We start from the raw sequence: 140,152 nt of genomic DNA, 5'->3' as shown, positions 1-140,152 counted from the left end.
AACGCCTCGTGCCAGGAGGGACCTCGGGGACAGAGGCCTGCGTTGACTTCCTCGCCCTCCACCTGCTGAGCGAGCATGGGCAGTTTCCTTCTTGCGCGTGTTCTGGCTTCGCATCTGGAAGACTGGTGAATGCTGGCACCTGCCTCCTAGGGCTGTTGTGAACACATGTTCAGAGCCCAGAACAGTGTCTGGCACAGAGCGACGCTCAGGAAATGACCCGTCTCCTTGTCATCATCATTTTTAGAAAGGCACACCCTGAGACCTTAACAGCACACCAGTGAGAACAAGAGCAAACCCGCTAGGGTGCTCCCCATGCCAGGCCTGCCCTGAATGCCTTAGGTGTGTAATTCATTTAATCTTCATACTAGCCTTGGGCTTCCCTGGAGATGCAGATGGTAGAGAATCTGCCTGCAACGCAAGAGACCCAGGTTCGATCCCTGGGTAGGGAAGATCCTGTAGAAAAGGGCATGGCAACCCACTACAGTACTCTTACTTGGAGAAGTCCATGGACAGAGGAGCCTGGTGGGCTACAGACCATGAGGTTGTAAAGAGTTGGACAGCTGAGTGGCTAACACATTCACACTTTCACACTAGCCTTAGGAAGTAGAGCTGTCATCACCTCCTTCTTCAGAGGAGAAACTGAGGCACTGAGAAGTTAGGGAGCTTGTCAGCAGGTCAAACAGCCAGCGAGCAGCAGGCCCACGACTAAGCCGTGACAGTCTCAGCTGTGTGTTTGAGGCAGCACCGGGGCTGCTCTCCCCACGTGCTCTCACCCGTGACTTTGGACAGGATGTGACTCTGGGCAGCTCTGACCTCTGCTTTCCAGGTTCCTCTCCTGTGTTCTGAATCCGGGTGTGACCTGGGCTCAAACTGAGTGCTGGTGGTACCCAAGGTAGGGTCACTGCTCAGAGGTCTCCCCAGAACCATGCTGTGCTTGCAGAGACGCTTGGAGAAATTGCTTCTCTTGGAACCAGCAGAGCTGAGCTGCCAGCTGTCCTGTCCTCATGGCGTCTAGCTTCCTTCTGCCACGGGGGAGGACAGAGTCCCCTGAGGGAAAGGACTCTTTCCCTCAGAAAAGGAAATGTGGAAAGGAGCGGGAGGGGGCTCGCAAGCACTGAAGAACGGAGGACGGTGACTCAAGGGGCTTCTGTGAAAGTGCCTTGAACGGGGCCTGGCGTAGAAGAGGCAGGAATGCAGAACACGCCCTCCTTCCTTCTGGTCAGTGAGCAAACCTAGACCCAGACTGGCCTTCAGGAACGAGGTTTAAATAGCTGGCTGATGGGACACTCATTGTCACACAGTAGGCTCACTTTTTCATTGACTAGGGACTAGGTTAGGATCAGGGAAATTCAACAGGCACTAAAATTCTTATTGAGCTGCCAGAGAGCAGCGGTCAGAGGCCCCAGGGCTGTGTGGCATCCAGACAGTCCTTTGCCCTTCTAGACAGCCCCCTCCTCGGGCTCAGGGACCTGTCTGGATGCTGAGCTCCCAGGAGGTCTGAGGGGTGTGACCTCCCTTCCTCCGGGCCTCTCCTCCCTCCCACCACCCTGGCCCAGCCCAGGGCTGCTATAAAGCTGACCCAGCCTGGCTCTCAGCACACCCCGCTGCTGGGACCCTCCTGGAGCCTCCTCCGGGGACACGTCCACTCTGCCCCTCCTTCTCCCTAGCAGTGCCATGCGGCCCCTGTGGCTCTGCTGGGCCCTCTGGGCGCTGCTCCTGGCTGGCCCCGGGGCGGCCCTGACCGAGGAGCAGATCCTGGACAGCCTGCTGCAGCAGCTGCACCTCAGCGAGGTTCCCATCGTGGACAAGGCCGCCGTGGAGGGGCTGGTCATCCCGGCCCACGTGAGGGCCCAGTACGTGGCCCTGTTGCAGCGCGGCCACGGGGCGCGCTCCCGGGGGAAGAGGTTCAGCCAGAACTTCCGAGGTGAGGCCCGCCCTCCTGCCGCAGCCTGGTCCTCGTGGTGGTGGGGGTTGGGGGGGGGGAGTTGGGGGGCTGTCTGGGGTGCAGGGTCCACGAGGCGGTGAGGGGGGACAATGGCCTGTGAGGATGGCAGGCCTGGGCCCCTGGTCTCTGTCTGCACTGAGGACCCCGCCTCTCAGGGCCAGGAGGAGCTGGGCTGGGCTGGACCGGCTGCCAAAGACAAGGTATCAGAGAAGATGAGGATGGAGAAGAGAAAACAGAGCCAATGGGAGAGGGTGGGTGGGGCAAGAACCCTGACCCGGAAGCCTCAGAGAGCTGCGGTAGAGTCAGGGCTTCTTAGGTTCCCTTTTCACCCTGATACTAGTAGCCCGACACAATCACAGTTTTCTTTTCTGTTTGCTCCTCTGGAACACTGGTGTGACTATCTGCCCCATGTCGCAGCAATGTGAATATTAAAGTGGAGGGAAATATTATTGTGGAGGGAAAGGTGTAGGAACAACACTAAAATGCGACTGGGAGCTACTCAGCTGTCAGGGATGCTGGCATCCTCGGTCCTACTCAGCCTCTTACCTCCCTGGGCCCGGACTCACTTCTTCAGTGCCCAGAGCTACACCCAAGGCCAGGTGTCCCCAGGGGAGGAGTCTGGTGTTCAGCATCTCAGCTGAAGCAGCCGGGTCAGCCCCGCCAGCCTTCCCGCTGGGCCGAGGTTGTTAAAAACATGATGGATTTTCAGGTAACTGGGCTTGGCCCAGGGGGACAGAACAGGGGCTGGTCTCTCCCAGCCTGGCCACCACCTCAGTGGCCCCTCACCCTCAGAGCTCGCCTGGTGCCCCGAGGGGCCCCGCTGACCCCGCTCCTGTCCCCAGAGGTGGTCGGCAGGTTCCTGGCGTCCGAGGCGTCCTCGCATTTGCTGGTGTTCGACATGGAGCAGCGGCTGCCGCCCCACAGCGAGCTGGTGCAGGCCGTGCTGCGCCTCTTCCAGGAGCCGGTGCCCAGGGCCGCGCTCCGCAGACACGAGCGCCTCTTCCCGCGCAGCGACCGCGCCCGGGTCACCGTCCAGTGGCTGCACGTCCGCGACGACGGCTCCAACCGCACCGCCCTCATCGACTCCAGGTGCGAGGTCGCGGCTGCGGCGGCGTGGGGCTCGGGGGAGGGAAGAGGGGCTGGGCCCGGGGCGGGAGGAGGGGCGGCTCGGTCCCGGCGGGGACACCCGGGAGCGGGAGGGAGAGCTGGCCCCCGGGGCCACCCCGGGCAGTCCCAGTCCCCACCCCTGAGCGCGGGCCTGTGCCTCCCTCCGTGCGGTGTCGCAGGCTGGTGTCCATCCACGAGAGCGGCTGGAAGGCCCTGGACGTGACCGAGGCGGTGAACTTCTGGCAGCAGCTGCGCAGCCCCCGGCCGCCGCTGCTCCTGCAGGTGTCGGTGCAGCGGGAGCACCTGGGCCCGCTGGCCTCCAGCGCCCACAGGCTGGTCCGCTTCGCCCCCCAGGGGCCGTCGGGCGGCCAGCAGGGGGAGCCCCAGCTGGAGCTGCAGACCCTGGACCTCAGGGATTACGGGTAGGCCCGGCGGCAAGCTGCCGGTAGACTGGGTGGTCCAGGCCCCCCGGTGGGCGGGGCCAGCTGGGGAGCAGAGGCAGACAGCCCCAGGGCGCAACTGATTCCTTATCCTAAGCTAGAGTTTCTAATGACAGACACTTTGATTATCTAAACATTTTGTTGAAAATATCTTTAGATATTTTCAATGGGTTTTATGTTGTCATTGATACATATGTTATTGTAACCATCTATTTTCGCTCTGCCCTTTTCTCTGATTAATTCTTTGAAAGATTATTTCTTTGAAAACACCATTAGTGGTTGCTAAGGGCTTCCCTGGTGGCTCAGACGGTAAAGAATCTGCCTGCAATGCAGGAGACCTGGGTTCGATCCCTGGGTTGGGAGAATCCTCTGGAGGAGGGCATGGCAACCCACTCTGGTATTCTTGCCTGGAGAATCCCCATGGACAGAGGAGCCTGGCAGGCTACAGTCTGTGGAGTCGCAAAGAGTCAGACACGACTGAGTGACTAAGCACAGCATGAGGTTGAACAGCTTTCCTCTGGCTTTCCTAACTCTTTCCTCATGGGACAAATTAACTATTTGGAGTAGATGAGGCTTTGGAGTGGACGGTGCTGGACAGTAGACTGGTTAATAACTGGCCTTTGCAATCACACAGCCTAGGTTCATTTAACTCTGCTTTCTACTGGCTGCAGAACCTCTGGAGTGTCAGTTAACATCTTTGGTCTTTGTGTCCTCAGGTGTAATAGGGATGATGCTGAAAGTACCTAGTTTGGTGTCTGGCATAATAGGAGACCATTAAAAAACAGTAAGCGATTTATGACTTCAGATATGTTTATTCATTCACCACTTATCACAAATATTGTTTTTAAAATTTAATTAATTTGTGGCTGCGCTGGGTCTTCATTGCTGTGTGGGCTTTCTCTAGTTGAAGTGAGTGGTGGCTACTCTCTAGTTGTAGTGTGCAGGCTTCTTGTTGTGGTGGCTTCTCTCGTTACAGAGCATAGGCTCTAGGCACACAGCATTCTGTAATTGTGGCACATGGGTTTAGCTGCTCCCAGGCATGTGATATCTTCCCAGACCAGGGATCAAACCCATGTCCCCTGCATTGGCAGGGGGATTCTTAACCACTGAACCACCAGGGAAGTCCTCCAGTTCTTTTGTAGTGAGAGATGGATCATAATTCTCCCTCCAGATGCCCCACTAAGCCCTGCCCCGGGCCCCCTGACCCCTGCCCTCCCAGCTGACCTCTGACTCTGCCTTTCTTTGCCCCCCGCAGAGCTCAGGGAAACTGTGATCCTAAGGCACCGGTGACCAAGGGTGCCCGCTGCTGCCGCCAGGAGATGTACATTGACCTGCAGGGGATGAAGTGGGCTGAGAACTGGGTCCTGGAGCCCCCAGGCTTCCTGGCCTATGAGTGTGTGGGCACCTGCCAGCAGCCCCCAGAGTCCCTGATCTTCAAGTGGCCGTTTCTGGGGCCTCGACAGTGCATCGCCTCGGAGACGACCTCGCTGCCCGTGATTGTCAGCATCCAGGAGGGAGGCCAACTCCAGCCCCAGGTGGTCAGCCTGCCCAACATGAGGGTGCAGACGTGCAGCTGTGCTTCAGATGGTGCACTTGTGCCAAGGAAGCTGGAGCCGTAGGTGTGGAGTGTAGCATGAAGGCCTCTGACTAGGCATATGCACAAAGCAGGTCTTAACATAGGTCTTAATTTTCTACTTAGCAAGTTAGCCCTGCCTCAGCTGAGTGCACCTCTTGTAACCTTCTTGTGTGTTCTTCTGTTTCTTGCCCTCCTGTGCATCACCAGCCCTGAGCACTTACATGAGTAAGTAATGCAACCCGGATGGCAGAGCTGTAGCAGGAAATTTCAGCCAACTTGTTAAAGGATATAGCTGAGCATGAACAGACTGTCAGCTCCGAGTTTCTGTTCTCTAGCGAATTCTCAACTGAGTATGGGACAACACACCCTATAATGAGAACTGGGAAAATCAACTGACTTACTCTATCACATGATGAATTAAAACAAAACAAAACAAAAAATCCCTCTGTTTCCCCTAGGCAGGGAGAAAATCTAAAAAGAATCCCCATTCACCAAAATGTTGACCTATTCTGGGCTTTTGTAAATATACTTGGGTCCCCAATCCCCTGAGAAAGTGCTAGAACGGAGGATGAAGGGCTTTAGCCTAGGGGCAGTGGACACGGAATTAGACACCTGATTTCTGGATCTAATAGGGCCATAAACTGTGAACTTTGGGCCACCATTTCCTTTTAAAAAGGAGGATTTGGGATTCGGCTCTAGGACTTCATTGCCCTGGGGATCAGACAACCCTACCCTCACCTACTCCTCTGCTCCTCTGGAGATGGAGCATTGCCTGTGCTAAAATATTTAGGTTATTTCCTCCACTGTTGTAGAGAACTTATCACCAGAACTCACATGTATTTACATTGTTTTCTAAAACTTAGCAAAAAGAAAACAATTGCATGTAGATAATCTGCTGAAATAAAATAGAAGTGATGTTTCACTTTGTGTCTGTGTATTTTAATTCCTTTTAAAAAATTTTTATTTATTTGGCTGCATCAGGTCTTAGTTGCAGCATGCAGGATCTTTCATTGTGGCCTGTGGGCTCCAGAGCGCACAGCTCAGTAGTTGCCAGGCAAGGGCCTAGTTGCCCCAAGGCATATGGTATCTTAGTTCCCCAACCAGGGATCAAACCTGCATCCCCTGCATTGAAAGGCAGCTTCTTAACCACTGGACCACCAGGGAAGTTCCTGTATTTATTTTCTAGTGTTCTTTACATAGGAGAGAGGGAGCAATAATGGGGAATGACAGCAACATAATGATCTGAAGAAAGTGGGTGACCAAGGATCCCCAAATCCTAGGGGATATGGAAAACTGGAATAACAGTTTAGATTCTGCTTTCATCCTGTAATATTTATATCCTCCAACTCTTATTCCAAAAACAGTATTGTAAACAATCACTCACACAGGCCACCTCCTTAAAAAGCACTTTAACATTTCCATAGTGGTTCTGGGGACAGGGCAGGCAAGTGAACGTTTACTGAGCATTCACTCTGAACCTGGCAGCCATGCTAGGCAACATCCTATATTTTATGTCACTTAATTCTTGCAACTATTTCTTGAGGTAGGTATTATTATTCCCACTTTTCGGATGAAGAAATCAAGGCTGAGGCAATGCAAATCTATGGAGTAGAGATTCAACATGCCCCAGTAAGCATGCTCTGCTGGTGACACAGGGATTAGTTAACATGCCACATCTGGCAGTTCTACTACATTTACCTTTTCTGTTCAGTGGGGTTTCCTTATGCCTGACTTACTGAAGTTCATGGCTTTTCTATGTTGATATACAAAGCTAATTAATAGAAACTGAAAAGCAGAGGGAAAAAACAGCCATGATTTGAGGACATGGCAAGCTTATTGTTGGAGGTAGGGAGAGAAGGTTTGTCTCTGACTTGTAAATGGCTATATTACCTTTGTAAGACAACAAAATGAAGAACTGCCACTTGGTCTGTTGTGAGTGCCAGGTCATACAGTCACTGTCTCTACAAGAAGCATATCAAAACCACCCAAAGAATTCTCCCAGCTACTCAGTGATGTATCTGCGACTCTAAAAGGACTGTGGACTCTCAGTCACATGCAATCAGAGGCAAGAATGGGCCTGCTCACATCCTCCCACATGAGCTAAATATAATCGAGGAGATTGGTTCCATATCAACATGTTAGGATGTGCTCATCAGCACAGGGAGACAGTGTGGCAGACAGAATATTCTCTCCAAATGTGTCCATGCCTCCCAATCCTTAGAACCTGTGACTATGTCCTGTTACACGGCACAGGGACATGGCAAATGGAATTAAGGCTACAGATCTTAAAATAGGGAGATTATTTTGGATTATTCAGGTATACCCCATCTAATCACATGAAAGCAGAGAACTCTCCAGCTGGAGGCAGGAAGGGAGGTAAAGAGATTCAAAGCTTCAGAAGGACTCGATCTTCCAGTGTGGGTTTGAAGATGAAAAGGACCATGAGCCAGTGAGTGAAAGTAACTTTTAGAAGGTGAAAATGACTCCCAGATGACAGTCAGCAAGGAAAAGGGACCTTAGTCCTACAGCTACATGGAACCAAATTCTTCCAACAACCTGAACGAGACTCAATGCAGATTCTCCCCCGAGAGCCTCCAGATAGGAACCCAGATCAGTTGACATCTTGATTTGGCCTGTGGGACCTGGAGCAACCAGCTTGGTCCATTCAGATGTCTGACTCACAGGATGTGAGATAACAAATTTGTTTTGCTTTAGGCCACTAAATTTGTGATAAATTGTTATGGCAGCAATAAAAAAACTAATACAGACATTAAGCCAAATCCCATTAGAAGTGACCTGTAATTACAACTTTTTTCCCACTGAAAAGATGAAGTAACAACATTAAAAGATAATTTTGAATGGATTGAAAACCATATATAATCCCACAATCCTAAAACAGAATTATTTTGATTTTTGCATCTCCTGTTCATACACAACCTGACCGGTTTACATACAGCATGGGTTCATACCTGTTTTAAAAATTAAGTTTAAGATGTGCCTTAATGCAAAGGGGGAAAAAGGTGTAGAGTCACATTTCAAAAGAGCCACACTGGTTCTCCTTAGGTGATGGGATTAAAGGGATTCACTTTTCCATTTAATCTAATTTCTAATTTTTCTACAATGACCATGGATTATTGGTATAAGAAGAAGCAAAAATGTATGCAAAAGGTGCCTCCCTGGAAGTTCCTAAATCAGGGAGGATTAAGGATTAAGAGCACCTGCCATTTGACTTGCTGGGAGCAATTCAAGGATTCATTCTCTGGATCACCTCCATTCTTAGTGTCTCAGGAAGGGGGACCCGTTCCAGAGCCCGAAACTGGGCTCTTGTCTAACACTTGGAAATGAATTGTCTGAGGAGACACATATGCTGACAAAGCAAAAGATTTTATTGGGAAAGGGCACCCGGTGGAGAGCAGGAGGGTGAGGGAACCCAGGAGAACAGCTCTGCCATGTCGCTCAGTCTCATGGTGATGGGATTAGTTTCTTTATCTTTAGCCAATCATTCTGACTCAGAGTCCTTCCTGGTGGTGCACACCTTGTTCAGCCAAGATGAACGCCAGAGAGAAGGATTCTGGGAGATGGTCGGACAGGTGTTGTCTCCTTTTGACCTTTTCTGAACTCTTCATATTGGTGGTGATATGTTAGTTCTGTGTTCCTTACCAGGACCTCCTGTCGTAAAACAATTCATGCAAATGGTTACTATGGTGTCTGGCCAGGGTGGGCAGTTTCAATCAGCGTGCTTCCCCTAACAACTCCCCCCTGAGAGACTTCATACTCAAGATACTTGTTGGGAATTGGGGTGGAAGTCTCTTTCTTCTGTAACTTCTTCCTTCTGTGCATGGGTGTAGGCCTACCTAGCAGAGCAGAAGTCTCTCTCTACCTGATCTAAGTCAAGGTATTTTTTTTGTCTTGACTGAAACCAGCATTCACCCTTGTAGTAACAGCACTTTAGTTTGAAACTGTTGGCTCCTCGCAGAGATGAAATAGACAGGGGCCAAACAGGAGACCTAACAGGATGGTCATCACTGGTCCCCAGAAACAGGATGCAACGTTTGGGGTGAGGGCTACAGGGTTTGTGACTTTTTTTTTTGTTTTTGTTTTTTTGATTGGCTGGTGGTGAAGCAACAGAGCTGTGCTCCAGGAATGTTGTGTTTAGTCTGAAGTTACCATCCTCCACCTGGGTGGGGGCTCCAGTTCTGTAGAACTCAAAGACATTGTTATGCATACTTCTTTGAGTAGGAACCAGGACCCTGTCTCAAGGCTGTACAACTGTTTGATTGTTTCTCCTCTGTTTCTGCACCGTCTCCCTTTCCTGATTAGCAATTGTTTGAATCCACCCTTTGGAACTCAGGGAAGGTCAAGAATGCTGAATGAAGCCTATATTCTACAGATAAGAAATGGAGAACACAGAACACATCTGTACTCCAGAGCCCCACAGAGTCCTGCTCAGTTTTAATTTAAAGGAACTGGGCAACTATGACTGTGATAACTTCCTGTCAAAATGGGGCATAGGACTGCCTCAGCTTGGAGAATAGACACTGAATTGGAAGTATTCCTGAGTGCCAAGTCCTAGATCTGAGCCTTGTATGATTAAAATCTAAATTCCCTTGGTCTGCCATTTTGTTGTAACATACCCAATTAGAAGTAGCTGGAGGAGGGATAACTGCAATGTTAATAGGCAAAATAAATCTCATTTCTTTTAAGAAGAATAGGCCTGAAACCCAGCCTGGACCTGGCACTTCGGGGAGACTTGTAGCCAGTTGCCTAGTTTTATAAAAAGTAAGGTTGCAGTTACTAGCTTCCAGCAGACATTGTTTTGAGAATGGTGGCATCTAAGCCTGACACAACTCAGAAAACTCAAGTGTTTAACAATACAACGTCTAATCTGAAATTACACCCATAGTAACACCTGGTTATTTCCCAGGATGTCTGAACCATAGCTACTCTATTTTCACTTTTAATTGTAAAAATTTCCTTAATAGCCAAAGCAGATGCCACCATTAATGACATCAGTGTTTCTCTAGGTATGAGAAGATGCAAGAATTGGAACTCATAAAATCTTCTCCTGAAAAGATCTAACTACCTGAAGGCCTGTTCTGCCAGTTTTTCCCAGAGCACAGAGTGCTTCATTCCTGATTTTCACCCTGAACTCCTTTCAGGGGCATTGAAACTCAGCAGTTGCAGTGGCTATGATTTAATCTTTGTAGACGGAGATGGCAAGTGTCAGTTTTCAGTTGGCAGAGCCCCTTTTTACTCATAAACTTGACCATGATTTTGAGGGGGGCATTTCATGACCATTTTATCCCATGGTGCTGAGAATGTCTATTCTCAGGTTTGGCAGATTTTGTTGATAGGCCACTCAATGTGCTGTTACTGGACTAGGCCATAAAACAGTATCCAAAATTCTCTGGACCACCTGTCTTACTAGCCTCTTGGTCCAGGAAAATATTCCCTCTTGTTGCTTCTTCCCATATCTAGAGTTACACTGTTACCATCATCGATCTCATATAGAACTATATATTATTCTATCAGAGACCTCAGTCACACATTTGGCAGTGTAAGAAACAGCAATTTTGTAAAACAGGTGAAATACAAATAACATAGCCAGCAGTATTAGTAAAGTCACAAGTAAGACTTAAGTTAAGAGCTTCCATTAGATGTAGCCCAGTATATCTCAGGTCATCTGACTTAGTCTACTCTGTAGAATCTTTATCTTCCAGGGAAATTATATTGGAACTGTCTATAAGGCACATAGCCCAATTTTCTAGTGTTACTAAACTTAGTAGATTAAACTTAGATTATCCTTAGTATGATTTAACTGTTTCCAACACAGAGGAGACTTTAAACCTAAATTACCATAGCCTGGTGTTATTTATATAAATCCATCCCATAATTGTGGGAGATTTTTTCCTCCTTTGCTGAAACTTTGCTTGTTGCTCTGATTGAGCTTGAGTAATAGAAGAAAGCTCAAATTTATGGTCAGAGTCAGAGCAGGCATTATTAATTGGCCCGGTGAGGGAATCCCATCTAGTAATGTCACAGTGACCTGAATATGACTATAATTTTTTTTTAAGTAAATTTTCTCAGGGCCAACCAGTTAGAGTTTTGTAGTAGAGAAATTTACTAAAGTAACCCAGAACTAGACACAGGTAATTGGCCACAAACCCAACAATTGGATTGATTTCTAAAACTAGCATAGGATCAGGTCTATGATAGAAAAGCATTTGATTTATATGCAAAGGTCTAAGAAGTAAAAAAAAAAACATTATAAATGATCATATGAATCAGGTACAGCATCTTGGGCAAGCTGTCTACCTCTGATGTCGTCATCTTTTCATCCTGGTGTAGTGTAGTTTCTCCTCTGTTTGAGCATCATTTTAAGGTGAGATCAGGTCAGCTATCTTCTCTATAGACCAATCCAGTGCAGGGGCCTTTGGAAGTAGGAATTAATCTAAGAGTTAATTTCCCTTCAGTTTCATTGTGCATGAGCTAGTTAAGAGTACCTGATTAAAAAAAATCCTTCCATCCAGGTTGGAGACAGTCCCTTAAATTATGTCTTTTTCCAGTCCTGGTTTGCAGGTCATGAGGCATCTGATCTTCATCCAAAGACAGATTACTGAGATAAGCTTCAGAAACAAACTTAGGGTGTTCTTTAAGAATTCAATTAAATTTTACACTAATATCACATAACAGCAAAGATCTATCCAAGAAATGAGTCTTACTACATGCAGACCTCCATTAACAAACTGGGATTTAACATTTATTGAAACATCTTTTTCTCCCTAAAATTACCCTCATTTTTATCAAATATAACCAAATTAAGGCTAGCTTGTTTGCAAAATAGGTCTGTTCTCACTAAGTTTGGTCTGATGATTTATATAACCATAATTGATAATAGACTTTTAATTTTGCTGAAACATTTTTAGAGTCTCTGACTGAACTTTTAAACTAAAACAGAGCTGGGAAACTCAAACCAAAGGCTTATCACAGATTTTGCCTAACAAATGTAGGTGAATTCTTCCCTTTTTAAGGTCTCAAAAATTCCTTGAGATTTTTGTACCTGTTAGTGAGATAACCTTCCTATCTCATTTGATACATTTACTGGAAACCTAAGAGTTTCAAATCTTTGGAGGAGTCAGATAGAAAACATAATTGTTTTGTTTATAATGTGTAATTTTACAAAATTATTGTCATAATTAGTTTGAGAGGAAGGTTTTCCCTACTCCTGGAAAACACAAGATTCAAACCTGTAATTTTTCAGATAGAAACCATAAAAGTTATAAACATATTCGCTGGTTCATTCAGTTCTTTGTTAACTTTTGTGACATCATCAGGTTTTCCATTACAATACCAGGACATATCAGAATGTTAAGAACTCCATATAATTTCTAGGATATCTGTATTAGTAATTTTACCATACATTATAACATGAGCGGATTTATTACTCATTTGATAATCTTTTTCATGTAATTTAACCAACCAAATAAACACAGTTTAATATCTATCTTTGGGATGTTTCAGGGGCCCTCTGAAGCACCCAAAGTTAGCTAGAGGTCAAAAGAACTTCAAAAGAATTCGATTTAGGAAGTTTTATTGAAAAGATCAATTAAAAGGGTTTAGAACATTTGGTCAGATTTAGTTAATGTTGATGGGTGTATCATTTAGCTTGTTGATACCTCACAATGGGCATAAATACCAAGGCTCAAGGTCTAGTGAAAGTCAGTTCCGCCATCTTGGACCTAGTTGGCTCTAACCAGTTTTCTTATGGCTGTGTCATTTCTAACAAAATCCATTTATCTAACTAATTGTAATCCAATTCTAGAAAATACTGATCATGCATTGTGAAATGTGAAACCCAAACGAATCCATTCTAGGATAGCACCGCCATTTTGAGTAAAACCCCCTCCAGAAGGAGAGAAAATGAAATTTAAAGAGAAAGAAACTGAACGAGCCAATCAGGGGAGGACAGGAAAGTCCCTCACCCCCCTTACTCTAACCCACCAATCAGTAGTTAACAAGACATCCTTAGTTGAAGAATTAACCAATCCCCTTAAGCTTCCCTTCCCGCTTCCCCTGCTGTACAGTATAAAAAGGATTCGCCGCTTTCATGGGGGCTCCTTCGCCATTGTGTGAAGAGAGTCCCTGCTCGAGCTTGTAATAAAGTTCCTCACTGTTTTTGCATCGATCCGCGGCTCCTGTGGTGTTTGGTGGGATTCCGCGATCCGGGTACAATATTTTGGGGGCTCGTCCGGGATCCCCCGGACCCTCCAGGACCCGCGCTTCGGAGGACGAACAGCTGGTAAGCAGGAGCAGCAGCTGCATCTGTATCTGTAAGGGGGCCCCGCTCTGTAGCTGGACTTAAACCTAGGCGGACACGCCGATACGGTCTCCAGCAGGGAGCAGAAAGAGACATCTTCCAGCTCCCACTCAGTAGTCCCATATATATATATATATATATATATATATACACATCCCACTCAGTAGTCCCATATATATATATATATATATATATATATATATATATATATATATATACACATCTGATATACTCTGTACCTTTTGTTCTCGGAATTGCGCACTCTGTTATTTGTCTGGTGTGTCGTCTTGTTTGTTCATTGTATGACTGACCGACGATGGGACAGACCCAATCTGGATGCTCTCCGCTTACCTTAATAACTGACCATTTCAAAGAAGTTAGAGCTCTAGCTCATAATCTGAGTGTAGAAATTAAAAAATCTCGGATGGTTATTTTTGCAGTGCTGAATGGCCCAGTTTTAACATAGGCTGGTCTCCTGAAGGGACTTTCAACTTAAGGACTGTCTGGAGAGTCCGAGAAATCATCCTCAGACCTCGAAGCGGACACCCAGACCAGGTCCCATATATCCTGGTTTGGGAAGATCTAATAGTCAGCCCAACCCCTTGGATCCAACCCTTTTTACCTACACAGGCAGCAGCAGCCACAGAGATCCTAGTGGCTGAAGAAAAGAAAAAGCCTCTGGCTGCCCCCTCTGCCCCTGTTTTACAGGAAGATTCGACTCTTCTTGACCCCCTTATCACACCTCCACCATATTCTCTCCCTCCTCCTATTCAGCCCGAATCCCCACTTCCCCAACCTTCTCCAGAAGCGGCTGGGGGAGGACCTGCAATGAACACCCGAAATTGTAGGGCCGCCTCCCCTGGGGGGCCTGCCGACTCTACTTCAGCAGCTATTCTTCCTCTCAGGGCTCTGGGTCCCCCTGATGCTGATGGAAATCAGCCCCTTCAATATTGGCCCTTTTCTACTAGTGATTTATACAATTGGAGGACCCAGAACGCCCCATTTTCAGAGAGACCTAAAGAGCTTATTAACTTGTTAGGAACTGTTCTGTTTACTCATCAACCTACGTGGGACGATTGTCAGCAGCTACTCCAGATATTATTCACCACAGGAGAAAGAGAAAGGATCCAGCTAGAGGCGCGGAAACTGGTGCCAGGAGATAATGGGCAACCCATGGCTAACCCTGCAACGATTAACTCTTCCTTCCCTTTGTCTAGGCCACAGTGGGACTATAACACGGCGGAAGGTAAGGAGCGGCTCCGGGTCTACCGCCAGACTCTGTTGGGGGTCTCAAAGCGGCCGCTCGCAGGCCCACTAATTTGGCTAAGGTAGGTAATGTACAGCAAGGGAGAGCAGAGAGTCCTGCGGCGTTCCTGGAGAGACTGATGGACGCATTCCGTCAGTACGCTCCCATGGACCCTGAGGTGGAGGATACTAGGTCAGCCTTAATGATGCATTTTATTCATCAGTCAGCCGCAGATATAAGGAAGAAGTTACAGAAGATAGATAGATTAGGTGAAAAATCTGTTCAAGATCTGATGGCAGTAGCAGAGAAAGTTTATAATAACCAAGAGACACCTGAAGAGAAGCAGACTAGAGCCGCCAACCAGCAGACCCGAAATATGGCTCGCATTCTCCTGGCCACCACCAGCGCCCAGCTGAACGAACGAGAGAAGAAATTGAAACAACTGGCAGAAGGTAAGCTGAAACCTAACCCCCAGGGAAAACCAAAGTTAGGACGGAACCAGTGTGCATATTGTAAAAAAGAAGGACACTGGGTTAAGGATTGCCCTAAAAAGTTCAAACAAGGAACCAACGTTTTGGCTCTGGGGGACCTGAGTGACTAGGGGAGATGGGGCCCGGAACCCCTCCCCGAGCCCAGGGTAACCTTAAAAGTGGAGGGGACCCCAAATGAGTTTCTAGTGGACACTGGGGCCGAACATTCTGTCCTGCTTGACCCACGGGGAAAACTCTCTTCAAAGACTTCATGGGTGCAGAGGACCACTGGTATAAAAAAATATTCATGGACTACCCGAAGAAACCTAGATCTGAGCACGGGCCGGGTATCCCACTCTTTCTTGGTCATACCAGACTGCCCCTACCCACTGCTTGGCCAAGACTTGCTAACCAAAATAGGAGCCCAGATCCATTTCTCGCCTGAGGGGGTGAATGTTACGGACCCGGCCGGTAGGCCGGTACAAGTTCTAACCATGCAAATAGAAGATGAGTACAGATTACACCAAGGCCCCTCCGAAGTAGCCCCTGAGGCTGATATACAACAGTGGCTTAATGAATACCCACAAGCCTGGGCAGAAACTGGAGGACCAGGCTTAGCCAAACATCAGCCCCCAATCTATATTGAATTAAAATCAGGAGCAGAGGCCGTCAGAGTCCAGCAACATCAGATGCCACAAGAGGCACAAAGGGGTATTCGCCCTCACATACGCAGGCTGCTGGCTCAGGGCATCTTACGCCCATGCCAATCCAACTGGAATACCCACCCTTCTCCCAGTCAGAAAGCCAGGGTCCAATGACTACAGGCCAGTGCAGGATTTGAGACAAGTTAACCAATGGGTGATGGACATCCACCCCACAGTACCAAACACCTATACTCTTTTGAGCTCTTTGAACCCCAATCACCAGTGGTATACGGTACTGGACTTAAAAGATGCTTTTTTTAGCCTCCCCCTGGCACCCAAAAGCCAGAATATTTTCGCCTTTGAATGGTCAGATCCAGAGGAAGGCATTCATGGGCAACTAACTTGGACGAGACTACCACAAGGATTCAAGAACTCACCCACAATCTTCGACGAAGCCTTACATGAGGACCTGGGTGAGTACCATATCCAACACCCACGGTTACCTTGCTACAGTATGTGGACGACCTTTTGTTGGCCACAGAATCCCAACAAACCTGTCTGGAGGCAACCAGAGACTTGCTGTATACTTTAGGTGAGCTGGGATATCGGGCCTCCGCAAAGAAAACACAAATTGGCAGACAAGAGGTTCATTACCTGGGATACATATTAAAAGAAGGACAGCGGTGGCTGTCCAAAGCTAGAAAAGAGACTGTGTTAAAGATCCCTAAGCCCCAGAGTCAACGCGGAATTAGAGAATTTCTGGGGTCTGCTGGATTCTGTAGATTATGGATCCCAGGTTTTGCTGAAATGGCAAAACCACTATACCAGGCAACAAAAGAGACTATACCATTTGCCTGGACAGAGGAAATGGATAAAGCCTTCCAGGACATTAAGGCAGCCCTCCTGTCAGCCCCTGCCCTAGGTCTACCTGACGTCACTAAGCCCTTCCTTCTCTATGTAGATGAGAACAGAGGGGTAGCCAAAGGGGTGTTACTCCAGAAACTGGGACCCTGGAAAAGACCAGTGGCATATCTTTCAAAAAAACTGGACCCAGTGGCTAGTGGATGGCCCCCCTGCTTGCGTATGGTGGCTGCTGTGGCCTTGTTAGTAAAAGACGCTGGCAAATTAACCCTGGGACAAGAACTGCAAGTAACAACCCCACATACCATAGAGGGTATATTGAGACAACCTCCAGATGGATGGATCAGTAACGCTAAACTGACCCATTACCAGGGACTACTACTAAACCCTACCAAGATCATTTTTCAGCCGCCAACTACTTTGAACCCAGCCTCACTCCTGCCGGATCCAGACCTGGACGCTCCACTACATGACTGTGCTGACATCCTGGCTCAGGTATGTGGGATCCGAGCTGATCTGAAAGACGTCCCCCTTCCAGATGCTGAACTGACTTGGTACGCGGATGGGAGCAGCTTCGTACAAAATGGACAAAGGTATGCGGGTGCAGCTGTGACCACTGAGACAGAAGTCATATGGGCTGCCCCTTTGGCCCATGGGACTTCGGCCCAAAAAGCCGAACTTATAGCATTGACTGAAGCACTCAAAAGAAGTAGAGAAAAAAAACTGACCGTTTATACTGACGGCAGATACGCCTTTGCCACAGCGCACATACACGGGGCCATCTATAGAAAGAGAGGACTCCTGACGGCTGAAGGAAAGACTATAAAAAATAAAGAGACAATTCTTGAGCTTCTACAAGCCCTTTGGCTGCCCAAGAAACTGGCCATAGTCCACTGCCCAGGCCACCAAAGAGGCGACTCCCCTGTGGCAAGGGGCAATCGACTGGCTGATCTTTCAGCCAAGGAAGCTGCTCTAGCATCTGTTACCCTGGTTTTGGCAGTTCGACTCCCTGATCCAGGGACCATGACTCTACCCGATAACCCCGAATACAGTGAAACAGATATAGAATGGATTAACTCCTTACCTATGACACAATTTAAAAATGGTTGGTGGAAAGACGCTAAGTCAGCACCTATCCTACCTGAACAACTGGGGACAGAACTGCTCAGGAAAATTCATAATGCAACCCATTTAGGGGTGAAAAAAATGCAGGATCTCGTCAGAACTGCAAAGATTGTCATCAAAGACTACCGGTCGAAAATAGAAAAAATTGCCTCAGACTGTAAGGCTTGCCTGCTAACAAACCCAACAAAGACTTCAGGAGCAACTAAAGGAGCCAGAGAAAGGGGAACACGCCCTGGAGCCTACTGGGAAGTAGACTTTACTGAAGTAAAACCGGGACAATACGGATATAGATACCTGTTAGTCTTCATTGATACTTTTTCTGGATGGGTAGAGGCCTACCCAACAAAAAAGGAGACAGCCCAGGTAGTAACAAAAAAACTCTTAGAAGAGATCCTGCTGCGGTTCGGATTCCCTGCACAGGACATTTGGAAATGGCTAGAAGCCCTATACCTCACCAAGCCACCGCCTGAACCGCATCGTTTTTGGCCAGGAGATTGGGTCTATGTGCGGAGACACCACTCAGGCACCCACGAACCACGCTGGAAAGGACCCTACTCTGTCATCCTAGTCACACCAACGGCCCTCAAGGTAGATGGTATCTCAACATGGGTCCACTTCTCGCATGTGAGGCCTGCTGATCCTTTCACCGACCTCCACGAGGTTCTGCCACAATGGAGAGTCTCCAAACATCCGGACAATCCACTCAAGCTAAAACTCCAGAAATGCCCCAAAGAAGCATCTCCCTCTTAAGGTACTTTGTACTCTGGGCAGCCTTCCAGGGGATTACTTCAGCCAATCCTCATCATCCGGTTAACATGACCTGGATGGTCTACAACCCTGAGACTGGAGAAATACTTAATTCGAGTTCCAACGTAGCCCCCAAAGGGACATGGTGGCCCGTATTGACCTTTGATTTGTACGTCCTGGCGGCTGACAATAACGGCTTCCATGGTCCCAGCCAACTGACCAACTTTTTTGCTCATGGCTCCTATGGCTTATTCACCCGTAACTGTGAGAGTAAGGGCCCACAGTATTTAGAACAAGTGCCTGTCTATGTCTGCCCAGGGGGAGGAAGGGATCGGAACCAAATTGAAAAATGTGGGGGAGTTGACTCTTTTTATTGCGCCGCTTGGGGATGTGAAACCTCGGGAACGGTCCTTTGGCCCATCAATCCTGGCAACGACCTCATTCAGATAAAATTACACCAAAATACCCCAAAATGCAGGTCTCAGGGAATATCGTCTAAACCTGGACAATGTTTTCCATTACAGATTAAGTTCACAGATAAAGGGAGAAAGTTTACCAGGTGGGATGTAGGCCGAGCCTGGGGCCTACGTCTTTATAAGACTGGGTTTGACAATGGAGTCTGATTTGAACTTAAATTAAAGATGGGACCACTCTACTTGACCCCCAAGGTAGCTTTGGGGCCAAACCAGGTGATAGCCCCAAAACCTTCCTCCCAGGTGGTAACCCCAAAACCTCCCTCCCAGAACCAAAGTCGGGATACTGGGCCGACTCCACACACTCCTCCCATAGCCGACATGTCTCCACCTACAGACCCCCTTATAAAGATGATCTCTTCAGCATATCTTACCCTTAATGCCTCTCGTCCGGACTTAACAAATGGTTGCTGGCTCTGCTCAACCTCCTTGTTGCTTTTTCTTCAGGATTCAATGTGGCTGCCGATATCTCAGCCTGTAGATGGCAGCAACAACCTGGTACGGGCCGCCTGACAGTAGGATCCATTACAGGTATAGGCACCTGCATAGGAGCCATTCCTGAGACTTATCAACACCTATGTAATCACACAGTCCCTATGACCAACCTCATTAATTCCACCCACCAGTGGATCATCCCACCAGAAAATGGATGGTGGGCTTGCTCCGCTGGACTAACCCCGTGTGCCCATCAGGCGGCACTAAAAACCTCTCAAGATTTCTGTGTCCTAGTCCATCTAATCCCCTGGCTAAACTATTATTCAGAAGAAGAACTGCAACCAAGGTTAGAGACACCAGATCAGTATAGGGTAAAAAGAGAACCAGTCACTGCCCTAACTTTAGCTGTCCTGGTGGGATTAGGGGCTATAGGAACTGGAAGTGGAATTGCAGGCTTAACGCTCCAAAATAAGCAGTATAACCAACTGAGGGCTGCCATAGATGAAGATATTGAACAGCTTGAAAAATCCATTTCCCACCTCCAAGAATCCTTAAGTTCTCTGGCTGAGGTAGTGTTACAAAATAGAAGAGGTTTAGATTTGCTATTCTTACAACAAGGAGGACTATGTGCAGCCCTAGGAGAAGAATGCTGTTTTTATATTGACCATTCAGGAGTAGTACAGAAATCTCTACAGAAAGTTAGAGAAGGCCTAAGTAGGCAAAAACAAGAAAGAGAAAATGAACGATCATGGTTCAAGTCTTGGTTTAATACTTCCCCTTGGTTGACCACCCTGATTTCTTCTCTATTAGGACCCCTCATTCTACTGTTATTAATCTTAACTGTAGGTCCCTGTATATTAAATAGAATTATGTCCTTTGTAAAAGATAGATTTAATACCGTCCACCTAATGTTACTCAGATCTCAATATTCGACTGTCTCCACAGATTATATAGTTGACTCTGTAGAAGACCCATGATTGGGCCTTCCATAGGAACTGGAAGAGGGGGAAATGTGAAATGTGAAACCCAAACGAATCCATTCCAGGATAGCACCGCCATTTTGAGTAAAACCCCCTCCCGAGGAGAGAAAACTAAATTTAAGGAGAAAGAAACTCAACGAGCCAATCAGGAGAGGACAGGAAAGTCCCTCACCCCCGTTACTCTAACCCACCAATCAGTAGTTAACAAGACATCCTTAGTTGAAGAATTAACCAATCCCCTTAAGCTTCCCTTCACGCTTCCCCTACTATACAGTATAAAAAGGATTTGCTGCTTTCACTGGGGTCTCCTTCCCCGTTGTGTGAAGAGAGTCCCAGCTTGAGCTTGTAATAAAGTTCCTCTCTGTTTTTACATCGATCTGCGGCTCCTGTGGTGTTTGGTGGGATTCCGCGATCCGGGTATAACAGCATAAGTCTTTTTAGTATTTAAAAAAAAAAATTTTTTTTTTAACTGAAAGCACACTTCCAACTTTCCTTTAGCAACCAATAACTAATTTTATATTAGCATTTTATAGATTGGTGAGCATAAATATCAGTGATAATTTTTAAAACACTTGCTTTTCTTAGAACATTTTAGGATGGCACCAAACATAATTCATTTATAGTCCCAAACCTCTTTGTTTCTCTGTAAAAGGAAATTAGTGTTTAGTAGTAAATGTTTCAAAATCTTATTTTATTTGAAAATGACCTAACCATTCAACAGACTTCCAACACTTTGTTTAGGACAACCCTTAGAAATTCAAGTTATGCCCACCTGGAGAGACTGTTTTAGATAGATATTTCTAAAGAATAATTATTCTTAATAGAGTTTATCCAAAAGTTCATATCTCATTTACATTTTTTTTTTAGAAGTTTCTTTACTCGAGGTAATTTCCTTGTTGACAAACTTGCAACAGATATGATAATATTTAACTTATATTAAACCTAGGTACAATGAGAATATTCTACTTAATGTTAATTACTCTAAGACATGTTTACGTTAGATAGGTCAACAAGTAAACATTAATATCATGTATTTAATACTAAATATTTCCCAGTTCACATGAACCTGGAATTTATTGTTTAATTTAGAATTATTTGATTTGTAAGCACTTACTTTTCTTTAAGCCATTTAAATAGAGCTCATTTACAAATTAACCTCAAAAATATTAGCCAGAGACAAAGACATACCAAGACATCTTTAGACAGACACAATGCAAGATCTAGCTTCATTTTTCAATCTTAGTCATGAATTAGATATTACAATATAAAATTTACTAGTTTATAAAAAACAGTTGGAATAAATAAAACTTTTAAAGCCTTTTCCCCATTTTCCCTCAGTCTCAGGGGTTAGAGATGGTCTAGATAAGTGTTTCTGAGGACAGAGCCCTGGTCTCAAGGCACAGGGAAAGAAAATCAAGTTCTAACAAAATGGCAGCAGGTCTAAACCAAATGGTGGCCAAACAAAGCAAAATGGCCATCAAAAATCACAACACAGAACACAGAGTTAAAACACACATATAGACCTGGCAGTCCTCATCAGACACTCCCTTAAATACAAGAATACAGTCTCTCAGAAAACCTTCTATAAAGACACAGAACTTTAGATCCAAGTACTAACAGAGTAATGGAAAATATCTCAGGTCTTCAAACATTTCAAAGGGAGGAAAGGAAACCAGGTTGAAAGAAGGGGGAGGAGGCGGGGTGGGGGTGGCAAAAAGGGTGGCCTTACAGATGTTTCCTGCCACCTGAAGATACCCAGGCGTTATGGGACTTTACCCTGGGCCTCCAGAGAAGGGAGGACTGTAACTCGGCCCTACCAGAAATCAGACCAGAACAGAACCAGAATTTGAGTTCTCTGCTAAGAGGAGGTCATCAGTCTCCAATCCTCAGCTCAGACTGAGGCCCTTCAACCAGATTCCTGCAACCAGGACTGGGGGACTAGACAAAAGGGAAAGGATAGGAAGGGTTAAGCAGAGGAAAGAGAGAGGGCAGGGGAGAAGGTCAATAAAGTCTCTTGTTCCTTACCCGGTTGGGGCACTCTGGCCAGTTGTCCCCATCAGGAGGAGACCAGGGACAAAAGAGTCCCAGCTTGTGGCTGCTGGGTCTGGTCCATTGGCAGGCAAGCTTGCCCCTGAGTACCCTGAGTGGTCAGGATACCAGTTGCAGAGAAGAAGAGTCCTGCCAGAGTCACCATTTGTTGCAAGAAGGGGGACCCCTTCTGGGGCCCAAAACTGGGCTCTTGTCTAACAGTTGGAAATGAATTGTTCAAGGAGACACATGTGCTGATAAAGCAAGTTTTATTGGGAAAGGGCACCTGGGTGGAGAGCAGGAGGGTAAGGGAACCCAGGAGAACAGCTCTGGCTTGCAGTCTCAGTTTTATGGTGATGGGATTAGTTTCCGGGTTGTCTTTAGCCAATCATTCTGACTCAGAGTACGTCCTGGTGGTGCACCCTTGTTCAGCCAAGATGGATGCCAGAGAGAAGGATTCTGGGAGGTAGTCGGACATGTGGTGTCTTCTTTTGACCTTTCCCAAACTCTTCAGGTTGGTGGTGGCTTATTAGTTCCATGTTCCTTACCAGGACCTCCTGTCGTAAAACAACTCATGCCAATAGTTACTGCGGTGCCTGGCCAGGGTGGGAGGTTTCAATCAGTGTGCTTCCCCTAACATTAGGACAGATGACCCTACTATCCAGAGACAGACCAGGAAGGCCTTGAAACTGAAAAATGAAGCACTGTTTGCTTTATTGGGACAGCTAGAGGGGAACAGGGGGGCAGGACTGTGGGGGGTGAGAAGGGAGGAAGGGCAGGAACAGCTGAACCCATCTGACTGGTGGATGAGAGGATCAGAGGAGAGAAGTGAGGTGGGCGGTCCTGGAATCTTAGTGAACTCCCTGCTTTCTTTCTGGGCTTCTCTGTCCCTTCAGATGGAGAAAAGGAGTAGAGTAGGTACCCAAGAAGACAGGTGCCAGACAAGGAGAGTGTATGTCTGTGGTTGAATAGAAGCATCAGCCTGTGACCTTTCCTGAGGGTGTGTCCTAAGTGGCTGGGTTGGTGAGGAGGTCCTGTCCTGTTCCGTCCCATCCCGTCCCATCCCATCCCATCCCATCCCATCCCATCTATTCAACACTTATGCCCAGGGCTTCCGGGGCGGCTCAGCTGGTAAAAGAATCTGTCTGCAATGTGGGAGACCTGGGTTCAATCCCTGGGTTAGGAAGATCCCCTGGAGAAGGGAACAGCTACCCACTCCAGTATTCTGGCCTGGAGAATTCCATGACTGTATGGAGTCGCAAAGAGTTGGACAAAACTGAGTGACTTTCACTTTTTACTTGTTTTTATACATATAAACACTTGCCTCCAAAGGAAATTCACAGACACCAGACATAATGGTCATGAGAGCCACATCAGGGGCCACTGCACAAACAAAATGGATCTTTAGTCAGCAAAGTCATCATAAGAAAATAAAATCTAAGTGACTGAGCATCTGTATAATGGAATACTAAGTAGTCACCAGATGTTATTTTAAGTAACTTTACAGTAACTTTGGAAAATATTTATTGTATATATAGCATAGAAATTTCAAAACCATATGTGTATCATTTTATTTCCAATGATGGAAAAGGTCTGTATGCACAGAAAATAATGTGTATGGAGATATACCAAAAATGCCTGCCAGAAACGATCCTTAGGAAGTATGACTATGGGTGATTTTGACTTCTTACTTTTATTTTTTTGTATTTTCCAAATTTTTCTCAATATGTATATATTACTTCCTAATCAGAGAAAGTTACCAATGAGGCAGTTCTTCGCATCAGGTGGCCAAAGTATTAGTTTCAGCTTCAGCATCAGTCCTTCCAATGAATATTCAGGACTGATTTCCTTTAGGATGGACTGGTCTCCTTGCAGTCCAAAGGGACTCTCAAGTGTCTTCTCCAACACCACAGTTCAAAAGCATCAATTCTCTTAAATTTATTAGTGATGAAAAAGTAAACTCACATTTATGAAACTTTTGAAAGCAAGTAGCATGGTCGGGGGACACCTTAGTCAGGTATTAAAGAGCCCATCATTTTCTAAACAGAGGAACTGGTTCTGTTTGCAATTCTAGTTAAAAAAGACCAATCGCGTAAACTATGTAAGTTCAAGTAAATAACCGGGGCTTCCCCACCGCCTCCCCGCGCGCGCGGAGAGGGTGCGGGCGGTAACGAGGGAATTCCCAGCTCCAACCTAGATAATCCCCGGGTGCACGGAAGAGCCTGCAGCCCACGGGCCTCCACGCTCCAGTCTAAAGCCTCACCAGGAGCGTCACATTCGCCCCCTCAAATCAGCAACCTGGAGAGTTTCTCTGGCTTTCGAGAGGCGGCTGATGGCCAGCGCCACAAATAATATGAGCCAGACCTCGCCGCCGGCCTGAGCCTAGTGCCGCGCCGGGTTGCCAGCGGCAACCTCCGTTCGCAGGTGGGGGCGGGTGTCTGGGGGCACCCAGGGAGGGGGCGTCCCTGACGCGGAGATCCGGGCTTCGAGCGCTGTGACGGAGCTTCCGCCCACCAATCCCGTGTCAGAAGGCGGGCACACGGCCCCGTCCCGGCCGCGGATTGGTCTCTCTGGCAGGGCGGGGCCGTTTGGAACCCTGCGTCGTGGTTGGGTGAGCGTGAGAGAGGCGGGGTTGTGGAATCGAGGCCGGAAGCTGCGCGCGTTTCCCCGGATCTGGCGCCTAGTCTCCGGGCCGACTACGTTCTCGGTTCTCCACGTTTCTCTCAGGGCTGCTCTGAGCAGACTCCTGTGGCGGCCGGGCAGACGCGGAGCCCAGATAACCATGAGCGTGGGTTTCATCGGCGCCGGCCAGCTGGCCTGCGCCTTGGCGCGGGGCTTCACGGCAGCAGGTAAGCGCCTGAGGGCGGGAGGCGGGTGCGCGGAAGGTCCCCAGCTTAGCTTGTGACCGCCCCCAGCCGCACGAACGTGAGGGAATGAAGAAAGGGGAACTTGCGTTTGCTAGGGAATTAAGGATTCCCAAATCCCTAATAAGGGATTAAAGGGCAGGGGGGCACCAGCGACCGCCTCCACAACGGTCGGAGTGGCGTGGGTTTTGACTCTGCTCTCCCAAGGAAAACATGGGAACCGGGTGGGCCATGATCCCCAGTTGAAAAGCCCTGTCTTCTGTAGGCATCCTGTCGGCTCACAAAATAATAGCCAGCTCCCCGGAAATGGACCTGCCTACGGTGTCCGCTCTCAGGGTAGGTGGGGCATGAGGGTGTGGGGAAGGCGGCGGAGACCCAGGAGAAGGGTGGCCTGATTAGCTGAACCCCTGTGCTGTTCCGTGGCCGGCGTTGACCTCACCACCAGAAGCATCACTATCCTCCATCTTTCCTGGGGCAGCTCAGGGTGGTGCGAGCAGCCAGGCAGACCGACTTGGGTTCCAATCCGGACACTGGGGTGATTAGGTTAGTTGAGGTTTTGATGTGTGGAAAGCACCTAGCACATAGTAGGTACCCAATAAAATAGTCACTTTGCTTCATCCACTAGCTCAGTTAAGGTACTTAGCTGAGGTGCTTAGCTTAAGCAGGTAAGGTACTTAGCTGCTCTGAGCCTCAGTTTCCGCATTTATAAAATGAAGCCCACAGTAGTCACTTTGCTGAGCTATTCTGAGGTGTAAATGAACATGTTGGGAAAGAACCTGGCAAGTTAGTTGTTCCTCTTTTTAAACAAAGAATATCCCAAGTCTTCACCCAAAACCTGAGCAGTGTGGGAGAGGATGGATTATGAGGCAGGCGGCAGGTAACAGGCAGTGTCTGGGCCTGGGATGGTAGGTGTTGCCATCACTGGAGGGCCTTGCTTTTTAGTGTGAAGTCTTAGAGGGGTGTCCTCCATTACACCTTTGGACCACACAGAGACCAGGCACCCTGATGAACACGTGTCCAGGGTTGGGGTAGACCCTGCTTCTGACCATTGGGCACTTCCACCTTTCACTTTACCTGTGCCGCTTTTCAGCCATGGAGACGTCTTACCTGGCAGAGGGGTGCCTTGGGTGCCAGAGAACTGGTGGGGATGGGAGACAGCGATTTCCTGTTTGCCATGAGGAAGCTTATCCATGTCCAGCACTCACTTGCCCAGTAGCAACACTGGAAAACGTCGAGGCAGTGGGGGTAGGGGCAAACTCTGAGGGGAGCAGGGCAGGGAATTCCAGGCTGCCCTTGGCCATGTGAGCTTGGAGGGGTTCAGCTGCTCCTTGAGAGGGCTGTGGCTCATGAGGCTGCCACACACTGTAAGCCTGGTGGTCTTCTCCTGCAGAAGATGGGTGTGAACCTGACCCGGAGCAACAAGGAGACGGTCAGGCACAGTGACGTCCTGTTCCTGGCCGTGAAGCCACACATCATCCCCTTCATCCTGGACGAGATCGGGGCCGACGTCCAGGCCAGGCACATCGTGGTGTCCTGTGCGGCTGGCGTCACCATCAGCTCTGTGGAAAAGGTGTCCAACTCAGCCCCGGCGCCCCTGTGTGATGGGAGGCGGGGGTGGGTGCTGGTGGGATTGGCAGTTCACTCGGCCCTCTGCCTTTACCCCAGAAGCTGATGGCGTTCCAGCCAGCCCCCAAGGTGATCCGCTGCATGACCAACACACCTGTGGTGGTGCGGGAGGGCGCAACAGTGTACGCCACGGGCACCCACGCCCTGGTGGAGGACGGGCAGCTCCTGGAGCAGCTCATGAGCAGCGTGGGCTTCTGCACGGAGGTGGAGGAGGACCTGATCGACGCCGTCACAGGGCTCAGCGGCAGCGGGCCTGCCTACGTGAGGCCCTTTGGGGACCCTGGGATGCACGATGGGCTGGCGGGCAAGCCTGGGCTGGGGGTGTCGCCCACCTCTTGGGTGAGGCTGTCTGGTGGAGGAGGTTGACCCTTGGAGCTAGTCATCAGGAAAAGACATTTGCGCATGCCCCTGAGTGCCTGCAGCCCCGGGGCTCAGTGATTGTCTTCACAGGCGTTCATGGCCCTGGATGCTTTGGCTGATGGTGGGGTGAAGATGGGCCTGCCGCGGCGCCTGGCCGTCCGACTGGGGGCCCAGGCCTTGCTGGTTAGTATCGTCTCCCTGCGTGTTCTGGACCCTGGTGTGGGGATGGGTTGGGATTCTTAGGGCTCTCTGAGCCAGGACAGGGCTTGGTGGGGAAGCTGGGATAGGGATTGGGGAGGAGTGGATGTGGAGAAGCTTATCCCAAGGGGCACCAGCAGTTTTCTCCTCTGATGGCCCTTCCTGCCCTAGGGAGCTGCCAAGATGCTGCTGGACTCAGAACAGCATCCAGGCCAGCTCAAGGACAATGTGTGCTCCCCTGGGGGGGCCACCATCCACGCCCTGCACTTCCTAGAGAGCGGGGGCTTCCGCTCCCTGCTCATCAACGCGGTTGAGGCCTCCTGTATCCGAACACGGTGGGTCTCTCTCCTTTTCTGCCCAGGCCCTCCACTTGGAGCCAGTCTCGTGTGGGCTGTCAGTGTCTTACAGAATCTGCCTTCTGTGTCCCATTAGCACTGCTGGAGTCTGTGCTGTGTTAATAACCCACTTATTAGACTCTGTTAGCCTAAGGGTTTGCAGGCCTTACTTGATGTAATTCTTACACAGTTCTGATAACTGGGGTTAGCTTTGATTTCCAGATGAGGAAGTTGAGGTTTAGAGATAACAGCTTTCCCAAAGTCAAACAGATAGTAAGTGATGGAGGTAGGATTAGACTTAAAGTCTTTGACCCCCAATTCTGTGATTTTTTTTTTCCCCCACTCACTCTCCCCCTAGCTGATCACAGATACCACTTGAAGCTCTGCATCTGTGTAGTAAGCCATACTTAGTTAAATAGCACTTCTGAGAAGCTTAGGGCAGTGTTTGGGGTTCTAAGTTCGGGTGGTATCAAGTCAGCAAGGGTTGGGGTTAAGTGGATGGGGACATCTTGTGTATCTAGCTCTAGCTCCTCCTTCAATCTCTTGGGACTTTGCCTGCAGAGAGCTGCAGTCCATGGCTGACCAAGAGAAGATCTCCCCAGCTGCCCTCAAGAAAACCCTCCTGGACAGAGTGAAGCTGGAATCCCCCACAGTGACCACACTGACCCCAACCAGCTCAGGGAAGCTCCTCACGAGAAGCCCAGTCCCAGGAGGCAAGAAGGATTAAGGCAGCCTGGGTCTGCCCTCCCCTGTGTCCAGAGCCCTCGCCATGCAGGGCGAGCTGACAGAGGCTCAGTCAGCTTCAGGTCCTCGTGATAAACCACATTCCGTCTGTTAGACCCAGCAGCACTGGTTTCCCCTCCTGTCTCATGTTAGAAGATGCTCTGAAGGGGTGGCTGACACTGGAAACCAGATGCAGACCTCACACAGTTGGAGGAGAGGGAGGCTGGGACTCCCTTCAGAGCCCCAGCTCCATAGGCAGGCCTGGAGACCCTCAGTGGATGACCTCTTCAACTGGGGTCCTCCCACTGGAGCCCACAGCAGGGTCAGTTTGTTGCTGAGTCAAGGTGTATGAAACATGACAAGGACTTTTCTCTTCGAATTGGGGAAAAGAAGTGAGTGACTTACAATTATCACAATCAGAAATGCACATCTTAGACTGTGTTATATATATATATATTTTATTAGACTGTGTTATATTTAACTCTTGCTTCATAGGTGTACCATTGAAAATGTGTTATTCAATGCTAAGTTTGGCTGCTTTAATAAAGTTTTATTTTTTATTACCTTGCTTTTCTTGGGCTTAATCTCAAATCATCTTAGAGAACTCGAGGCCCTTGCCAGGTGTTCCTGGCTTCAGCAGGAGGGCACTGAAGTAGGGATGAGAAGAAATAAGGGGCCAGGCCCTGACAGCTGTAATGACACTCTGCTCCAGCCCAGCCCCTAGGGTCAGGTGGGCCAATGCTCATTTCCACTTTGTGGGGTCGGGGAGCGGGCAGCATCCTAAATGGAGGAAGCTGCCTGCTTTGCAGTGGGCCAAGCACTGCATCAGACTCAGACGAGTGCTCTCCGAGGGAGGAACTATTCTTTTCCTCACTTTACAGAAGATACTGAGGCCTAGAGGGGATCAGCAACTTTCCCCAGTTGGGTTGCTGGTCAGTCCTGCGGTTTCCCTGTGCAGGCTGTGTGCCTGGTGCTCTTCCCCAGCAGCTCCTGCCTGTGGCTTTGGCTGCAGCAGCAGCTCTGAGTTAATACCTTAATTTCCACCAGTTTTAACTAGGTGACCATGGAGAAGCTACTGAGTATCTCTGACCACAGGAGTTCATCCCTGTAAATAGAGGTCATCCTTCATCAAAAGGTTCTGGTGAAGTATGAAATGATGAAATGAGACTGTGTGGAATGGCTCAGTAGAAACACCTAGAACATGTGGACCCTGGTGCTGGTGGAGCTCGTCCTAAGAGTAAGACGTTAAATAAGTGGCCCCTAAAGATGTTAATAGATATTTCACCAAAGGAGATTTACAGATGCCAAATAAGTTCATGAAGAGATGCTCAACACCATTAGTTATGAAAGTCAAGTGTTAATTGCTCAGTCATGCTCAACTCTGACCCCACGGACTGTAGCCTGCCATTCCATGGACAGAAGAGTATGGCAGGCTACAGTCCGTGGGGTTACAGAGTTGAGCAAGCAAACTGGTCCAGACAAGCAAACTGGAGTGGGTTGCCATTTTCAATCAAAGCCCAGTGAGATAGTACTTCACACCCACTAGTGTCGTGCTTCACTAAAAAGGATGATGACGAATGTTGTCAAGGATATGGAGAAGTTAGAACTCTTAGTATCTCTGGTAGGGATGTAAAATGGTGCAGCAACTTTGGAAGACAGTTTGGTAGTTCCTCAAAAAGTTAAGCATAGAGTAGCCAGGCAATTCCACTTGTAGGTACCAATCTGTGAGAAGAACATGTATCCAAGACAAAAACTTGCACGTGGATATTATGGCAGCATTACTCAAAATAGCCAAGAATCGAAAATAACCCAAATGTTGAAAAACTGATGAAAGGATAAAATGTGTAATACACACAATGGATATTATTCAATAATAAATGGGAAATACACATGCTACAGGCCTTCCCAGGTGGCTCAGTGGTAAAGAATCCACCTGCCAATGCAGGATACACAGGTTCGATCCCTGGGTGGGAAAGATCCCTGGAGGAGAGCATGGCAACCCACTCCAGTATTCTTGCCTGGGAAATCCCATGGACAGAGGAATCTGGAGGGCTACATACAGTCCATGGGATCGCAAAGGGTCAGACACAACTGAACCACTAAGAATGCATGTAAAATCAGATTATGGCGATTGTTGCACTAACCTGTACATTGTCAAATTGTACACTAAAAGTGATGAATTTTATGGTATGTAAGTTATACTTCATAAAGCTTTAAAAAAAGGAAATACGTTGCCCTAGTTTAATTAGCTAGGAAGTAGTTCAGTTCAGTCTCTCAGTCGTGTCCGACTCTTTGCGACCCCATGAATCACAGAACGCCAGGCCTCCCTGTCCATCACCAACTCCCGGAGTTTACTCAAACTCATGCCCATCGAGTCGGTGATGCCATCCAGCCATCTCATCTTCTGTCGTCCCCTTCTCCTCCTGCCCCCAATCCTTCCCATTATCAGGGTCTTTTCCAACGAGTCAACTCTTCGCATCAGGTGGCCAAAGTACTGGAGTTTCAGCTTCAGCATCAGTCCTTCCAATGAACACCCAGGACTGATCTCCTTTAGGATGGACTGGTTGGATCTCCTTGCAGTCCAAGGGACTCTCAAGAGTCTTCTCCAACACCACAGTTCAAAAGCATCAATTCTTCGGCGCTCAGCTTTCTTTACAGTCCAACTCGTACATCCATACATGACCACTGGAAAAACCATAGCCTTGACCAGATGGAATTTGTTGGCAAAGTAATTTCTCTGCTTTTTAATATGCTATCTAGGTTGGTCGTAATTTTCCTTCCGAGGAGTAAGCGTCTTTTAATTTCATGGCTGCAGTCAGCATCTGCAGATTTTGGAGCCCAAAAAAATAAAAGTCTGACACTGTTTCCACTGTCTCCCCATCTATTTCCCATGAGGTGATGGGACCAGATGCCATGATCTTAGTTTTCTGAATGTTAAGCTTTAAGCCAACTTTTTCACTCTCCTCTTTCACTTTCATCAAGAGGCTTTTTAGTTCCTCTTCACTTTCTGCCATAAGGGTGGTGTCATCTGCATATCTGAGGTAGCAGGACTCAAATCCATGTCTGATACCAAGTTCTGTCCTTTCTGCACTAAGCCTGCTGACAAGCTGTCTAAGGTGATAGGATGCTGTCCCCTCATCTCCTCCACCCTCTTCCCAGGCCTAAACCCACCAACATACATTTACTGAGGACCTCCTAACTGCCAGGCCTTGGTCATGCCTTGGTATGAGTCCACCTGGCTCAGGTGAGTCCTCACCTGCTCAGGACCTCCCTGCCCTTTGCTTCTGAGCTTTGACCAGTTATGTACGGTCAGGACTAGGTTTCACCCAAGATGGCTGCAGCCCCAGTCCTCCAGGGCATGATTAAAGAGGGCCTTTCAAGAAAAACTGTTCGGGTCACCTTTCCACAGGGCCTCAGGCCTGCCCCCTCAGCTGCCCGCCTTCTTACAGGGCTGACCGGCCAGGGGCGGGAGACACAGGCAGGCAGAGCCAGGGGCCGGCAGCTCCCAGTGGACACCCTGTCCGGAAGGTCTGGAGCGTGTGGCCTGAGCCACCAGGAGAACACCCAATTGCCCCCTGCAAGCCTTTAGGAGTAAGAGCTGGCATTGGAGGTCAGGGCAGCCTTTCAAGAAGAGTGCTGAACGCCCTCTGTGCTGAGTGCCCTGTGAGGCCGGCGTGTGCCCTAGTCAGTGAGACTCAGTTCTTGTTCTGAATTGCACAAGGGCCAAGGACAGATGTGGACACAGAGAGGAGAAGTGGAAAACACGAGAAGGCAGAGGAAAAGGCAGCATGGAGACAGGTAGAGTGAGGAAGGAGCCAACCAACACTCTGCCTGCACTGAGCCCTCCCTGTTCCCCCAACTAAACTCTGGGAGCAGCCGGGCCTAGAGCAGGTGCAACCCCCATTTCATAACTGGCTTCTCTCAGGACACCAACCCCCAAGCACTCCCGCATCTATTGCCTCAGTTTTGCTCTCCTGTGAAATGGGGGCATGAACCTCTGGCCCAGATGTTAGCAATAGTTACTTTGGGGAAGTGGGATTGAGGTTACTTTCTTGCTTGATTTCTTTATTTATTTTGCTTTAGATTGTTGCTTATGATAAGCAGGCAGGATCTCCATGGTTGAAAGACTTAAAAATGTTTTCACCAATCCCCACCGGCAGGCCGTTTGTGGGACACAAACATACCCTCCTTCATCCTTGTCCCCATATGACCATAAGTTACTAAGCAACTCTCTGGGGAGGCCACAGGAGAGCCTGACTGGGCCTCTTCCCTCAGCATTCCCGTGGTGTAGACAGGCCCTCCTGTGTATCTAACTAAGTTCTTAAAGCCTTGACTTGTGCTTGCTTTCACCAATAAACCAGAACGTAGGCAGAATGGATATCGTGTCAATGTGAGATCAGGAGTGCTCTGAAAATAAAATGCACCACTTTTCAAGGTCCAACCCGGAGTGGATGGTGTGCTACCTTACGTAAGAGATGGGGAGGGATCCTTGCTGGTGGTCCAGTGGCTAAGCCTCTGAGCTCCCAAGCAGGGGGCTGGGTTCGATCCCTGGTCAGGGAACCAGATCCTATGTGCCATAACTAAGAGTTTGCATGCTGCAACTAAGACTTGTGCAGCCAAATAGATAAATAAGTTTTAAAAGTGAAAGTGGGGATACAAAATTGGGTGAGGAAACTCTCAAAGGCTACACAAGACACCAAAAAGAGGGGTACTGGGGAGACAGAGGGAAGAAGGCAGATGGGGGCAGGGGCGGGAGTAAGATATCTCCTTATAATCCTTTTTGTACTGTACTGATTTAGGAATCATATGAAGGTGTCACCTAGTCACCAAATACATCCTGCAAACCTTCAGGGGCTGCCAGGCTGCTCTGGCTGTGCAGTGCTCTAGCATGACACATCTCCCCGAGGTGGTCAGTCAGGGCTGGCACTTCCTAAGTGCCCCACTCTGGTCTTGAACTGCATCCAGGAACACTCTGGGCACGAGCGTGTCCTCCTTGGCAAAGGTAGACAGATGGTCTTCTGGGCATCAGTCTCTTTCCTCCACCTCGCCACCTTCTGGGTCACGAGCCCCCAGGATGGGCTGGAGCCTGGCTCTGGGCTCCTATGAAAACTCTGACTCCTCTCTAATGACACCACGTCTGTCGTATGATGATCATCTGTTTTCCTGTCTGGTTCCCCCACCAGTTTGGGTGCTTCCAGCGGTGGGGGGCGGGCTGGGTTGTAGAACATCCCTCCTGGTCCTAGTGCTTGACACCCAGTAAACGCAGTTGAATGAATGCCTGCAGTCATGAATGAATGAATGACATCTATCTTGCTTCAATGTCAGTTTCAGCCGTATAGTACAGGGAACTATAGTCAATATCTTGTAATAACTTACAATGGAAAATAATTTTTTAAATAATATACATGTATGTGTATAACTGCATCACCTTGCTGTGCATCTGAAACGCTGTAAGTCAACTATACTTCAGTAAAATATATATATTTTTAAAAATGTCAGTTTGGGCTATTTCTTGCTATGCCTCCTGAGGCATCTGCTTTACTGAGGTGAAAGCCCCGTGCAGCTCCCAGCCTGTCTTTGGACCTGGTAATCCACTGTTTGTTGGGTTACTACTTGCTCTTATTCAATCAGTGAGTGTTTACTGAGCACGTGTGAGATGCTCTGCTTGTGCTTGATTGGCTGGGATGTGAGGGACAGAGTGAATTTCTATCCTTGCCACTCTGTCTTGAGGGCACCTCAGTTACTGCACCCTGTCCCTCCCCCAGGGCTACCTGAGAGCTTTTTCAGCATGAGCACACCTCAAAGGTATCAGCCATTTCATACGGCTTTGGAGTCCTTTAAGTAAGGTCAGTCCTCGGGAATGTTTAAGTAAAAAGGGACAGGAATGGAAATCAATTTCCTAACAGTTTTCAATAGGACTTCCCTGGTAGCTTAGACGGTAGAGAGTCCTCCTGCAATACAGGAGACGCAAGTGACGTTGATTTGATCCCTGGGTTGGGAAGGTTCCCTGGAGAAGGGAATGGCAACCCCCTTCAGTATTCTTGCTGGAGAACTCCATGGACAGAGGAGCCTGGCAGGCTACAGTCCACAGGGTCACAAAGAGTTGGACACGACTGAGCGACTAACACACTTTCTACGTGGAGAAATGCTCTCTCTTCCTTGAAAATAAAACCAGAAATGCACTCAGTGGGCTACAGCAGCAATATTTTTTATTAGACATCAGAGACTTTTCCTGTCAGTCAAGATATGTCAGTAGTGGTGACCCGGAGATGCTGAGAAACCTCTGCACCTCTCAGTAACTGGTCACCCTGAATCAAAGGTCTGCGTTCTAATCTTCACTGGCTAGATGACCTCATGCAAGTCATTCATCTGCTTCGATTTCAATTGATCATTATTCCATTAAAATGGAAAAATAACACTAATTGAGCTTCTCCCAGGGTGGTCTCTGCTTCGGGTAAATCCTCAGTGAAGACTGAGTCACAGCGCAGTCTGGTGGCACCTCGGCAGATGACAGCATTGCCCTGACACGGAGGTCTGTGTCCTGCCCCCACCTCTCACCCCCAACTTCCTCCTCTCCCCCTCACCACGCCCCTTTCTGCAACCCCACAAGGCAAGGTTTCCCCTTCCCTGAGAAGGGAAGCCTGGCCAACATTTCTTGTCAAGCAGCATTTTATTTATAACTTAAAACAGAAACTTCCTTAATAAACTAACATATTTTCTTCCTAAGTGCCAGGCTCCCTATTATATGTGCAATACATGTGATCTCATTTAATCTTTAAATGAATAATTATGATGTAGTTACTATTTCCCCATCTTATGTGTGAGAACACTGAGGTTTAGAGCTGGGAGGAACAAAGTCAATGAAGGGAAAAGCCTGGATGCTAGAAACCAAGATCCTTTTTCTGAAACACTGAATTGTCCTGCCTTAGCCAGGCACAGCTGCCCTCACTGACTGACCTAAATGAGGGGTGTTCCTACCGGAACACAAGGAATGACCAGAAAACTAGGCTGGATAGGGATGCAGGCAGGGGATAAAGTGCAGGGGTCCCTGGCAGGTGCCTGGGAAGGGAACCCAGAACACAGGGGGATCAGGACTGGCCTCATTACAGCCTTCACTGGGGATGGGGATCTTGTTTTGAGGGTACCAAGCCATTGGAAGAACCTACTCAGAGCAGTAAACATTTTAATTTTTCATTTTAGTATGGAAGCTAATCTATCATTTTGAATTAAGAGAAAAGAAAGGAGAAATTAGTTATTTATGGTTTCCTTTTCCAAAGCCATTGCCCACCTCTCCCCCAGAAGGCTCCCCTTGCCCAACACACGTGGGCCTGTCCCCATGAGCCCCCCGCCCCTGTTCACACCACCTCCTCTGTGCAGGTGCCTCCCATCCCCCAGGCTCTTCTGCTCCATCTCCTTCCCGTGCTCCCAGCCCTTCACTGGTCCTTAGCATCCTGGACCCCACTCTGTTAGTACTTCTCTTATGAACACACTACTTTGCTTATTAGTGGTGCTATTGAGCTGGCAAGGTGCTGTCACCCATCAGATCCAATAGGATTCTCACAGGATCTTGGGAGGCAGGTGGGGAGGGTGTGGGCACCCCCATCTCAAACAAGAAGAACTAAGGCAAAGAGGGGAGCCGAGGCCAGAATTGCAGCTATTGGATTCCAAGTTCTCTTTCCAGTTTTCCCCCACTCATTTCATAGACGGGTTCTCAGCGATAGTAAGTAGGTGGCTCCTAAAGATACCCTTTAACAAGGTAGGCCCAGGAGGAAGCTTGTCCTGGCTGCCCAGACCCGACCTGACCACTCAGCTGCCGAGGAAAGGCTCCCCAGTGCCACTAGAGGGTGCTAGGTGCCAGCCGCTGAGCACCCAGGCTGTGTGATTCCTGCCGTAAAAGCTGGAGCGCTTGTGCCCTGGGGAAAAACCGGCCAGAGGCACGGATTCAGCTTGGTGCGTTGCGTGCTGGCTGCAGTACATGACTTCATGTATTCACGTAACAAAGCAGCTTAGTATTGGTACAGAGGGAAACACTTGCATCTTCTGCTGGGCAGCCTTAGCTCTCTTCCCCTCAGCATCATCTTCCCTGGTGGGAAAAGCGAGAAACCTGGATGCCCACACCTGGGTTCCTCCCCTGGGTGTCCCAGGCACTTTCTCAAGGGCCCCAGGATGCAGGCTTCTCAGAGGTCATCTCAGTCAATACACACCATACACACCAGTCTTGCTCAAGAAGAAGCCTTGAATAAATAAGTACTTGGCCGACTGATGTAAAAAGCCAACCCATTGGAAAATACCATAATGCTGGAGAAAATTGAGGGCAAGAGAAGAAGGAGATGACAGAGTGTGAGATGGTTGGGTAGCATCATTGACTCAATGGACATGAGTTTGAGCAAATTTTGCGAGATGGTGAAGAACAAGGAAGCCTAGCATGCTGCAGTTCATGGGGTAACAAACAGTCGGAAATGACTTAGCGACTGAACAACAGGGGATGTAGTGTACAACATGATGAAGGTAATTAACACAGTTGTACCATTATAAATGAAAGTTAAGAGAGTCCTAAGAGTTATCATCACAAGGAAAAAAATGTTTCCCTATTTCTTTAATATCTTATGAGATAATGGATGTTCACTAAGCCTATTTCATAATGTGTGCTATGCTCAGTCATGTCCAATTCTTTGGGACCCCATGGGCTGTAGACTGCCAGGCTCCTCTGTCCACGGAATTTTTTCAGGCGATAATACTGGAGCAGGTTGCTGTTTCCTACTTCAGGGGATCTTCTTGGCCCAGGGATTGAACCAGCATTTCTTGCATCTCCTGCATCGGCAGGTGGATTCTTAACCACTGTGCCACCTGGGAACCCCATTTCATGATGTATGTAAGTCAAATCATTATATTGTTCATCTTAAATTTACACAGTGCTCTATGTCAATTATATCTCAATAAAACTGGGGAGAAAAAAGTGGCTTTGAGAGTCAGATTTCTCAGTGGTCCTGTGGCCTTGGGCAAGTTACTTACCTTCCAGGCTCCTATCTGCTGCATAAGGATGATAACAGTCCCCACCTTGGAGGGCTGAGATGAGGATTAGATGAGATAAAGGGCTGGGCTTGGCGTCTGGCAGGAGGTGAGCACTAATGACTGGAGGTTGCTGTTATTTTTACTACAATCGCGCAGGAATCTGAAACTCAGGGAAATTAAGCAGGACAGATCCAGAGCCAGGGCCTGGTGGAGCTGAGGCCCAGGTGTGCACATGGCCCCTTTCCCTGGGCACCATTGGCTCCAGACCTGGTTCTCAAACCAGCCTGTCACCTGCCTTTGTTTTAACTAAGGGAAATGTAGAAGAAACTAGCATTTCCGTTTCCAATCTTATTACCCTTGACTCTCTAAAATCTGGGCCCCAGACCTATCCTTAGCCATATGCCCCTCCCTGTTTGTGCTCACCCCATCTCCGCCACTGGAAATGGCTTCTCCCTGTCTTTTCCACTTCTGTAAATGTGGCAGCTCCTCATCTCCAACTTAAAACCTCAGAATCCGCGATACCAAGCCTCAGCGGTGTGGGAGTCACTGCCCAGGACTCGAGAAACAGTTGTTGAATTGAGCTGATTGTGGTCACAGCCAACATTCCCAGGTATCCACGGAGACAGACCAGAAAAAAGATGAAGACCAGAGAATACCTGCGTGATGACCAGTCAATGCATGTTCATTTAGAGCTTATTATGGACGCAGAAAACACAAATTGTTCAGGTAGGGGAACTCTCTGTGGTTTGGTGTCAGTATCCCAAGCCACTCAGGGCAGAGAGGGTGGCTGGCTCTCCTGTTAGCTTGTGCTCCCTCAGCTGTGTGAGGAGTCAGTGGCAGGAGGCATAAGAGGCACCTGGCTTAGTCCGAACCGCCTGCTTTTATTCTGTCATTCATTTATTCAGTCTGCTCATCAGGGACACCACTGTGTACCCAGCCCTGGAGCAGCAAATGTTATCAGACCTGGTCTCTTCCTCCCCTGATGGGGTTCCTGATCTAGTAGGGAAATAGACACAAAGAAATCACTGCAAACTCCAGATTACAAGGTGATAAATGCTCTGATGGGGGCAATGAAGCACCTTGGGAGCAGAGAGGTGTTTGGAAATCTGATGAAGGAAGGGATGGTTCTTAAAGGATAACAGGAGTTCTCCAGACAGAAAGAGGTTGCTAAGAGCAAAGGTGGACTAAGGAGTGACACCAGGATGACAAGCACTGCCTGTGTCCAGGTATGGAGGTGGACAGAGGCCTGGTGACTCTCACTTGGCAAGTGTGAAGGGTGCAGGACTGGATGATAGGTGGGAAGACCGTCTACGCGCTGCACTGTGTAGATGTGGGCCCACTGAAAGCAGGAGCAGCCAGGGGAGATTTTAAGCAGGAAGGGATCGGGTCTATTTTTGCTAAAGAAAGGAAATTCTGTAAGCCTTGGGGAGCTGTGACTTGAGTCTTGCGGCTATCTGGGGGAAAGACGAGAGGCCAGCTGAAGAGGGTGATCCACCGGCTTAAGGATCCCTCCCTCACTTCCACCAACACACCCCCTTCTCCAGTAGCTGATTGTTTAAAAATCAATTTGTTTAATGAAGGTGCAGATAAGCTGAAGCTCCTTCCTGCCCACAGGCTTCCTCCAGGCCATGTGTTCAATGAGCAGAGCATAATGGCTGTTGTTTAGTAGGTGCTGGATAAGGATTGTTGAGCTAATGAAGCAAACACAGGTCAGCTCCAGGAGTGGGGGAGGCACGTGGCGGGAGCAGGTGTGGAGGCCCCTCCAAGACTCCCGGCTTGGTGGCTCCTGGGAAAAACTGGGTCAAGTTTAAGAGAAATAATAAAAATGACAGCTGCCATTCGTTGAGCCCAAGTAAGGGTCAAACCCAGGGCTAGGTTTCTTCCCAGATTGTTGCATGCACCTCTGTTGAGTGGGCATTCTGATCCCCACTTTTACAAGGAGGAAGTCGAGGCTCACCCATTTGCCCTGGAGCTGCTATAGAGGCCCCTCTCTGTTGTCAGGAGTTCCACTTGGGGTGAGGCAAGGGTGAGGTGGAGACCTCTGAAGAGCAACCTCAGAAGAAGCTTTTAGAACAAGATATGGATTTGCAACCCAGCGCCATACATTAGAGCTAAACAGAATTGGAGCTTTGAGGGCATCTATGTGGGAAAAGCAAAATATTAGCTTGCTAGGGCCGCTCTAACTAACCACCGCAGACTGGATGGCTTAAGCAACAGGTGTTTATTGTCTCATAATTTTGGAGGCTGGAAGCTCCAGATTGAGGTGTCAGCAAGGTCTGGTTCATCCTAGGCATGTAGACACTTGCCTTCTTGCTGTGTCCTCACAGGGTCTTCTCTGCATCTGTGTCCTATGGGGTTGGCTAAAATGTTTGTTCACCCTTTTCTTGTAAGATAGCTGTAATAGCGCTTGTGTGAGTGCTAAGTCGCTTCAGTCATGTCCAACTGTTTGTGACCCCATGAACTGTAGCCCGCCAGGCTCCACTGTCCATGGGATTCTCCAGGCAAGAACACTGGGTGGGTTGCCATGCCCTTCTCCAGGGCAATTTTCCTGACCCAGGGATCGAACCTGCATCTCTTATGTCTATTGGCAAACTATTGGCAAGCGGGTTCTTTACCACTAGCGTCACCTGGGAAGCCCCTAGTAGCACTTGGTTGTCTTTAACTTCATTTGAAACAATTTTGTAACATTGTATTGTGATAGCTGTCCTACCAGCATACATTAAAAAAAAAAAATTGGTGCATTTTTGTGTAGCCATTTTAATATTGAAGATGGAAGAAAAAAGCAACATTCTCAGCATATTATGCTTTATTATTTCAAGAAAGGTAAAAATGCAACTGAAATGCAAAAAAAGATTTGTGCAGCGTATGGAGAAGGTCCTGTGACTGATTGAACATGTCAAAAGGGGTTTGTGAAATTTCGTACTAGAGATTTCTTGCTGGAGGATGTGCCACTGGTAGACCAGTTAAAGTTGATAGCGATGCAATTGAGACATTGAGAACAACAATTTATATGATGCAGGAGATAGCTGATGTATTCAAAATATCCAAATTGAGCATTGAAAATCAGTTGCACCAGCTTGGTTATGTTAATCACTTTGATGTCTGGGTTCCACATAAGCAAAAGAAACCTTCTTGACCGTATTTCTGTGTGTGAATCTCTACTTAAACGTAGTGAAAATATTCCGTTTTTAAAACAAATTGTGATGGGTGATGAAAAAGTGGATACTGTATAACAATGTGGAATGTAAGAGATCATGGGGCAAGCAAAATGAATCACCACCAACCATACCAAAGGCCAGTCTTCATCCAGAGAAGATGATGTTGTATATATGGTGGGATTGCAAAGGGAGCCCTCTATTATGAGCTCCTTCTAGAAAACCAAATGATTACTTCCAACAAGTACTGCTCCCAGTTAGGCCAACTGAAAGCAGCACTCAACAGAAAGTGTGCAGAATTAGTCAACAGAAAAAGCATGATCTCCTGTCAGGATAACACAAGACCTCACGTTCTTTGATGACCAGGCAAAACCTGTTACAGCTTACCTGGAAAGTTCTGATTCATCTGCCGTACTCACCATATACTGCACCTTCAGATTTCCATTTATTTTGGTCTTTACAAAATTCTCTTAATAGAAAAAAATTTCAATTCCCTGGAATACTTTAAAAGGCACTTGGAACAACTGTTTGCTCAGAAAGATAAAATGTCTTAAGAAGATGGAATTATGAAGTTGCCTGAAAAATGGCAGAAGGTAGGTGGAACATAATGGTGCATAGTTGTTCAATAAAGTTCTTGGTGAAAAATGTGTCTTATTTTTACTTTAAAACCAAAGGAACTTTTTGGCCAACCCAATACTTTCCCTTCTTATAACGACACCCGTCAGGTTGGATTGGGGCCATGCTACTGGATTGGGGCCTCATTTAAGCGTAATTCCCTGCTCAAAGGACCTGTCTCCAAACACAGTCACATTCTGAGGCACTGGGAGGGAGGGCTCCAGCGTGGGGATTTGGGGGCACAATTCAGCCCATCACAGGCCGAGTGTGGGGGTCATGGAGGAAAGAAGGACCAGAGAGAGCCTAGAAGATGGGAGAGGGTGGTCTGGCAGTGCAGTGGCAGCTCATAGGGCAAGGATTAAGCAGAAGCCTTGAGGCTGGCAAATGATGGAGGCTCCACGTAATCCAGTGAGAGGGAACCAGGGTGACGGGGGCTATGTTCCTGAACACAAAACTTTGGGAAATGGTAGAGTTTCCCTCCTCAAGAGGAGGAGGAAGTGGCTGGAACGGCCACCTCCAGCTGCTAAAGCATCAGTCAGACCTGCTTCAGACAAAGGTCAACGCAGTCATGGAGGCACTTCCGGTCATCATCAGCAGGGGCTGTGGTGTCTTCATGAGAGGGGGTGAAGGCCACTCCCCAGAGCTGTGGGAAGGGGTTCCTGCTGCACTGACCACTCCCCTGGTGGCATGACAGCTGCAGAGCCAGGCCACAGGGAAGCAGGCTCTGGCCAGGTGTGTCCACCCCCGTCAGCTCATAGTCCTCCTCAAGCCCAGCCCAAGCCTGGGGCAAAGGTGGTCTGAGCATCACTGAGCCACTGAACCACTGACCACTGGACCTAGAACACCAGCCCAACCCAGAGATGGCGTGTGAGCCATTTCCAAAGGGGCCAGTTTGGTTTCTTTTCTTTCCCCCTCCTGTCCATGTCCAGAATCTACCTCTAATTGCTCCCATGTGGAGCCTGAGGGACCCTGGTCCTCTTATTGAACACATTTTGGGGGAATTCAGGGGCACCTGGCAGGAGCAACCAGTTTTCCCACTAAAACACACACAAGAAAAGAACACATGTTTTCCTGGAACCACCATGAGCTGCTCTATGGCGGTAGTGAAATCACAGAGTCTGAGGCCTGCCCTTGGTCAGGCTGTCATCAGGAAGGGGATTGCACGCCCATGCACACACTCACACACACAGGCACACCCCGATGGTGCCCCTGTTTTACTCGACTGCTGCTGAAACTGAACTAACACGTCTCAGGATCTTCTTAGGGAAAACAGTACAATGGAGTGGAAATAAAACATAGGCACATCTGGGATGATTCTGATCTGAAGGAGACAGCTGTGGTTGAGAAGCAGTCTCTGGAGGGATGTGAAGATTATTCAGGTCTAATCCCTCATTGTCCAGAGAGGGTCCTGGGCTGCCCAAGATCACACAGCACAGGCCTGTGCTGAGTCCACTCCCCCTTGCAGGCTCCCTTGGTTTGAGTTCAAGCCACAAAACCCAGCCCCCGGGGCCAACCTATGTCAATGTTGACCCACACACAGGCACTGGGGGTGCTCCCACCTGACGCCTTGATTTGAGGTGAGCCTCCAACCACCTGCACAGCCTCCATCCTTCGGGAGGCCCTGGGTGGAGTCAAAGCTCCATGTGAGAAATGAGAGGCTGGTCCCATGGTAGCCCTGGGGACCAGCACCCGCCTCGCGTCACATGTTATTTCATTTTTAATTACAGAGCCGAGGCCTCAGAGCCTCCCAAGCTGAGTCAGACATAGTGTCCTTTTTAATTTTATTTTTGTTCTCCTGAAGGAAAGCCTTTGAGGCCCACTGCATGGAACATGGGGTGAGAGAGGGGCTCCCTGGGGCCTGGAGCTTGGGGATAGCGGGTATCCTGTGACCAGGCTGGGGACACCCACCTCCTCAGGCCCTGGTTTCCCCATCTGTGAAGTGAGGTGCATGCGTGCGTGCTAAGTCGCTTCAGTCATGTCAAACTCTGTGCGACTCTGTGGACTCTAGCCAGTCAGTTTCCTCTGTCCATGGGATTCTCTGGGCAAGAATACTGGAGTGGGTTGCCATGGCCTCCTCCAGGGGATCTTCCTGACCCAGGGATCAAACCTGTGTCTCTTATGTCTCCTGCATCGGCAGGCGGGTTCTTTACCGGGAAGCCCATGAAGTGAGGGGATGGACCAAAGCTTCCTCTCAGGTCCCTTCCAGCACTAAAAATCTGTAAAGCCTGAACAGCCCTTCACACTGTACACGCACAGCTTTGCAGGGCTCTGACCTCTCCTCCATTTCTGGGCTTTCATCTTTTATTGTCCCTCCAGCATTCTTGCCTGGGAAATCCCATGGACAGAGGAGACTGGCAAGTTGTAGTCCACAGGGTCGCAGAGTCCGACGCAACTGAGTGACTGAGCAAAACACGAACGTCTTCTCCTTATCTCCCTCTCCACAAGCCTGTGGCTCTCTGGAGTTAGGGGGGGCGGTGGGTGTGTCTCCTGCCTCTCTGCCAGTGCTTTTCTGACCCGTTTGCTGGCTTCCTCCTTCTCCCACACCCTCAGCCACTAGTTATTTCTCAGAGTTTGCCCTTGGCCCCTGTGTTCAGCGCAGCCCTTATCCTTCCATGCAAGCACCTGGCCACTTTTCTCTCCTGCTGTTCCTGCCTATGGCCAAGGAACCCACTCCTGACCTCCAGCAGGTGACTGGTTGTGGCCGCTAGGCTTCCACCTGACGTCTCAAATGGACTCAGTCCACTCTCCTCCCCTACATTCCCCACCTGCCTGGTCTTATTCCTCCCCTGCCTCAGTGAATGGAGCCCCCACCCCCACTGCGTGGTCTGTGCCATTGGGTCCCGGGCAGTGCAGAAGGACGGGGCCTTGCCGCAGAGGGGGAGGGACCCTCATCTCAGATCTCCCCATTGGAGCTTGACCGTCCTCCTTTCTCTATGCCCACTGCAGGTTTCTTGCTTTAAAAGTTGGGAACAGATACTTATTTTTTAAACAAACTTTCTTTAATGTTCTTTCTCTCTTTAGTTTTGGTTGTGCTAGGTCTTCATTGCCGTGTGCAGGGTTTTCTCTAGTTGTGGGGAGTGGGGCTCCTCCCCAGCTGCGGTGCCCAGCGTTCTCACTGCAGCGGCTTCTCTTGCAGCACAGGCTGAGGGCACTCAGGCGCCGGTAGTTGTGGCTCTGGGGCTCTAGAGTGTAGGCTCAGCAGCGGTGGCACCCGAGCTTAGTTGCTCTGCGGCATGTGGGACCTTCCTGGAGCAGGGATCGAACCCTTGTTGTCTGCATTAGCAGATGGATTCTTTTTTTTTTTTGTTTTTGAACAATGAATAGCTTCTTTATTAACCTGTAAATCACTTAATTAACCTGTTAACACTGTGAGTGACAGCTATTTTCTTTTAAAATTTTATTTATTTTTAATTGGAGGATAATTGCTTTACTATATTGTATTGGTTTCTGTCATACAACAACATGAATCAGCCATAAATATACATATGTCCCCTCCCTGGTGGCTCAGATGGTGAAGAATCCACCTACAGTGCAGACTTGCAAGAGACACAGATTTGATCCCTGGGCTGGGAAGATCCCCTGAGAAGGAAATGGCAACCCACTCCAGTATTCCTGCCAGGTAAGCCCTATGAACAGAGGAGCCTGGCAGGCTACAGTTCACGGGGTCCCCAGGAGTCAGACAACACTGACCAACTAACACACACACACACACACACACACACACACACACACACTCTCCATCCCACCCGTCTAGGTTCTCATGGAGCACTGACTTGAGCTGTCTGAGTCATCCAGCAAATTCCCACTGGCTATCTATCTTACAGATGGTAATGTACATGGTTTTTCCAGTAGTCATGTGTGGATGTGAGAGTTGGACTATAAAGAAAGCTGAGCACAGAAGAATTAATGCTTTTGAACTGTGGTGTTGGAGAAGACTCTTGACAGTCCCTTGGACTGCAAGGAGATCCAACCAGTCCATCCTAAAGGAAATCAGTCCTGAATGTTCATTGGAAGGACTGATGTTGAAACTGAAACTCCAATACTTTGGCCACCTGATGCAAAGAGCTGACTTATTTGAAAAGACCCTGATGCTGGGAAAGATTGAAGGCAAGAGGAGAAGGGGATGACAGAGGATGAGATGGTTGGATGGCATCGCCGACTCAATGGACATGAGTCTGAGTAAACTCTGGGAATTGGTGATGGACAGGGAGGCCTGGCATGCTGCAGTCCATGGGGTTGCAAAGAGTTGGACATGACTGAGTGACTGAACTGAACTGAACTGAATATATATGTTGGGCTTTCCAAGTGGTGTTAGTAGTTAAAAAAAAAAAAACAAAAAACTCGCCTGCCAATCAGGAGATGCCAGAGACATGAGTTCGATCCCTGGGTTGGGAAGATCCCCTGGAGAAGGACACGGCAACCCACTCCAGTATTCTTGCCTGGAGAATCCCATGAGGATTCTGGTGGGCTACAGTCCATAGGGTCGCAAAGAGTCAGACATGACTGAAGCGACTTAGCACGCACAGTGTATATGTTTCATTGCTACTCTCTGAATTCGTCTAACTCTCCTTCCCCAGTTGTGTGGAGACCTGGTTTTGACCCAACTCTGTCACCAACTCATAATGAAGAATCCACCTGCCCCCAAGTCTGTCCTCAGGGCAGGCGGATTCTTTACCACTGAACCACCAGGGAAGCCCGACAGACAGATGCTTAGCTTCGAAATTCCAGCAGATCTGTCCCTCAGGCCCAGAGTGCAGAGGCGTTTTCCTTATGAGCTGGTGACATAGTTGAGTCAAAGCCAGGTCTCCAGACTGCTGCCCCCGGGGTGTCCCTGGGCTGTGCTGCACGCCAGACCCTGTCCCCAGCCCACCACCATCTTGGGCCCTGGGCGCTCCCAGACTGTAGCACCTGCTGGTTTCAGTAGGACCTGCTGCCCGGGGGCTGAGGGAGGCCAAGTCCCTGATGCTGTCTCCCTCACCAAGCGAGGCCCCCACAAGAGGCACAGGGTACCTGCCTGTCAGGAGATGTCTTGGGGAGGGGCAGGGAGGTCCGGGGTGGCCAGAGCCCTTCTGGCCCAGGGAGACCAACACTTAGATTAAGAGCTTATTTTCTCAAGGATACAGTCAGGTCCACCTCCTCACCAGACACATCCTGCAAAGGCTGGGTCAGCCCTGCAGCATAGAGCCAGCTGGGTCTGCTGTGTGGAGCCAGCACCCTGTTCCTTGCTGGAGCTGAGCGTGGACAGGTGTGAAAACTTCCCCATCAGCACCTGGGCTTGCTGCTTGAGGAACTGTCCTGCCCGTGGGCATGGGCCTGGCGCTCAGAGGGCCTCTGGGCAGAGGCCCACAGCTGGGAAATGGTCAGCTCTTCCTGGTCCTAGGGAGACCAGCATTGGCAGGAGTCTGGCAGCATTTTACACTGGTGGCCATTTGTCCAGGGAAAAGTCCAATCCACCCTTGTTTTCTCTTCTGGTGTTTTGGAGCCAGAAGAAAATTCTGGTTTATCTCCCTCATTTTACAAAGAAATTGAGATCCAGAGAAATTTGCATGGCTAAACCCCCCCAGTGTTTGTTTGACTTCATGGCGTGGCATGTGGGCTCTTAGTTCCCTAACCAGCGATCAAATCTGTGCCCCCTAAGCTAAGAAGCATAGAGTCTTAACCACTGGACCACCAGGAAAGTCCCTAAAACTCCTATTTTTTAAAAATTAACTCATTCATCCAATAAGTATTGAAGCACCCAGCAGGAGGGTTGGACATTGTTCTCAGAACAGGCATGCAGCAGTAAATGGTAGACAAAGTCACTGAGTTCCTGGAATCTACATTCTAACTCGAAAACAGTCCATAAAGAGTTAAGCAAATGGATGAAGAAAGTAACTGAGGATAGTACTAAGTGCCATGAAGGAAATAAGCCAGTGCGATAAGAGAGAGACTGGAAGAGACAGGGAGGGTTGAACAGATATCAATGAATATCCAGGAGAGGGGCCTTCCGAGGAGGTGCCATTTGATCTAAATCCTGAATGATGGCTATCCCTGCAGAGGTCTGCATGAAGGGCCTTGCAAGCAGAAGGAACAGCTAGTGCAAAGGTCCTGAGGTGGAACCCAGCATGGCATGTTTGGGGACAGTAAGATGGCCCCATGTGGCTGGATCTTATGGAGCACCTGATCAGTGGTGGGACCTGAGGTGGGAAGGTGACGCTGGCACCAGTCAGCATAGGCTTTAATGACATGGGAAGAAATTTTAGTTTTATTCAAAGCGTGTTTGCTTGTTTGTTTTTTGAAATAGACTTTAGTATTAGGTTCAGAGCTAAAATTGAGTGGAAAACATAGAATTCCCTTATACCTCCCTGACCCCTATGTGCACAGCCTCCCTTTTTATCAACATGCCACACCAGAGGGGTATATTTGTTACACTGATGAACCTACCCTTATATATCATAATCACCTAAAGTCTATAGTTCACATTAGGGTTCGCTGTTGGTCTATATTCAATGGGTTTAGACACATGTGGAATGACACGTATCTGACATTACAGTATCATACCAAGCAGTTTCACTGCCCTAGAAATCCTCTGTGCTGTCCCATTCACTCCCCCACCAACCCCTGGCAACCTCTGATCTTTGTATTATCCCCATAGCTTTGCCTTTCCAAGAATCCCATATAGTAGAATCATATAGCATGTAGCTTTTTCAGAGTGGCTATTTTCACTTGGTAATATGCATTTACGTTTCCTTCGTGTCTTTTCATGACTTGATAGCTCATTTCTTTTTTTTTTTTTAGCTCATTTCTTTTGAGTGCTGAATAATATTGCATTGTCTGGAGGCACCATATTTTATTCATTTACCTAGTGATAAGCATCTTGGTTGCTTCCAAGTTTTGGCAATTATAAATAAAGCTGCTGTAACCTCCACATGCAAGCTTTTGTGTGGACACAAGTTTTCACCTTCTCTGGGTAAATACCAAGAAGCACAAATGCTGGATCATATGGCACAAGTATATTTATTATTGAAAGAAACTGCCAAAGTATTTTCCAAAGTTTCAGCACTATTTTGCATTCCCACCAACAATGAAGAATTCCTGTTGCTCCACATGTTCCCTAGTATTTGGTGTTCAAGATCTTAGCCCTTCTAATAGCTGAGCAGTGGTATTTCATTTTTATTTAATTTGCATTTCTCTGATGACAAATTATGCTGAGCACCTCACATACTTATTTGCCATCTGTTTATCTTCTTTGGTGAGGTGTCTGGATCATTTGCCTATTTTTAAACTTAAGCTGTTCATTTTCTTTTTTGTTGTTGTTCATTTTCTTATTATTGAGTTTCAAGGGGTCTTTGTATAGTTTGAATAACAGTCTTTTATTAGATGTTTCTTTTGCACATGTTTTCACCCAAACTGTGTGGCTTATGGTGGTGTTCTCTTGACAAGATCTTTTGTAGAGCCGAAGATTTCAATTTTAATGAAGTCCAGCTGATAGATTCTTTTTTTTTTTATGGATCTTCCCTTTGGTGTTGTGTCCAAAACATCACTGTCGAATTCAAGTTCATCTAGATTTTCTTTTATGTTATCTTCCAGGAGTTTTATAGTTTGAGGTTTTATTTTTTGGCCTCTGACCCATTTTGAGTTAATTTTTGGAGGGTTTTGGAAATTCCCTGGCCGTCCGGTGGTTAGCACTCTGGGCTTCCAAAGCAGGGGGCATGGGTTCGATCCCTGGTTGGGGAACTAAGATCCAGTAAACCACGCAGCACAACAAAAAATAAAATAAAATAGGTAATTTTTGTATCCCATGGACAGAGGAGCCTGATGGGCTACAGTCCATAGGGTCCCAAAGAGTTGGACATGATTGAAGAAACCGAGCACACACACATGTAGGGTTTTACTGGATAGAGTTCATGTGATTACACTTTGCCTAGGATGACTACTGATTATGGGGGTGGGGAACAGGAGCAGAGACAGGGCAGTGGCAGTTGCCCAGGTAAGTGATGGAAGGTCACAAACAGGATTTACTTTGCAGGTGAAACCAATGGGGCTTCCTGGGAACTGACTCCAAAGGATGTGTGATAGGGATCAAGCATGACCCTTAGGGGCTTCCCCAGTGGTCCAGTGGCTAAGAATCTGCCTGCCAATGCAGGGGATGTAGATTCAAGTCCTGGTACAGGAAGATCCCACATGCCGCTGAGCAACTAGGCCTATGGGCCAGCCCTCTAGAGCCCGCGAGCCGAAACTCCTGAAGCTGGCATGCCTAGAGCCTGCGGGCCTCAGCAAGAGAAGTGACTGCAGCAAGAAGACTGCAGACAATAGAGAGTAGCCCCTGCTCGCCACAACTGGAGAAAGGCCCTGAGCACCAACAAAGGCCTTGGGCAGTAAAAAATAAATCTTTTTTTAAAGTAAATAAAATAAAAGTCATTTGTTGAAAAAAAAGAATAACCCCTAGGTCTGGAGGTCCAGCTGGGTGTAGGGTGGAGCCATTCATTTACTGAGATGGGAACAGGTAGGGGTGGAAGGGTAGCTGGGTATATGTTTCTGGCACTCAGCGAAGCGGTCAGGCTAGAAGTGTGAGCCCAGAGCCATCAGGGATTGGATAGCCAGGGAAGCCAGGAAGCTGGACCACATCACTTAACGAGGAAAGAGCAGCAGGTTCCTTCCATGACCTCAGGTTGTTTGCAACAGCAGGTTAGCCCCCAGGGCCCTTCTGGCATGGGGTCAGAGAGATGATGAGACACCTTTAACACAGGGGACTGACTGAGTGTGGGCCTGGCAAGGGGATCAGTAGGGGCAGATGCTGGGCAAATCCCCCAGACCTGTTATCCCTCTGCAAACACAGGCCCCTTTCCTGAATGTGGATTCCACATGGGTTCAAGAGTTTTGCTGGGGAAATAAAATAATTGGGCAATCAGCCAGAAGAAAGCCAATGTGGATTGGGAGGCTTCTTACAATGGGCTGTTAGCCCTCAGGGGGTAATCTTTGTCATGCAGAGGAAGGAGCCTGGCTTCCGGCTGAGGATCTGGGAAGAGTCTGGCCTTCTGCGATTGGATTTGTCCTGAAAGGCCCACAGGGGACTTCCCTGGTGGTCCAGTGGTTAAGACTCCCTGTTCCAATGAGGGGGGGGGGGGGCGGGGGGGGGGCGTTGTTTTGATCCCTGGTCAAGGAGCTACAACCCAGCATGCCTCATGGCCAAAAAACCAAAACATAAAATGGAAGCAGTATTTTAACAAATCCGATAAAGAGTTTAAAAATGGTCCACACCAAAACAATCTTTTTTTTTTTTTTTTTTAAATAAAAGGTAGTAAAGTCAGATCTGCTGTCCTGGAGGACAAGGAAGTAAGAGCGAGAGGTGAGGATGGGGTAACACTCAGCACCCCTGACGGAGGGCCTGGCTGTGGGCCTGAGGTTGAGGCCACCGTAGGGGAGATGGGTGGTGGGAGCCATGATCACCCTCCTGTCCCTAGGGGCCAGGATCTGACCTCCAACCATAATCCAAGCTGCTAGCTGAGGCCTAGTAAGAAGACATGAGGGTCAGAGGTCATCCCAGGGGCTTGGTCAATGGGACTGAGCTGGACCTGGACTCAGAACCAAAGAGGACTTAGCTCAGTGAAGGCTGGAGCCCAGGAGTGGGTTCCCTCCTAGATTAGAGCCCAGCATCTGGGGGCTCCAGGAGGGGTTCCCAGCCTGGGGAAGACACACTCTGTGTGACCCAGAGACATCCCTAGGCCCAGGTGCACTGACTGCCCCAACCCTGCACCCATCAGCCTACTGATCCCAGACCTGAGGCCCATGTAGCTCCCTGGGGGTCTCCAAACACACCCCTGGGTGGGCAATGGGCCCTCTTTGTCCTCCAAAGCAACTTGGCCTTGGTGTCAGCTGGGCCAGCACTTTCCAGGGGTTCCCTGGGCTAAGGAGGGGTGGGGACAGGGAAGGACTAAGGACCCAGGTTTCAGTTCATCCACGCCTTCCAGCTGAGGGTGGATCCTGGGTTCAGTCCTTACTGTGTCACTCATCAACTGTGTGGCCTTAGATGGGTTTTCTACCCACTTCAATATAAGTCTCGCTCTACAACATGGGGATAATGTACTTTTCTTATTCCTGCTGCACCGCACGGCTTGTGGGATCTTAGTTCCCTGACCAGGCATTGAGCCCAGGCCCTTGGCAGTGAAAGTGCCAAGTCCTAACTACTGGACCTCCGGGGAATCCCAATACTGAAATATGCTCTTTTTTTTTTTTTTTTGACAAAAAGCTTATCAGTATTAAAGGAGAGGTCATCAGAGTGCCTTGCACAGCAGCTTCCCCTACACATACACACACACACACACACACACAAACACACAATAGGTGCTCAGGAAATTGTAGGGGTCTTTCAACTGATACTAACTTACAATGTTTAACTTTTTAAAATTTTAAGTTATCAATGTTTCTGCATTATTTTATTGTTAATACACACAATATAAAAGTCAAAAGATACAAAGGTGTTAGTGGAAAATGTTAGCCAGTGGGCCCTCCCTGTCTTCTAGAACAGCTTGGCCTTGGCATCACACAGCTGGCCCTTTTCTGAGGCTCCCTGAGCTGAAGCAGGGGTTGAGGGGGTGGGGGGTAAAGACCCACGTTCAGTTTCATCCACACCTTCCAGCTGAGGGTGGGTCCTGGCTTCAGTGCTCGCTGAACCCACTCCCTGGCTGTGAGACCTCAGGAGAATCACTGCGCCCCCCTCTGACAGCTGTCTGTGGTCAGCTGGGTGAGGCAGAGAGAGGCTTGACTTCTGCAAGGAGAGCCAGGAAGGACACCTCTGCAACCAGATAATAATAGCCGGTCTTAACTGTTTACGCTGAGCCATACTCCACTGAACTCTCATTATGAGCTTGCGCAATGCCTATTATTAGTGTTCCTATCTCACAGATAAGGAAACCAAGGTGCAGGCAAGGTGATGAACTTGTCCAAGGTCACTGGCCAGGACTGGATCCCCCCAGTGCTCTCATTAGCAATCTATGGCCTTGACCAGGGTCTTAACTGCTCTGAGCCTCTGGTGTTCAGTGTCAACAATGTCTTCCTCCCAGGGTGTGAAGGGGTGTGAGGGAGAAACGGGAAGGGAATGAAGCAAAGGGAGATCCTAGACCTGGTGAGGCAAGGCTTTGGAACCACCCAAAACACAGCATTTAGGGAACCCTTGGGCTGCCCCGACCCCTCCACCTTTCTGGCACTGAACTCAAGCTTCCTCTTGAATCAACTGTCCCTTTGGGTCCTTAGCTGTCCCCAGGATACAGAAAAGGGGCAGAGTCATCAGTAAAAAAAAAAAAAATCAGTCATTTTTTTTTCAGTTCTATCAGTTTTTTTTCAGTTCTATCAGTTTATTGCTACCAACCCATCTCCCTCCACCCTCATGCATGCATGCTCAGTCATGTAACCCCATGGACTGCAGCCTGCTAGGCTCCTTTGTCCATGGACTTTTCCAGGCAAGAATACTGGAGTAGGTTGTCATTTCCTTCTCCAAGTAAACATTTCTCAATTAATAGAAGAGAGGGAGGCAGGAAGAGGAACGTATGGAGACAAACCGCTTCTAGAAGTTCCTTCTTCAGGGCAAGATTTGAGGATAGAGACTAGTTTATGTGGGTGTTTTTCTTTCTGGACATTTTTTATTTGGGTTGGGGGTTGCAAATAAGAGACTAATACTGATAACAACTCTTTCAAGGGAAAAAAAAGAAAGGAAGAGGGTAAGGAAGAAAATAACTTATGTTACAATCACAGCTGTGCTTTTCTGAAGCCAGGAAACTCTTGTCTTTTTTTTTTTTTTCTTAATTTTTCTTTTCCTTTTGGCCATACCACATGACATGCGGGATCTTAGTTCTGAGACCAGGGATCAAACCCACACCCCCTGCGTTGGAGTCTTACCACCGCACCAGCAGGTAAGTCCCCAGGAAAGTCTTGCCTTTATAATGGAGAGGGATGTTTGGACTCCACTGCTGGGCAGGGGTGCGAGGTGAGGAGGAGTTAGAGGGGAGCTTGCTGCTATTGATGGAGAAAGACAGGCGATAGCTCACCATCAGCAAACTCACTTTTGTCCCCCAGACAAAGCCTGCCTACTGTGTGGTGTGGATGACCACAGACAAGGATGGGGGGAAGTTGCCCTCACCATGTACTCTCCAGGTGTTTTCTCCAACAAAAAATGTTCATTGACAGATGGAGCCTTAAGCCATTAAGAAGGAAAAAACAAACAAATACACAGAACCAAACAAAACCAAGCCTGTTTGGATCTCTGTCTAGAGGCTTCTCTGTGTAGGTAAACATGACTGTTCTGCACACATAACCGATCCCATTACCTCCCAAGTCTTCCGCACTCTTGTTCTGGACAAAGTTAGAGCTCCCCCAGTAAGGCCCACGACAAAGGAAGGAAAAGATGAACTCTTGGGTACATCTTTAATGTTGGAGGGAAACAGCAGGGCTGCTCCCTGCAGCGGGAGCAGCAGTAGGCAGTGGAGGAGATGCTGTCGCTTTGATCTGGGCCTGGACAGCTTTCTGCGGCACAGCCACCCGGTCCCCTCCAGCTGCTCAGCCTGCCCCGGCCAAGACCCGGCCCTGCAAAACGGGTGGGCAGCTCACCGTGCAACCGCGTCTCCTCTGAGCCCCACTCACTCAGTCTGGTGTAGATCCCCTTGCCCTCTCAGATGGCATAGAGAAGGGACACTAGGGAGCTGGTGGTCTCAGCTCACGGCAAGAACCTCAATGGCTCTGGCAGCTCCCTATACCCTGGGAGACCCCAACCCAGGGCCTGGGGGAGCCCGTGGGGGCCACATTTCTTCTGCCAGAGGCCCATGGGCTTGGCAGCACAGGTGGTGGAGGAGCCTGGGGCGGGCGCACTCACTCGGGCAGGAGACAGCGCTCCGTGTGTTAGGGGAGGCACACTGATGGAAACCGCCCACCCTGGCCAGGGATCATGGTAACCATCTGCGTGAGTTATTTTAGGACAGGAGGTCCCAGTAAGGAACACAGAACTAACAGGCCACCACCAACCAAAAGAGTCTGGGAACGGTCAAAAGGAGACACCATGCGTCTGACCGCCTCCCAGAATCCTCTCGCTGTCGTCCATCTTGGCTGAGCAACGCGTGGGCCGCCAGGCAGGACTCTGAGTCAGAACGATTGGCCAAAGACAACCCGGAAACTAATCTCATCACCACAGAACCTGAGACTGAACGGTAAGGCAGAGCAGCTCTCCTGGGTTCCCTCACCCTAACTGCTCTCCACCCGGGTGCCCCTTCCCAATAAAGTCTGTTGCTCTGTCAGCACGTGTGGTTCCTCGGACATTCCTTTCTGAGTGTTAGATAAGAACCCACTTTCAGGCCCTGGAAGTGGTCCCCTTTCCTGCAACATCTGGAGCTCGGAGGGCAGAGTGCTGGTGGGATGGCTCGGGGATTGTAGCCTCCCTGGGACTCGCATGGTGATAACCCCCCCACCTGCCCCCACTTCCTCTTCCTGTCAGCAAGCTAAGTAAAGCTCTCATCCAGGAGACAGAAGGGCCAAACGAGGCTCTGTGGGCTGGGAAGTCTCCCTTCCTCCTGCCACTGCTGTCCAGTCACCCCATGCTGCTCTCCCTTCCCTCTGAATACACCCCTTCCCCCATGGCCAGCCCCCTCCCAGAAAGCCTCCCGGCTGGAGCGAGCGTCCACCCACCGCCCTGTGGGTCAGGGTACAGCACTTCACTCAGTGAAGGCCTGGGTCCCGAGCCTGGACACCCTTCCTCCAGGCCTCCATGGTTGGCTTCTGGTGAAAGGGCTGTGGAAAGGCAGTTGCCAGGCCAAAGCTATGAGGCTACAGACAGACTTTGTTCTGGGCCTGTGGCTGGGAAAGAGTTCTCCCAGGGTGGACTCCCACACCACTGACTGACCTTGGCCTGCACCAGAAACTGCAGGAAAGCCTCTTCTTCCTGAAGGATTAAACCCCTCTCCCCAGCTCAGTGCCTTCTCTCAGGTAAGCTTAATATCACCCTCCCTCTCAAGGAACTTCTTTTTTTATTTTGGCTGCTCCAAATGGCATGTGGGATCTTGGTTCCCTGACCAGAGATCAAACCTGCACCACCTGCATCAGAAGGGTGGAATCTTAACCACTGGACCACCAGGGAAGTCCTCAAAGAAACTTCTTACCGAAATTCCTTTGTTCATCACAGAGCATCTATTGAAGGATGCACCCAGCGCTGAGGTGATAAATCGATGACTCACACGGTCCACTACTTATAACTCAGCTTCTGTGTCTTCCCTTCTACACATCGGAACTGCCTGACCACAAGAACACAACTGTATCTCTCCTGAACAGGAGACAGTTGTCCTTCCTACCTGTGCAGCAATTCTCTCTCGGCTCCAAAGATTAGAAGACTCATCATCCCAATGGTTATTGTATCCATCACAGGCTGTATTAGTTCCTCCTCAAGTTTGGTCATGGTCTCACTGAAAATTTTGTTTCCTAAAGTTGACCTTCAATAACTCATGTATAGAGACCTCCCTGGTAGTCTAGTGGCTAAGACTCTGCAACTAAAAAATTCTGAGTGCAAAAAAAAAAAAAAAAAAAAAAAAAAATTCTAAGTACAGCAACTAAGACCTAGTGCAGTGAAATACTTTTTAAAAAGAAAAACAATAACTCATGTATATAATTTTTTAAAGATGGGTAAAGGAGAGAGGAGAATGATTACTTTATACAAAACAATACACTCAGACTTCCTTTTGGGCCAGTGGCTAAAACTCCATGCTTCCAGTGCAGCAGGCACATGTTCCATCTCTGATCTCTGGTCAGGGAAGTTCCATAGGTCATGCAGTATGGCCAAAAAAAAAAAAAAGCCAAACCAAACCAAACAAAAAACAATGCGTGTGTGGAACAAGCATAGAGAGACTGTGCAAAGCTGTCACTGAACCCACCCTTTTAAAGGGATGATTGCACTTAATGAGGCCCCTAGGGTGGGCTCTGACTCAATCTGACTGGTGTCCTTCTAAGGAGAGGAAATTTGTACACACAGAGAGACACCGGGGATGTATGGGCACAGAGGAAAGACCATGCGAGGACACACCGAGGAGGCTGCCATCTGCAAGCCACGGAGCGAGGCCTCGGAAGAAACCAAATTTGCTGGCACCTTGATCTTGGACTTCCAGCCTCCAGACTGTGAAGAAACAAATTTCTGCGATTTAAGGCCTCCCCTCCCCTCCCCTCCCCCCACACAACATTTTGTTATAGCAGCCAGAGCAGCAGCCTGAGACAACCTTCCTCAGAAGGTGATCTCACAAAAGTGTTCCAACCGCCCTTGGCTGACAGGGATTGAGATGCATCCTGATTTCACAGAGGCAAGTGTGTGAGAACAGTAAGCCCCTTTGAATCAATTGAACTAACAACACTGGTACCTCTGGGTGGGGGGGGGGGCGGCTGTGGATAGGGAGATGATGGGGGCAGTGGTGTGTGCCAGGAAGAGAAGAGACTTTTTACTGTACCCTTTAAAAAATAGGCTTCCCTTGTGGCTCAGCTGGTAAAGAATCCGCCTGCAATGCGGGAGACCTGGGTTCCATCCCTGGGTTGGGAAGATCCCCTGGAGAACGGAAAGCCTACCCACTCCAGTATTCTGGCCTAGAGAATTCCATGGACTGCATAGTCCAAGGGGTCGCAAAGAGTCGGATATGACTGAGCGACTTTCACTTTACTTGCAAAATAGAGGACTTCCCTGGTGGTCTCGTGGTTAAGAATCTGCCGACTAATGCAGGGGACACGGGTTTGATCCCTGGTCCGGGAGGATTCCACATGCCATGGATCAACAAAGCCTGTGCAGCACAACTACTGAGCCCACACATTGCAACTATGGAAGCCCACTCACCTGGAGCCCATGGTCCACAACAAGAGAAGCCACCACAATAATAAGCCTGCATGCTGCGACTGGAGAGTAGTCCTCAGCTCACCGCAACTGGAGGAAGCCCGTGTGCAGCAACGAAGACCCAGCACGGCCAAAAAACAAATAATTAAAAATTATTATTTTCAATTATGGAATTCTATTATAAGAATTCTAATAATAAAATTTTAATTTGAAAAGGGGATATGGGTCACAATGATAGATTAGTAAGATTCATGTGGTGGGGAAAATATCTGAGTTTCTTGGTGAGCAGACTATCTCTGGGGAGGTGAAATGGGAGACAGCAAAGTGGGAGCAGCAAAGTCACAGAGGCTGACATTTTTCACTAACACCTTTGATCTTTTGACTTTTGTACTATGTGTATTAACTATATACTAATGCAGAAATATCGTTAAATTTTTAAAAGGTTTAACATCGTAAGTTAGTATCAGTTGAAAGATCCTTACCATTTATTGAGCACCTATTGTATGTGTGTGTGTGTGTGTGTGTGTGTGTGTGTGTGTGTGTGTAGGGGAGTGCTGTGCAAGGCACTCTGATGACCTCTCCATTAATACTGACAAGTTTTTGGTCAAAAAATTAAAAAAAAAAAAAGCATATTTCAGTATTGGGAATTCCCTGGAGGTCCAGTAGTTAGGACTTGGCACTTTCACTGCCGAGGGCCTGGGCTCAATCCCTGGTCAGGGAACTAAGATCCCACAAGCCGTGCGGTGCAGCAGGAATAAGAAAAGTACACTATCCCCATGTTGTAGAGCAAGACATTGAAGTGGGTAGAAAACCCATCTAAGGCCACACAGTTGATGAGTGACACAGTAAGGACTGAACCCAGGACCCACCCTCAGCTGGAAGGCGTGGATGAACTGAAACCTGGGTCCTTAGTCCTTCCCTGTCCCCACCCCTCCTTAGCCCAGGGAACCCCTGGGAAGTGCTGGCCCAGCTGACACCAAGGCCACATTGCTTTGGAGGACAAGGAGAGCCAATTGCCCACCCAGGGTCATGTCTGGAGATCCCAAGGAGCCACATGGGCTCCCAGGTCTTGGGTTGGTAGGCTGATGGGTGCAGCATTGGGGCAGCCCAGGGTACCTGGGGCTGGGGCTTGGGGTGTTTCTGGAGCACCACAGCAGTGCTACCCTATCAGGAAGGGGATAGGAGCCCCTTCTCCCTCAGATGCTGGGCTCTAATCCAGAAGTGAACCCACTGTCGGACTCCAGTCTTCACCGACCTCGCAGCTCCCTTTGGTTCCAAGCCTAGGCTTTGGTCCAGTTTGTCCCCATCCACAGAGTCTGCAGGATGACCTCTGACCTCACATTTTCTCACAGCCTTCAGCTGGCAGTCTGGACTCCGGCTGGGATCAAAACCAGCCTATAAGAGATACGAGGGTGGTCATGGGCACCTGGCCCTGCTCCTTACCTGCCCTCCTGCCTCAGTCCCTGTCACCCATCTTTCCAGGACTCTCTGGGGCCAGGTCTGCGGCCCACACCTCAAGACAGCCGGCCCATTGCCCTCCATGCTACCCTTAGCTCTGGGCAAGGTTCAAATTGGTCCTTCATGGGGTGAAAGTAAAAGTGTTACTTGCTCAGTTGTAACCAACTCTTGCAACTCTATGGACTGTAGCCCATCACGTTCCCCTGTGCATGGAATTCTCCATGCAAGAATACTGGAGTATGCCCTTCTCCAGGGAATCTTCCTGACCCTTCCTGACCCAGGGATTGGACCTGGGTCTCCCCCATTGCAGGCAGATTCTTTACCACCGTCTGAGCCACCAGGAAAACCCAAACCCTCTATTTTCTTGACCCCTTTCCTCCCTCCAGACAGAAGATCTAGCTCAGGGGCCACTGAAGCATCTCCAGCCAACCTGACCTGGCAGGGTGTTGGGCCAGACACAGGTGAGGGTGGAAGTGGAGAAAGCCTGGCTCCTTCTTCTGCATGACAAAGGGTGGGGGCTGCCTTCCCCGCCTGACAGCTAATTAGCCCATTGTCAGAAGTCTCCTAATCCACACTGGCTTTTTCTCTTTGGCCTCTGGCTAGGGTTGCCAGATTTAGCAATTAAAAATATAGGACTCCTGGTGAAAGGTGAAATTTGAATTTCAGATAAACAACAAATGATGTGCTAAAGTATGTCCCAAATTGTGTTCTGTATTTTATCTGGCAGCCCTACCCCTGGCTGATTGCCCAATTGTTTTACTTCCCCACTAAATCTCCTCTACCGTGCAAATCCACATTCACTTGTTGAAGCTCAGGAAATTGAAGGACATGCCCCCTACCCACACCGAGCCCCCGGTCACCTGGGTTGAGTCCACTTGGCTGCCTCAGGGGACTGAACAAGGACTCTGGCTGGAAACAGTTGGAGGTTGTGGAAAGAGCTGTGGCTTAGGAATCAGACTTGACTTCATGCAGGCATCCACCATTAACTGTTGTGTGTCAGGGGTATTGTTGCCTCTCTGAGCCTTGGTTTTCTTAGCTCAAAAATTGGTGGAGGGAACGGGCTGGATGGTTTTTTCAACTCCAATCTCTGCATCCATGAACAGCCAGGGAGAAGGAGAGGATGAGGTTCCTTATTGGACAAAATCCCATTCGTACTAAACTACCCCAGGCTCCCTTGTCTAGGGGAGGTCGCACCTTCCCCACCAAGCACTGGGAAAAACATTGGGTTTTCCAACTGTGGACATCCCAGGAGCTCAGCTGCCCCAGGAGTCCTTTGAGCCCCAGGCTCAGATGCTCATCTTTGTAGGCAGAATCTGTCCTTAGCCAGAGAGCCCTGGTGTTAGGTGTGCACACACAGTAGCTGTTGCAAGAATCAGGACTCTAAATCCACACCAGGGACCGGAGTTTGCTCTGTGACTGAAGGACAAGGAAGTGAGCAGATAGAGATCCTTGACTCTTCTTCAGGGAACAAGCTTTTTAATTTAACTGGTCCAGCAACCCCGGCCAAGGTAGAGGCACCTGACCACAATAATACCATCTGTCCATAGTCTAGACAGCCCCCTCCTCGGGCTCAGGGACCTGTCTGGATGCTGAGCTCCCAGGAGGTCTGAGGGGTGTGACCTCCCTTCCTCCGGGCCTCTCCTCCCTCCCACCACCCTGGCCCAGCCCAGGGCTGCTATAAAGCTGGCCCAGCCTGGCTCTCAGCACACCCCGCTGCTGGGACCCTCCTGGAGCCTCCTCCGGGGAAACGTCCACTCTGCCCCTCCTTCTCCCTAGCAGTGCCATGCAGCCCCTGTGGCTCTGCTGGGCCCTCTGGGCGCTGCCCCTGGCCGACCCCGGGGCGGCCCTGACTGAGGAGCGGATTCTGGACAGCCTGCTGCAGCAGCTGCACCTCAGCGAGGTTCCCATCGTGGACAAGGCCGCCGTGGAGGGGCTGGTCATCCCGGCCCACGTGAGGGCCCAGTACGTGGCCCTGTTGCAGCGCGGCCACGGGGCGCGCTCCCGGGGGAAGAGGTTCAGCCAGAACTTCCGAGGTGAGGCCCGCCCTCCTGCCGCAGCCTGGTCCTCATGGTGGTGGGGGTTGGGGGGGGGGGTTGGGGGGCTGTCTGGGGTGCAGGGTCCACAGGGCTGTGAGGGGGGACCATGGCCTGTGAGGATGGCAGGCCTGGGCCCCTGGTCTCTGTCTGCACTGAGGACCCCGCCTCTCAGGGCCAGGAGGAGCTGGGCTGGGCTGGACCAGCTGCCAAAGACAAGGCAAGAACAGGGAATTATGGGGCAGGGAAGCAAAGAGGAAAGAAGAGAGACTAGGGAAGACAGATGTCAAGGTGCCTTTGTGCTGGGGGACAAAGAGGCTGGCCTCCGCAGAGCATTGCCTTAGAGAGAAAGGACCTCTGCGTTCAGTTATCAGCTCTGGTATTTGTTTTCGGACAAGTCACGCAACAACTCGAGCCTATTTGTGTTTCTTGAAATGAGATTAAATTAGCTTTGACTACTTCCCAGAGTTGTGGGTATTCTATGAGATGGAAGGTACCAGGTCTGAGTCCTATGGCAGCCTCTCACCTCCCCAGGGCTGGGGCTCACCTCCTCGACACCCACAGATAGACCAGGCCAGGTGCCTGGGGAGACGAGGAGGCCGGTGCTGGACCTCAGCAGGGGTGACTGCTGGCGGCCATGGGGCTGGCTGATCAGGTGATCGTGCTGCCAACCTGGATCGTGCTGCCTCAGGTGCTGGGGATGGATTGCTGGGGCCTCTGAAGAGGGTGTTGTGCCTGACCTCACCATTTCCCTCAGGGCTCAGTAATTCCACAAAAATTGACCCTGTTCATCTTCCTCCTTTTCACCGGGCAAGAATCCCCTCACCAGGCAGGGAAATGAAAGTAAGTTCAGACCTCTTTCTCTGCCTCTTAGGAAAAGTTGGTTTCAGCTGGTGACCATAGATTTTCACTGGCTGGTCCTCTGCCTCCCATCCTCCATCTGCTCTCCTGCCCCTTTTGCCTAAAGAAGCCTGCAGGTCTGCAGTCTTACTCAGAGCCCCAGCCCTTGCTCAGTATCCCAAAGCTGCCCCTCCCAGATGAGGGGGGTCACCACTAGTAAACAAGCCCCAACCCCAGATGATGGTTTTGGAGAGCCTGCTTGACCCTAACAGTTTTTCTAGGAGTGGAGGTGCTCTGTTTCTGGCCTGGCCCTTCACTTTCCCAGCCCCCAAACTCTCCCTGGGGATTCCTGGGGAAACCCTGTTCGCTTTGCCCCGAGCCCTGCACCCTCAGAGCTCGCCTGGTGCCCCGAGGGGCCCCGCTGACCCCGCTCCTGTCCCCAGAGGTGGTCGGCAGGTTCCTGGCGTCCGAGGCGTCCTCGCATTTGCTGGTGTTCGACATGGAGCAGCGGCTGCCGCCCCACAGCGAGCTGGTGCAGGCCGTGCTGCGCCTCTTCCAGGAGCCGGTGCCCAGGGCCGCGCTCCGCAGACACGAGCGCCTCTTCCCGCGCAGCGACCGCGCCCGGGTCACCGTCCAGTGGCTGCACGTCCGCGACGACGGCTCCAACCGCACCGCCCTCATCGACTCCAGGTGCGAGGTCGCGGCTGCGGCGGCGTGGGGCTCGGGGGAGGGAAGAGGGGCTGGGCCCGGGGCGGGAGGAGGGGCGGCTCGGTCCCGGCGGGGACACCCGGGAGCGGGAGGGAGAGCTGGCCCCCGGGGCCACCCCGGGCAGTCCCAGTCCCCACCCCTGAGCGCGGGCCTGTGCCTCCCTCCGTGCGGTGTCGCAGGCTGGTGTCCATCCACGAGAGCGGCTGGAAGGCCCTGGACGTGACCGAGGCGGTGAACTTCTGGCAGCAGCTGCGCAGCCCCCGGCCGCCGCTGCTCCTGCAGGTGTCGGTGCAGCGGGAGCACCTGGGCCCGCTGGCCTCCAGCGCCCACAGGCTGGTCCGCTTCGCCCCCCAGGGGCCGTCGGGCGGCCAGCAGGGGGAGCCCCAGCTGGAGCTGCAGACCCTGGACCTCAGGGACTACGGGTAGGTGCTGTGGGTCACTGCGGGTGAACCTGTTTTGAAATGGGCAATTTTACAGGGTGCTGTGGGAATGAATGAATATATAAAATATCTCCTTCCACTCTTGGGAGTAATGTTAGCTCTAATGATCATTTGGGGGGTTATTTTTAGTTATTTATCCTTATCACAAATATCCAACATTTTGAACATAATGAGAGATGGATCATAAATCTTCTCAGGTGTCCCACTAGGTCCCACCCTGGGCCCCATGACCCCTGCCCTCCCAGCTGACCTCTGACTCTGCCTCTCTTTGCCCCCCACAGAGCTCAGGGAAACTGTGATCCTAAGGCACCGGTGACGGAGGGTGCCCTCTGCTGCCGCCAGGAGATGTACATTGACCTGCAGGGGATGAAGTGGGCTGAGAACTGGGTCCTGGAGCCCCCAGGCTTCCTGACCTATGAGTGTGTGGGCACCTGCCAGCAGCCCCCAGAGTCCCTGATCTTCAAGTGGCCGTTTCTGGGGCCTCGACAGTGCATCGCCTCGGAGACGACCTCGCTGCCCATGATTGTCAGCATCCAGGAGGGAGGCCAACTCCAGCCCCAGGTGGTCAGCCTGCCCAACATGAGGGTGCAGACGTGCAGCTGTGCCTGGGACGGGGTGCTTGTGCCAAGGAAGTTGGAGCCATAGGTGTGGGGTGTAGTCATCGAGGACTTGGCTTATGTGTGTGTTGAAAGTGTTCCGGGCACCAGAAGAGATGGGGATGACTGAACTGATGATGGCACATGCTGCTCGTGCTGAGTTCTGACCAGCGCTTCATACTGAGTTCTGACCAGTCAGCTCACCTTCTGATTTTTGTTTCTCAGGAACAAGACTCCCTGGACACTGGGAGCCCCTGCCCAGTCTTCTCTCTTCAACATTTTTCACTGCACTGTATCCTAAGCACTTACCTGTGTAGATTTTGTAACCCAAGAAGAGAAACCCCAATTTGCCATTGTTTCCTTGTCCTCTTATTGGACCTGGGCTGAGCTCCGTGGTATGGCTGGGAGATACAGTTGCTGCTCTGGGCTTAAGTAGAGGCTGTGCATTCCTAACTCAAATAATAAGCACATTCTGCAAGAAACAAACAAAATACATTTTATTCTGTTTTTCCCAGAACCCTGCAAATTGTGATAGAACTGAAAGTTCTATAGGAATTAGGTCAACCAGATTAGAAAATGAAGGAAAAGACTTTAAAAGACTTGTTCAAGGTCTCAGTTAAGTGATACAGGATGCTAGGATTGGAATGCATTGATTCTAATGTGCCTGTTTTCTTAAGATTGAGGCAGAACACTTTTTGTCGTTGCTGTTGATATTTTTACTTTTCTGGGCACAGGGAGGGGGGCTTTATTTCAATTCTAATTGATACAAAAATTTTAAAATCTGTGATCAAAATCATCATCTACAAGAATGTGAATCACTCCTTTAGATTTGAGGGCAGATAAAGGGAGCAAATGATAAAATGCTGATGTAAGATTTTAGAATGCCAAGATTACACTGGCTTTAAACTGAGTTTGATATAGGGTTCAGGCCTGGGGCATGGTTGTCTTGGATTCCCTGCTTATCTTTACAGCTCAAATTAACTGTAAATTCTACATCCTCTAAATTTCCATTTTCTTCTCTATCAGATAGGAACAATCCTTGACTTCTCTGTACTTCTACTGGAAATTTAAGGAAATAGTGTTTTTACAAGCACTCCACATGCTGCCTGACACATAGTGGGGCTATGGTTATCTTACCTCACATGCTGATCTGTCTAACCTTCTCTTGATTTTGAAACAACCTACTGAAAATCAATTTAGAAATCCCTTCCCTCTCTGAAATCAAGGATCCTAACTTTTCCTTTCATCAGTGTTTCCACCAATGTAATCACTGGGGTTAGAACCTTGCACTTCCCTGCACAGGTTAAAACCTGTGTACAGCCCAGACCATGGGTGACTCCATTCATTGAGGCAGGGGAAGAATAAGGACAGAAGGTGGAGGATATGGGGGGACGAGAGTGGACAGAGTCCGTCCGAGGCGCCGGGGGAAGCCCAGTGGCCGCACGCAGGCACCTGCTGGAGGTCAGTTGTGGGTTCCTTGGCCGCTGGAGGGAACTGCAGGAGGAGAGATGGCCAGGGCTTGCGGGGGTAGGACAAGGGCTGCGCTGAGCGCAGAGGTCAAGGGCAAACTCTGGAAATAACTAGTGACTGGGGGCTGGGAAGAAGGAGGAAGCCAGCAAATGGGTCAGAAAAGCACTGCTAGAAAAGCAGGAGACACCCCGCCCGGCTCCCTCCAGAGATCCCCAGGCTGGCTGGGGAGGGAGGTAAGGTGAATACATTTACCATGACAACAAAAGATGAAAGCCCAGAAATGGAAGAGAGGTCAGGGCCCTGCAAAGCTGTGCATGTACAGACTGCGGAGCAGTTCAGGATTCACAGATTTTTAGTGCTGGAAGGGACCTGAGAGAAAGCTTTGGTCCAACCCCCCGCGGAAACGGAGGCCTGAGGAGGAGGGCAGTTTGCTGCAGCCGGCGGGCTGTGCTCTTCGGTTTCATTGGGGGCGAGGTCCTCATTGAACTCCGACCTGTGTGTTGCGCAGAGCACACCCTGGCGCCTCGGGGAGCTTACAGTCCAGCTGCGGGGGCTGCTGCTCATAGGGAACTTCCTGGGACCCAGAGCTCAGCGAGCTGGGCTAGATCGGTGACCCTTGCGGCCCGGTATTGGCAGTTCCGGCTTTGGCTCCAGGGCACCAAAACACCGAAAACAGTGCGACTTCTATTTGGGGCCAAATGTAGGAACCCCGCGGCCCCCCGGCCCCAGGGCTTTCACTGTCAGGCTATTCAGAGCGATAGCGGAGCCGTAGTCTCCCGCACTGGGAACCAGGTGACGACGGACTACGTGGAGCCGAGGTGCGGGCTGAGCCCACCCGATTTCCCTATTCCCCCCTACCCCGCCCCGATACAGGCGGGCCTAAGAGCTGGTCTAGGAAATTCAGTGCACTACAGAAAAATCAAGAACTTTCGCCAATGCGCTGCCCCCGCCTCCCACGGATGCGACCACCCTGTACTAGGCCCGGGGCTCCCCAAGGTGTCTGTCGGGGGAAGGGGGACGCGCCGAGGGACCGGGGCACTCTCCTCGGTCCCAGGACGCGAGCCGGCCGGGCCGGGGCCTGCAGACGACAGGGAAGAGCCGCGCGCTCTGAGCAGGGGCCCCGCGGCCGCGCCTGGACTGAAGATCGCCGAGGGGCGCACGGCGTCGGGGGCGGGAGGCGGCGGCTGAGCTGACGCCCACTCGGGCGTAGCTGCAAATTGGGCAAGCCGAGGACGCGGCTCTGCGCATGTGCAGGAGAGCGGGAGTTTCACTTTGTAACTTTTAAGTGGTCAGGACGCAGCCCCGCCCGACCAGGTGGAGCCACACAACTTCTGGTCTGCCCGGTTCGCTGCGCCGCCACCGCAGGTAAAGGGGAAGGGGCGTTGAGAGGGGGGATGTCGCCTTCTTCCTTCCCGAGACGGGCAGGACCCGGGGTCTACGCCAGGGTGCCACGTCTAGTGTCTGGTTCCGGGGTGCGGCCCCCCTGCCTCCGCAGCAGGGGTGACCGAGTGGCTGGGAGGACAGGGTCTGTCCCCGGGCCGCTCAGACCTCGCACCCCGCTTCCAGCGCCGCGCCTGATGGCTTTACGCTACTTCCCAATCCAAGGCTCCAACTTTTCGCTTTTATGGCTGATCCCTTTCTCTTCCCACCCTCTCTCTGGAGATTGGTCAACTGGAATCGACCTCCCAGCCTAGCCCGGGGATCTCAGCCCGGGGGCGCTTTCTTCTCTAAGCGAGATATGCGAGGCAGGTCTGGGTTCCCTGAGTCCCCTGCCCCAGGGAAGGTAGAAACCACCCTCTGTGGAGTCCTGAGGAGGGAAGCTAGGGGTTTTGGAGGATAGGGGGAAGAGGAGAGCTCTGCTAAGAAACCAAAAACGTAGAGGTTCCAGTACCTGATAAGCCTGGCTACCTGAGCCTCTGGGGTGGCCTCTTTCAGCTCAGTCGGTGTTCTTTCTGAAAAACAGGAGACCACAGGGGTATGGAGAATGACACCCCTTCCCCCTTTGCTTCCTTCTGTGCTGAAGTTGTGTGGCTGTATCCAGCCCCTAGAGTGTGGAAGGTTTGAGGTTTAAGTCAGTGGATTGTGCTCACCAGTCCAGGCCTAGTGTGTACAAAGGAGCTGTGGGTGGGGGCATCCTGAGGACCTTCTTGGGCCCTGGCTCAAGCAGAGTTGTGGACTGTTGTTGGGGATGAGGAAAGACTTCGGGTCATCTCTTATTGGAGAAACAACCCGTATTCCCCCTCTCCTCCTCCATGCTTGTCTTTCTACTTCCTTCCTCTGACGCCTGTCAGAGAGTCCTGAGTCTGCTGCTGTCTTGAGGTGAGTGTACAGAAGGAGAGGCTTCTTTCTGCCTTCACACACCTCTTGTCTGGGCTTCCCTGGTAGCTCAGATGGTAAAGAATCCACCTGCAGTGCGGGAGACCTGGGTTCGATCCCTGGGTTGGGAAGATCCCCTGGAGAAGGGAAAGGCTACCCACTCCAGTATTCTGGCCTGGAGACTCCCATGGACAGAGGAGCTTGGCAGGCTATATAGCCCATGGGGTCACAAAGAGTCAGACTCGACTGAGCAACTTTCACTTCACGTCACCTCTTGTTTGTTTAGTTTATGGGCAAAGATCTCCCTTGGGTGTTCATTGTGCTCTAACAGGAAAAATGTCAGATGGGGTTTTGCTATCATGTTTCCCATTGTCTGGAGAGGTGACTTAAAAGCAGATTTGGAGTGCCCATGAGGGCTCAATGCTTTATGGGCATTGCCCCCAACTCACCCTGCAGGAAGAACATCATTGTCTCCATTTTACAGAGAAGGAAGCCAAGGCACAGAGTGGTGAAGCCACGTGGTGCTGGGAGCCTCACTCCAGAGCCTGCTCAGGGGACTGCTGGCTGCCCTGCTTCCACTGCAGCGGGCTTCTGTGCCACTTCCCTAGTGTTCCCCTGCTGGTGTCTGTGGAGGTGAAGGGTTGTCCAGGGTCCTGGACCCTGTTTGGTGGGGCTTTAAGGAGAAGTTTGCAACCTGCCATCTAGAACATCAGAGTCTTCTCTTATAGCAGAGGGCCTGGAACTGTTTGTCGTCCTGCCATTGTAGTAACAAAGTCAGAAGATTTGGTGATGATAAAAATACCCTGAATTTGCAAGAGCTGATGATGCTCACACATTCTGCTCCTGTTTGTGGCAGGGAGGCACAGAGATCTTCTGGTGTGCTACAGGGGCCAGCTGCTGCCAGCTTGAGTGGGCAGGGGGTTAGTTAGCATGGGTGGCTGACTTCTTTGGCTGTTTGGGGAATGGCCACTGCATTGAGCCCTCTGTCCCCTGGCCACAACCAGTCTCTGGGATGTATGTGGGTTGAACTTTGAGTTGGGTCCTGAGTCACCTGCTGCTCACCTGACCCCAGGGCCTCAGCAGTATATCTTGGCTTTCCTGAATGAGATGATGAGCACAGAGCTCCCTAGAGAAGGGATGGATAAGACCCGGCATTCACAATGTGTGTCTGACAAATAAGGGGTGACTGAACATGACCAGGCAGGGCACCCGTGGCCACAGGGCCTAATTGCTGGTTTGGCCCCTGCCCATCGCCATCAGTCTTTCAGCCACTGAGCCAGCTCTCTCCGAGTCGCCACCAGCTGAGTATCCTTCTCTCCCCATCCTGCTCCTCCTGAGCCTGGGGGTGGGGGTGGGGGCTGCCCTGTGGTCCATATGTTGCCAGCTGCCCTCTCAGCATGCCCGTTGGGGAGGATGCAGGTGGCTGGCCCTGGAGGGACTGTGATGGTTCCGCAGTCTTGCAGACTTGTAACAGGCGGAGACAGACCTCAACTATGCAGAAAGGTCTGAGAGACACTGCGGGCCCCCAAAGCCATGCCCGCACCTGGAGGGCACAGACGGGACAGGCCACCTCTGAAGAGTCCTGGGGTTTCATCCCAGGCTGGCTGGCTGACCTCACTGAATCCTTCTTATCAAACCTTGTTAAACCACCCAGGGGAGCCTGTTTGACTTAGAGGCATGACTGGGGCGGGAAAGATGGGGAGGAGCCTAGGTCCCTGCCCCCCATTAGGCCTCTGCTCTTTCAAAGCTCCACACAAAGCGGAATTGGTGAGGCCCACACCCCCCTCCCCACCACTGCAGCAGCACCCCTTGCTCTTGACAGTGCTCCCTCTGTGACCATTTTATGGGGATTTTTTTTCCCCCCACTTCACTGTTCAGGCCTTCCTTGTTAGTTCTGTTGCCTTTTTTTTTTTTTTTTCTTCCTGATTCTAGTCTTTGGGGGACCTGGAGAAGCCTTCCCAGCTACCCTTGGGACCTGTGTGAGGTCCTGGACTCCGTTTTCCCAGAGCCTACAGCTGCCAGTGCTTCTGTCGGGGGAGTCCCACTGCCCTGGGCTCACCAGGGCCTTGAGGATAAGAGGGGAGAGACTGGAGCTTTAGGTGATGCTGGGGAGGAGAGAGGAGAGGAACAGGGCGCACAGAGGAGGGTGGCCCCTTCACAGCACTAGGTGCCTGGAAAGAGAGCCAGGACAGGAGGGACCCCGTTGGGAAGAACCAGAGGCTCTGGACGAGTGTTTGAGTTCCAAGACACTGGGCAAGCGTGAGTGCAGGGATCGTGTGCTGAAGGGTTTCACGCCAGAACCCCCGGCCTGGGAAAAGGACAGCTCCCACGTGACTCTGGTTGTCTCCTGTGTTCCTTCAGGGAAGTCTTCAAAGGTTGGTGCCCCATGACCCCCATCAGGAAAGCCCAGCAGGAAATGAGCAGCGGACCTGAGGCAGCTTGGGAGGTGGCCAGGGCCATCGCTGCCTTTGCCAGCGCCAACTGAGGCCCTCTCCAGGGGACACATCCACACTTCCTTCCCCAGCATCTGGTAAGTGTGGGGACAGGAAGGAGGGGCAGGCCTTTGCCAGCCAGCCTCAGACTGGGTGTTGCATTGGGGCGGTGCCACTGAGTTTAAAGGAGGGAAACTAAGACCATCTGTTTGCCAGAGGCAGCTTTTGTGACTCTGCGCAGGGCCAGCAACTCCATGGCTCTGCCATCACACCCTCCAGCCACTACCAAATCTCTAATAGGGATGACAGAATGACTTGGCCTCTTGGGGAGTCCTCCCATGCCCCCCCCCTCCGACCTACTGCCTCCCCCACCCCTCCTGTACTTCCTGCCATGTGTGCGTGAGATTGTCCCAGAAGAGCCGTCCCAGCGGCCAGAATTGGAAATCACTGGCTCCCCAACACACACCCAGACTGTATTACTGCATAGTCCAAATATCTGTCTGTTCTCTATACTGTTTCTTCTCTCCCAGATTTTTGCCCCTCTTACAGGTAGGAAGACCAGACTTAGCCGAGGTCCCCTGAGAATCTGGTCTAACTAGATTTAAGAAGATGGGATCTTGAGAGGAAGGGATGCTGGGCATTTTTCCAGGCTCTTCAGCTGCACATAGTGTGAAGGCAGGCCAGAACCTGGGCACTAATGCTGGGACCTTAGGAGTTTGGAGATTTCCATTAGTTTCACCTGCGGTTACCAGGCGTCTCTGAAAGGAAAGGTCAACAACCAGCCTGGAGCAATATTTGCTTTGGAAATGCTGGACCTTCCAGAAAGGCCAGGAGTGTAAGAATGAGAGGGCAGAGCCCGGGGAGCGCTCCAGTGATGCACAGTGGGTGACTCAGGGGTCCCTGAGGAGGCTTGGGGCCCTGTCCTCCGCCCGTAGTCTACCTCCTCCCCCTTTGCCTTCTCTGTCTCCTCCTCTCTGCTGCTCTTCCCCTGGTTTTTTTTTTTTTTTTTTTTTTTTTTTTTTAATCTTTCTCTCTTTTTAAAAAATATATATTTGGCTGCATTGGGTCTTAGTTGCATCATGTGGGATGTTCGTTCTGGTACACGGATTCTCTGGGTGTGGCTCACGGGTTTAGGTGCTCCAGGGCATATGGGATCTTAGTTTCCTGCCCAGGGATGGAGCTCACATCCCCTGCATTGTAAGGTGGATTCATATCTACTGGGCCACCAGGGAAGACTCCTTCTCTGCTTTTTAATCTCTCACCAAACAAGTGTGGGTAGTCAGCTGCAGAGGGAATGTGGCATAGCAGAAAGGGAACTGGCATCTGAGACCCAGGAGACTGGGTCTGAGACTCGATTCTGCCCTGACCAGCTTTTTAATCTTAATGGAACTCTTAAGGCCCTGAGCCTCAGTTTCCAAGTGTAAGGAGTGGGCATATCTCTGAGGTCCCAGCCTGACATCTCATGAGCTCTGGTCCATGGCTCAGATGACCAGCAGTTGTTGCATTTGTACACTCTTCCTCCTCTGTTGATTCCTCTGCCCCCATCCTGTCCCCTGCCTGCACTCCAGACCTCCCAGGGACACCCCCACCCCCCACCCCGCAGGAATGACTACCTGACAGTCATCCCGAGGCTGGAGGAACTTGGCACTCCTTAGGTAGACTCCTGTCCTTCCCTTTCCTCCTGTTCATCCCCGCCCTTGGGGAGGCGGCCAGCTGTGTCCTCGATGAGCCATCTGCCCCGTCCATCTGACCCTTGGGCTGCATGCACAATGGAGCTATTCTCAGGGCCGGTGTCCGCCTCTCCCGGATCCCTGTGCGCCAGCAGCCCCTGGTGGAGACACCCGCCCTTGGCTCTGCCAGCGCTGGCTGCAGAAACCCCGGGGGAGTTGGTGCCCTGATCCTCTGTCGGGTCTCCTTCTCCAGGGAGGACCAGCGTGATGACCAACTCCCCTCTCCTGGAGCTGTGGCAGTACAGAGCAGTGGCCTCCCACGAGCGGCTGGGCATCGGGGACCAGCCCAATGATTCCTACTGCTACAACTCGGCCAAAAACAGCACCGTGCTCCAGGGCGTCACCTTCGGGGGCATCCCCACTGTCCTGTTCATAGACGTCAGCTGCTTCCTGGTGAGACCCCCAGGGATTACGTCAGTTATTTGTTTAACACCAACCCCCTCCCCTGCCACAGGGCTTTCTGGGAAACTCAGGTGAGGAGCCAGACTTCCCTAGGTTTAAGTCCCAGTTCTGCTGCTTCCTGGCTCTGTAATCTTGGGCATATTACATAGCTTATTGGGGCCTCAGGTTTTTGCTCTGTGAAAGGGAGGTAATAATTCTTATCTTGGAGATTCTTGGAGAAGGTTAAATAAGGCAAAGCATGTAAGGAATGTACATTACTGCTCTTTTGTTTATTACCATTGTTACCAAGTTGTCAGCCCATCATGTGTCTAAGGCCCTTAGGAAGGGTCAGTCTGCTGGGATAAGAGATGTGACTGGAGAATGTGGATGAGAATTAGAGCAGCTGCAATCCCCAATTTATAGACGCCACCCCTGTTCCCCACTGGGATCCCTGGGCCTTTAGAGGATCAGACGTGGAGAAAAGGTGAGAACTGGGAGAAGAGTACACCTTATTAGCAGTGCTCCTCACAGTGGACTTTTGTTAATTCAGACCTCCTTGTTTCCAAAGACCCCCACCACTATCACCCAATTTGAAATATGCCATCTTCCCCCCTAGACTGGCTCAAACTATCTAGGTGTGATTTACTGGGGTGCTAGGGCATCTTCTTTTCAAAAGTGTCCATGGGATGGTTGGTCCCTCTTGTCACCTTCTCTTCACATGTAGTGGAGACCATCTGGGTAACCAGGGTAAGAAAGGGCAGAGAGAGTGGACCCCTTGGACTGCTTTGGACCAGAGGCTAGGCTTTGGTGGGAACCTGGGAGAGGGGAGTTAGGGTAGCCTAAGGTGCATGCTAAGTCACTTGAGGGCCCCATGCCCTAAAGGAGGTGGCTATGCAACCCAAGTTTATATGCAGGAAAAATGTTCATAGGAAGAGAGGAAGGGAGTTTTCACTCCTGTTTCCATTTTCCTCCCTAGAATTAAGGTCTAAATTGTTGCCTTAGAGTTTTGATACATTGTTGATCTTCTATTGGCAGATATGGAAACCTGTGTGCTACTCAGGTTTCTTTTACCATAAAGGGCTCTTTGAGTGTCAAGTAACCTACCTCTTGGAGCCAAAACCCATTGATAGGTTGAGAACAGTCCTCTCTACCAGGCTTGGTTGGGCTGGGGGAGGGGGGTGTAGGCGGGAGTGTGGTGATGGATTTCAGGGTTGGTGAGGTTAATGGAGGAGGGTAGTTCTGGAGCTGTTATCCAGCGTCTTCAGGGAGGGGAGAGTCTGGGCCAGGGAGAGAAGTCAGGAGACACAGGCTGGGTGGGTCTGTCTTGAACAGGGTTTGATGAGAAGAGAGTCCCTCTCTGGTGGAGTGTGCTGTTGTGGTAGATTTTTATTGCAGGAAGATTTGGGGATTGGAGACAGAGGAGCCTGAAAGACATCGAGGCATGGGAAACATCCACAGCCCTTGAGCCAAGGCAGCAGCCAGGGCAGAGGGCTGGCGCTCATTGAGTAGCTTTCGTATTTTTCTGATGACGAGACTCACCTGCCCTTGAAACTATGTCACCAACTTCCACCTTCACCTTGAGAAAATTCTGCTGGAACTTAGCCACTCTGGGGTCCAAAGCCCACATTTAAAAACTGCAGTCCCTGACCAGGGCACTCAGGGATATGCTGATTAAAATGTGTCTTTCTACCTCCCTGGATTTTGAAGAGAGGGAGCCTGTCCAGGGTGGGGAGAGAGGCAGGAGTAGGGCAGAGGACCTGCAAAGGAGGGGAGGAGAAAGTCTAGAATCCATGGGTTTTTAGAGTGTAAACGGGGTTAGACTTGAGTCCAACCCCTTCCATTGCCATTGGGCATGCAGGGCTGCAGATGGCCCCGGCTTGTGGAAGCCAAGCCAGCCAGCACTAGGTCTTTGGTGGGCATTGCCCCCACATGCTCTGTACCAGGCATCCCCAGGGCTTGCCTCCTGGAGAACCAAACTCAAAGTAAAGATCTGACCACTTCTAGCTCAGTCTGTGGGTGGGAGGCTCTGCTATCATGGTTCTGTGATTAAAAATGCAACCTGATGTGGAGGCGGGAGCTGGTCCCCAGGGATGCTGTGAGGGCCTTCCTGCTCAGGGGCCCCTGCAGGCAGACCAGGGCTGAGGAAGGTTGTGGCTGCCAGGGCTGCCTTGAGAGCAAAGGATAGGTCCTGGGAGCTTGACTGGGAGGCCGCCAGGGTAAGCTCAGTGTCAGCATTGATGGGGACGGGAGCTGGTGAAGGGGGTGAACGCAATGTTGAGCTCTTGAGCTGTGTGGCCTCGGGCAGTTCAGTGCCCTCTCTGGTCCTCTTGCCCTCCTGAGTCTAGGCGGGTGGCCTGTGCCCCGAAGACAGCTGTCTCTTCTAACTAAAAGCCATCTGATCAGATTTTACTTGATTTCTTTTCTACTTTTAGTTTTTAATAGCAGTATTTACCATCATAAGAAGAAAATTCTGGGATTATGGCCGCATTGCCCTGGTGTCAGAAGGAAACAGGTAAAAAGACTCATTATTTCAAGTGTGTGTGTGTGTGTGTGTAGGTGGGGGGATGGGGAGAGAAAGCGCGAGAGGCTGGGAAGGGCTTGTGAAGCCCACCACGCGTAGCCCACACATGTTGCCAGTGTTAGATTGTGCTCATTAGTATGTCTGCCAGGCCTGTACCAGAAACTGTTGTCTCTGCTCTTTACCACAGAGCCGTGAGGTTAGCCTCGGTACCTTCTTTGTGGTGGTGAGAAAACCAAGGCCTGCACTCCCAGCTCTCCCTTGGGGCTTGGGGCTGGCCATGGCCATGAACCTTCTGCGTCAGACTACGGAAGGAATCTAGTTGCTTCAGATGCTTAAGGCTTTCATCATCAAAGAAGGATGCCTGCTTTCTTCCTTGCCTTGAACATTTCCAAGTGTATCTTCTTTGAGATTGATTAGTTCGGGGCTGGGGACGAGGAGAGGTGGGTTGGGAAGGGCAGCAGGGCTGCAGGTGAACTGCTCCCATCCCCGGGGCAGGGTCTGCCTGTGGCCTGAATCCACCCGCTTCAGAGGGCCTGTGTCAGAGCACAGACTGCCTTGGCCAGGACTCAGGTCCTTACACCTCCACCCTGGGCTCTGCTGGCTCTCTGCGCATGTCACCTGAAGGGGGAGAAAGAGTTCTAGGTCTGCACAACTGAAATTTCCAGCTCCAGCTGCTCCCCCTCACCCCAGGATTTTTGTGTCAGATGCCGAAATAGGAAGTGAGTGGGGAAACAAGGACAGGCCCCGGCTCCCTGCCCTCAGCCTCCCCAGGGGTTCCCCAGGCAGGCCCCCACTCTTGCTCCACAGGCGGCTCCTCTGTTGAAATGTGGTCTGTGCAGGAGGGTCGACGGGGGTTGTCTATTGATGCATCTTCTTTCCCCACAGTCTCCACTCTAGTTTTGCAGAAGCCCGAGGGTTAGGCTGTGGGGCCTCTTGCTTCAGCTGTATGTGAGCCTTGGACCATTTAGGGGAACTTTTGAAACACCTGGTACATTTTTGGCACACTCACCCTCAGGAGGACTGAGTGCCTGCATGCGTATGTGCCTACTTGCTCAGTTATGTCAGACTCTTTGCAATCCCGTGGACTATGTAGCCCACCGGGCTTCTCTGTCCATGGGATTCTCCAGGTAAGAATACTGGGGTGGGTTGCCATTCCCTTCTCCAGTGGATCTTCCCTACCCAGGGATCAAACCTGGGTCTCCTGCATTGCAGGCAGATTCTTTGCCACTGAGCCATCAGTACTGCTGAGTGCTACAGCAGAATAGAGCACCTAGAAATCAGGAGGCACCCCCACTTCCATGGCTGTGTCATCTTGGTCGGGACCCTGAACTTGAGCTCATTGGATTGTTTCCTCTGGCCCTTTCTTGCCTGGAGGGTTACTGGGAAGGTCATACAAAGCAGTTCTCTGGAAAGGCTTTGACAGTTGAGTTTCACCAGGCCTTGTGCTATTAATAGTGGGATAGTGAAGCCAGGAGCAGGAAAACAGAGAGAAACAAAACTTAGCATGTTGCAAGCACCTCAAATCCTCAGTGCATGGGAAGCTTTTATGGGTTACTCAGAAGAAAGGATATGCCCAAATTAACAGTGTAAAATGCCCCAGTTTGTCAAGTCCAAAATATGTGTTTTGGACATTTTCTCATCTATGAAATTAGGTGCAACCTATTATCAATGGTGGTCATAATTTAACTGACAGCATCCTTTCCTTCTTAGGCATTCAAAAAATAATTGTGCCATTTACAACCAGAGCTGTCTTAGATTTGATAAGACAGTATTTATTCCAAGTTTTACTTGCTATATTGGGACATATATTGTAAACAAGCAATGCTTTGAAGTCACTTTCCGTATATCAGTCATGGGGCTGAGATTCAAGGGTGCGAAACACAGGATGGTCCATTGACACCCTGGGCCCCTGTTATTCATCACACATAGCAGAGTTTCATGTCTCACGATCCCTTGGAGTGGTCAGTGTCTTTGCCTATATTTTTATGAAGGCTAGTAACTTTGGTCCTGAGCTCAAAGAGGGAGCAAGATACTAGACACAAGTTTTTAAACTTTTTAAAATAATGATCTGTCATTTTTCCCTCTTGTGTTTCTAGTGAGTCCAGATTCCGGAGACTGTCATCTTCCTCTTCAGGGCAGCAGGACTTTGAAAGCGAGCTGGTTGGTGTTTAAGGGGCTGGTGTGGTTGTGGCTGGGAGGCAGGGCTTTGCATGGGTGGGCAGGACTGAACTGTCAGTGAGAGGGCAGTTGTACTCCTGATGCGCTGCTAACTTCGCACCCTTGACCTTGAGTGGCAAATGCTGGTGACAGTGCTTCTCTGCTTTGACAAAGGCACCTGAACTTGAGGATTACTAAGGCACAAATGGTGGCTGAGTGACCCAGGATCGGTAGACTTGACTGATTCTCAGGCACAAGGCTATAGCACTTGTCTGTGTTATCATATTTATGACTTTGTGTGACAGTTAATTATTAACTTGCCTGCTGGTTTATGAGTCAGCTGCAGGAAGGAACCAAGTCTTATTCAGCTCTGTTCCCCATCTCCTGACACCCAGTAGGTCCTAAGTAACTGTCGAATGAATGACGAGCAAATATTTGTCTTTCCCAGCTGGGTGACAGTCCAACTTTAAGGCAAGCTAAGTTTAAGAGATGTGTTGGACAATAAAACCCATGACACCCTGTCCCTCTCTAAACCCCCCTCCAGGGAACCATCCAGTTAAGCAGACTTGTTTCCTTGGATTTGCCTTGCATCTCATTCAGTCACTTTGAAATGAACAGAAGCCCTCATCAACTTCTCCAGAGTGGCGCTGAACTTTCACCAGCTCTCGATATGCATTTCACCATTTGACCCAGCAGCCTGCATAATTCCACAAACTGTCAACACTTGAGAGGTTTTCCCAAGATTTTCAGGCCCAGGATGCGTGTTACAAAGGACTGGGAGCACGCAGACTCTGTCGTATTTGGACAAGAGTGTTGCTTGCTGAACTGGGGACAGAAGCAGTTTGTTGTTTGCTTTTATATAAAACGGGAGGTTAGATGGTTGTTTAGTGTCAAAGCTGATGATTATATCTGCCTCCAAAAAACAGAGATTATTGGAAGCTAACCCCTGTTCTCCATTCCCAGGGATGTTGCCCCTGGCTGACCGCAATCTTCCGCCTGCAGTGAGTACAGCGTGGGTGGCTGGGGATGGCTTGTTTGGGTGGGTTTGTTTGGGTGTTTGGCTAATCAGGAGGAGAAAGCCAAGGTGCTGATCCTGAGCTGGAGTCTCTTAGATACTTTTCAGGCCCAAAACAGTATGTGGGGGCAGAGAATTAAAGTGGCCCAGGCAGCCTCTATGCAAGCTAATTAAAACTAATTTTTTGCTTTAGGCAGTAATTCTGTCTACTTACTATTTATCACTGAAATATTTGCATGGAAGCTCTTCTAGGCAGCATCATATGTGTTTGAATTGTGAACAACGGAGAAATAATGATTGTTTAATATATTCAGCTCATTTGGTTAAAGGCTTGCTGTTTTTCAAAACTTGGGCCCCTTGGAGAGAAAGAGGTGCGTGGGGGCCAGTTAGTCACCTAGCATGTGATTGGCAGAGTCATGATACGAGGCTCGGCTCTGCTGCCTGTGGTGTGTTCTATCCCATCTGAGAGATCAGTGTTGTAAGATGCACACTATTTTACACAGCCCCGAGAATGAGAAAATGCTTTCTATTATGCTGTGATCAGCTATGATCCCACCCCATTTCAGAGATATTGAAATATGAAAAGGTTATCTTAGAGCTGATGAAATGTGGTAGTTCCAGGACATTGGGTAAATCCTTCTCTCTGGCCTACAGTTTTCTCAACTATAAAAGCAGGCTGAGAAACACAACATAAAGCATTTGTACTCTCTCCGCCCTCACAAAAAAAAAAAAAAAAAAAGAGTGAGCACAACAGCTGCTCTGCCTAATTCAGGGGCATTCATATGTGTGAGACCATGTTATAAAGAGCCGAGGTTGGTGAGGGTTGTTCCCAGGGGAACTGGCAGGAGGCAGTCTGTGCAGAATAAAGCAGGGAAGTCTGTTCTGAAGCCAGAGGAAGCAGGAGGAGAGATTTCTGGTGGGGAGGAGAGGACTGAGGTCAGGAAGGGTGGATTTGCTTGCCTCTCCCATCCCTGCCCATTATGAAATCATGTCAGTGTTTCCTCTTTGCATTGGAAGTTGTCACACTTTGTGTAGTAAGTCTGTTACAGACAGAAAAGAATCAGCGAGAAGAAATTTAAGTCATCCCCTAGCCCTGCCTCTGAAACGCACCTCTGGTGCGTTTTCTTCTGCTCCTCCACCCTCCATGTCACTGCTGGTTGGGGCTCAGGCGATCCCTACCCTGGACTGTGGCCCCAACTCTCTGCCTGGATCGGGTGGAGCAGAACGGAAATTTTGACTCATTATCTTCTTGGTGACTAGAAAAGACTGTTTACAGTTAGCCCTGTAGTCTACACCTACGGTTTCCATCTTTCCACGTCCCCTTCCAGCGTAGACCTCGCCTCTCACTGAGTGGGGAGGTAACTTATACAACTGTGTATTCTGCTTTGCCATATTAATGCTATTTGTTGTTCAGTTGCTAAGTTGTGTCTGACTCTGACCCCGTGGACTGCAGCACACCAGGCTCCTCTGTCCTCCACCATCTCCTGGAGTTTGCTCTAATTTGTGTCCATTGAGTCAGTTATGCTATCTAACCATCTCTTCCTCTATCCCTGCCTTCTCCTTTTGCTTTCAATTTTCCCCAGCATCAGGGTCTTCTTCAATAAGTCGGCTCTTTTAATGCTATATCAGACATATTTTTCTCTTTCAACTCCCACTGCTTTTTTTCTCTTTTCTTCCTGTGTCAGAAAGGACTACCCTTTGACTTTTTTAAAAGGCTGCAATTAAATTTTAACAGCTGCTCATGCCCAAACATTACAACTGATGTTTAAAGAGGCCTTTCAGTTTCCTTCCAAATTGCCTTTCCCCAGCAAGACAGGGAAATCAGAGGTGCATCTCAAGAAAAAAAAAAGATTGATGAAAATTGCTTATTTATTAGTTGTAATCATTTCCACCAGTATTTGTTGAGTTGTTGTTCAGTTGCTCAGTCATGTCTGACTTTTTGTAACCCCATGGACTGCAGCACACCAGGCTTCCCTGTCCTTTATTATCTTTTGGAGGTTGCTCAAACTCATGTCCATTGAGTCAATGATACCATCCAACCATCTCGTCCTCTGTCGTCCCCTTCTCCTCCTGCCCTCAGTCTTTCCCAGCATCAGGTCTTTTCCAGTGAGTTGGCTCTTCCAATCAGGTGGCCAAAGTATTTGTTGAGTAAGCACATGTTATGGCAAAGTATATGCATTTTGGTAGTTTATTTAGAAGTGAACACAGTGTAATCAGTTGCAATATTTTTCCTCCAGCTAGGCAGTAAAAAGGAAGGATCTTAGCAAGCATCCCCACCCAATGCCAGGCAGGCATAAAGCCTGGATCCTCAATGCCCCTTGTGTGCCTGCTGAGTGGCCAGTTAGCCAGCAGGTAGCAGCCTCTCTGCTTTAGGTCCCAGCCTCCTGTGGATCCTGTGACCCTCTCTGGAGGCGGTGTAGCTGGATTCTACTGTGGACTGTCTGTGTGGCTGCAGAGCCCACTCACCACACCATTCACCACACCTTTCAGACCTGCCTTTTTATGCTGTTCAGTTCAGTTGCTCAGTCGTGTCTGACTCTTTGCAACCCCATGGACTGTAGCATGTCAGGCCTCCCTGTCCATCACCATTTCCCAGAGCTTGCTCAAATTCATGTCCATCGAGTTGATGATGCCATCCAGCCATCTTATACTCTAATGTCCCCTTCTCCTCCTGCCTTCAATGTTTCCCAGCATCAGGGTCTTTTCTTTTTTTTTTCCATTTATTTTTATTAGTTGGAGGCTAATTACTTTACAATATTGTAGTGGTTTTTGCCATACATTGACATGAATCAGCCTTGGATTTACATATGTTCCCCATCCTGATCCCCCCTCCCGCCTCCCTCTCCATCCCATCCCTCTGGGTCTTCCCAGTGCACCAGCCCTGAGCACTTGTCTCATGCATCCAACCTGGGCTGGTGATCTGTTTCACCCTTGAGGGTCTTTTCTAATGAGTCAGTTCTTCACATCAGGTGGTCAAATTATTGGAGCTTCAGTTTTAGCATCAGTCCTTCCAGTGAATATTCAGGACTGATTTCCTTTAAGATTGACTGGTTTGATCTCCTTGCAGTCCAAGGGACTCTCAAGAGTCTTCTCCAACACCACAGTTCAAAAGCATCAATTCTTTGGCACTCAGCTTTCCTTATGGTCCAACTCTCACATCCATGCATGACTACTGGAAAAACCACAGCTTTGACTAGACCTTTGTCATCAAAGTAATGTCTCTGCTTTTTAATATGCCATCTAGGTTATTCATAGCTTTTCTTCCAAGGAGTAAGCATCTTTTAATTTCATGGCTGCAGTCACCATCTGCAGTGACTTTTTAGCCCAAGAAAATAAAGTCTGTCACTATTTCCATTGTTTCCCCATATATTTGCTATGAAGTGTTGGGACCAGATGCCATGATCTTCATTTTAAGCCAGCTTTTTCACTCTCCTCTTTCACTTTCATCAAGAGGCTTTTTAGTTCCTCTTCACTTTCTGCATGAGGGTGGTGTCATCTACATATTTAAGGTTATTGATATTTCTCCCAGCAATCTTGATTCCAGCTTGTGCTTTATCCAGCCTGGCATTTCGCATGGTATACTTTGCCTATAAGTTAAATAAGCAGGGTGACAATGTACAGCCTTGACGCACTCCTTTCCAAATTTGGAACCAGTCTGTTGTTCCATGTCCAGTTCTTACTATTGCTTCTTGACCTGCATACAGGTTTCTCAGGAGGCAGGTCAGGTGCTCTGGTATTCCCAGCTCTTGAAGAATTTTCTACAGTTTGTTGTGATCCACCCAGTCAAAGGCTTTGGTGTAGTCAATAAAGCAGAAGTGGATGTTTTTCTGGAACTCTCGTGCCTTGTCTATGATCCAGTGGCTGTTGGCAATTTGCTGTAGCCCTTCTTACTGCGCTGTTTCTTTTGTTTTGGCTGCACTGGGTCTTCGTGGTGGTGCCCAGGCTTCTCTTGTTTCAGTGTGCGGGCTTCTCTAGTTGTAGTTTAGTTGTTCCACAGCCTGTGGGATCTTAGTTCCCCTACCAGGGATCGCACTCACAGTCCCCTGCATCTGAGGGCAGATTCTTAACCTCTGGACCCCCAGGGTAGTCCCTCCTTGAGTTCCTCCTTCCCAGTGCAGTGCTTTCCTGGCCTTCTGAGACCAAGACCCTCAGGATACCTTCATGAAATAGCCCCCATGCCTTCTTCCTCTGTAGCAGGAAAGTCTGGCTGTGAGAAACCAGAATTTTAATTTTCTGAGTCCCCAGGTGACCCAGAGCCTCCAGATACAGCACTGAGGGTGGGAAGGGGCGGAGCAGGTTGCCATCCCCACCACCTCCCTCAACCTCTGGGGCCACAGCAGGGACATGAGGAGGAGGCAGGACTGGTCAGGTGGACAGAGTCTTGCAATGTTTAAAGCAGTGGCCTCACCTCTCTTTCCCAGTTTGTCTGAAGGAGACAGGAGAAAGGGTGAGGACGGTGAGCCTGACACAGACAGCTTTGCTCAGAAGGTTCCCAGCAGCCCTCTTATCAGTGGCTCTGCTTATTCATGGATGCGGGAAAGGGCTGAGGGATAATTGTACTTACATACCTCACTCCCATACAAATGTAGGCACAGATGTTTCTTGAGACAGTAAGTGGAGTTGGTGGCAGGTTCTTTCATCCAGGAGAATGGGGTGGGGGCTGAGAGGCAGGCTCTGGAGTTCACGTCATAGCTCTGCTATTACAGGCTGGGTGACTGTAAAAGGTTTATTTTTAAAAAATGTTATTTTATTATTTGTTTGACTGTGTTGAGCCTTAGCTGTGGCATCTAGTTCCCTGACCAGGGATCAAACCTGGGCCCCCTGCATTAGGAGTTTGGAGTCTTAGCCACTGTACCACCAGGGAAGTCCCAGATTGTAGAAGTTAATGTGATTTTTCTGTTCCTTTTTCCTCACATGTAATATGGGGGTCAAATTGGGACCTACCTCCTGGATGGTCATGAGGATTCAATGAGATAATCCGCGAGAGGCCCCAAGGGCCTGGCCCGGTACCACTACTCATTAGGATTCTGTGTGTGTCTTGGCCAGCGATGACCAGATCCTGGAGTGGTGCGGGGAGGATGCCTTCCACTACTTGTCCTTCCAGAGACACATCATCTTCCTGCTGGTGGTGGTCAGCTGCTTGTCACTGTGCATCATCCTGCCTGTCAACCTTTCAGGGGACTTGCTGGGTAAGGATTCCTCGTCTTGCCTGCATTGGACCCCAGGCAGAGCATCAGCCCTGGGGAAAGGGCCTCATGGTGCTAGGTCAGAGCTCTGGGATTCCTGCTGAACACTCAGATGTGAGAAGGCCTCAGGGTGACTTTCTGAGCTGGCCCATTTGATTAAAGGTCTGGTGGAGAATCCACCCCAAACCTAGGCCAAGAGTTGGGGACTCTAATAGCTAAGTAGGAAGAAGACCTCAAGATTTGTAAGATCAGAGCTTTCAGAGTGTGTTTTATAGCTTCCTGCCGCCACCCAAATCAGGTGGCCACAGTTAGTGGATCTGGAAGATGGCTGTGATGCTCAGAGTGAAAATCAGAGCGTGGAATTCTATTTCCAATCACCCGCAAGAATCCAGCATCCAAAACACCATCATGAATCCACTTCTTTTTTTTTTTAAGGGTTTTTGATGTGGACCATTTTCTAAAAAATCTGTATTGAATTTGTTTACAGTATTTCTTCTGTTTTATGTTTCGTTTTTTTTGGTTGTGAGGCATGTGGGATCTTATTAATAACTCCCCAACAAGGGATCAAATCCACACCCCATGCATTCGAAGGTGGATTCCTAACCACTGAACCACCAAGGAAGTCCCATGAACCCACTTCTTATACCCAGTGATTCCCAGCTTTGGTTTTGGGAATAGCTTAGGATGTTTCTAGATTTCCAAAGGGATGCCACGAGGATCTCAAAGCAAGATGAAGTCAAATTTTGACTTCAGGTAGCTAGAGAAGAAGTTGTCAGGAGCAGCTTGGAGTAAAGCAAAGGCCTTGGGTGGTGTAGGTCTGAAGACTGGACAAGCGTCACCATCCTTGGACTGGTCTGGATGTCTTATCCTTCCCCTTCTCAGAGCTCCACAAACCAAGGTTGCCTCCCCCTACCCCCCGCATGTCTCTAGTGTGACCCTGAGTATCTGTGCTTCTCTGCAGTCAAAGACCCTTACAGCTTTGGGAGGACAACAATTGCAAACCTGGAGACTGAGTGAGTCCAGGGGGGCCGGGCGGACATGAGGGTGCTGATGGGTGAGACCAAAGAGAGGGTGGCCAGAGAGGTCAGAGCAAGAGGGTTAGTGTCCTAAAGCTCCTCTGCTGCTAGCACCTCACTGGGCTATGGGCGTGGACATGCCCCAGGCTGCTGTTGTTTTGCAGTGGGTCTTAGGAGACCCGGGGGTGTCACATGGGGCTGGGGTTCATTTGCCAGCACAGTGCCCTCTATAAAGGGGCACTGGCCATGCCACCTCCGTCAGAGGAATTTGCTTTGATGAAGCCTTTGGCCTTCAGCTCAGGGCCATGAAGTTAACCAAGCCCAGGCCCTGCCTGGGGGCCCAGCCTTGATGACAGATGGTGTTCCCCTCTCCCCACAGTGACAACCTCCTTTGGCTGCACACCGTCTTTGCTATCCTTTACCTCATCCTCACCGTGGTCTTTATGAGACACCACACCCAGTCCATCAAGTACAAGGAGGAGAGCCTGGTGAGTAGGGGGTGGTCTGAGCATGTGCTGGGGAGGGTCTGGTGTGGGAGCCAGAGAGGAGTGACACAACGCTTATTCCCCAGCCCCGCGATGGCAGTGAGTACAAGGGGGCCTCCGGCTTGCATGTGTGTGCTCAAAATTTTGGCATTTAGAATTTTTTTTTTTGGATAGATTGTTTTAGGATTTGGCTATTACCCACCATTTTGCCAACTAGCCGTTAGATTTGTGGGCTTTGGGCTTGTAGTTACTGATTCTAAGTAACTTTCAAGAAGTTTGAATTGAGAGCAGCTTCTTCTCTCTTTGCAGCCCACAACTTGATGGGGGTAGGGGAAGTTTCTGTTATTGAGTCACTCAGTCATGTCTGACCCTTTGTGACCCCATGAACTGCAGACTACAGCATACCAGGCTTCCTTGTCCTTCACCATCTCCTGGAGTTTGCTCAAACTCATGTCCACTGAGTTGATGTTGCCATCCAACCATCTCATCCTCTGTTGGCCCCCTTCTTCTACCCTCAATCTTGCCAAGCATCAGGGTCTTTTCCAATGAGTTGGCTCTTGGGTCTTACTCTGATCTGCTGTGTGACCTCTTTTGAGTCACCTCCCCTCTCAGGGTTCTTTCTCAGTCTCTTGTCCTGCAAAGGAGGCTCATAGAAATTGCTTTGGAAATGTATTTCTTCTTGGTTGTGCCACTATGTGACATGTGGGATTTTAGTTCCTCAACCAGGGATTGAACTCATGCCCCTGCAGTGGAAACACAGAGCCCTAACCTCTGTACCACCAGGGAATCCCCTGGAAATGTATTTTTGACTGCCTAGAAAAGATGCTATGTAAATAACAGACTTCAAGACTCTGTCAGGCTTGGAAGATGAGCCTCTAAGCCCCTAAGCCCGCATTGTTTTCCTTGGGGAGGAAAACAGGGTGAACAGATTGAACAGGGTGTCCTCCTGCAGACTGGCTTGCCCTGGTGATTTTTCTCACTGGTGTGTTTCTCTGGCAGGTGAGGAGGACCCTGTTTGTCACTGGGCTCCCCAGAGATGCCAAGAAGGAGACGGTGGAGAGCCATTTCCGGTGAGCAGGGCCATTTCCGCTGGGAGGGAAGGGGAGTGGGGTCACCCTCTGGGTGGGACGGGCATCTTAGATGAGCTTGGGCACCCACAGAGACCCTCGGAGTGCCTGCTCCAGCCTCAGAGCCTTGGATGCTACTGTGGGCAAGCTCTGCTGGGGCTGCAAGGGCCTGGGCTGGGGTAGTGCAACCTCTGCCAGAAGCCACGTGACTACAGGCCAGCATGTGGGAACAGAGAAACATCTTGAGAGCTAGTGGGAAAAGAAAAGGATTCATAGGAAACCCTCCTTCCCCACCAAAAAAAAAAAAAAAAAAAGGGATTCACCCTGAGCTTCTCTGTGTCAACTTTGCAGATGAGATAACTGAGAGAGAGAAGTCTTGGAGGGGAAGGACCTGGACCTGCATTTCATGGTCCATTCTTCCGATCAGTGTGTGTTTCCTGAGTGAGCACTCTGTGTCCAGAGCTCTGTCCTCACAGAGCTCACTCACAGCCCTCCCACCAGAAACTCCTTTCCAGCAGCCTCCTCTGAGCACCTGCACAGGGATTCCTGCAGAGGGAGGCTGGAGAAGGGCTTTCCTGTGAGAAGGAAATTATGTGTGTCCAGTGCTGTGAATGCAGAGCATCATATGGCACACCAGGAAAGGCGGTGGTGCGGGCAGAGCAGGCCCGAAGGCTCCCAGGATCCTGGGCTGGAGGGCTGGAACCCCAGCCAGGGAGCTGAGGTTTCAGTCTATGTTCCTTCCTCATCAGCAGTCAATAATTGGTAGTATGGATTAGGGGTTGGCTGTGGCTTAGCTTGGGCTTCCCTGGTGGCTCAGTGGTAAAGAATCTGCCTGCAATGCAGGAGACCCAGGTATGATCCCTGGGTTGGGAAGATCCCTTGGTTAGGAAGATCCCCTGGAGGAGGGCATGGCAACCTACTCCTGTATTCTTGTCTGGAGAGTCCCATGGACAGAGGAGCCTGGTGGGCTAAAGTCCATAGTGTCATACAGAACACAACTGTGTATTCTTCGAATGCAACTAAGCAACAGCATGGCTTAGCTTTGCCTTATTTATGAAGAACACTTTCTAAACAAATTGCTCAAGTTCAAGTTCACTCACTCAGTCGTGTCCGACTCTTTGTAACCCTATGAACCACAGCACGCCAGGCCTCAAATTACTAGTATAAACAGAATTGTAAAATTAGATGTTTAAAATTTATTGACTAACCTCTCTTTCAGAAACTCAAAGCATTTTAGAAATATTTTTCTCTATGTAAACACTGGATACTGGAATCATTTTTCCTGATTCCTTGAAACAGCTCCCCGAAGTGTCCTGTTAGGCAACATCTGGAAACAGTGCATGTGGACGTGCCCAGTCGTGTCCGACTCTTTGTGACCCCATGGACTGTAGCCTGCCAGGCTCCTCTGTCCGTGGGATTTCCCAGGCAAGAATACTGGAGTGAGTTGCCCTTTCCTCCTCCAGGGGGTCTTCTCAACCCAGGGATCTAACTCGCATGTCCTACATCAGCAGGCGGGTTCTTTACCACTGAGCCACCAGGGAAGCTCTTCGGAAACAGTAGCTCCATTTAATGTATTACCTAAAAGAGAACCTCCTTGCGTTCCCATTACAAACACTGAGTCACGCTTTCTCCTCTTTTAGGGAGCCCTTCTAGTGAACACTGATGCAATCCGTGGGGATTGATGTGTGAATCAGCCTTGTAGCAGGGATGCTTTCACTGTTGTTCTCTTCCTCAAACCTCCTATTGGGACCTGAAATTGTGACAATTTCAGGCTGTCTCTCTCTCACTAAAATGTAAACTTTTCCAGGCTCCACGCCCAGGACCTGGTGCCTGGTGTGAAGTAGATGGGGATTTACATGGTTCAGAAATGCCCAGGAGTTGTACATATGATTATGTGTATATGGTGAGGGAGCATCGTATGGTGGATACAGGTATGGGTCCTGGTCCTGGGCCACCTGAATTCCCTTCCTGGCTTAGACTTGCACTAGTTGTGTGATCTTGATCACAAGTCATTTTACCTGTCTGGCATTTATTTTCTTCATCTGTAAAGTGGGCCCCAAAACCTCACAGGTCATGGTGAGGATCAGATAAGTTAATGTTCTAACAGTTTACCTGGCCAAGAATAAGTATACATACAGTATTTTACTATGATTTGTGAATGCATTTACTGGGCTAAGGGTCCTTTGCTTTCATTAGACCTGTGATCTTCAAAAGGGTCACAAACTGAATAGGATTTCAGTGATGGTCTAAGGTAGATATGACCTGGAGCAAACAACAAATTTATTCCCTTGTGTGGGTAGAGGAGGCAATGGATAGTGTTATTTTTTTCTCCAGGAGAAGTGCTGATTTAAAGCTAAGTAGATGTAAACTTGTCAGTTTCAGGCAGTTACTTTCTTGCGATTAAAAAGGACCTTTTTGTATTATATTTCAAAATTTCCCTGTTTGGTAAAAGACAAAGAGAAAAGAGGTCTCCACTGGTGCAGAAATGAAAATGTAGGTGCTCTGACACCCTGGAGTCTTCGTGGTCTCCCCTGCCAGGGGCAGGGGTTCTGCTTCCCAATGGTCTTTTGCTTCCGGGGCACAGGGATGCGTATCCCACGTGTGAAGTGGTGGAGGTCCAGTTGTGCTACAATGTGGCCAAGCTGATTCACCTGTGCAGAGAGAGGTAAGGGAGGGCTGGCGGGGCGGTGGGCATGGGCAGAGCTGGCCTGCAGCTTTCTGACCCCTTCCCTCTGAGATGCCCACCTGCCTTCCTTGCTGACCTCGGCTCCCCCAGCGAGGATGGGAGGAGGGTGGCTCTGCCCTTTTCTTGCTTAGAAAGCTGGTGGTGACCAGTGGGTGATGACAGGTGTGGAGGCTGTGTGTCACACCACAGGATTGCGAGTCTGACGTGTGTCCCTCCCACTACAGAAAAAAGACTGAGAAGAGCCTGACCTACTACACAAACCTGCAGGTGAAGACAGGCCAGCAGACCTTCATCAACCCCAAGACTTGTGGCCAGTTCTGCTGCTGTGAAGTGCGGGGTTGTGAGTGGGTGAGGGCCCACATGCCACCAGGGGCATGGGTGCTGGGCCCCCTGACACCTGCACAAGGCCATGTCATCACAAGGGGTTGTGTCCTCTGATAGGAGGATGCCATCTCCTACTACACACGCATGAAGGACAGGCTGATGGAGAGGATCACAGAGGAGGAATGCAGGGTCCAGGACCAGCCCCTGGGAATGGCCTTCGTCACCTTCCAGGAGAAGTCCATGGCCACCTAGTGAGTGCATGTGTGTTCTTTGCTTCCAGACAACTTGCTGTTCCTCTTAGGTTGAGATGGTCCTGCTGGACCACCATCGCTGGGGTCTGTTTGTGGCATCTGCATCTCCTCCTCCGGGTGTGGCTGGCGTTGGGGGGGCAGCCACCCACTCCACTCACTCCCTCGGTGAGCCCAGCCTGTGTTGGTGTGATGGCTGAGCTCGTGTGGTTGCAGCCGAGCCCCTCTCTGGTTGCCGTAGCCTCGCCCCCCTGCTCACCAGCTGCCCAGGGATCCTCTTGCCCCCGTGGCCCAGCATTTTCCCTGGTGGCGTGTACCCCCACCTCCTTTATATATCCACTCTGGAATCAGACTCTCCTTCCATGTGTGTCCTTCCCAGCTCCCTCCAGAGGCACCGCTGGGGGTGGAATGCTCACTGTGGACAGGAGCCTGGCCCAGGGCAGTGGGTTTTCACCTCGGCATGGGCTCTAGCTCCTAAAACGCTCTCATGCCTGGGATCCCCATGTCACCCTGTGCTGCGGGCAGCAGGGGATGAGGGCAGGAGAGGGACGTGGAAGGGAGGTGACCCAGCAAGTGCCCCTCCCCCTGCCTTCCCTGCCTCGGGCAGCGTGAACCCTGGGAACAGACCCTCTGGATGTGCCCTGCAGACCCTGAAGTGAGGCGGAGTAGGGGGAAGGCCAGTGAGAAGGGGAAGGGTGTTCTGAGATGGGAGTAGTGGGGCTGGTGGGTTCTTTAGGGAGACGAAAGGGGGAAAGAGTGGTGAAGGTGAAGGTGGGAGTCCTAGGGAGGGGTATCTTGGGGTCGTAAGTAACGCAGTCTAATGCTTCTAGGGGGTCTGGGGGGAGGTGAGGGATGAAAGAGTGAGGCCGTGGCTCCAGCAGGGGGTTGCAACCAGAACCGAGCTTAAGAGGCAGTGTGTATCGGGGGGCAGCACGCAAGGAGGCGCCCCTGTGTTGGGGTGATGGGAACAGTACAGGAGCTGTAGTCAGACAACTGGGACGCAAACCTCACTCTCAGCGCCTGCATTTCCTCAGCTGTAAAGTAGTCACGGTAACCCCTGACTGGCAGGCTTGTTCTAAGGATTGAACAAAGTTCTGCACACAGCGTGCTGAGAATGGCATCTCTTTCATAGCGTTAATTATAGTAAGCGAATGATAAAGCAGAAGTCCGGTGCCACAGGGCTTCCACTCTCGCATGGTTCTATTTGCCACATGTGGACATGGTACCCTGAGGGGTCTGGACCCTGGCCACTTCTGTATTTCCTGGCAGCATCCTGAAGGACTTCAACGCCTGGAAGTGTCAGGGCCTGCAGTGCAAAGGTGAGCCACAGCCGTCGTCCCACGGCAGAGAGCTCGGCATCTCCAGGTGGACGGTCACCTTCGCCGCTTACCCCGAGGACATCTGCTGGTGAGCCCACAGCCAGGAAGGGGTGAGAAAGAGGCCGGGGTGTCCTGTGGGGCCGCCCAAGTCACCTGGAAGCACAGGTGTGACCTAGCACTCAGGGAGACGCACGCTCTCCTGCACCCCTCTGGGCCGGGGGTGGGGGGCATGATGGGGGCGCCTATCCACATCCAGGGCTTCACTCCAGTGTTTCTCCCTGGCATCAGCGGTGTCCAGTAGGATTATAATAGGAGCTGTGTGTGTGATTTTACGTTTCCTTTTAGCCACATTATAAAAAGTAAAAGAAACCGGGGAGTTCTCTGCTGGCCTAATGGTTAGGATTCCAGGCTTTCGCTACCGTGGCCTGGTTTTAGTCACTTGTCAGGGAACTGAGATCCTGCAAGCCATGTGGTGTGGCCAAAAAAACCCCCAAAATAAAATTAAAGAACAGGTCTAAAAAAAATGTTAAAATTAACTCTCATAAGAATTCTCCCTATATATATATATATATATATATATACATATACATGTATATATATATGTATTTATATATATATATATATAATGTTATCATGTCAATGTGTAATCAATTTTTAAATATTGAAAGGTTTTACAGTCTCCTTTTCATATGCTGTGGTCTTTGAAACCCAGCATGTATTTGACATTTCTGGCACATCTCTGTCCAGACCAGCCGCATGTCAGCACTCAGCAGCCACCTGTGACTCGAGGCTACTGTTAACAGATGGGGCAGCCTTGCATTTAGTGCCAGCTGCCTCTGGCCTGGGGCACAAGCTGGTGACCTGAGCTGTGTCCACGGGAGCCTGAGGCACGATGCCCAGGGGGAGGACGGCCCGGCAGAGGCCCCAGCTCAGCTCACCGTCAAGCCTGGCCTCAGTTCCTTGTCCAGAGCAAGCTTTGGGCCCTCACCCCTGCCGGCTGTGTGTCAGCCCTGGCAGCTCTGCTCTTTGGGTTGCTGACCTTCCTAAACTCGGGACTGGTTATCACTCTGCTCTTGGTGGGGGCAAGAAGCCAGGGAATTTCCAAATGGGCCTTTCGCCTTTGTCCCCTGCCTCCCTCCTCCTCACACCCCAGCTCATGGGCCCCTCGGGAGTCATGTGTCTCTAGTGTGTCTGAGAAATGCCACGTTGGAGCCTTGTTTGGTCTGCTTGGGGGCTCATGGCGTCTCTTCAGATAGGTTCTGGCCCCAGACTCTAGCTGAGGAGGCATGTTAGCAGCAAATAACTTGTTTCCCCTCCTGAGTTCACAGGGACCCCAAGTTTGACCTTCTTGGAGCTGAAGGTCAGTGCAGGATGCTTGCCCATGCTCCTGAGGTCAGAACGAGCCCTCAGCTGGAGCCCTCGGTCTTGTCGCTTGCCTTGCCTAAATCTGACCTTCTGATCCACCTTAGCCAAGTGCACTGTTGGTGTCTTAGGTGACCAGAGCCTGAGAGATAAGCCTCCAGGGCCCGTGTCCTCCTCTTTGCAGGAAGAACCTCTCCATTCAGGGCTTTCGCTGGTGGTTCCAATGGCTGGGCATCAACTTCGTCCTCTTCGTGGGGCTGTTTTTCCTGACCACACCCTCCATCATCCTGTCCACCATGGACAAGTTCAACGTCACCAAACCCATCCACGCCCTGAACGTGAGTGACCGTTCTGCAAGGCCCCTCCTGGGGGGCTGGCGATAAGAGCGGGGAGTGGGAGGTGGAGGGATGAGGCCAAGGGCTGGGGTGGCAGGGTGGGGGTCAAACTAAACCAGGAGTTTAGTTTCAAACTGAACCACTTGACTCATGTCTGTGTTTTTAAGCCCTGGGCATATATGCCAGCATTTATTACAATGTGTTTATAGTAATGTTATGTGTATATATATGTGTGTGTGTGCATGCATGTATATGTATGTGTATGTGTGTTACTATAAAAACATAGATAAAACTCTAATGGACTCAATCTAAACGTTCAACAATAGGGGAAATTTGAGTTGAATGAGGTGTATTCAGTCTGATAGACCATTAAGCATTCATTAAAAAATTATATAGACTTTGTGGCAGACATGGGGAGCTTATGATAAAAGCAGGATATAACATTGTCTCTCAGCAGTGGTCATAGTGATGCCCAGTGAAGTGTGCTGCTGTGGGATGTGGCTAGCAAAGAATGAAAAGTCTTTTGCTCTCTGGGATAGCAGGATCATGAATCAATTATTATTGTTGTTGTTTTTTTACATTTCAGTTTCTGGTAATCTTGTTGTAAAGTTATTTATTCTAGATAGCTAATGAATGATTTTTTAAAAAATCTTACATGAATTGATAACAACTAAACATTCCCTAGAATGGCATCTACTTGGTTTCCCATAATTGGCTTTGCTGAAATATCATCCTCAGCCTTGTTTTTTTCAGTTCCACTTAGCATTTGGTTAATCATACCCTGGGAAACACACAGTGGACAGAGGGCCTGAGGGCCTGGTCCTAACTCTGCCATTCCCTAACTGATGAATTCTGAGCCTTGCTTTTTCCTCTAAAGACTGGTTTTTCTTCTATAACATGCTGCCATGATATACTCATGGGGCTATTATGATAAATGGCTCAATAGATAATAAAAAAAAAGGCATAAGTTTTGTTGAGATTTTCAGCATGTCATTGAAGAATTGATGCTTTTTGAATTGTGGTATTGGAGAAGACTGTTGAGAGTTCCTTGGACAGCAAGGAGATCAGACCAGTCAATCCTAAAGGAAATCAGTCCTGAATATTCATTGGAAGGACTGATGCTGAAGCTGAAGGTCCAATACTTTGACCACCTGATGTGAAGAACTGACTCATTAGAAAAGACCCTGATGCTGGGAAAGATTGAAGGCAGGAGGAGAAGGGGATGACAGAGGATGAGATGGTTGGATGGCATCACCAACTCCATGGACGTGAGTTTGAGCAAGCTCTGGGAGTTGGTGATGGACAGGGAAGCCTGGTGTGCTGCTGTCCATGGGGTCACAAAGAGTCAGAAATGACTTAGCGACTGAACGGACTGAATGTATGGTTGGGCTTTCCAGGTGGCTCAGTGGTAAAGTATCCACCTACCAATGCAGGAGATGCAGGTTCGATCCCTCGGTTGGGAAGATCCCCTGGAGAAGGAAATGGCAACCCACTGCAGTATTCTTGCCTGGGAAATACCATGGACAGAGGAACCTGGTGGGCTACAGTCCATGTGGTCCCAAAAGAGTTGGACTTGACTTAATAACTAAACAACAATAGTGTATGGTCAAGGCCTGTTCTTTTGAGGAAGGATCTGCTGATTAGAAATCTCCTTTGTCTATTTTACATAAAACACACCCTTATTTCATTGTTTGTGATTCTAGTTTTGGTTTCTTACAGTAAAGCAAGTACTTAAAGATACTTGCAGAAAGTGATTCAAAGTACAGAATCCTAGATTTCATTTTCCTTGCTCTTTTTCAGTTAATTTACTCTTAAGTTCAACAGGAGAAATTCACCTTTTCAGAAATTCACCTTTATCAAGTCTTTCCAAAGTGTCCAACCTAGTTTTCAAAGAAATCTTCTATTGTTACAAGGCTCATTTTGTCAGAGAAGGTAATAAGTTAATCGAACCATGAAACTGCAATAACAACAGGCATAGACCAGATTGGGAACTAACATGGCACAGTTTTGGGGAGCTATGAGTGGACCAGTGGGAGCTGAGTGGGCAGGAGGCCGGGGGGGGGGGGCGGGGGGCGGGTGCCCGGCCATCAGTACTACATCTTCCTTTGGTGTCTGCTGTTGGCTTTTTATAGGGAACAGAAGAGGTTCTCTATCTGGCCAGGAAGATAAGTGGAGTTCGGTTGTATGTGAAGTTGCTTTTGCCCCTCTAAACGCTATACAGGGGCTTGCCTGGAGGTCCAGTGGTTAAGACTTGGCGCTTTCACTGTAGGGGCGTGGGTTCAATCCCTGGTCAGGGAACTAAGATCCCAGATGCTGTGTGGCATGGACAAAATTAAAAGAAAAAAAAAGAGGTGTACAAATGTCGGGTGCTGTTATCATCTGTTCAGCCGACGTTATGGAATATCTCCCCTGTACCAGGCACAGCATTGGTTCTCGGGGACAAGTATGACCAAAACCCCCGAGTTCACTGAGTCACCATGCCAACAGGTCATGACCCAGATTGCCCAGGCTCACAGCTCTCTCTGCTATGGACTGTTTTCTAGGATCCCATCATCAGCCAGTTCTTCCCAACCCTCCTCCTGTGGTCCTTCTCCGCCCTGCTCCCCACCATCGTCTACTACTCTACGCTGCTGGAATCTCACTGGACCAAGTGAGTTCTCCGAGACTCACCCCTGAGGGAGAGGGTCTCTGGCCCCCCAGCCTACCAGCGTGATGGGCACACAGCAGGGGCCTTCCTGGTAATACCTGGGGCATCTGAGGGACTGCAAGGGCTCACGTCTGACTTCCTGCAGGTCAGGAGAGAACCGGATCATGATGACCAAGGTCTACATATTCTTGATCTTCATGGTGCTGATCCTGCCCTCCCTTGGCCTCACCAGGTACACATTACCACCTCCTGCTCTAAGTTCAGAACCAAGGTCACATCCGGAGAATGCTGTCTCCCAGAAAGTGCAAATGGTTTGGAAGTGGATGCAAATTCCTTAACAACATTTAAACCTGTCACACCCTCTTGGAGTGCAGTTGTGCTGCCCCACTGGTACTTCCAGAGATAGGCTCTTTCTGCCTTAAAAACAAAAAAGCTAAAAAATGAAACGTATCATGGACCTTCCACTTAGGAAGTGAGTCTAATCATGGCTTTGGTTATTCTGTGGAAGGAAGCTTTTGTGAAAGCAGGCCCTGATAAGTTATGGTGTAATAAGTAACCAGTGTGCATGCAATGTAGAAAGCCAATGTAGATCTTGAGATTAGGCCTTTTATAAAACAAACAACAATCAAAAAAAGCTGAAAGCAAAAAAAAGAAAAAAGAATATAGGTATGATCACATGGAGTATTGGAAATAAATTCTTACAGGATTTATTTTTCTTTCAGTTTGGATTTTTTCTTCCGGTGGCTCTTCGATAAAACGTCCTCAGAGGCCTCTATCAGGTTGGAGTAAGTATCAGCTACATTGAGTTCTGGCTCTAGGTCCCAGGTGAATGTCCCCCAGGGGCTGGGGCTCGGGCAACAGAGGGGGAGGGTAGTCTGTGCTTCAGCTTGCTTGTAGCCTCCCCATCACCCCTCCAGCTTCCTGGCTGGGCTGCACCCTGGGAACTGACCCACTTTGTGCTACATGTGCAGAAATGTGGTTAATCTTTTAGGTTAAAACTCAATTAGTGACAGTCTCCTTCATCCTTTGAAACATACTTACTGAGAACAGAACCGCTTGGGGAGAGGGAACTGCTAGGTCTCAGGGGTGCCAGGGAAGGGAAAGGGGAATAGTAATTAACACTGCAACCAGAATAACTGTCTGGTCCCAAGTTATTTTTGCTATGAGAGTAGAGTTACACTTATTTCTAAATGTGTGTCCTTGTTAGTATTTTCAGCTCATACCACACCCTTTTAATAATAATTCCTGTTATTTAAGAAGATGCTCTGCTAAATGCTTTATTCTGTTTCTCATTGAGTCTTCACAACAAGCTATGAGGCAGAAATGATAACTATTTCCATTTTACGGATGAGGAGACTGAGGCCCAGAGGTGTTGAAGAACTTGCCCAAAGCTACCCAGGCAGTTAAGAGACAGAGCTGGGATACAGCCCAGCCCCTCTTGTACTACACTGTAGGTCCTGACATAGACCCTAAGGTTCAAGATAAACTTTTCTAAGGGAGTGTTCACAGGGAGGCCTGGCCATGCCTATCTGAAAGGAGAGAGTGAATTTTCTTAAGTTCTCGCTGGGTGAACTGAGGACTTGGGAGCTGGCAGCCACAGACAAACTCACACCCATCCAGCTCAGGTCTAGGTTGACAGTGATAGCCAGATGGCCAAATCCATGGTCAGTTCTCAGTCCCTCGTCTGCCCAGCTGCGGGCTCCTCTCCCTTCCTGGGTGCTCAGCTTGCACACCCACTGGTTCCCCAGGTGCGTCTTCCTGCCCGACCAGGGTGCCTTCTTTGTGAACTATGTCATCGCCTCGGCCTTCATCGGCAACGGCATGGAGCTACTGCGGCTGCCCGGCCTCATTCTCTATACCTTCCGCATGGTCATGGCCAAGACCGCAGCCGACCGCAGAAACGTCAAGCAGGTACGGGGGGTAGATGTGGGTGTTGCCTTCTTCTAGAGCCTCCCCACCAACCACGTTTACCTAGCAGAGTGCTGGGTATCATGCTCAGGGCCTCTTAGTTCGGCCCAGGGCCCCACTGCGGGGAGTGGAGGTGTGAGGAACCTGTGTGAAGGTGGCCTGGCTACATCATCCTCCATCCACTCTGTCTCGGGCAGAGGAGAGAGTGCGGATTTTTGCATTTTAACAGGCCTGCAGTTAACTGCATTTTAACTCACACACACACACATACACATTCACACAACTAAGATCTATACATTCCTTTCCCATAGTCCTCCATTTGCATAAATTTTTAGGTTACCCCAGAAGTCAAAGGCATTTGGGACTGATGGCATTTGTTTTAAGACTCTAAATTGGGTGCGTGGGGTTCTCTTTTACTCTCCTTTGCTGTTGTGGGAACCATGAGAGGAGAGGCCCTGCATCCTGTCACTGAATCTTCAGAGCCCCTGTGAGATGGGCCCTACTGGAGCTCATCTTGCAGACGCAAGGACTGAGCCACATGGCGGTCAAATGCTTGGCTGAGGCACACAGCTCGAAGGGGCGGAGCTGACCTTAGGTCTGACGCCAGAGTCTTGGAGGATCGTTGTACAGTCAGACATACCCCCTCTGTCTTTGGAGGCTCATAGGCCTGTTGGGTACACATGATTAGAACAAGAAAAACACTATGAAAACATGAGTCATCATGCCTTGAGAGCCCTGGGTGTGAGCTAAGTGAAGCTGGAGGAGGCTTGTGGAGGGGCAGAAAGGGCCTTCCTTGAGAGGTGGGGGTCGCTGTGAGTCTCCCATTTCCAAAGTCCTCCCCACTGTGTTCTCCCTGACCACCTAAGAGAACATGGAGGTGGGTTGGGGTGGACCAAACCCCTGAGTTCCTCACCATCTCCCCCTCCCAGAACCAGGCCTTCGAGTTCGAGTTTGGAGCCATGTATGCGTGGATGCTGTGCGTCTTCACCGTCATCATGGCCTACAGCATCACCTGCCCCCTCATTGTGCCATTCGGTGAGCAGCCCTGGAGTGGGTCCCAGGGTAGGCGGGTGGCTGATTCCGCAGAGTTCCCCAGGACGTCATGGAGCGCCCCAGACAGAGGGCCTCTTGTAACCCTGAGAACCACAAGGAGCCACAGCCACACCAAATATAATTTCACTTCTCATGGACTGCCGCCACTCGCCTTCCAAACTGAGACCTCTCTGAGTCCTCCTCCACCCTGATGGCCTGACTGAGTGCTTCCTTCTTGGCTGGTTCTCTGGCAGCGCTGGGGGAGGCCCTCGTATTTGTCACTGTGGCCGCCACTGTCGCCCTCCACGTGGATTACCACACTTCACTCTCTCACAATCCTTCAAAGCAGGTCTTGTTTCTGCACCCTTTCCACAGATGAAGCATTTAACACTGTGTTAGTGAGGCGTTGGAGGCAGGATTTGAACTTAGGACTTTGAAGGCCAAGGTCTCCTTGACTTAAAAGGCCAAGGTCTTGCAAATAAAATACACCCTCAGGAGCTGGCAACAAATGGAAGACTCTGGAAGGAAACAGAACACCCAGGAGACTGTTGGCTGAGGTTTAGGGAGAGGAGGAAGTTTTCGTTTTCTCTGTATAATCTCTTGTACTATTTTAAAGATCTACAGTAGTATTACTCTTTCAAAGCAACAACAAAAAAAAATTTTTTTTTTAAGAACCTGACATAATAGAAAAAGCAGCATCTGTGTACCTTCTGTGCCATCCCTGGGGTTAGACCCTTGGGCATCTGTTGACAGTGACGGTGCAGGGGGTCGGCTTGGGTGGGAAAGGGAGAGGAGAGTGGGAGCATTGAGGGGTAAGGAGAGGGGCTCAGCCCGGTGGGGGGGTTGCTCAGTGTGGGAGGAAATTGAGGCCAGGCATCTGGGTGTAAAATCTCCTCTTCCCCCAAAATGGTCCTAGAACTGCAATGATCCTTGAGGATACACAGAAACCTCTACTCCTGGGGTCAGAAAGAGGCTAGGGAAGGGGAAGAAGAGGGGAGAGGAGAGAAGGGGAGAGGCGGGGTCAGGGAGAGCCAGGAGATGCAGGTATGCATGGAGCCCAGCAGCAGCCTTGGCTCCAGCTCCGGCACCAAAAGTGCCTCCAGGAGGAAGGGGGCAGAGTGGCCCCTGGGCCCAGCCGAGATCCGGCTCACAGCCTTGACTCTGCAGGCCTCATCTACATCCTGCTCAAGCACATGGTGGACCGGCACAACCTCTACTTCGCCTACCTGCCGGCCAAGCTGGAGAAGAGGATCCACTTCGCGGCCGTGAACCAGGCCCTGGCCGCTCCCATCCTATGCCTCTTCTGGCTCTACTTCTTCTCCTTCTTGCGCCTGGGTAAGGGGCCCTGCCAACTAGGGCGGGGGTGGAGGGCCGGAGGCCACCCCCAGCCTCCCATCCCCACGTCAACACCAGCCAGGCAAATCTCTCACTGCCGTAAGAGCATCAGCTTGGTGTCCGATCAGAAGGTGGTACCCCAGGGTGATGGCTGATTGGGTGCAGCACTGACCACCCAGTTCCAAGCTCCTGAGGTCATCTGTAAGCTGGTGAAAGCCAGGTCCATTGCCCCAGACAGCCTTACAGGGAAGATGAAGGGACTGGACCAGAGGAGAGAGGGAAGTTTGCCCGCGTGATTCTTTTAGGGTGTGGATGGGTCCAGGTCCTCACACGTCACAGTGTGGAGGAGGTAGGGGCAGGCAGGAAGGAAAACTGCTACTCTTGGGAAAAAGGAAAATGCAGAAGAGATGCCTGACTCGACCCAGGGCACTGGAGACTGGAGGGAATCAACCCAGCAAGGAGGTTGGCCTCTTGCCATTGACTCAGTGCCCCAGTGTCCGAAATTGACTCGGGATAATGGCAGCAATTCTGCGCGTCACTCTGTGTGCCCCCTGGGGGTGAAGACAGCATCCCAGCTGCTGGAGATGGTGGGAAGGGGGCGGGAATGATGTCTTCTCTTTTATTTTTGGCCTGAGGGAGAAGCCACACAACAGTTCGTGCAGCAGGTATGACCTCCCTCCATCAAGGCTGGCATCCCTTTGTCCCCAGGTCTGAAGGCTCCCCTCACCCTGTTCACCTTCCTGGTGCTGCTGCTCACCATCCTGGTCTGCCTGGCATACACCTGCTTTGGATGCTTCAAGCACCTCAGCCCTCTCAACTACAAGGTAAAGGGCCCCTCCCTGATCGCTGCCCCGCCAGAGTCTGGCAGAAGGTGGTTGGGTTCATCCTCCAGCCCTCCTCCACCTCTTCCCATATCAACAGATCAGCAGCCCTCTCCAGATTTTATTTATCCACGGGGAAGGCGTGGGTAGTTGGCTATGATGTGTAGCTTCCCCGCCCTCCCCCTTCCCTGCTCCCTACGCTGCCTTCCCCTCCGCCACCCCATCCTCTCTTGGGCTGCTGCTGGTAGCTTTGTGCCAGCTGGTACTATTATTCTGGGTGTTAATAGTCTGTTTGTTTAGAGGGTGTTAGTTCAGAAAGATGAGTTTTGTTTATCATCTCAAGTTTTTGCTGTTATCTGCAGACAGAAGAATCGGCGACTGACAAAGGCAATGAGGCGGGGCCCCACGTACCGTCACCGTTCATAGTAAGTGTCTTTCTTACCCGAGTGCTGAGCACCTGCACAGGCCCAGCCAGATGGGCCCTGCAAACACGCTTCAATCTTCTCTCTTAAGACAGAAGTCCCCTGATCATGTGGCAGGAGGGTTTCTGAATTAATGTCATTTGAGAAGGAACCCCAGGTCTCTCCGGATGTTTTCTCTCGCATGTGTGAAGCCACATCCATCACCGAGAAGATAATTAGTTTTACCATGATACACACCCATCCCCCTTGGTTTCAGTTCCCTGCTCACTTTCCTTCTCTGCATATTTAATGCTTGGTGAGTTTTTGTTGTTGCTGCTGCTGTTTTTTCAACTGGAGGATCATTACTTTACAATGTTGTGTTAGTTTCTGCTGGACAACAGTGTGCATCAGCTATAAGTATATATATACCCCCACCCTCTGGAGCCGCCCTCCCACCCCTCATCTCTTTCCTCCTCTGCGTGTTTAATGCTTGGGGAGTTTGGGCCTTTACCAAAGCCATTTCGCAAGGCCCTGTGGTTTGATGAAGGTTTATCAGAGCATTTCACCAGCACTTGCCTGTGGGAGCTGCTTCACGAGGCATTAAGAGGGTGTCACACTAACTCCTCTCTGAATTCAGTAGATGAGCATGGCACCTGCTTTGGAGGAGGGCACCATGTTAGAAAGATACCAGGACTCCTATCCTTCCTGGTTCTCCCCATTTCTGGTCTCCAGGGTCCTGCTCCTACAGTGGGCTTGGGAAAGGAGAATGGAGCCCCAAGCTCCCAGAGCTGTGACCGCCGGCCTGATGGATCGGGCTGGGACTGACCGACAGGGCTAGGACAGTGCCGATCTGGGTCAGTAGCACTGTTCTTTCCGGCGGCTCCCTCCACGTGTCAGGCACTCTTATCAGTGTCTGTCCTTGGACCAGCCCCGGTGGTTTCAGGAAGATTCATTGCCCAGAGGCACCACTCTGAGTGTGCCTGCCAGATACGGCAGGTGGCGGATGTAAACCCGTCATTCTCAGCCTGGTTTGGGGTCGGCAGCCGGAGTCTGGGATTGAGAGGAAGCACAGCCTACACGGATTCACTCAGCTACTCAGAAATCCCACTGACAGCATTCTAAACCTGTCCTGTGTCGATAGACCTGATTCCTTCAAAAAGTTCCTCTAGAATTGAGGACGTTTTGTCTCCTCTGAGAAAGAGGTGTGCTTTCTTCTCTAGGACCGTGAGAACTATGTGGCTGTGCTTTCTGATTTGCTCTGGCTGCTGGGAGAATGTGCCAGTTGCTGTCCTTTAGGTCCTCATGTCCTAAGCTGATGTTGTTTCTTTTATGTGTTCTTCTTGAGAATTCTGTGTGTCTTCCTGCTGGAGGGAGTTGGGACAGTAGGGGGAGAATGGGGTCTGGAATCTCGTGCCCAGCCCTCCCAAGCACTAACACCCCCATTTGTTGGCAGCCCTACGTGCCCCGGATTCTGAACGGCTTGTCCTCGGAGAAAACAGCCCTGTCTCCACAGCAGCAGACCTACGGCACCATCAACAACATCAGCAGGACTGTTGGGGGGCAGTGTCTGGCACAGAGCTCGGAGGACAGTGTGGCAGCCACCTACCAGGAGGACTGAGGGTTGGGGAACTGCCAGGCTGGTCCAGGCTCGGGGCCCTGGGGAGTCAGGAGGTGAAGAGACACAGGTGGAGAGGCGGCTGGCCCTCGAGCTCAACCAAATTCACGACTTCTTTCCACGTGTTTTAAGCACAGCCACTCTAAAGAGATGAAAGCAGAAAGGGGCTCTGGCCCTTGGCTGGGAGCAGGGAGGGCAGGACCGCCATCAGGTGGGGTTCTTTTGGGAGCAGGTGCAGCCCTGGACTCTCACCTGCTCGCCTGAGGCTCTATTTATTTCCAAGTCCCCTTTCTCCTGCACAAGCGCCCAGTTCTATGGCTGGGATGATGTCCCCAGTGACTTTTAGCAGGATTGTGTGTTGGAACCATATCCCTCCAACCCATCAGTGTGGTGACAGAATCCAGCAAGAAGGGGCTGCACCGTGTGGAAGACTTTCTCCCTCTGAGCATTCAGACACTGCCCACCCCTCTCTGGGCCACACACATACCACCGATAACCAAAGAGGCTGCAGCAGCCACAGGCCTGAGATGGGTTCCTGATGGTGGTCCAGGTCCATCCCAGCTTCCCCTCGAGGGTACTGGGCCCTTCCCACCCCCACCCCCACCCCGGGAGTGAGTTGCAGGAAGCAGGAGGGGTGTGGGCCAGCGCCAGGCTGCAGCAGGTTCCTCCACATCCCCACCAGGGTCGTTTTTTTTTTTTTTTCTTTCATGTTGCCAGTGACATGGTGGCTGGGTCGGGGTCACCTGCAATGGCAGGGACAATGAGGACCACTAATAAAGTGCCCACTCAGCCAGGCTGCAGAGATCCAGCCTTCCCTGCCTGTTCGTGTCCAGCGCATGGGGCTCCATCTCCAGCCCTTGATTCCATCTGTCTGTTCCCTCCAGAGGGAACAGAGCTCGGGGCCTCTTTGAAGCCAAGAGAGAACTATAGCCACAGAAGGAGGAGCGCAGCCCTCTTGCCTTTTTTCTCCCAACCGGACCCCATGGCTGCAATGCTTCTTTGGGCACTTGTTGGAGAAGCTGCCTCCTGACTGCCTCCAGGGGGCGCCAGAGGCACAAGCCTGCATGAAGGGTGCGTTTGGGCAGAGCTGGGAGGCTGCCTCCAGTCAGCTGAAGCGAGGCAGTGAGGGTCCCCAGTAGTCACTTGGCCTCGCTGCCTCTGCTCCAAGCTGCCCCTGGCGGGGACCTGGATGGGCAGAGTGGCCTCTTGGTGCCCCCAACAGTCGAGCTTCCCAGCAAGAGTGGAACAGGACACCGCCCCAACACAGGCGGCAGGCCTGCCAGCTTGGTGGGAAGGGGCACCCTACGTGGGATCAGGGCTCAGCATGTCACTTGTCCCAAACACTCTTAGAAGAAAAATCATTTATTATCAAAGCCGTGTTGCTTAGCAAGTGTGTGGGGAGTTTGGGTGGAAGGGTGAGCCCGGGGTCCGAGCACAGGCAGGGGATGGCAGCAAACACATTCTCGGGAAAAGGGGCATCTCTCCCCACAGAGGACCAGAGATGGGGTTGGTCTCCCTGCCAGCCCCACTGCTACTGGGAGCTGGGCTGCAAGACCAGGGGCTTCTCTGTAAAAGGGTGGGTGTCAGGAGGGAGCCTGCCATGCTAGGGCAGGGGCTGCAGGTGAGGTGACAGCTAGTCCCCGCCGGGGTCACTGCCGCTCCTGCAGCCCCACGAACTTGCGGATGTCCTGGGCGAGCAGCTCTGGCTCCTCAAAGGCGGCAAAGTGGCCCCCACGGGGCATGTAGGAATAAGAGATGAGTTTCGGGTACTTGGACTTCACCCACTTTTCTGGAAAATGTATCAGCTCACAGGGGAAGGCAGCAAAGCCCGTGGGCACGTACACCTTCAACCTGGAAGAGATGGAGATCTCACTGAGGGGCAGGCAGGGCCAGCACTCCCACACAGCAGGGGTTCAGGGAGCTGGGGGGGTGGTCAGATTTGCTCAGCCACATGGATCCATAAAAGGACAGACCTAGGTTTTAAGCACCCACCTCAGCTCCAACCCCACAAGGGCCCTCTTTTCTGGAAGGGCTGCCCCAGCTGGAAAGTGTGGTCTAGGTGGGAACAGTCTCCAACTCCCACCTTTGCTCCCTTTTCTTTTTCTTTTTTTCATTTATTTTTATTAGTTGGAGGCTAATTACTTTACAATATTGTAGTGGTTTTTGCTATACATTGACATGAATCAGTCATGGATTTACATGTGTTCCCCATCCCGATCCCCTCTCCCACCTCCCTCCCCACCCGATCCCTCTGGGTCTTCCCAGTGCACCAGCCCTGGTTTGCTCCCTTTTATCTTTGCTGCTGCCTGAGGGTCTCCCTATGAGATCTGGAAAGGGGTCCAGGGAAGTTCCAGAACCATTGTGCCACCTAAGGCTAGCCTTGGCCCTCGGGGAGCCCCTGGGGATGTTTGGGGATCAGGCTTGACAGCAAAGGGAGCTGCTGTCTCCCTTCATTAGCTTCTGTGAGCTAATTCTAAAGAGAGGCCCAACACCCCTGACCTCCTTTAAATTGTGTTCCTATTCTACACCCCTGGTGTGCACCCAAGGCTTGGCTGCACTTTTCCATATCAAATGTCCTCCTTTGAGTCCAAGTAGGCCATCCCCCTGCTCTCTGTCTCAGAGGTACCCTCCCCAGAAGCCCCACTCCAGGCCCAGCTGGACTTACGTCTCATGCTTATTGACCTGTCCCAGGTTCTCCTTGTAGAAGCGCTGGGAGGAGGTGATGGTGCCCGTTGTCCAGTAGAGCATGATGCCCGTCAGCAGGTCGTCCAGGGAGAACTTCCTGGGAAAGCAGACCAGAAGGCCACTCTCAGTGCCTGGTGCACCTGAGAGCTGCCACTTTCAAGCTGTGTGCCGGGTACTGTCCCCACCTGGCACCCCTCCTCGGGCCTCACTGCCTGCTCAGCGATCTTATTTCTCCCCGTGCCACAGGCAGGCCTGGCCCAGGGTCACCAGTTACCATGATGACAGGTAATGTAGCATGATGACCATGTACAAGGCAGGCAGTCATCCTGGGTGGTGTCAGCCTACCCCGTCCCTGACCTGCCTGCAAAGGTTTGGGCCAGATGGGAGGAAGCAGGTGTGGTCAGTGAGCTAGGGGCTTGGCTGGTCACCGCTGGGTGGTCTGTGGGGAGGGAGCTGCAGCCTTTGCTCAGCCCACCCCTGCCCGGTCCTGAGCAGAACCTGGTCTCCGGGCAGCCTTTGGGACCCTGGCACCAGGAGAAGCGGGCAGGGTGAGGAGCTGCTGGGGCATTTGTATTCACCAGCCCCCAGCTTGCCTCTTGCCAAACCTGTGTCATCCCAGGAAGGAGCCGTGGGCCCTACAGAGACCCTCCCCCACATGTTCAGCACAGGACACCCCTTTTCTTCTCCAGCCTGGGAACCGCTGAGCAGGCGAAGCCCACCCAGACTGTAGGGCCCCACACTCCGGGAGGAAATAATCATTTGGTACCTGATGTTGGAGCACGTGGCCTGTGGACTCTGGAAAGAACAATACACCCTCCCGGCCCGCCCACCCCTTGGGCCCTCGCCCTCTCCTGTCAGTGCTCAGCCTGCATCCAGAGCCCAGAACCCTCCACAGCCTCCCCCTCTGCCCATGTCAGCAGGTGCCACCCATGGGCCGTGTCTCCTGGGCCTCCATTTCCTCACTGTTCTCCCCAACTCAGCTTCCACTCACCAGACTCTGTCCTTCTCTCCTGGAATAACCGCCCACCACCCCCCAGCCCCTCTAGCTTCCCTGACATGCACTCACCCCTTCGGTGCCCTCATCCTGGGGGCCCTCTGCCACCTTGAGCCCCCCAACAGCCCACAGACCCAAGGGGACGCCAGCACTCCTGACAATCATGCTCGCCAACCTCAGCTGCCACGTCCGTCCTCAGGCGGTCCCGACAGCCCTGTGCCCACCCACAGCCTCCCGCCCACCCACCTTCCTCTGTGAGGAAGTCTAAGTTCATGGAGCAGCCGTCCAGTCCTGGCCCGTTCCCTGGTTGATTCCAGATTCGGGGCTCAGGGGGAGCTGTTGCTCCCTTGTCCTGAGTCCTAAATCCCTCCATCTGCCTCTTCAGGCCCAAACGCCAGTCACCTCCCACATTGTCCCCAGGCCTTCCCTCCCTCCCTGCCCCTGCCTCCTCCCTCCCTCCCCTGCTCTCCCACGCCTCCTCACCCTGCACACCGAACTATCCTTGCCGCCCAGGCCTCGTGGGGAGGGTCTTCTCCCTAGGTCTGTCCTCCCAGACGCTCTCTTCTGGAGCCAGTAAGGCTCCTCCCAGCACCCCTGGACGCTGCTCTGCTGTGCTCTGTCTTGAGGAGATCCTCCCCGTGATTCCAACTACTAACTCACTGAAAACAGTGGAAAGAACTGCTCCAATTCGACCCCTCACATAAAGCTCCGTATCTGTGAGCCCAGCTACCAAGTGGACACCCCTGCCCAGGCGTCCTGCCAGCATCTCCCACTCGGCCTGTCTGTGACAGAAACCAGCTCAGCCTCTTGGCATCCCTTCCAAGCCCACTGCCTTTGGTCCTGCATATCCACCCCATCCTCGATGCCTGGAGTAAAGAACATTTGCTGCTCCGTCTGCAAGGCTCCTCAGCTCCAGGCAATGAGCTGAGTTGATTCAGCAGAAGCCAATTTGCCAAAAACGGTCAAAGGTCAGTTGGCTAAATGTACTTGTTTGCTTCAGCTATTTAGATGCAGTTGGTCAATCATATTTTTATCCTCAGAACTGCAATCTAAGGAATGTTCAATTCACCTCTGCCCTTCTCCCAACTAGTGCAGCCTGAGACAGGAGCAGAGAAAGGAGAATCTGAGGGGCACAGGAGGGGGACAGAAGAAGGTATTAATGTTAAATATGAAAATACAGTAAGAAAAGAGCCTTCTCAGAGATAAAGAATATCTTCATAAGACACCTTCATATTCAGGGATTATATTTCTCTTAGCCCTCAGTCCCTCATCTCTGAAATCCTAGATCTCCAGCCACAGCAGCATGGAGTAGGGATAGAGATAAAATAAACATTTTTAAAACGCAGTTTTGATAACAAAATTAAAACCTGTCAATGAAAGCGGAACAGTTACAAGAAGCATTTACACTTGGGAACTGGCTTTTAGCGAGTTGGCCAAGTGCTTCCACCTCCCCTGCAGCTCCAACCACAGCTTGAAAACTACCATAGCAACCATTTCTACCCTCCTGCAGCTAGCGATCTTTCTAGAACATAGATCTGATCACATCTGTCCGCTGCTCAAAGCTTTGGTGCTCCAGGCATGCAAGTGGGCAGAAGCTGCAGGGGGCAGCCTGTGGGCCATCTGGTTGGCCTCACACCTGGTTCCAGGTATTTGTGTGCAAGGAACAGGGCCAGAGCCCTTGGCAAGGGGCTCTTAGTGGCATTCCATCAACCCTTGGGTGCTGCCCAGCGTGGGACTGGGGACGGAGATCCCATGAGAGGCTCTTCAAGGATCCATCTGTAGGTCTGGCCCCATTGTATTTGCTCCAGCCTGGGGACAAATTACCCCTTCCAAGTACACCATGCATTTTAATCAAGCCACCCTCTGCTTCTGCTTTTCTCTTTGCCTATATTCCCTTCTTCCATCCTTTCCATGGCAAACTCCTATTCATCCTTTAAGGCCCAGATCAAACAGATTCTCCCAGTCATTTCCTCTCCCTGTCTCTTAAACAAAGCGAATTCCCCTTTCTCTGTGCCCCCACAGTCCTTTGCATGGATCTTTAGAGCTCATTTCATCAGACAACTATTTGTGGAGCACCTACTCTATGCCCACCTTTACCACCTGGTGGCTGAAATGGTAAAGAACCTGCCTGCGATGCAGGAGACCTGGGTTTGATCCCTGGGTCGGCAAGATCCTTTGGAGAAGGAAATGGCAACCCACTCCAGTATTCTTGCCCAGAAATTTCCATGGACAGAGGAACCTGGCAGGCTACAGTCCATGGAGTCTCAAAGAGTTGGACATGACTGGGTGACTTTCACTTCACTTCACCTCACTTAGTACATGCTCAGTGTTATTTTAGGTGCTGGGCATGGCTTAGACCAAGTCCCTACTTCCGGGGCCAGATCCATACACTCCTTCTCACATATTAGACACTGGTGCTCTGAGTATCTCTGAAGGAATAAAGAAAGGGCTGGGCCCTGGAGCAGGTGGGTCAGGGTCAACCTTGATGAAGCTCTAATCAGGCCAGGGACCTGGGAATCATGCGCTGTAGAGGCTGCAGACATTAACTTTTCAGGAGACAGGACGGCCTCCCCACACTTTCTGTAGCCAGCCTGTAGGGCCAGCTTCCAAAAACGATGCAGTCATACGGCCATGATGTCAGGCTCTTCCGGGAGTCGGGAGGGAGGGTCCCGACTGCTCTCATGTCTTAGTGACAAAGAGGCTCTTGCTGCCCTCTGGGCTCCTTGATCCCAGAAGGAGGCTGTTTAGCAAACGGCAACGTCTTGAGCCCTGCATCCTATTTTTTATATCTCCACTGCGTGGCTAGACCTCTCTGGGCCTCAGCTTCCTCATCCAAAAATTGGGGCTAGGTTGGTCACAGGCTAAGGATCTGTGGGACATCCTATAAAAGATGGAACTTGCCGACCACTGCACTCAGAGCAACCAGAGATGAAGATGGCAAGGAGGGAGGTGGGTGAGGAAGGTGAGCCGACAGCAGGCAGGGGAGGATAGGGTCTTACCTCTCTAGGCCTCCATCCTCCAAGTCTCGGAATTCCGAATTGGTCCAGGTAGAAAACTTCTCTAGAATATAGGCGGCCAGTCCCACGGGAGAGTCATTCAGAGCACAGCCTGGTGTGGGAAGAAGCAAGGGCGCGACTCAGGCCTGGGACCAGGGAGCTGGCCAGCAAGAGAGGTGGTGCCGGCCCCACAGAACAGCTGTGTGGACAGGAAGCCCGTGTCGGAGCACAGCTCTGCCCTGACTCTTGGGGTGCTCCTGCACCTCACTTCCTTGACCCTGGGTCTTGGAATCCTTACCTGACAAAAAGGGATAACACCTTGCCCACTACTTCATTGACATCCATATGCTATATGGGCAGCTTCCTTCAAACTAAAGAGGCTACGACTCCAGGTTTTGTAGGATCCAAATGAGGAATATATATGAATGCTGTTTTTAAAAAGTGGGTTTTTTTGTTTGTTTGTTTCTATTCTGTGATTAGTGAAAAATTAGAAACAACCTAAAAGTCCAAAATAGGGAATCAGTTATAAATAAATATTGGTCCACTCATAGGCCCAACGATAAAGCAAGCATTAAACGTGGGATGGATGGGGGCTTCCCTGAATGGTGAAGAATCCGCCTGCCAATGCAGGAGACACAGGTTCCATCCTTGGTCCAGGAAGATCCCACATGCCAAGGAGCAGCTAAGCCTGTGCGCCACAACTACTGAGCCTGTGCTCTAGAGCCTGGAAGCTGCAACTTCTGAGCCCACGAGTCACAGCTACGGAAGCCCACATGTCCTAGAGCCTGTGCTCCGTAATAAGAGAAGCCACCGGAACAAGCCTGCACACCGCAACTAAAGAGGAGCCCCCGCTTGCCGCAGCTAGAGAAAAGCCCTCACAGCAACGAGGACCCAGCACAGCCAAAAATAAATAAAATTGTTTTTAAAAAAGAAATCCTTTTTAAAAATGGCATGGATGGATCTCACAAGCAAAATATTCAGCTAAAGAAGCCAGACTCAAAAGAGCACCTATTGGAGGATTCTAATGCATATCAAGTATAAAAACCAGCAAAAGCAATCTATCTGTCAGGCCAGGAGGGTGGCTGCCCTGGGCATGCGGGGCAGTACCCAGAAGAGGGTGCAGGGGGCTTCTGGGCTGGTGGGTCACGCTCTGTTTCTTAAATGAATGCTGGTTGTATGGACTGCCATGGAAACTCTAAAAGACCATGGGCAAAACAATTCCTGGGTGTCCTTTGAGTGGGGTTCAAGGAGTTTCTAGTGGACCCTTCTGATGTCATATGATTGTAAAGGGGGCCTTTCTTCCCTTGTCTTACAGATATTTTACAGGTCTACAAATTGTTGAAAACTAATAGCAATGCAAGTGATTCTGGGTCATAGAGAAGCAAGTGAATTTTGTCCAGAGGGTAGATCCTACAGATTCTCTTCCCAAGGTTAAAACATTTTTAAAGTTTTTTAAATCTATATGAGATGTTGGATGTTAACTTATTGTGGCAATCATTTTACAGCAGATGTAAGTCAAATCATTATGCTGTAAACCTTAAATGTATACAGTACTGTATGTCAATTATATCTCAATAAACCTGGGTCCAGTGGAGATTTAGAATTTGGAAATTACTTTATTGACAAAGATACATAGTATGCCCCTCCAAAAAAGTACAGCTATATGATTGATGCCTTAAAAAAAATATTATCCCTTAACAGGGCCCTGATGGCAGAAGCTCCATCCGTGCTGTCTTCCCTCACTGAATTGGGGAGCTCCCCCAGGCCCTGGGGCACCCCTCTCTTCCCACAGTCCCAGAACTGATAAACACTAGGCTTTGCCTTACCCTCTCCTCTGTCCATCTCTATGCTTCTCCCTGTAGGATTCATGGGTGGAGGGACCAGGGGTCAAAGTCACTAGGAACACTGACTCTGCTCACTGGAGCTGTTCAGGAATTTGATGGCCAGGCAGCGTAAGGGTGGAAAGAGCTCTGAGTCCCTCACAAGAGGTTTTCACCCCATAAGCAGTGTTCGCAGGGTAGGTGAGGCTTCCCCTGCTGGTTGGGAGCCTTGCTGAATGGACTGGATGTAACCTCACCCCCCACCGCTGAGCCAGGTGCCTTCCGCCTGAGCACTCACCCACGGTGTCCGGCTTGGTGCTCTGGATGTGCATGTAGCCGCTCTCCCTCAGTAAGCTGAAGAAGATCTTCTTAAAGGGGTATATCAGCTCCATGTCTCTCTCGGTATAACCGAAAAGCCCCCCGAAACGCCGTCCCAGAGGAAGGGTCATGGTGTAGAAATTTCTTAAAATCAAAGCCATGTTCAAGTGCAGGCCCTTGATGTGGCTGGGGGCAGAGAAGGGCCGGGTGAGCCTGGGTGCCATCAAGGGTGGGGAAGTCAGGGGGGCAGGGAGATGGAGGAGGAATAGACCCCAGAGCTGGGGAGCACAGGGCCAGCCCCCATCAGCATCTGCCCCCTTGGGTGACTACATGAGGTGAAGGAGCAGGCTGAGGAGAAAATACAGGTTCTACAAAATTCTGGTCAGCTCTCTCCCAGGACTTGGTCCATCAGAAAGGTCTACTCCCTGACCTTGCCCCTCCTCTAGCTGGCCCTCCCTGCCTGGGCAATTGGCCCAGAGTCCCCAGTCCAAAAGGGGGGAAGGATCCATGTCGAACTGCCCCAGGCAGAGCTGAGTGATAGGGACCCTCCCTTATCTCCTCTGGGCCCACAAACATCCTGTCCGCGTGGCCCCTGTGCCAAGCCTCAGACACTGTGCCCAACCTTCCTCCCTACGCAGACATTCACCTCGCACGGGCTGTGCACACACACCCGCACACATACACACAGCGCCTGACAGCCGCCCTCACCTGGGCACCAGCTGGGCCATGTTGGTGCAGATCAGGGCCCCCCAGTCCCCGCCTTGAATATAGAATTTCTGGAAGCCCAACCGCAGCATCAGCTTATAAAAGATCCTGGCAGTGGCCACTGAGTTGAAGCCTGGTGGTTAAGGGGAAAGAAGAATCACAGGAGGTCACGCCTTTGGTCCTGCCAGCGATCCTTGCGATTTCTCATCCTGCCCCTGCCCCGCCCTAGGCTGAGGGGAGACCAGCTTGGAGTGGGTGAGAAGGAATCCTGGGGCCCTAGGGTGGGGTTCCCAGTGCCCAGAGGCAGTGCAGCTGGTGCAGGAGACAGTGAGGCCAGCCCTGCTGAGGGTCCGTGGGTCCACACTGTGCACAGCGCTTAGTCAGCCTTGCTGGCCCAGAATAACAGAGTCCAGACGTGGACCCGCGCTGAGTGGGCAGTTCCCAAGGACACGAGAATCCAGGCCCTGAGCCCACTCTGGACAGTCATGACTCTGCCCGGTCCTCGGCCCACCATGCCCCTCAAATCCTGAGAAGACACACTGGCCCTTTGACAATCAAATCGTCCCCATTGCTTCTCTTTCTTCAGGTCTCAGACCCTCCCCGCCCCCTAGCTCCCTCAGGCTCTGAAGGAAGCCGGCTCCCCACCCTGGGGCAGGTGCCCGGCCCACAGCAGCCCCGTACCCTTCTTGGAGGATGCCTCAGAGAAGCCGTAGCCAGGAATGGATGGACAGATGACTTCAAAAACATGCTCATCACTCAGGCCGTGGTTCTTGGGGTCAGTCAGGAGCGGGATGATCTTATAAAACTCGTAGAAGGAGCCAGGCCAGCCATGCACCATCAGCAAGGGCTTTGGGGTTTGGCCGGAGGGGAGGTTGGTGGGCTTCACGTGGATGAAGTGGATGTCCAGCCCTGGGGGGACAGAACACAGTCAGGGCTGGGGGAGAGGGCCCTGTGGTGGGAGAGGCTGCAGTCACAGCTCTCGGGGTAGCCAGTCAGGCTTTGCACCCACCTGAGCGGACCATGGTGCTGCCGCCCTGGGTGCCCCATGGTACTGACCACAGTCACCACCAGCAGCGCTGGCTGAGCGCTTACACTGAGCTCCAGATCCCCCCGGGGGCTTACGCCGCCTTCACAGCCACCTGCAAGCAATGGACTGCTGTGCCCCTGAAGGTGAGAACGTGAGCCATCTGTGAGGCTGGGCCAGGATGCTCTCAAACTGCTGTATTCCCAGAACCCAGAACAGGTCCTAGCTCATGGCAACGCTCAACATATTCACTGTTTAATAATTTACAAACTGGGGGTGGGGGGTGGGGAAGCCATATATATCCAGCAGTAGAGAATGAAACAAATTATGGTTTAACTGTAAGGGACTTCTCAGGTGACGCTAGTGGTAAAGAATCTGCCTGCCAACGCAGGAGATGCAAGAGACATGGGTCAGGAAGATCCCCTGGAGGAGAAAATGGCACCCCACTCCAGTATTCTTGCCTGGAAAAATCCCATGGACAGAGGAGCCTGTGGGCCACAGTCCACGGGGTTGCAGAGAGCCAGACATGACTGAGCTATGATCACACAGTACACTGAAATACAGTAGAGTCACTGTAATACAATAGAGTCATCTAAAACGACAGCGTCCATGTGCATTGAATATGGAAATCAGTCCTGTATATGCTGCTAAGTGGTAAAAGCAAACTATGAGGCCAGATCCATTGTATGACCCAATTTCTGTAAATAGTTACACGTAGGCATATATTTATATGGTGTGTATAGGAATTTTAAAGTCTGAAAAGATAAACTACGTCTACGGCCATACCACCCTGAATGCGCCTGATCTCGTCTGATCTCGGAAGCTAAGCAGGGTCGGGCCTGGTTAGTACTTGGATAAGCTACAAAAATGTAAAAAGTAGTCCTTTCTGAGCAATAGAATTTCAAGCAAATTATTGTCTTTTTTGTGGTTGTATGAACTGTAAAATTTTACTATGATGGACATATGCATAACTATTTTTTAAAGTGGAGACAATTTTTTTAAGGTAGAGTGCTGGGCATTGAAACAGCATGCTGGCCAAGGATGGGTGAATGGATTCCAGGCCCCCCCGGAGTCCCTTTGAGAACAGTCTGTCAACCCAAGCAAGTAGGCGTTCATAGCAAACACGGCCAGGGAGGCTGTCACACCTCCACCATGAGGGCTGGCATTGACAGCAAGGTCTGTGGTTTATTCACTATACAAATAATACGTGCTTTCTGTAGAAAACAGAAAACAAAAGATAAATCAAAAGCGGGGGTGGGGGGAGGGAATCACATGTAATCTCATGATCTGAAGAGAACATTGTGTTACCCGTCCAACTTTTTAAAATAATTTTTTTTATTTTATTATTATTATTATTATTTTTTTGTCATACATTGATATGAATCAGCCATAGATTTACACGTATTCCCCATCCCGATCCCTAAAATAATTTTTTTATTTGGGGACAATTTTAGAAGTGCAGAAAAATAGTGGAGCTAGTACTGGAAGTTTCCATACACCCATACTTAGTCTCCTCCACTATTAACATCTCGTGTTAGGACGCACATTTATTATAATGCATGAACCAGCACTGATACATTAATAACTAAAAGTTCATACTTTATGTATTCAGATTTCCTTAGTTTAAAAAAAAAGTTTTAAATTTTTAAATGCTATGGTGGAAAAAATAAATAAATAAAAACATAAATGTTATGGTGGTAAGAACAGTTAACATGAGACCTATTGTCTTCACAAAGTTTTCTTTTGCCTTTTTTTCCCACAAAGTTTTAAGTGTGTTGTGCAGTGTACAGTATTGCTATCTATAGGTACAATTCAGTGGATCCTTATAGGTCATTCAGTGGATCCTGAGAACTTGTGTGTGCGTTGTGTGTGTGTGTGTTTCCAGTCACTGAGTTGTGTCCAACTCTTTTGAGACCCCATGGACTGTAGCCCGCCAGGTTCCTCTGTCCATGGGTTGCCATTTCCTTCTCCATCCTTAGAACTTACTCGTCTTGGATAACTGAAACTTTACACCCGGTAATTAGTGATTCTATAGTTCGCCACCTCCCAGCCCTTGGCAGCCACCATCCTACTCTCTGCTTCTATGAGCGCGACAATTTTAGATACTTCATATAAGTGGAATCGTGCAACCTTTGCCCCTTCTGTGATTGGCTTATTTCACTTATCGTAACGTCCTTGAGGTTCGTCCAAGTCATCACATCTTATAAGATTTCTTTTCTTTTAAAGACTGAATAATACTGGTACATACACACGTACAATGGAATATTACTCAGATTTCCTTAGTTTTTACCCAGTGTCCTTTTTCTATTCTAGGATCCTATCCAGGACACCACGTTCCACTTAGCTGTCATGTCTCCTCAGGCTCCTCTTTGGCTGTGACAGTTTCATACGTTTTTAAAAACAGAGAACATAACTTTCCTTTAACAAAAATAGAACCCTACATACATTCTATTTTGGAACCTGATTTTTTTTTTTTTCCACTTAACAATATATCCTGGGTGTCCTTCTATGCTGCTAAATTTACTCCTAAAGTTGATTTTAGTAGTTAATGTTAACTCCTTTGGAACACACAGCATGGTGTGAGATTATTTTTGATTCAAATTTTATCACATTATCATTTGAGTTTAAAATTAGAAAAAACACACATATACATCCATTCTGTATAGCAGCGTATACGCAGGCAATCCCTGGAAGTACGTTATTTAACAGAAGCAGATGCTGTCCCTGGGAAGGGACGAGAGGGAGACTGCGTCTCCTTCTGTACTTTTCAAATTTTAAATACTGAAATTTTAAAAACTAAAAAAAGAAAAAAAAGTTAAAATTTGCCCTACGGGTCCTCCTTCTCTTTGGGGTGAAGATGCTCTCCTGGTCGCCCGATGGATCTGTGGTGCCTGTAGGATCTCTGTGCCCAGGTGCTGGGTCAGAACTGAGGAGACAAATTGGGTTCAGAGGGCAGCCACGAGCTTGGTGAGGGGAGAGCGCAGTGGGGAGTGGTTGGTCACAGCCGAGGGCCAGTGCTGAAATAGTGGCCACAGGTGAAGGAGGAGGGGACAGGCCGGGAGACCAGACAGCTGGGTTCCAGCCCTGAACCTCCACTTCCCTGTGACTCAGGTGACTCCCTGCTCCCGCTGGGAGGTGCTGGGCTCCCTGGAGGCCTCTGTGCACACACGTGTGTGTGTGTGTGTGTGTGTGTGTGTGTGCATGCGCACACACAAGTCACTTTGGTTGTGTCTGACTTTTTGCAACCCTATGGCTGTAGCCTGCCAGGCTTCTCTGTCCATGAGATTCTCCAGGCAAGAATACTGGAGTGGGTTGCCATGCCCTCCTCCAGGGGATCTTCCTGACCCAGGGATCAAACCCGAGTCTCTTATGCCTCCTGCATTGGCAGGTGGATTCTTTATCACTAGTACCACCTGGGAAGCCCCCAAAACCCCTGCATGTCTCAGACTCTCTGAGAACAAAGACTGATCTGTAGCAGGACGTCCCGGACATGGCCTGGAGCTAGAAGCTCATCACAGAACAGGGAACTGGCGGGGACAAGAAGGCCGAATAAGGAGGCTAGTGGGGATGAGGAGAGAACATCCAGGAAAGGTCACAGATTGAGCCGTGAGCAGCCGGGAGCATAAGGGTCAGTGCGGGAGCAGAAAGGACCCTGAAAAGGCCTAAACGTGAGGGAGGAGGATGGTAGCAGAGAGAGTGAGAAGGGAGGTCCTCTTGGGCAAATTTCAGGCCAGGGAGCCAGGAAAAGAGACATACTGACACACACACACACATACATACAATACATATGCGAGCAGTTAGAATTTTCAATTTATACGTATTCCTGGGGTGGAAAATTAGGAACCTGGGCAATTTCGACCCTTTTCACCCTTGGGAAGGTAAATTTAACTTCTCTGAATATTTTTTTTTAAAGATAAACTTATATGGTACAACTGCTATGGAAAACAGTATTATAGTTCCCTCTAAAATTAAGCATAGAATTACTAGTTGACTCAGCAACTTCACTTCTGGGCATATACCCAAAGAACAGAAAACAGGAACATAAATAGATATTTGTACATTCATAATCACAGCAATATTTTTCACAATAGCTAAAAAGCAGAAGCAACCGAAGTGTCCACTGATGGATAACAATGTGTGCCATTATTCAAAATGTACCATTATTCAGCCTTAGGAAATTCTGACACATGTTACAATACGGATGAACCTTGAGGACATTATGTTAAGTGCAATAAGCCAGTAAAAAGGAGAAACATCATATGATTCCACTCATACAAGGTCCTTAGATTCAGAATTCATATTTAAGTTTACGGAGACAGAAAGCAGAATGGTAGTTTCCAGAAGTTAGGGAGAGGGAGAGAAACATGAGTTAGAGTTGAATAACAGAGTTTCAGTTTTTGCAAAATAAAAAAAGTCCTGAAGATAGATGGAGGTGCTGGCTGGCTAACAATATAAAAGCACTTAATCCACTGTGACTTATGTACACTTAATGCTTTCAATGGTCAACTTTATGTTATGTGTATTTTACTATGTGTGTATGCTCAGTTGAGTCTGGCTCTTTGTGACCCTATGGACAATAGCCTTCCAGGCTCCTCTGTCCATGGGATTTTCCAGGCAAGAATACCAGAGTGGGTTGCCATTTCCCACTCCAGGGGAATATTTTACTATAATTAAAAACAAATAGATAAATTTGTACAAATTAACAGCATGAGCTTGATTTTCTTAAACATTTCTATATCTGATTCTAAATCTGTGTTGGGCTAAAAAAATACTTTTCCACTATGGAATCTACTATCCCAAATTAATTTAGGTTACCTTTCCAAGAACATTCTGAAGCTAGCTTCTCTTCCAGGTGAAGTTGGGTGACAACCTATGATACTGTTTGGACAGGAGGGCTAAAGCTGCAGAGACCAGACAGTTTTTATTTGAACCTTGACTGACAGCTTGAGCACCCTTGAGCAGTCACAATATCATAGACTCCAAAGCCTCAAGGAGGGGCTGAGTTGACTGAGGCCATGCCCAGATCTAGGTCTCATCTCCATCCTCTCAAAGATTGTTCCATCATTTAACTGAATTGTGCATTTCTTTGGTTTTTAATTTGTTTATGTTTTCCCATTTAGCTCAAAAGACCATTGGACTTGTTGGGAGTTTGCATTAGTTTTGCATCCGAGTGGGGTTATATCTTCCAAATACATCTCATTGACCAATAATCGAATTCTGGGTCTCCCAGCTTTCTTTAAGTCCCAGCCTTATTTAAGTGTCTATGAAGGTTGTTTCTGTCATACACATCCCTCTCTAGCTGGTGCTTTGAAAACATACCTTCAATCTTAGTCTTGAAGTGAGGGTATTTGTTGAGAATCTCCACCTGCTTCCTCCAGTCAAATTCATTCCTCCAGTAGGAGATGATTTTCTTCAAATAGTTGGAGTTGAAACCATAGTGGAAACGACTGTCCTCCAAAGGTGAAGTTAAACGGACCCTGTCGATCCTCTGATGTAAGTCCTGGAGCAAAATGTGAGACCCCAAGGAGAGAAGGTGAGTGCCGCAGAGCACAAGAGAAAGTTTGTTTCCAGAAGGCAGAGAAAACCCTGCAGCCACCAGACCCCCTGCTACAGTAAAGGCAAAGCAAAGTTTCACCAGACGGGGTGAGGAGGCCCCTGGCCTGCAGACTCGTGCTCTGGGTCGTCAGGTTTATCCCAGAAGAAAGCTCCTGGCTTCCCAATGGTGGCTGTTCCCCAAACATACGTTTTTCACTTTCAACTTCAAATTACATCTCATTTTTGTTTTTAAATGTATGAACAAAATGCGTCTTTAATTTCTTGAGGCTTATATTCAGCAAGGGATGCTTCCCAGGTGGCTCAGTGGTAAAGAATTTGACTGCCAATGCAGGAGACGCAGGAGATGAGGATTTGATCCCTGGGTTGGGAAGATCCCCTGGAGGAAGAAATAGCAACCCACTCCAGTATTATTGCTTGGAAAATCCCATGGACAGAGGAGCCTGGTCGGCTATCGTCCCTGGGGTCACAAAGGGTGGGACACAGCTAAGCGACGAAGCACACAGCACACAGATGGCAGGGGTGGCCAACGTCTTTGTTTTTGTTTTCATTTGGTCAACTTTTTTCAAAAGGGCCAGATCATAAGTAGCTTAGGTTTTCCGAGCCGCAGCTAACCTACTCAGTTCTTACAGGATGGAAAAAGTCGTAGATGGTACGTGGACAAATGGGAGTGACTATGTTCCAATAAAACTTTACTTATGGGCACTGAAATTTGAATGCCAGGTAATTTCCATGTTACAAAGTATTATTCTTCTTTTGATTTTTTCCCAACCATTTAAAGGTGTAAAAATTATTCTTAGCATGGGAGCTGTACAAAAGCAGGTGGCAGACTATTAATCATAAAATATATAACCAACAAGGACCTACACTACAGCACAGGGAACTCTATTCAATACTCTGTAATAACCTGTATGGAAAAGTGATAGTTGCTCAGTTGTGTCTGACTCTTTGCAACCCCATGGACTATACAGTCAATGGAATTCTCCAGGCCAGAATACTGGAGTGGGTAGCCTTTCCATTCTCCAGGGGATCTTCCCATCCCAGGGATTGAACCCAGGTCTCCCACATTGCAGGCAGGTTCCAATCTGAAAAAGAATGGATATATGTAATATTTATAACTGATTCACTTTGCTGTACATCTGAAACTAATACAGCATTGTAAATCAACTATACTCCAATGTAAAATAAAAATTAAATTTTAAAAAGAAGGTAGCAGAATAGGTTTGCTGACTCTGATACACAGTGTTAAGTGATACACTATATGTGAGTATGTGTGTGTTAGTCACTTAGTTATTTATGTCTGACTCTTTGTGACCCGATGGACTGTAGCCCGCCAGGCTCCTCTGTCCATGGGACTCTCCAGGCAAGAACACTGCAGTGGGTTGCCATTTCCTTCTCCAGGGGATCTTCCCAGGGATCAAACCCAGGTCTCCTGCATTGCAAGGGGGATTCTTCACTGTCTGCTCCTCTTCTCAACTGCTGGATGAGAAGCTTTTTGAGGGAAGGCTCTCTCTCTTCTTCCAAGTACTTGGCACTAGGTCTGCACACAGTAGGTGCTCCCATACCCACAGAATGAAAGAAACAATGGGGAGGGATGTCCCAGGTTCACCCACCCTTCCGGTCCTGTTCAAGCCTTGCTTAGCCCACTCCAGGGTCACACCTATTCCCGTGATTCCAGCCGTGTGCACAGGATGGGGCCCAGGCTTTGGCATTAGACAGATCTGAGTCTAAATCCTCCAGCTTATTATCTCAGTCACTTGTGCATCAACTGCTTTGCCTCTCTAAGCTTCAGTTTCTACATGACCGCAGTCACTGCACGTGATCACAAGGGGCTAAAGACACAGCAGGTGCCTGGCCACAGCTGGCCCTGAGCCAGGTTCTCTGTGCTGCAGCAGTTTATGTCACCACAGGCTTGTTTTCACTCATGATCTCCACCCAGGTTCCAAGAAGGGCCTCACTTCTGCCTTCAAGCTCATTCCCAGGGTTTCAGGTGGGGCACAGAGGAGGCAGAAACAGCTGCTCTCTGTGACCCTTAATGCAGGTAGCTGGATTCAGCTGGCATTCCTTTCCTCGTGCGGGCACTGCTGGGCCTTAAGAACCTGGAACGTGGAGACAGAGGAGGGGGAAGGAGCAGAAGGGATGGGTGGGCAGAGTAGGTGAGTCCAGTGGGAGAAAAGCAGGCAGAAAACAGCCCTAGAGGGACCACTTCGGAAGACCCTCCTTGGTGCCAGGGCTAGCCTGAGGCCCAACCCCAGATGGGGCCTCCCCGCCCTCACCACCCTCCCCTCTGCTCAGCTACCGGGAAAGAGGTGCCTTACGTTGATCTCCTCATCTGATGTTTCCACCTTGAATGGGCGGATGCTCTTATCCTCCTCAGCTGTGGGCCTCACCCCAGGCCCCCACCATCCATCTTCAAGGGGCAAAGTCTCCTCCTTGCCCTTGGAGACAAACCAGTAGATGACAAAGCCCAGCACTGAGGCGAGGAGTATTTCCAGCCACATGACTCCTGCAAAAGCAACAGCCCATCAACAACAGAGTCCGCCAGATAGCCCTTGACCTCTGGCTGGAACCGCCAGAATCCTGACTTCTTTCCCACCCAACCCTCGATTTTGTGTACTTTTGACATGAAAAAAATAACATCAGCATTTGTTGTTGTTTAGTTGCTAAGTCCTGTCCAATTCCTGCCACCCCATGGACTGCAGCCCGCCAGGCCCCTCTGTCCATGGGATTTTCCAGACAAGAATACTGGAGAGGGGTTGCCTTTTCCTTCTCCAGGGGACCTTCCGACTCAGGGATCAACTTAGATCTCCTGCACTGGCAGGCGGATTCTTTACTGGTGAGCCACCAGGGAAGCCCAACATAAGCATAGTATGGAAAAACTGGAAAACAATAGAGAAAGCCACAAAAATCACCATAATCCTACCAAGCTATGGAATTCATTAATCATATTTAGAAAAAATGAAGCTGGGTTGGCGTCTGCATAGCCTTGGGTGGTTGGCTCTGCATGTCTGAGGCCTCGTGGTTCTCTGAGGGGTCTCTTCCTCCAGACACTTCTGAGAAGCTTCTCTCCACTGTTGTGACGTCCCCTCCCTCACAGGACGAGCAGGGACATCTCTGAGCAATGGGCTCAGGAGAGGAGATGGAGTCACGCTTGCCCCTTGCTGTCTCTCCCTGAGAGGGGCCTCTCCTCAGGGTGTACATACAGGGCAAGGGGGGAGGTCTGAAGAGCTGGGAGGTTAAGTGCATCCAAGGTTGGGGGGAGTGTTCAGTGGCCCAAATGTGGCCATATATCTCAGCTGGTTGTCAACAGTTTTATTGCGATTTAATTCACATACCATGTAATCTAGTGGTTTTCAGTATATTCACAGATACATGCAACCATATTCACAATTCTAGAACATTTTCATCACAACAAAAAGGAACCCTGTACCCTTTAACTATTACTGGCACTTGTCCCCCACACCACCCCGGCCCTAAGCAGCCACTAATCTACCTTCTGTCTACAGACTTGCTTATTACATTTCACATAAATTCAGATGTTTTAATCATTTGTCTGACTCCCCTACTTTTTTCGCAAAAGGGGAAGAAATAAGAGCTTAGTGCCTGCAAACCAATACCAGGAGGACAATGGCTCGGCATTATTATCTAGCTATTCATTTTGCACATTTCCAAGGAAGTAACCCCCCTCCCCTGAAGGTTCACAGTCAGAGAAATGTGCGTGAATATGGGCGCCATCCTCAGGCCAGAGACCTCGGCAGAGCTACCTCCCAGGCCCAGCCCAACTCTCCCCTGGAAACCTGGGGCAGGGGGAGTATGCCGCTAGCAAACCCACCCCAGTGTGCCCTCCATCCACTGCTGGGGGCTTGCCAAGGCCCTGCGGTTTGCTCTGCCAAGAAAACATGCACAAGCTTCTCCCACTTCCCACAAAGAGATGCTCTGTCTCTGCCAGGGAAACCCCTCCCCTTTGAGAAGAGCCAGCTGCTAGTCTTGTGGTATTCGAAGGCAGGGGCTGTGAGGTGCTGGGGAGCGTGTGGGAAAAGACAGAAAGCAGAGAGCAGAGCTGCCCTTGGCAGCAGGAAGAGACAGACATGGTTCACCTGTCGGGTGGGTCACAACATAAGAGTCTGGAGCTGGGAAGACAAGAACTGTGTCTATCCTAGTCCCTGCCCTGACCACAGTGCCCAGCATAATGTCTGGCACAGAAAGGCACTTTGCCAGTATGTGTGCGATCAACATATACAGTGGATGCAAATAAGATGTTCCAGGATGTTGTCAAGGGAGCTGCAGTCATAATGAACAAGAGGGGTTAACTTTACTCTCCCAAGTGAATGATACACATCACCCTCCTTACCTGACTTCAGCACAGAGAGGTCAAGAGCATGGTTATCATTTTCCACCGGGTTATAAATGCCCTACTTTCCCTTTTCTGTGTTGAATTATCCCAGGGCTTTCACTTGTCCATGTGAACTCTGAGTTCTCATCCTCTGAGCAGCTCCTTGGGAAGCAGCCAGGGAAACAGAGTTATGAAATACTGCACCCAGATCCATGCTAGGGGCCTGCAGTTGCCACCTTCACCCTCTACCGCCTTTTAACAATTGCTGGGTGCTACCAACCTAGCAGATCTGATATGTGTGCAGACAGTTATCTCCCCTGGACTTCGACAACAAATAGAACCATGAGCTAGAGTGTTGAAATGATCAATATTCAAGCACTGTATCTAAACTCTGGGGACCTGGACAAGGGGCACCATGATGGGCCATGCTGGCATAGCCCAGGGCAAAGTGACAGATTCAAGGAGAAAGTTTAAAGCCCTTTCTCTTGCACCTTAATTAAGATAATAAGAATATTAGTTCTTGGTTCAAAGACGGTGCTTTAGTGCTATTGATCTCAGATTACAAAGCAAGCTTTACTGCAGTGTGTTAATTTGCCACCTATTAACTACCCTTTTCACTTTCAGGCATTGGAGAAGAAATGGCAACCCACTCCAGTGGTCTTGCCTGGAGAATCCCAGGGACAGGGGAGCCTGGTGGGCTGACGTCTATGGGGTCACACAGAGTCGTACACGACTGAAGTGACTTAGCAGCAGCAGCAGCAGCAACTACCCTTTATTTATTAGCAGGTATTAAATGCACATGAAGCAAGGCGCTCAAGGTTAGCCCGGTGTAACAGGCATTGACTGTCTGCTGGTGGGTTTTCAAGGGATGTGATAAACCATGGCCCATGCAAATCCACCCACAAAGGAGCCAAATTTCACTGACCTTTCTTTATCACTTAAGGTAAGAACCAGGGCAGGCAAGGGACTTGCCCCAAATCACATCGCACTTTCGAGGATTAGAATCTGTCATCAAAGCATTCATTCCCGGTCTGTCGCTGGGTATGTTGCTCCTGCCTCCCCGACCTACCCACCCCATCTTATTTCCTCTCAGCATCTCTTTCCAGCCTCAAGCCTGCATACCTGCCCGTTGGGTCCCAGTCAGAGCACAGGCGAGCCACGACTGCACGGGAGGCCTCTCTCAGGTCAGAATATTTTTCCCCCCAAATTAGATAATAATAAACAAGCTCTTCCCCTTCCTCCTGTACTGCAGCTGCGGGTCCATAAGGAAAGAGGTGGTTGGTCCGCGAACTCCGAGAAGAGGCGGGACCTCTGAGTCCGACCAATCAGAGCTCAGCCCCTCCATCCTTAGGCTTAACTCCGCCCCCACGCTCTCGGGCCAGTCAGTGAAAGCCTAGACAGACGCTCGCCGCCGGGGGCGTGGAGGGTCTCGGAGTCCCGCGGAGGCTTTCAGACCTCCGGATCTCCCTGCTTAGGGCTGCTGCTTTATTTAGAGTATGAGGAAAGTGGAAGTCTGAGGCTCAGGAGAGACGGCGCCACTCTGCCTGCCCAATTCCTTGCACAAAGTAGGCGATGGCGTGGAGCCAGCTGATGGCTCTTCTCCCAAGAGCGGACTCTTTGGGGTTGGGCCGGTTGAAGCAACATCGCCCACAAGGGGGAAGAGCACTGTTCACCGGGAAATCCAAGGCCAACTGCACTCTGGCTGTCGCAGCCTAGGTTGGGGGACGGGGTGGCTCCAGGCAGGTGACATAGCTCCCTACTCCAACCCCCTATCCCCACCTCCAGGGGAAGAGAGGGGCTGCATCAGCCCAACTTCTCTGGGCCGGCCAGTCGCTAGTTTGGAGCCATTGAACAGCCGAGCTGAAGAGGAACTCAGCAACCTGAGTCCAGCCCCTTTACTTCATAGCTGGGGAAACTGAGTCCAGAAGTGGCCATAACTCACCCAAAGCCATGTGGCCAGGGAGCAGCACATCCGGGAAAAAAAAAAAGGAGGAAAGAACCACTGCACTCCTGCGCTCTATTGTAACTGGTGCAGGGCAAGGTTTCTCCACCTTGGCACAATTGACATTTTGGATCAGATAATTCTTAGTGAAGAGTGAAAGTGAAGTCGCTCAGTCGTGTCCAACTCTTTGCGACTCCATGAACTGTCAGCTACCAGGCTCCTCTGTCTGTGGAGTTTTTCAGGCAAGAGTACTGGAGTGGGTTGCCATTTCCTTCTCCAGGAGACCCAGGGATAGAACCCGGGTCTCCCGCATTGCAGGCAGACGCTTTACCATCTGAGCCACAGCCTGTGCAATGTAACAGCATCCCTGGCCTCTAGCCAGTAATACCACCTCCTTCCCAATGTGGGATGACATTACATGTCTCCAGATATTGCCAAGTGTTCCCTGGGGGAGAAATTGCCCTCAATAGAGTGGAGAACCCACGCTGCAGGTCAGTGATTCAACTTCATCATGTGTTGGATCATCTGAGGAGCTTGTTGAACAATTCAAGGGATCTGGGGTATGGCCAGAGAATCTACATTTCTAACTAATTCCCAAGCAGTGCTACTGCCTATGGTCCATGGACCACACTTTGAGAACCCCTGGATTCTAGACTGGATTATAAACTCAAAGAAGGCTGGCCATCTGTCTTGCTCCCCAAGGTAGCCCAGTGAACACTGAACCCAGTTCTGGCAGATACAGGAATCTCACCAACAGTTACTGAATAAACACTTGGGTCTGACCAAGGTAGGAGGGACTGTGACCCTTCTACAGAATCAAGAAGCAAAGAGAAAATATCGTCTTGAAGGTAACAGGTGAGCATCGCAGAGCCTCTCTCTGTGCACAGACTGGTAAACTGGTCCCATGCAGAAAGCTGGATCCAAGTACCCTCCTGTTATGGAGGAAGGGTGGAACCATGACTCCACATCCACAGAGTCCAAGATCCCAGAAGAACTAAATGTGAACTAAATGTGACAGCTCCAGAGGACCCTGCCACCCCCCAGCCAGGCCCGTGAAAGTCTCAGCAGCCCAACTCTCATGTTTTACCAACTTTATTTTCCTGGTGGGGAGAAATTCCATAACCTCTCCTTCTTACAGTCTGCAACTATGGGGGCAGTGGGACCTCGGAAAGCTTGGAAAGAAGCTGGGGCAATGCTGGCATACTGTCCAAGTCACCTTCCTTGCAGGAGTCTTTCCTGTCTTCCCCCAGCCTCCAGCTTCTGTTTCTTCTGTCCCCTCCAAGTCAGTGCAAACACATGCTTGAAGCTGGGGGGTTTGGGGTTTCAGGCCCACTTCTGGCTGGTGGGCCTCAGTCCGACAACTGGACACAGATAAGACATTGACCTTGAAGGTGGAACGGTAGGTGGAGGGTCCCATCAAAACTGGAATTGAGGTAACAGTCCTAGAGAGAAACTAGGATGAATTAAAATGGAACAGGAGGGACTTCTCTGGTGGTCCAGTGGTTAAGAATCCATCTTGCAATGCAGGGAACAAAGGTTCAATCCTTGGTTGTGGAACTAAGATCCTACATGCCTCGGAGCAACTAAGCCACAGTTACTGAGCCTATGTGTTCTGGAGCTCACACCCCACAACTAGAGAAGTGGTGCACAGCAACAAAAGATCCTGAGTGCTACAACTAAGACCTGATGCAGCCAGATAAATAAATATTAAAAAATAATAAAAATTGTTAATCACTATAAAAACATGTAACAAGAGACTCATACAGTCACTCTGGAAGCCTGTTTAGCAGATCGACTAAAACTGGGCGGATACCAACTCTATGACTCAGCAATTCACTCCTAAGTATAGATCCAACCAAAATGTGTCCACGTGTTCATGTGTTTACCAAAAATCACAACCTAGAATGTTCATAGCCACATGATCCAGGTCTGACCTGTAGAAGCCAAAACTGGAAATAATCCAAATGTCCTCCCACTGCAGTTAATGGTCTATTGATACAATGGAACACCCTACAAGGAGAACAAATAATCTATAATTACACACAGTGGCATGGATCTGTCCCACAAACAGCACTGGGCCAAAGATGCCAGACACAAAAGAGAACTCACCATATGACTCTGTTTGTATAGAGGACAAAAACAAGCAAAACTGATCTATAATAAGAGACTTCAGCATGGTGCTTTTCTTTGGACTCAAGCACTATATTGTAAACTCTCCACTGAGTGCAGTGTATAGACAGGTCTAGAAAAGAAAGGCTTGAAGAGCAAGACTTGGGCAACTGCACTGATGCAGTTCAGCAGGGTGATCCTGCCGTTGTGTCCAACTCTTGCGACCTAATGGACTGTAGCCTTCCAGGCTCCTCTGTCCAAAGGACTGCCCAGGCAAGAATACTGGTAGGGTTGCTATTTCCTTCTCCAGGGAATCTTCCCAATCTAGGGTGACTGACGACTCACCCCCAGGATGCCCTCTAATGAGTCTGGGGTGGCCATGGTCAGAGGCCTCCCCATAGCCTATATGCCACCCCTCAACTGTGGCACCCCAACCCAAGCTTTCTTTACTCAGTAAGACTTACTGACTCAGAAATCAGCCACTGGTAGCTTGATTCCTGGAAGAAGGTGGGACATTAGAGGGCAGACCTAGTCACTGGGTCCCTGGAAACGAAGTGTCGCTCAGTCCCACCCTAACATAAGGAAAATGCAAACAACTTGCGAGTTTGGGGAGGCCCAGTGGCCCACTTTGGTGCTCCTATTTGAGGAGCCAGCCTGGCTTTCTTGCAGAACCTTCATTCCACGGGAACCCCCTTGCCTCCAACAGCAACTCAGACTACCTTTAAGAACTGGAACATTTGGGAGTTTACAATAAGGGATCTTCTAGCGTGCTTCCTTGTCTGAGTAATTCAAAGTCCAGCTCTGCCATCTACCAGCTGAAGGGCTTTGGCCAACTTCCCAAACCACCCTGAGCATCTGTGATGGTGGTGGTTTAGTTGCTAAGTCGTGTCCAACTCTTGCGACCTCATGGACTGTAGCCCGCCAGGCTCCTCTGTCCAAAGGATTTCCCAGGCAAGAATACTGGTGGGGTTGCTATTTCCTTCTCCAAGGAATCTTCCCAATCCAGGGATCGAACCCAGGTCTCCTGCATATTGCAGGTGGTCTCCTGCATTACAGGTGGATTCTTTACCAACTGATTCACCATCTGTGGTCTCATCTGTAAAATGGGGATAGTGTCAACTTCACAGGCTCAAAGCAGGTACTCCACAAATGTGTGCTTTTATCACTACGTGGAATTTTCATGCCTCAAAAGACCCCAGAGGACCCCTGTCCCTACCCCTATTAGACGACAGGCCTAGGACCCTGCCAAAGACTTGCATAAGCAGACTGGGAGTAGGAGAGTGCATGGCGTGGTCATCTACTGGCCTCCTCTCACCGAAGACAAACTTGAAGGTTAAGGAAAGTGCAAGGTTATATACCGCTTGGCTACTAGTGTTTTGCAATAGATGTCTCTGGAGGGTAGTCCCCATTCTTTTCTGTTCTGAGAAGTTACATTAGGGTGTAGAATTCTGTTTACTAAGGCTTCCTGTTTCCAAGGAAAGCTATATTTATCTCATCTGTGTGGTCAGCTCCTGCTGGTGTAGAAAATAGTCTATCCACATAAAAACATCAATATTTAGGAAATACTATGAAAAAGTCAGAAGTAATACAACACGAAATGAGAGTCTCTGCTTTATTAGGCTAGCATCTGAAATTGGAGGTTAATTCATCTACTCCAAAGCTTCCAAAAATATATTTAATCTAATTAGGTTGTTGTTTTGTTTTGCTTGTAATGCACTTTTCCAGAATACTGGCAAAATATTTTGCTTAAAGAATTGGGGAAGTGAGGAGCCTTTCAGAATGAAAACATTTTTTTTTTTTTTTCCTGGAGTCACAGTACCCTTCCTTAAAAATTGATTAGTTGGTCTCAAAAGGAAAATGGAGTTTTTGTTTCAAAGCAGCCAGATATTTTTAAAGACACAATAACTGGAAGATGGTGGTCATTTAGTTCTAAGATGTTGAACTTGGAGGGAAATCTAAACAATTGACTACCCTGATAAGAAACGGGATTGTATGCAACTTAAGTCCCCAAATTCTGTATCAAAGGTTTGAGCATGAGCTTATGAAACTTGGGAAAAAATCAGGAATTAGTTCAAGTTGAAACAGTTAATTGCACAATATCGTGATCTTTACCCCTAAAATATACAAACAGAGCAATTTATTATTTCATTTTTCTTTTGTTCTTCTGGGTTTGACTTGCAAAGGACAATTTTAAATATAGGAGGTCAAGTAAAAGCAGTGCTTAGTTCTCTTTAGCATTGTTAAAAGTAAACTCAGGCTAAGAATTTCACTTAATGTAAAGTATTTCTGTTATGCTTGGGGCAGAAACACCAGTTTTAAAACAAACAGTTCACTATGAGATTGATGCTAAAAGTTCAAAAGAAAACTCTGTTTGCAATTGGAATGTATAAAGTATCAAGAAGTCATTTTGCTCTTTTAAAGAAAATGAGAGAGCTGGATTGGTGCCTTGGAAAAGCAAGTATGGATCAAAGGGTGGTTTGGCAAACACTGCCTGTGATGATGAGCTGGCTTCTTTGCAGGCATAAGGAACAAGACACAGTCTTGTGCCTGCTGAAGTTCATACTCTAGAAGGACAAACAAATGAACAAATAACATCCCTCAAATGATAAATACAATAATATCTACACAGATGGAAGAGAAGTGTACAAAGGTAAGAGTGGTAAGCCTGCCACAAATGTTTCATGGAGTATGGAGGTCATTGAATAGGGTTTTTAGGGATGTATAGGAGTTTACCAGACAGAAAATAATGGTGGAATGGAGATACATCAAGGGAGAAAAGAGAGCATGTGCAAGGACTTCCCTGGTAGTCCAGTGACTAAGACTCTGCATTCCTAATGCAGGGGGCCCAGGTGCATTCCCTGGTCAGGGGACTAAATCCCACATACTGCAACTCAATCCTGCATGCCGCAACTAAGACCCAGTGAGGATAAATAAACAAATTCACTGGGCATTTAAAAATCCACAAGTGAAAAAAGAGAGAGAGCATGTGCAAAGACATGAAAGTAAGAAAGTGCATGGAATATAAGCAAAGATTCACAATAATCTACATCCATGTTCAGTGTAAGAGTTGATTACAAGCTTTGGAGTGCAGTCATCTAATTTCTTCCTGTATTAACTGAAAGGAGTCCCTATCTTATCTCTTTTATAAATTGTCACTTCATCATGATGAAGTTGACTCAGGAGTTTTAACTTAGAAATCGTGTTTGCAATTCAGAGGACTCTGCTGTGAATTAGATCCCAAGGGGATCAAGGAAAGGAAATACACTTGGGAGGTAAGTCTTTCATGGTTGCGTGAGAAAAAGGTGGCCAAGGCAGGAGATTACTCAAACCCAACATTCCACCCCAGTTGCCCTTAGTGATTTGGCTGCTGCAGCAGACATGCTCCCAGATTGAGATATTGTGGCAGACTGCCAGCTATGTTTTCCTCTTCCTTCTCAGCGTTGGAAGTTTTATGTTAGTCAGAGAAGCCCAGCTACATTTCTTGGCTCTCGGTATGACAGGGTGATTAGGTGCTGACAAAGAGCTGGAAGTGTGTTTGAGGCAGAGCCATCTGTGATCTAGACAGAACCTTCATGTGAATTAGGAAAAGACATCCATTCCTCAAAATACTGTCAGAAAATGAAGCTAATATACTGCTTTTGTTACAGGACACCTCACTGCCATCTGCTAGAAAGCACTTGGAAATAAAAATACAAATCCATGATGATGATGATATGAATGGTTTCCTTGTCCAGTGAACAACCTGCACAAGGGTACACTGGTCTTGTATGTGTGTGGAAGACTATGTAGAGAGCTCTGACTCAGCTGGAAAGCTGCACATTCTGCCCTTGCCCTTCTTTTTCATGCTTCCTGGGACACAGACATGATGGCTGGACTCCGGTAGCCATTTTGGAACATGAAGTGATCTTGAGGATGGAAATCAGAGAAGATGGGGAAAGATGGAAGGATCTCGCATTCATCATGGAACCACCAGTCCAGCTCTGGACTACTTACTTCCAAACTTCCTTTGTATAACAGAAAAATAAACTTCTATATTGTCTGAGCTGTTGTTATTTTGAGTTTTCTATTACATAAAGCCTAAAGTAATCCTAACTGATTGAGAAAGTCAGGGGGAAAAGAAAATATATCAAGTCCTCCAGGGCACATACTCTTAAGAACAAATGCTCAGTTTTCAAAATTTTCAATGCTATATACAATCTCAATGCTATAGAACATGATAAATAAACACTTTCCTGCTGCCCCAGTCACAGAAAGGTATGTTCTCAAAAGACAGACACAACACAGTAGGTGGCTCCTCAAAGTGGTGTTGTCAAGAATGGGGCCATCATTCTTGAGAACAGAAAAGGATATTGTCCCACTTGACTCCAACTATGCAGACTCTTCTTTAAATAAAAACCTGGGTGAGAAGCAATTTTGTAATACCTGTCAAGATGTAAGATACAAATGACCTTTGACTCAGCAATTCTAGTTCTAGGAATTTCTGCCTCCAAAATACTGAATTTACCTTTAAGTAAAATGCCGTATGCAGAAAAATATTCACTACAGCTTTTTTTTTTTTGGTTAAAGCAGAAGACCAAAACAATATAAATACTCCATCTTCCGGGACTGTGAAATGGTCTGTGACATTCATACAGTGAATATGTGCAGAAGGTAAATCTATATGCTAAAATGAAAAGATCTCCATGATAGGTAAGTGAAAAAAGTAGGGTACAAAAAAGTGTGTACGATTACTGGGTGACATTGGTGTGGACCAAAGGACACACAGAGTCATGTGGAGACCGTCAGAGTTCATGCAGACCCTGGCGACAGTGGCCTCCGGCAAGGAGGAAACAAACTTTCACTGAATAGACTTCTGTATGTCGAAAAAATCTTTTTTACCACATGCCTGAACTATCTGCCCCCAAATAAAATAATGATGCATTTTCTAAAGTATAGAAGACCACAAGAGTGACCCTTCCCTGTGATCCTGCTCCAAGAGTAAGTCAGACGCCTCACAGCACTAGAGCTGCACAAACTCGCTGGTGTGACTTCCCAGTGGCCAAGAAGCCCTTGAGACAAAGGTGAATCTGGAAACCTGGAAACCCACAGGCATCTGAGAGCTGGGGGCCTGGCAAGCATATGAAATGGGGTAAAGAAATCTGCCTGGGCTGTGGGAGACCTGCTGTCCAAACAGGACCCTCCTTTCTGTGCACGCAGTTCCCACTGCCGCCTCTGGACAGAGGACACACACTTGAATCTCCAACCCAGACCTGCTCTGAGCAACAGACTCAGGCACCCACCTGCCAACTTGACAGTTCCTCAATGTCTCAAAGCCTCCTCCAATGCATCTGAGTTGCACTTGTCTCCTGAAACTTTGTCTTCTTCTGTGGTTCCCTCTCCCTGTAGCTAGAAGTACCCACTTCTAACTGCCAAAACCCCAGGCGATGGCCTTGAAACCCCCCATCCTCCATTTCATCCACATCCAATCTATAGGCGACTTCCGGAAGCTCCACCTCCCAATTATACCACAAATCCACCTCCACCACCGCCAGCCCGCCCGTGTGCCCAGGTGGTGCCCCTCTCTCCCTGGACTACAGCTGGGTCCACTCACCCCTGCTCTGCCTCCTCCAGTGTGCCCTGCGGCCAGAGCGATCTTCCGGAAACCCAAATCTGACCCTATCATGCCCCTGTTAAAACTCCTAAATAGCTTCCTGCTACTTTGGGGACAAAACTGGAAAGAAAACTGGAAAAGGTCACTTATCATTCCAATCCCAAATGATGCCAAAGAATGTTCAAACTACTGCACAATTGCACTCATTTCACATGGTGGCAAGGTCATGCTCAAAATCCTCCAAGCTAGGCTTCAGCTGGGCTTCCCTGGTGGCCCAGCTGGTAAAGAATCTGCCTGCAATGCAGGAGACCTGGGTTTGATCCCTGGGTTGGGAAGGGAAAAGGGAAGAAGGAGAAGGGAAAGGCTACCCACTCCAGTATTCTGGCCTGGAGAATCCCATGGACTGTATAGTCCACAGGGTCGCAAAAGAGTTGACAAGACTCTTTCACTTTTGGAAGCGACTTTTCACTGTTGGGCTTCAACAGTACATTAACCAAGACTCTCACTTTTTGGAGTGACTTTTCACTTTTGGGCTTCAACGGTACATTAATCAAGAGCTTCCAGACGTACAAGCTGGGTTTAGAAAAGGAAGAGGAACTAGAGATCAAATTGCCAACATCCAGTGGATCATGGAAAAAGCAAGAGAATTCCAGAAAAATATCTACTTCTGCTTCATTGATTACACTAAAGTTTTGGACTGTATGGATCACATCAAACTGTGGAAAATTCTGAAAGAGATGGGACTACTAGACCACCTTATCTGCCTCCTGAGAAACCTGTATGCAGGTCAAGAAGCAACAGTTAGAACTGGACATGGAACAACGGACTGGTTCCAAACTGGGAAAGGAGTACGTCAAGGCTATGTTGTCACCCTGCTTATTTAACTTCTATGCAGCATACATGGTGAGAAATGCCGGGCTGGATGCAGCACAAGCTGGAATCAAGATTGAGATCTAGAGGGTGAGGATCAGCCTCAGGATCCTGGCGATCATGGTGGGGAGGGGCACAGCCTGAACTGGGAGACTCTCCTTCCTCAAACCAGGCAGGTGGCGAGAACCTCGCAATTAGAAAATGCTCCCTAAACTATAGAAAGCTACCAGCTAACTCCAAGTCAGCGCTCACCATGTACCTGGCCTTCGGCCAGATGCCCCAATGTCCTTCACAAGAAGAGGCCGAGAAGGTGGCCACAGCCCTGAGCCTGTGGAGAAGGCCCAGCTCTGGCCTCCATGTGGGAGTTCCTCCCTCCACCCTGTCGTCCTAAGTCTTCCTGACAGGGATTCAGACATGAGAACCACACGCTCCTTCTGGGAGAAGCCAGCCACTGGCCAACAATGGAGTGGCAGAGGGGTACGCTGTGGGCCCCCAGACTCCGGGCCAGAGAAATGTGGGGCTGGGGGTCTGTGTGCCTCAGCAGGCTCGGCCCCTCCCCACCCCACCCAGCCTTGCTCCTCTGTGGGGGGAGGCACAGCCTGCAGAATGGGGACAACAGACAGCCTCCCCTCCACTTCAGGCTGGCCTGCCAACACAAACCACGAATGTTCTTTTTCAAATGCAGGCCGACAGATGGCCACATCTGGGGCTCCCAGGGCTCCCCAACCACAACACCCGACGTGGCAGAGAGCACTCAGGCCCAGGGTAGGCGGGGGAAAGCCCTGGGTGCAGGTGCCTCCCCGACTCTGCACAGCCCAGCGCGTGACCAGACTCTCCACTCACAGCCCTCTCCCCGAGCCCCAGTGGCCGGCAGGGCCCCAGGTGGACGGGGTCCATGGCTTAGGTCATCCGGGCTGGGCTGATTAGAATCCTCTGCAGTAGGGTGAGGACTGTGTTTATCTCCCTGAAAGACCTGGAGCCAAAACTGGGAGAGCAGCCTGGAGCCGGCATCTGGGAGAAAGGAAAAAGTAGTTTATAGGCAAAAACAAAGGGATATAAAAAAGTATAAACAGTGTGGGGGGGCAGCCTTCTGATGGGGAAGCCCCTGTTCTGGGTCCTGAGAGAAGGAAGACACATCCCTGTCTGCCCTGGAGAGTCACCCTGCCCTCTGTCCCCAGCAATATATGCATACATACACCTGAATAGATAGAAAGGAAGAATACAATTAGTGACCACGGATCCGATGAAAATCACGGAGTAGGGTGCCAGCTCGGCTGGTGGTCAGGTACTAATGGCCTGCTTTGAATCCTGGCTCTACCACTTGCCAGCCATAGGCCAGGTAACCTTAGGCCAGTGACTTCATTCCTCCATGCCTCAGTCTCCCCGTCTGCAAGATGGGCAGAATAAAGTACATCTCCTACTGAGTGAACAAAGTGGTCACACAGGGAATTTTTGACTGTGAAAAAAAAAGGGCATTCACGTTTTGTTTTTCAATCCTGGGAACACTAAGGTAGGGGAGACAGACCTAGGCTGAAGCTGAGGGAACCTTCCCTGAGGAAGTGCTACCTGCACAAAGGTGGGAAGTTAAGGAGGTTTCTCTGTGAGAGGGAAGAGCAGGGGGCTCCAGGGTGGATATGTTGTTTAATCACTCAGTCATGTCCGACTCTTTGCAACCTTGTGGACTATAGACCGCCAGGTTCTTCGGTCCATGGAATTGTCCCAGCAAGAATACCAGAGTGGGCTTCTTTCCATTTCCTTCTCCAGGGGATATTCCTGGACCAGAGATTGAAGCCGCGTCTCCTGCATTGGCAGGAGGATTCAGCCTGGGATAAGGAGGGGGCAGCCTCAGCATCTGACAGGAAAGTCTAGAATGGTGAAGGGGGGCCATGTGGTGGGCTGGCTGGCCCAGAGCACCTCAGGGAGGGCACGGCAACCTCCACAGATTTTAAATACCCCTGGAGCAGGGGTGGCCACAAACTCATTCACTCAACCTTCAGCCCATACTTTTAGTTAAAAACACAAGTGGGGAGCAGGCTCTCTCTCTATCCCACAGGGTGCACACACTCACACTCAGGGAGTTTTATTTGAACCCTTTCCATCTCACGTCTGCCAATTAAAAGAAGACCTGTCAAGTTGTCCGTTGGTTCCAAATCACCAAAGGAAAAACCCAAGTGGAACACAGTTCACTGCCTATGAGGAAAAAGCATTATCTTCCTGGAATTTCAATACGTGGCATTTTCTATTTGAAGAGAGAAAGACTTCTATTCAGGAGATAATAGGTGTGGGCCATATAATACACCTGTTGGATTTCCTTCCCACCATTCACCACACTTTCTCCCCTCCTCCCATCCCCAGGGTGGCTTTCTCAGCAGTGTGCTCCGGGTCTGGGCGCTTCCTCAGTAGTGTGTAACACGATAGCACTGTAGGCTGGGCCACAGCGCGGTCACTTGAGCTGGCTCTCTTATCTAAAACGCACGGAAAGGCGTCCCTGTGCTCACGTACTGCAGCCCTAAGGACTCAGGTCAGAGTTTAGAGGAATATTTTGCGTTGCTGCTGTCTTGGTGGAGTCAGCCCGCTTGTGGAAATGTCTAGGTTGCAAAAAGAAATACAAAAGCTAAAAATACTTCTGGTGTTCAACCAAAGGTTGAGCAGGCAACTCGGAAATTAAGATGTTCCACCTTGACAGTATCACCGTGACCCTGAGACCTGCCTGTGGGAAGGGGGCACATAACCGGGTGAGGGCAGGGGGCCACCTCTCCGCAGCTGGCGACCAGGCTGCTCTCCTGCCTTCTCACAGGGACAGCCTGGTTCACCGGGAGAAAACTGGAAAGCGGGAAAGGCCATCCATTTCCCCCCAAAGAGCTGGTAAGAGAGTCAGACTTCCCTGAGCCCTTGGCACTCATGGGGTTAATCATGGAGTTTGGCGCTGGAACCTGTTTTTCTTACTTTCCAAAATGTCCAAGTCTCTCCAGTTCTGACAAGAGTGATACAACAGGAAAGCCGCACCCAGTATCGCAAAGGTCACTCATTCCGCAGGAAAAGCCAAGCCCCAGGTTGAGCTGCTGGTGGACATTCCGAGGTGGTGGTCCTCGGGGAAGGGTGAGGCGCAGGCCCAGCCAGCGAGGAGCGCAGTAGGGGGTCTCTGAGCCGGAGTCACCTGGCCTCCTGTTCGCTCCTGATCAGCTTCCCATTGCCCTCACGGCTCACACTGCAGACCACAGCCCAGCTAGAGCCAGCCCAATGGGCCCATAGGGGGTAAGAGGGTGCTCAGAACCCTCCCAGAACATCACTATGCGTCTGGGTGCCACCACCTCCCCAGACGAAGCCCAAAGAAGCTCTGGGCTGGGCCATAGGGGTAGGAAGACTCTAAGCACAACATCTCATGTTCTACAATAACCCCGAGAAGTAAGGCATGTTAATAGTTTTGTTTTTCTGTTTTAAAGAGATTTAAAAATGAAGCTTCAACAAGTTAAATAGTTTGTCCAAGTTAACCCAGCTTGTAAGTGCCAAAACTGCATTTTAATGCAGTCTGTTCATGAATCTTCCCAAATGTTAAAGGCAACCAAAACGCCTGCTCCTGACTTAGGACAAGCCCCATGGTCTCCGTTTGTGGGTTAGCTACAGAATCCTCCGGAAAGTCCTTAAACTCCCCAAACAGAAGAGTATTTTTTTTTCCCCACAATGCAATCACTTTCAGTTGGGCGATGGAGAGCCTAGCAGATGTGGCTTTGTAGTAGCTGGACTGTGCCCTCAACTGGGTCCTTGTGACAAGTGTCCACTGCCTGACAGCAAAGCCAAGACACAGACAATGGGGTCCAGTGGACAGGAAGACTCCCCTGAAGGTCCTGGAGCCTGCCTGGAGATAAGCTCTCAGGCTAGACTTTAGAGAGTGAAAATAGCTGCTCTCTGGTGACAAAGGATAAACCACCCTTAGGAATGTAAACAGTTATTTCTTCAGTATCCATGGGGGACTGGTTCCAGGACCTCCAAATACCAAAATCCATGGATGCTCAGGTCCCTTATATACAGTCAGCCCACTGTCTTGGCAGATTCCATATCCATGGCCTCAAAACCCAGGGTTACGGAGGGCTGGCTATATACCCTTGATGCCAAGAGACTGTTTCAGTTTGAACTTGGTTTGTATAATTGCCTGTTCAGTAATACAGTGTGCAAGGGCAGGACTGCACAGCTATCTCCTTGGCAAGGGAGCGTCCAGCACTCCCCACTCAGGGAGGGAGGTGGAGACGACTGGCTCCCTGGCAAAGCTTCGGTTCCCTCTAGAGCGAACTTCTGGGGTGCCTTCTCCCTGCTGCAACTCCCCTACCTGACCACAAGCCCCCGGATCCTCTGCTCCTAGAGTTCAGGTCAAGAGCTACCCATAGGCAGCCCACAGGTAACCCACAGGGCCAGCTGGGCTGGGAAGTGATCCTTCTGCCTTAACCCTTGGCCCTCAACCTCTGCCTGGGGTTTTGTCCCGGGCCCACACCCCCGGCCTGGCCCTTCACTCCATTTGACACTGCCCCCAGTGGATCTGGCATAGGCTGCAGGTCCACCCCAGTCCCTCAAAGCTGACCATTCCCCACTAACCTATTTCCTTTTCTGAAGATCCCTTTGGATTCTTATGCACAGAATCATCACATAATAGAGCTGTAAGAAGCTTTGCAGATTATAAAGTCCAACCTCATTTCATGAATGAGGTCCACAGAGGGGACCTGATTGGCAGAGTAGAGACACCAGCTGGATCTTCTCTTCCACGGCACTGTATTACCTCTCAAAGGAAAAAATCACTCATGACGGGATGTAGGGTTTGATCAGAGGTGGGGTTTGAGCATGGGATCCTAGAGGCTCCTCAAGTCACCACAGGCTTGCTCTGTGCCCACTCCAGCCCAAGTGGGTCTGCACTGGGCTCTTTCTTTGGGAGCAGCGAGCAGCACACACTTAGCCCTGCCTTGTTTTTTTAAACCCACTTGTGTTTCATATCTTTGAACATCTCAGCTCAAGGATGGAGAACTGAAACCTGGGCAGCCCCTCCCTTCTCATATCTGGGCCAGGATAGGATGCTGGGAACAAAGCCAAGGTGCGAGTCCGCAAAGACCAAGTCTGGGCATGTTGGGTTATGTCCATGGGTGGGTCACCGTGCAGTGATAACACAGGGGCTCCCTGTGACCTCCAGCTAATACTGGATTTAGACCTCAGACACAAACAAGGACACCACAGGAGGGGGCTAGGGGAGGCATCCCACTTCCTCCAATGATCCGATGCCCTTTCGCTAAGGGTCCCTCTGCCCAGAGAGCCCCCAGTACGTCACATCCCACAGACCTCCCACTCCTGTAAGTCTGTACCAGCCACGGTGCTTAAGGCATAGCTTGGGAGGCAGGTGGGATCACACAGGGAGCATGTGGGTTGGAGCAGATGGTGTTGAAGTTCATCCTGGCTGCCTTGCTGATCAGTTATTTTCCATGGAAGACTTTCTTTTTCTTGGAACTGGAGGTGGGGGAGCCTCTTGTTCTCAGGCTGGGCCAGTTCAGTTTATCCAGTAGATCACTCACACCAAAGGACGCAGGTGGCAGCTTGGCCCACACTCAGCAGACAGACATAAAGTTCACCCGTGCCAGGCACATGCCGGGCATGGGGCCTTTGCACGTCCTTGACCTGGTCTACCATCACTCCAGAGAGCAGCCTGCCACGCCCTCACTCCACCTCCCCCACCCCACCCCCCACTTCTCCCTTCAGTGCTTTGTTTTTCTCCCCGGCACACATGGCTTTCTAACATACTTTATATTTTACAAATTTATCTTGTGTATTGTCCATCTTTCCCCCAACAAAACTAAAGACTCTATGAAGACATGGTCCCTGCTGAGCCCCCGTGCCCCGGGCAGAGCCTGCACACATGGTCAGTCCTCTGGATTTGCTCCGGAAACATGAGGAAGTCATCACAAAGCCCTTCTAGGTGTGGACATTTGGGAAAGAGAAACTGCTGAGCCTGCTCAGTGCTGTGCTAAGCCACTTCAGTCGTTTCTGACTCTTCGAGATCCTATGGACTGTAGCCCACCAGGCTCCTCTATCCATGAAACTCTCCAAGCAAGAATAGTGGAGTGAGTTGCCATGCCCTTCTCCAGGGGATCTTCCCGACCTACGGATCGAACATACATCTCCTGCGTCCCCTGCACTGCAGGCAGATTCTTTACTCCTGATCCACCAGGGAAGCCCAGAGTTTCTTGCTAAATCAGACCTACTAGGGCTAGTGAAAGACCCCCACAAGGTCCTCAAGCCCCTACTCCCAGAAGGATGCAACCACCACACCAGAAGACAGTGTTACTTTCCAGGCTGGGGCCGCTTCTTTTAAGTGTTAACTTTTAATGCTGAATTCAGAGGCGTCTGCAGAGTGTCACTAAAACAGGCATAAACCCCAATGTTCTCAACAATTTCCCGCAACAGCTCACATCCGATGTACTGGGTGCTGAGGTGTCGAATGCAGAGGTCCCCCCTCACCTTTCACTCCTGTTCTCTGTACAGAGCCCGCCGGGCGGGGACAGGGCTAAGAGAGGGCTGTCTGCCCATCCCCGCGTCAGGGGCCCACGCAGGCTCTGTGGAGCCTGAAGTTTATATAGTAGAGGAGAGTGAACGGGGCGGGAGGCGCGGCTTTAAAGGAAATAAAAATTAGAGTCACAACATCGTCAGAGCCCGCTCCCCGAAGGCTTCAGAAGGGCTGGGCAGGTGAGGGGCCAGAGGCTTAAGTTCCCCAGCATCCCTCCGGGGAGGGAGGCTTGCAGGAGTCTCGGGTCTCTGCTGCCCTTAGACTGGTCACATCCTTGGGCTCCTACTGCGCGGTGAACTCTCTTTCCCGGACCCACGTTTCCTCTCCTGGGCGCTGAGCTGGGCGGGGTTGGCCTTCTCTCCAGAGAGAAGAGCCGGGAGCGGGAGAGAAAAACTGGGACCGCGGTTAGAGATGGTGAGAGGACTTCTCAGCTAAAAGACTTGAGGTCGGTTTTAGGACTCCGGGAACAAAGTGCAGTTTCACTGCATGAGCCCGACGCCCCGTGGAAGCTGTACTCCCCGGGAGAGCCAGGCAAGGGGGGCCCCGCTGCGCTCCCTCGCCCGCCCGAGTCCTTTGGCAGAGTGCGTGCGGGCCTCTTCCCGGAATCCCGAGCGCCTGCGGACCGCACGCGGCGAGGCCTCGGTTGGAACCCAGCTGCGGGCGGCGGGGCAGGGGCGGCGGCGGAGGCCTGTGTGGAAGTCTCCCCGGAGCCCTGGCCATACGGCGCCCCCCGCCAGCGTCCCCCAGCCCTCGGGATCGCGTTGCGCCCCTGCACCCTGGGAGCGCCCGGGCCCCGGGAAACTGCGCTTACGGTCGTCGGCTCCCTGGCTCCTGGGCTTGGCGGTCACTCCGGCTCCGGCTCTCCTGCTCCCGATCCGCGCGTTCCGTGACTACCCTGCGCTGACCCCGCCCGGGCTCGGCCCCCCAGCGGGCGGGCCGGGCCACCGGGGTTCAGTCCCGCTCCGCCCCTGTTACCTGGGCCACCCGGATGACTCTGCACCTTCCTAAGCCGGCCTCTGCTTTGGAAGAGGGCTCTCAAAGTGCGGCCCGCGGTCAGAAACGGTGCCGAAGTTCTCAGAAACTCACTGAATCGATAAACAAACAAATCTCAAGCTTAAGCCTTGTGTAACTTGTTTCATATTTTCACCAGTTCATTGTTATTGTATTTTACACGTGTGTTGTGTCCAGGACAGATTGGGAAATTTTAAAGCAAACAAACCTGTTCCCCCCCCCCCCATTTATTTTTATTAGTTGGAGGCTAATTACTTTACAATATTGTAGTGGTTTTTGTCATACATTGACATGAATCAGCCATGGAGTTACATGTATTCCCCATCCCGATCCCCCCTCCCACTTCCCTCTCTACCCAATCCCTCTGGGTCTTCCCAGTGCACCAGGCCCGAGCACTTGTCTCATGCATCCAACCTGGGCTGGTGATCTACAAACCTGTCTTTCAACACACAGTCTGAGAAACACTAGTCTGAGAGAAATTTGAACCCGTATAAAGAGGTCTTCATGGTGAGGACTGAGATTTACTAAGTGGAGCTCCATGCCTGGAGGGTAGCTTGTTCCTGGCTAATAAAAACATTCAACTCAGTCCCCTCTCCAAACCTTTGCTTATGTAGTATACCTGGAAAGGATGCTCTCCTGCATCCAAATATGAAATCCTACTGTTCTTTAATCCCA

General features: G+C 49.9%; 5 protein-coding genes across 10 annotated transcripts; 4 read left to right on the top strand and 1 right to left on the bottom strand.

Annotated features, from left to right (window-relative positions):
- Positions 1-1,674: 1,674 nt before the first annotated feature.
- Positions 1,675-5,111, top strand: LOC133069594 (left-right determination factor 2-like). Of its 2 annotated transcripts, XM_061161206.1 has the most exons (5): positions 1,675-1,924; positions 2,788-2,818; positions 2,918-3,034; positions 3,232-3,474; positions 4,748-5,111. In XM_061161206.1, the coding sequence occupies exons 1-5, from the start codon at positions 1,675-1,677 to the stop codon at positions 5,109-5,111; spliced, it is 1,005 nt and encodes a 334-aa protein (XP_061017189.1). The 2 variants fall into 2 exon arrangements, with proteins under 2 accessions (XP_061017189.1, XP_061017188.1); XM_061161205.1 differs by having other exon boundaries at positions 2,788-3,034.
- Positions 5,112-25,025: 19,914 nt separating this feature from the next.
- PYCR2 (pyrroline-5-carboxylate reductase 2) lies at positions 25,026-29,063 on the top strand. The gene is made up of 7 exons (XM_061160157.1): positions 25,026-25,243; positions 25,524-25,594; positions 26,649-26,828; positions 26,924-27,145; positions 27,335-27,427; positions 27,614-27,777; positions 28,339-29,063. The coding sequence occupies exons 1-7, from the start codon at positions 25,177-25,179 to the stop codon at positions 28,502-28,504; spliced, it is 963 nt and encodes a 320-aa protein (XP_061016140.1). The 5' UTR covers positions 25,026-25,176; the 3' UTR covers positions 28,505-29,063.
- A 31,283-nt stretch (positions 29,064-60,346) lies between these two features.
- On the top strand, positions 60,347-63,229 carry LOC133069593 (left-right determination factor 2-like). 2 transcript variants are annotated; one of them, XM_061161203.1, is made up of 5 exons: positions 60,347-60,596; positions 61,880-61,910; positions 62,010-62,126; positions 62,324-62,566; positions 62,866-63,229. In XM_061161203.1, exons 1-5 carry the CDS (start codon positions 60,347-60,349, stop codon positions 63,227-63,229), a joined length of 1,005 nt encoding a protein of 334 aa, XP_061017186.1. The 2 variants fall into 2 exon arrangements, with proteins under 2 accessions (XP_061017186.1, XP_061017185.1); XM_061161202.1 differs by having other exon boundaries at positions 61,880-62,126.
- A 2,630-nt stretch (positions 63,230-65,859) lies between these two features.
- TMEM63A (transmembrane protein 63A) lies at positions 65,860-101,791 on the top strand. Its single transcript, XM_061160152.1, has 24 exons — positions 65,860-66,015; positions 69,328-69,496; positions 71,322-71,521; positions 73,942-74,021; positions 76,127-76,190; positions 77,151-77,188; positions 82,249-82,391; positions 83,350-83,401; positions 83,784-83,892; positions 84,889-84,959; positions 87,541-87,621; positions 87,867-87,990; positions 88,084-88,217; positions 89,484-89,621; positions 91,080-91,233; positions 93,774-93,880; positions 94,023-94,109; positions 94,600-94,662; positions 95,626-95,788; positions 96,715-96,820; positions 97,985-98,152; positions 98,861-98,976; positions 99,336-99,398; positions 100,828-101,791. Exons 3-24 carry the CDS (start codon positions 71,336-71,338, stop codon positions 100,990-100,992), a joined length of 2,412 nt encoding a protein of 803 aa, XP_061016135.1. The 5' UTR covers positions 65,860-66,015; positions 69,328-69,496; positions 71,322-71,335; the 3' UTR covers positions 100,993-101,791.
- Positions 101,792-102,335: 544 nt separating this feature from the next.
- Positions 102,336-139,402, bottom strand: EPHX1 (epoxide hydrolase 1). Of its 4 annotated transcripts, XM_061160155.1 has the most exons (10): positions 122,540-122,667; positions 121,436-121,579; positions 119,403-119,590; positions 116,851-117,031; positions 111,189-111,416; positions 110,511-110,640; positions 109,783-109,988; positions 107,668-107,776; positions 103,655-103,771; positions 102,336-102,840 (listed from the first exon to the last, which is right to left on the bottom strand). In XM_061160155.1, exons 3-10 carry the CDS (start codon positions 119,583-119,585, stop codon positions 102,639-102,641), a joined length of 1,356 nt encoding a protein of 451 aa, XP_061016138.1. In that variant the 5' UTR covers positions 119,586-119,590; positions 121,436-121,579; positions 122,540-122,667; the 3' UTR covers positions 102,336-102,638. The 4 variants fall into 4 exon arrangements, with proteins under 4 accessions (XP_061016138.1, XP_061016136.1, XP_061016137.1 ...); XM_061160153.1 differs by lacking the exons at positions 121,436-121,579; positions 122,540-122,667 and adding an exon at positions 139,278-139,402; XM_061160154.1 differs by lacking the exon at positions 121,436-121,579 and having other exon boundaries at positions 122,540-122,693.
- Between the last annotated feature and the right edge of the window lie 750 nt (positions 139,403-140,152).

This window comes from Dama dama, chromosome 14, assembly GCF_033118175.1.
Source record: "Dama dama isolate Ldn47 chromosome 14, ASM3311817v1, whole genome shotgun sequence".
Taxonomy (NCBI): Eukaryota; Metazoa; Chordata; class Mammalia; order Artiodactyla; family Cervidae; genus Dama; species Dama dama.
Note: the sequence above shows the minus strand (reverse complement) of the source record. Positions and strands in the feature narration are given on the sequence as shown.

Bases quoted from the DNA above. Each gene is read 5' to 3' on its own strand.
- TMEM63A (XM_061160152.1), top strand. From the start codon at position 71,336: ATGACCAACTCCCCTCTCCTGGAGCTGTGGCAGTACAGAGCAGTGGCC. The intron at 82,392-83,349 runs GTAAGGATTCCT...GCTTCTCTGCAG, and splicing joins CCTTTCAGGGGACTTGCTGG to TCAAAGACCCTTACAGCTTT. The intron at 83,402-83,783 runs GTGAGTCCAGGG...CTCTCCCCACAG, and splicing joins ATTGCAAACCTGGAGACTGA to TGACAACCTCCTTTGGCTGC.
- EPHX1 (XM_061160153.1), bottom strand. From the start codon at position 119,585: ATGTGGCTGGAAATACTCCTCGCCTCAGTGCTGGGCTTTGTCATCTAC. The intron at 110,641-111,188 runs GTACGGGGCTGC...CTTAACCACCAG, and splicing joins TGAGGCATCCTCCAAGAAGG to GCTTCAACTCAGTGGCCACT. The intron at 107,777-109,782 runs GTGAGTGCTCAG...TTCCCACACCAG, and splicing joins CACCAAGCCGGACACCGTGG to GCTGTGCTCTGAATGACTCT.
- LOC133069594 (XM_061161205.1), top strand. From the start codon at position 1,675: ATGCGGCCCCTGTGGCTCTGCTGGGCCCTCTGGGCGCTGCTCCTGGCT. The intron at 1,925-2,787 runs GTGAGGCCCGCC...TCCTGTCCCCAG, and splicing joins GTTCAGCCAGAACTTCCGAG to AGGTGGTCGGCAGGTTCCTG. The intron at 3,035-3,231 runs GTGCGAGGTCGC...GCGGTGTCGCAG, and splicing joins ACCGCCCTCATCGACTCCAG to GCTGGTGTCCATCCACGAGA.
- PYCR2 (XM_061160157.1), top strand. From the start codon at position 25,177: ATGAGCGTGGGTTTCATCGGCGCCGGCCAGCTGGCCTGCGCCTTGGCG. The intron at 25,244-25,523 runs GTAAGCGCCTGA...TGTCTTCTGTAG, and splicing joins GCGGGGCTTCACGGCAGCAG to GCATCCTGTCGGCTCACAAA. The intron at 27,428-27,613 runs GTTAGTATCGTC...TTCCTGCCCTAG, and splicing joins TGGGGGCCCAGGCCTTGCTG to GGAGCTGCCAAGATGCTGCT.
- LOC133069593 (XM_061161202.1), top strand. From the start codon at position 60,347: ATGCAGCCCCTGTGGCTCTGCTGGGCCCTCTGGGCGCTGCCCCTGGCC. The intron at 60,597-61,879 runs GTGAGGCCCGCC...TCCTGTCCCCAG, and splicing joins GTTCAGCCAGAACTTCCGAG to AGGTGGTCGGCAGGTTCCTG. The intron at 62,127-62,323 runs GTGCGAGGTCGC...GCGGTGTCGCAG, and splicing joins ACCGCCCTCATCGACTCCAG to GCTGGTGTCCATCCACGAGA.